Here is a 124,238-nt window from a genome sequence, read left to right on the forward strand (position 1 = left end):
AAATCTCTAAGAATCTCTCTAGAAATCTGTACTAAAAATCTGTTTGATACACCAATTGATTATGTACAAGATATGCCAGATAATCTCACTATAAGCTTTCTCCGGTACTGCAAATAGCATGCCAGTACGAGATGAATTAGAAATTAGGATGGACTCAAGAATGCTCTCAGAAATTACCATGCTGGAGCTCCGTAAATTAGTACCATAAATTGATTAAGAATCAGCAATAACAAATCTCCAGTAGAAAAACAAATAACATCTTGTATAAAACCAAAGTATATCTGTGCATATATTCCATGGAATTAAATTGAAGGCCAAAAAGGGTGAAACAAAAACAATTAACCACAGAAGCAGGAACAACATACTTGAAGATGGAGAGAAGCCAAAGCCAGGAATGATTCGACAAAGCAATAAAGAAACAAACTGCCGCAATAAGCCAAACAATCGAGACAATTCCAATAGAAACTTTAGACACTTTCTGACTCCCACGCTACAACAAAACAATCAGTATGTTCAGCAAAATCAAGAATTCAGTTCATAGAACAAAAACGAATGACATTCTCAACAACACAAATACAAATCATTCACACTTCATAGATTGCAATCTGGAACAACGTAATTGCTGTCAGTAGAACAGCATGGATCGAGAAAGCAACATCATTTGCAGCCACAGGTATCATCTGAAACAAATGAAATTAAAACTACATCAGAGAATTCCAAATGTTTATTTACATACATAAAATCAGACATTACTTAAACTCTAAGAAAACTCCAAATTTTCAATTATCAAAAATGTGGACAGATTTTCATTTTCAAATAAACGAAAGAAAAGAGTATTTAACATTTCCACGAAGAGAAGTACTTATTTGTTCTCATAACATGAACCAACTTTACACCATCAATCAATCAAAGTGTTGGAAAATACAAAGAGAGTTAAAACCAGGAGAACTCTATCAATGAGCCATGAATTTACAACACAAATAAACTTGATACAACATCTTAATCAAAATCTTAAAACATTAGATTTACGAATTTTTCTCGGTTATATATTACTCAATATATTCATCCCATCAAATGTCAAACTCTCATTCACAATTGTACAACTACAAAGAGATCAATGTAGGTAAGAATAAATTTTAAAATAATTATCATAAAAGTCAACAAATTCATCATCAATGAAAGCTTATAATTAATGATAGCATAAAATCTTATTATACATTGTGGATGATGCATAATACACTATTTACTATATGCCATAAGACAAAAATTTGGCAAATAAGAAACGGTGTCGTTGCTAATTAACTAACCGAGAAGCGATTCAATTTACCTGTCCGTAACCGTATTTTTCAAAGTATTGCTTCTGAATAGCAGGGCTGAAGTAGAGAGCAGCGTTGTATATGAGATAGGAACTGTGCTTGGTCAAATTCAGAAGCACGAAATCGAAGTTGAGCCCAACCACACTAAATTAAAACAAAAATAAATAAATAAATAAATTAAAACACCGAGGGTTAAAACAAAACATGTTACGGAGATTATGAGAAAATTAAGGTTTAATTAAGGTTTAACCTCTTCCTGCGAAAATTCAAGATTACTTGAGGGTAGAAACTGATGGACCAGGAAACGAAGGCGAACCAACCAAGAGCTTCGTAGAAAACTTGGAGCGGAAATGAATTCCAAGACGCCATTTTTCTCTGCTACTCTCTTCTCTCGCGCAACGCCAATCACGATTCACGAAGTGCGTTTCTTAAATATCAAGGTCCTTAATGCTGACGTAATCATTTGACTTCTAATTACCTTGAAACCATAAAACCTCATTTTTAATATTTTTCTCTCATAAAAATCAATCTACTCTTGTGATCTCATGTGTATTATTCTTATAAAATTCAATCCCGTCATGCTTTTATTTTTATATCAGTGAATTTACAATATGGTCTTATAATATGATGATTATGAAAATTAAATTTAAATTCTCATGTTTTTAATTATTTAATTCTTTTTCTAATAGTTATATTAATAGATTGAAACATTTTATATTTTTATATTTTTTAAAGAATATATAGAAATTAATATTAGAAATTCCAATATAACGGAATTGTAATGCTTACGATTACGAATTTCAATGATTATCTTCTAAAAAAAACACCTTATCGTGTGGCAATGATCTACCGCAATTTTCCTACCAGTCTTGGTTCTTGGACGCTATTGCGGTTAGATTCATCCTCGCAACACGCAAGCATTCGTTCAGCAGTTGATTTTGCTAGCTTTTTTTTAAAAAAATTCTTTAATAAATATCTTGCCTAGTTTGCTTTGTCCTTCTTCGTTAAATAAATAATTTAATGATGATTATTTATATTAATAAACTTACTTATTAAATTGTATTTATTATTTCAGTGGTTGTTTCGAGTATTATGTTAAGTTTACAAATTAAGATAGGAAGGAATAATTATTATTATATAAACTAACGTTCAAAAGTAGTATTATGTGTCTATGTGAATTATTTTTAAAAATAATAAATAAAAAATTATATAATAATAAATAATTATTTAAAATATTAACAGTTATAGAGTAAAATTTACACAACTAAATAAATAATTTATATAATTTATAAAAATTAATTATAAAAATAAAATTAAACAAAAATTATCTACACCAAATAGTTCAATCTTTTTATTATTATAGATATAGATCTACCGCCTAAAAAGGGTTAATAAGGTGTATGTATTTTGTTATAAACTGGGTTGGGTTTAGTATCATACTTAATGAATTCACCTATTAATGAATTGTAAGAGAAAAGATTCAACTTAACATTTTGATATCTTATTCTGTCTTTAAAAAATAGTCTTTTTTAAGATTAAAAGAAAAAGTCTTACTTACCACTATCTATTCGCTGCTAATTAAGAAATTAATGAATATTACGTTAGGGCCTTAGGAGCATATTGAAAATCACAATAAAAGTATATTAACCTTTTTTAATTTCGTTATTTTCCGATGAAATCCAACGTATGTCGAACTCATTGGTGGTGTACGAAATACTAAAACACTAGTGGTATTAGATGGTTAAGTGGGAAAAAGCTTCCAATGCGCAAGGAACGTACGGTTTTAACTTGGCATTGTTGGAGAAACAAAGATGAAAGGTGCTCTCTAATTCTATGCTTTAGTATCAAGAATCTATAAAGCTAAATATTATTTGTAGAGGGATTTTTTGGTGGTTTTGCTAGGCCATAACACAAGTTTTGCATGAAGAAGCATATGGAGTTCCCAAAGATTGGCTAGGACAGGGATTCGATGGAGAGTAGGTAATGGAGAAGATGTTAAGGTATTGTGTGAACCATGGCTCCGAGAGAGAGATTGTACATACGTGTAAACTTCACCTGTGGAGGAAGTCATTGAATTATATGTCATAGATCTCATTCACAAAGAAGAATGATGTTGGAATTAAGGGATGTTAACGGCATTGTTGGAGGCTAGATATGTTGATACTATTCTTAGGATGATCTCTTGAATAATATGAACTCAAGTGATTTGAGAATTTGGGGAGGGAGTCAAAATGGGGAGTACAAAGTTCGGTCAGCATATAACTCTTGCATGGAGCAATCTAGAAGACATGAACTAGACGAACAACCTAGAAATTTGCATGTGATATGGAGATTGACAATATCCCACAAAAGGTGATGGAATCACACCGAGGTCAAGAAGACCAAGAGGTGATATATTGAAGGAGGCAAGAGAAATGAGTTAGTTTTGAAAATCATAAGAGAGTGGGCCTACTTTTGGGCCTTAGCTCCTACATTTTTTATTGGTATAGGGTTTATTCCTATTTTACCCTTGTCTTTAATTTCCTATTTTACTCTTGTATTTTGGGTACCTTCGACATAAGATTTATTTATCTTGTATTTCTTATTTTACCCTTGTATTTTGGGACGTCTTAGTTATAGGGTTTATTTTTACTTGTATTTCTCATCTTACCCTTGTATTATGGGGTGCCTTAGATTATAGGATTTTATTTTATAGCTAAGGTATTTTATTAGGGTGAGAAAATAAGGCCTAGACGTGTTTTTTGGTAGCCTTGGATTTATTTTTGGACTTGGCAAGGTTTAGGCCCAAGTGGAGGTACCTAGGTTGCATGGTCTTATCATGCACCTAGATGTAGCTTAACCAAACCCAAAGATTCCATCATTGGCCACCAAGTAGCATCTAGGGTTAATTTAGGTTTCATTTGAAGTGCATTTGGCTTGCATTTTGAGCCAAGCACTCTCAAATGCATCCTCCCTTCTATAAATACCCTGGGCTAGCAACCTTGTAAATACTTTGGAATTTATGATATTAAGAGAGCCTTTGAGTCTTAATATTCTTTCCTTAGTCCCCTTGGTCATTTTGGCCAACTATCCTTCTCATCTTCACCGTGAGTGTTCTCACCTTTAGGAGTGGCCTTCATCCATCAATGAAGTGAGCCAAAACCCTAGAGTACCATTCGCCCATCTCCATCACCAAGGCTAGAAACCTTGAGTTCCATGATCCAAGGAGTCCGGTCTTCCCTCTTTGATGCTCCTAACTCAATCCATGCAAGGAGGGTTGCCATCATGTGGTATATAGAGCCAATGGTTCTTCAAGGGTAATCTCTAGTCTATTTTGAGTCTTTTAAAAATCCAGTCATGTCATGTCTTTCTTGCTTGTCTTAAAGTTATGCTAAATAGACCATATTCATGTTATATTCTCATGGTCTATGTGTCTTGTTTTGTTCATTGATTCATGCCATAAACCTTCTTGTGAATCATCTTTGTGCCTAGGTTTCTTTGTAGGATCCGTCCATTTTTGTTTAAGTTTGGGTGGCTGGAAAATTTTTTGCATGATAAGAAAAATGATGATCATGTGTTTTTATTTTATAATCTGTTAAGTTTTGTCATAAGAGTATGATTCTCCCTAACTCTTCTTGAAAGAAAATTTCAAATACACATGCCTAGACACTTTCATGATCAAAATATGATATGCATGCTATATGTTTGTTGAAATGGCCGTGGGACTTAGAGCGCTTTAGAGAGTCAATCATGTATGCTAATTAGTCCTAGCATGTTCATTGATATTTAAACATTCATGTGTGATTTGTATCTTTGCACATATTGCTAAATTCGGCCATCTTGCTTTCCTTTTCCATTTGCACTTAATATGAACATGTTTTGCTTGATAATTTGAGGTTGGAAAGTGATTATATGAGCTTAATTTATTGCTGGACTTTATTGCACATAAAGCTTAAAGAAACTCAAATTATTGACTCATTAAGCCATCACTAATAGCTAAAAGGATACTCCAAATATTTGCTAATCAAAATCAACAAACACAAGTTTAAAACCCAAGCAAAGGAGGAATATTAATATTAAAAAAAAAAGAAAGTGGCTGGACATTATCATTGAAAAACCGTGCCAAAACAAGTGGGAAAAAAATGCAAACAACAGGGATCCTTTACTAGACTTGTGGACTTTTGGACAATTTTTCCTACCTTAGCAATTGCAGTTAATCTTTGGACATTTGGACTATGCTTTACTGGCTGTATGAGATTTTAAAATTTAACATGTCAAGTGCAACATTTTATCAAACACTTGCTACTCAATTCTAGTACCATTATAGGAATTAATCTTTTGAGTGCTTGCCTTTCTTAATGTGCCTTAATTTTAGTTTTGTGTCTTCTTTCTACTCCTAAGTTTTGTCACATTTATCTCCACTTGAGTTTAGCCTTCCTAATTGTGCATTTTTAGTTTTTATTTCATTGGACTCTTGTACTCTTGGGTGGTTTCTTCTTGATCTAGGTGTGGAAAGCTCCTAAACTCATCATATACATTTTCGGTGAATTGATTGGAGGAGTTGTCCGATTTGACTCCAAGACCTTTGGAAGGAGTTCTACCATCAAAAAGAGTGAATACACCATTGAAAGGCTAACCTTGGGTGTTCCTTGTGAAGGGGTGGAGAATTGAAGACTAGAAGATCTACTTTTATTGTTTACATTTCTCTTTTACACAATTTCTTTTAGGCCACTTGTATTTTTTGCCTTTGTTTTCCTTTCGTTATTTGGTTAGTAATTGGCCTTTCACTAAGTAGTCTTTAGGGTAATTCGAGTAGTGCTTGTGGGAGTGGCTTGAATATCACCAAGGTCACTTCAAGCTCCCATCCTCGAGAATCCAACTAGCACATGCTTTAATTGCCTTATTGCATGCTTTATAGCTTTGGTAGTATAATTGCTTAGGTTCTTTATTCTTACTTGTTTTATTTTAGAAGGCTACAAGTTGCCTATTAGGGGGCCGTGCACACACACACTTAACTTTTGCGCAAATTGTTTTGTAAGAAAAGTGTGAAAGGACTTAGTGATTTCTACTTGAAAAGGCTTGTTTTTAAGTGATTCTTAGTAGTCCACCTCCCTTCATAGTTCACTTTGTACACTTAAGCCTTTTTATACTACTCTTACACCTTGAAAACTTTTTTTGAAAACTTTTTATCACTCACTCTTTGTAAAAACTTTTAGTGCCAAATTTTTGCAACATATTTGTGAAAACCTTTTTCTTGATCAAAGACGAGTGATCACTCTAGTGTACATGGTCATAACTCTTGTAGTAGTATACCTAGTGTTAGGGATGAACTTATAGAGTTGAAAGAGTACATAAGAAAAAAAGAAGAGGAAAACATAAAAAGAGAAGAAGAAATTAAAAAAGAAGAAAAAGAAAATGCAAAGAATAATGAAGAAATAAGACAATTACTTGCAAAATTAGTTGAGGGAAGAGAAACTAGTGGATCAAAACTTAGGGTTGTTACTACTAGGTCTCAAATAGCCAAAAGGTTTAGAACCCCTAAGAGTATGCATGAGCAAGAAAATACAAAAAGAGAGGAAGAACTTAGAAGAAAAGAAAAAGAAAAGAAAATACAAATGATAAAGAAAGAAAAAAAATAAGAAAAGTATAGAGAGGGTTAAAGAGTGGTTAGAACAAGAAAAACAACAACCAACACTCTTAACGAAGAGTAAGGAGGATAATATTTCTTCCAAAGGGCTTATGTTTAAAGAGAGTCACTTTACCGTTGAAAATGATTTAAAAAGGATTATTTTCATTCATTAAGACCTTAACTCTTTCTCTCATGTTGCCACTAGTCATGAAGTGGAAATTCAAAAACAAATCTCTTTTCAAGAAAAAGAATCTCAATTTCAAGAATTAGTGAAGAAGAATTAGACTTCACTTAGTCCCACTTCTTGTGCTACTTCTTTGGTGGTGCCCAAGGTAGATAAGTCTTCTTTCTTTAAGACTCTTTCTACTTTAGTTCTCTTCATAAAGCACCCAACTTTTGGTTTGTATGGTTTGTTGGATACATCTCATGGTGTCATATTTTCTTCTTTTGATCTTGAGGGAAGTTCAAACTTATTTGAACTTAACTTGGCTATTTCCCTACAAGATAAACTTAGATTATATGAGTCTTCTAGACTCCTCTTAACACCCTTTTCTCATATGTATCTAACAAATAATGCAACACAAAGTTGTTTAGGTAATCTTTTAGTTAAGTTTTCTTTATTCCAAGACATACCCAGGTCACTACATTACGTACCTCCAATAAGACATTTTAGTTCTTAGGCCTAATGCTTTAGTGTGCTATAGTTTTAGTCTTTTTACCTTTTTAGGCTTTAGTTATACACCTAGACTTCATCATGGGGAGGATCCTATCGTTAGCATAAGAGAGTTTAGTCCTTTTAGTTTAGAAAATCTTTTTAGCATTTTTAATGGAACTCCTCTTAGGATGCACTTTCCATTTATATCATATACTACTGGCTCTAATTCTTATTTGTTTATTTTTGTTGGTCATGATATCCACCATGAAGAACCTCTTGATTTGAGGTCAAATCCTTTTCAAGAGGGAGGGAATGATGGAATCACACTAAGGCCAAGAAGACCAAGAGGTGATATATTGAAGGAGGCAAGAGGAATAGGTTAGTTTTGAAAACCATAAGAGGAGTGAGTCTACTTTTGGGCCTTAGCTCCTACATTTTTTATTAGTATAGGATTTATTCCTATTTTACCCTTGTCTTTAATTTCCTATTTTACCCTTGTATTTTGGGTACCTTCGACATAGGATTTATTTATCTTGTATTTCCTATTTTACCCTTATATTTTGGGGCGTCTTAGTTATAGGATTTATTTTTACTTGTATTTCTCATCTTACCCTTGTATTATGGGGTGCCTTAGATTATAGGATTTTATTTTATAGCTAGGGTATTTTATTAGGGTGAGAAAATAAGGCCTAGACGTGTTTTTTGGTAGCCTTGGATTTATTTTTGGATTTGACAAGGTTTAGGCCCAAGTGGAGGGCACCTAGGTTGCATGGTCTTATCATGCACCTAGATGTAGCTTAACCAAACCCAAAGATTCCATCCTTGGCCACCAAGTAGCATCTAGGGTTAATTTAGGTTTCATTTGAAGTGCATTTGGCTTGCATTTTTCAGCCAAACACTCTCAAATATAACCCTAAATGCATTTTCCCTTCTATAAATTCCCTAGGCTAGAAACCTTGTAACTACTTTGGAATTTATGATATTAAGATAGCCTTTGAGCCTTAATATTCTTTCCTTAGTCCCCTTGGTCATTTTGGCCAATTATCATTCTCATCTTCACCGTGAGTGTTCTCACCTTTAGGAGTGACCTTCATCCATCAATGAAGTGAGCCAAAACCCTAGAGTACCACCTTAGCATTTCATCAAACACGTAGCCTCCATAAATACCATTCGCCCATCTCCATCACCAAGGATAGAAACCTTGAGTTCCATGATCCAAGGAGTCTAGTCTTCCCTCTTTGATGCTCCTAACTCAATCCATGCAAGGAGGGTTGTCATCAAATGGTTAAGCTACTAATAAGGATAATTTGCATAAAATGCCTTCCCACCTTAATACAACTTTAGAAACAAGGAATTGCATGCCCGAGTATATGCCATTTTTGCATTTCCATCTTAGCATGGAGAAAAGAAAGACACTAAAAAGGAAACTCGAATAATGTCAATCAAAATTTCAATACTTTCGAAATAGTGAAATAGTGGTATGACCTTTTAAGTGTAGGCAAAGAGTTAAGAGAAAGAATACACAATTTTTATACCAATTAATCTTAACCACTGAGACTACGTTCAGTTCTTGATCAATCCAATCAAGTTTCACTATTTTTTACAAAGATACAAGTATTCTTTCATAAGCCACTTCTAGCTTAACCTAAGTGTCCTTTGACTTGTCTTTGCAAACAACTATCCAAGTATTCTTTCAACACAAAGTCTCTTTATGTTTCAACAACCAACTATTATTTTACCATCAAATTTCTCCATGCTTAATGCAATAACACAAAGTTAAAATTGAGAAATCACTATATTGTTTCGTTTTATTATCAAAATATGATACAACCACTTAAGTATATAGTTTTTTCCACAAAGAATTAATGTAATGAATTTTACAAACAATATTCTATAAATATGTGTGTGTGTGTATTTGTATATATTTTTTCTAAATCTTCAAACTTCTTTATATAGGTGTTTCGGGAAGATGATCGTTGCAAATCCTTAAGTGTCTCTCATAAGCTTATTTCGTTTTTCTTCATCTATATTCCTTGTGGAGGAAATTTTTAATTGGTGCATTAAATGTGTTTCATCAAATTGTCACTTCTTATTTGATTAAGGAAGTTATTTATCACCTTTAAGGTGCCAAAAGAAATAAACAAATGTGTGTTAGTTTTGCGTGCTTTAAGGGACTTGTTTATCCTTTTTCTAACAAAAAGTATGTTTGCATCCCATTTTGAAGAAACTTTTTATTCCTTTTGATCTATTTATAAATAACATAGATAAAGATGATTTGGTTATAAGACATCATAAATGATATATAGTAAATATTTTTTCCTAATAGATGAAATGATTCATTTGAGAGACTTGATGCCAAAACAATCAATCGTCTAATCACTATTCATCTTATATTATGATCTGAAAAACTTATCTCTTAAAAAAGTCTGAGTTTGTTATCATTAAAACTTATATCTTGAAGCAATTAAGATCGTCTTTTGACTTAACAACCTTTTTTTTATGGTGATAAACACGTTTTTTAAAAGAGAAAATTTTAAGCACAACAGATCTTAGTTGATTTCAATTTATCAGATGAATGTTTCTTTTCAGAGCATATATATCTATCTAGAGTAAATATTCTTGATATGTTCAAACAAATTAAGTGTTCATTTTTATTATAGTCACTAGTGTTTCAATAATCAAAGTATAAGTGTGTGTATATATATATATATATATGTTCGTATGTATATATATATATGCATATATGTATATGTATATGTATAAGCGTTCATGCATTCATACATTCTATCATACTATGTATATCAGAGCAATTTATGTATAAACATCATAACATAAATATATCAATTAGAAAATATATGTATAAACTTCACAAAATAAACTCTCCCTAGGATAAATAAATAGAGTTTAAAGTATGAAAAACCTAAAACAATAGTTCAAAAAGTAAACATTTTACTCCCCCTTTTGACACTAGCAAAAGTCGAGACCAAAAACTAGTCTAGAGACTCCTCGTAAGAGCTGACTTCAACATGAAGTTTGGTGAGAAGCTCTGGATACTTCTTATTAGAGCGACATTGTTGATGAATGGGCTATTGGAGTGTTGATACTAAAGTGTTGACCATTAACTTCAATTAAGAGACAATTTCAGGAACAACTTCAGATGAAGATCGAAACACTTAGGCTTCCTGCACAAGTAGAGAGGGGGTAACAATAGCATATGTAGGGGCAATATATGTATATATATAACATAGATTTATATGTAGATAAACAATGAAATGAAAACAAAACAATGAGAGATAGAGAAAAGTGTAGTGTGGTTGATAAAGTGATACAAGTAGAAGAGCGAGTGGTTTGAGGGATTGGAGTTTACAAAATGTAGTGACCCATGGTGATGATGGGGTAATCCTTGTTCATGTTGGAGGCACTCAACTGATATGCCATAGCATAATGTAGATACCTCATATCCTTGGTGTATTTGGCTTTGTGTTCTTTCTTTTTCTAGATTGAGTGTTGCACAACCTTGAGTTTGGACTTAGCTTGAAAGAATTATGTCCAAGGTTGGATTTGGCAAGGTCGTCGAGGTGTACCAATCAAAAAAGGGAGGTTAAGGAGGTTTCTTCAAAACCTAACTCCATGGCGACCTTTGTACGACAAGCATCTTCAAAATTAAATTAGTGCTACTCGATGAGTTCCATGGCTTGATCATCCAAACAATACATACCATATAGATTAAAGGATTTCACCTCAAGCACTTCTTCGGTGAGAGGATAGAGGATGATTGAGTGTTCTTTCTGGTAGCAAATATGCATGAATTCTTCCATATTCAAGTAAGACGATCTTCAAATATAATTGCTTACAATAAGGTATCATCCTCCTCATCTATGAACTTTTTCATCAACTACTCCAAATCTTTAAAAGCAAAATTGGATGCGTTTATGATTTCACTTGGTGGAACGGTCTAGGCAAAGTCTTCTAGCTATCTTATGTCTGGTTCCACCAATGAGGTAGCCATGCTTAATGGGTTCAGCCTCAATTGCACTTGACTCAACAGGCGGTTGGGCAATTTTGATGGTTGTTCCAGTAGTTGGTGCAAGGGATGTTGGTTGGACTTATGGGGTGGTTTTAGCATATGCTAGCTTCAACAATCTAGTCTGCGACAACAAATGCTTATGGTTGTGTTGGAGGTAGACTCTCTTCTACAACAACTTTCCAGACAAGGTAGGACAAATACTCTTCTCAATAGCAAACACTTCAGTTTGAGTTGGTTGCAGAATCTTGTCAACAAAAAACACCCTTATTTATGTTGGACAAAGACTCTTTGAGAATGATGATGATGGATACACAATTATTGTTATAGCGTTAGTAGATAATCAAAGGGATTCTTGAATCATTTTATCCTCTTCAATGGCTAGCTCAACCCGTTTCTATTCTTCTTATTGAGAAAAGGGCTTAGTGAGATTTTAAGGTGATAGCTTCCTCGCACTTTATCTTGGGTTCAGGTAACCCATGAATTAGATGATGCTTCTTTGTTTATTATGGTTAAGGAGCTTCAACTGAGGGTTCTAATGGGCTAGTTGGTTAAGGGTGAGTGAAACAAAAGGATAGCGGTTGACCATCTGAATCAGATGAGAGTCATTCATGACAATGGATGATAAATTTTGGTGAGATGAAGGTGCTTTTGTTTTTGGTGATGGAAAGGGTATTGGTGTTTAGGCTTGTGTTTGGGTCATTTGGACTGTTTGGGTTGGTGGAGGGCATTGGTGTTTTCCTTTCTTAAAGTCTATGGTGTCGGCGTCAACAACCTCAATGACTTTTCTAAAAGGTATCCCATAGTGAATGGATGCCCTCTTGTTTTGTTCTTGTTCTCTTTGGCCAAAATAGGACTTATAGTGGTTGAACAACAGACTGGGTAGATTCACAAAAACTCCAAGACAGGGATAATAGAGGCAGAATCTATCAACATTAGAAACATTATCCTTAGAGCCAGATTGAAGGATAAATGTGTTGAACAACAGATTGAGCAACAATCTACACAATGGCTTCATGTTCATCGCATGAAGGAACTTTTCCAACTCTACCTTGTTAGATGAACACTTCGAGGGGTAAAGCATGGTGTCCATAGTCTCCTTGGTAATGACTTGTTCCTAATCATTAGAGTGCATCAAACTGACCACCTTACATTCCGAGAGGATAGCTATCAAAGTTGGAGTGATCCTAACCTCCAAGCTATTGACCAGTCTAATAATGGTGTCGCCATTGACCATTACAAATGCCCATAAATATGCATAAGGTGTGTGATGCTAGTTGCACCTTAGTTTTGCAAAGCTCGACTACCCTGTCTTATTAGGGTAGTTTTGGACTTAGAATCCATCATCAATCAGTTGAGTTAGGTCTACATATTTTTCAAGGAGGAAGGAAGACTCTAAGTATTCCTCCATGGGGTCCTTGCTTCTACAAGTGGGTTACAATTTTGGTGCCATTTCTATGAAAAGTTGAGTAAAGGTTTTAAAGAGAAAGTCTTATAGTGTGTTTGAATGGGAAATTTAAATGGAGTAATTCATTTATTTGAAGAATTTCAAATTCTTTGAGGTGAAATACCCTTTTTGGATGGAGAATTTATAAGGAATTTGAAATTCATACATTTGTAAAATTCCTTGAAATAGTACATTTGTAAAATTCCTTGAAATAGTAGAATTTCAAATTCTCCCAAAAAAATAAGAATTTGAAATTCTTTATATTTTTTTTCTTCTTATTTCACTTATATATTTTATCTTATCTCTTATCTCTTCATGTTTTTAATTATTGAATATTCAAAAATATTTTTAAAATTATTAAATATTATCTCATATTATTTTTAAAATTATTAAATATTTCAAAATTAGTTATTATTTATTTTTATAAAATTTAGTTTAAAAATCTCAGCATATAAATATATTTTTAAAATGAATTTTACCATGGTGGAATCAAATTATCATATCCAACCCAACAATTTAAAATTTGAGAATTTTGAATTGACTTATCCAAAGAAAATATTTTAAGAATGATATATAGAAATTGAAATCAAAGTAATTCAAATACCAAGAATTTAAAATTTCTTGAATTTGTAAAATTTCTCATCCAAACACACCATTAGGGTTCTTTAAGAGAATGGACTATATGCGAGAGCAATTAAGTGTATGAGAGTAATGGGGAAAAGGTGGTTTTGTTATTTGAAAATGTGGTCGATATGATGAAAAGACACGAGAGATGATATGATAGGTCATTCAATTATGATTCAACAATGTGTCTAACTGTCCCATTATTCCAACATGCTTTTTCAATCTTTATTCCATAAACATTGAAAAACATTAAATAACATTAAATGTGAGAGATACCTTTTTCATATGAGAAGCAATGTGTTAGAGTAAATATATTAATAATATAATATATGAAAAATTAATGAATAAGATGGATCATGCATGTACACGTCAACATAAGATGATGCATAACAGATGAAGTATATAGTGTGAAGTAAATGTAAAATGGTGTACAATGATGCTTAGTCTGGGGGGAATTTTAACTAAAGGAGATCTCTAATGAATCTAAAGTGTTTTTCAACTAAAGCTTTGGTAAAGGTATCAACTTATTGGTGATTAGTATCAATAAATTTTATGTCAAAAACTCCTTTTTGCACATAATCATGAATTAAATGATATCTTATTATTATGCGCTTAGCTTTAGAATGTTGTATGGGATTTTTAGATAGATTAATAGCACTAGTGTTTTCACAAAAATAGGTATGTTATGTTCAAGATTAGAATTGTATTTTAATTGGAATTTCACCTATAGTAGTTGTGAACAACAACTAGCAACAAAGATGTATTTTGTTTATGTCATAAAGAGTGCAATGGAGTTCTGCTTCTTACTTACCCATGAGATGAGACAATGACCCAGAAAATGACATCCTCAACTTGTTTTTCTCTCAATTATGTCACCAACATAGCCTGTATCATAATATCTTACTACCCTGAAATCTTTGCTTTTCTCATAGAACAAATTGAGGTTAGTAGTACCTACAAGATATTTGAAAATTTATTTTGCAACTTTAAGATGAGACTCTTTGGGATCAAATTGAAAATGCCCGTATAAACATATATACATTGTACTTAATGTCGGGTCTACTAGCAATAAGATATAGGAGTGAATCAATCATACCTTTTTAGATCATTTAATCTACTAATTTACCTGATTCATTTTTTGGTAGTCCTATAGAAAGATGCATAAATGTAAACATAAGTTTGTAGTCATTCATCTTAAACTTTGTAAGAAGTTATTTTGTATACTTCTACTTATGAACGAATATGCCTCTATTTGTTTGCTTTATTTGTAGTCTTAGAAATAACTTAAGTTCACCCATCATTCTCATTTCAAACTCCATTTGTATAAGCTTAGAAAAATTATCACCCAGAGATTCATTATTATAAAATGTGTCAGACTTTTTCTAAAAGGCAAGGCCGTATATAGGAATTTTGGGGCCTTAGGAAAAAATTAAGACAAGAGTCTATGTTAATATAGCCTAATAATTTTTATGTTATTTTTTGACTTTTTGAGTTGCAAAATTATTTATTAAAGTTTTATAATAAAGTAATTCTAACATCTCACTCTCAATAGATAATATAGCTAACCCATTCAATCTATCTTGTAACATAGTTGATCTTAAATATGATTTAATCAATTTTAATTTTGAAAAATTTCTTTTAGCAGTAGCAACAGTTACCGATAATGTTAATAATATTCTATAAGCAATGCATGTATTTGAAAAAGAACATGATCTTTTTATATAGTTCAATATTTTTAATGGTGTGTTAATTTCATTTGTTAGAATTTCTTTCAATAAATTTAATTCTGAAAATTAATCAAGACTATCAATATCAGAATGGTCCTTAAAACTCAAAATCTTTTCAAGATTGATACAATATTTTTTTCAATTCATCTTCCCCTAAAGTTTTAAATTTATTTGAATCAAATAAAAAACCAAACATGTTTTCATATTATAAAAATTGTTCAAATCGACTCATAATAGAAGAAATAGATTGATTTAATATATACAAAAAAATAATTAGTGCAAAAAGAATTTTCAGCAGAATGAGCTATCTCATCACTATCAATGTCATCAAAATGTTTTTTCCTATGAATCTTACGTTTTTCATTGAACTTAGGCTCTATATCCATTCCAATAGTCATTTCTTTGGTGGATTCTAATGCAGATGCAAAAACATTTTCCCTATAATTTTTTAAATAAGTTATAAGGCCTCTTAAGTGATCTATAGCAACATCTATATGCATATCTTTAAATTGCATGATCTTACTTACAGAACTAACCGCAAAAAGTATATCATACCAAATATTCATCCCCAATAAAAATTCAAAATTCTCCATCTCATAAGTTGCTAAACACATGGCTTCACTCTTTATCTTAGGATCTTCACTAGTTTTTGATAATTGAACAAGTGCATCCTTTATTTTTGGTGCTTGAAACTTTATGGCTTTTAACACTTTCAATTCTATATTCCCATCTTGTTTGAGATAGTGATTCAACTAAAAAATTATACATTTTCTTGTAAGATTTTCCATTGTTTGGTAGAAGAAGCAAACAAAGAATAAATACGTTGCAAAACTCAAAAAAAAGAAACAGCTCTAGTACATGAATTTGCCATATCACCTAGAACTAAATTCAAATTATGACAACTGCAAGGAGTATAATATGCTCTAGGATTTATATCCAACAATCTTTTTTGTATTCCTTGATTTTTACATAGTAGGAATCAACCAAGAAAGAAGGAATTGAGAATGAGAATGGAGAGAGAATGAGAAAGAGATAGACTAGAGAGGAAACAAAGAGGTTAAAAATTTGTCATCTGTAAAAGATAAAAGTAAGTAGTAGTGACTGTTGGATGTTGAGTGACTTTTCATTTACAAAAACTAATAAATGGGTTGTGTTCTTTTAAGTAATTTTCATAATAAGAAAATAAGATATATAAAAAAATATAAGATACGTGTCTTATAAAATATTGGGCCTCATCTCAAATATTATTAATTTTTTTAAAATTAATTTATATCAATAATATTATTATTACTAAAAAAATTTGGAGGCCTTATAAGTTTAGGGGCTCTAGGAATTAGCCTTAATTACCTTATTGAATGTCCAGCCCTGCTAAAAAGGGTTATATCAACCTTACCTCTCATAAAATCATTATTAGTAAGAAAGTTACTTAGCCTTTCATACCAAACTCTAGGATCTTGTTTCAGATCGTAAAAAATCTTTTTGAGTTTAAAAACATGATACGAAATATCCATCAACTTCAACATTGACTAATTTATGTTATGGAACTTGACTAGTTACTGTACTAACTTGTTTAAGAGAAATCAGTCTAGTACGACTCAAATTAATAACTTGTTGATATGAGTCCTTTTATATAAATATTTATAACAAAAATATATACATGATATAATTTAAAATGATATATTTTATTACATTAAACAAATAACATAATGTTATCAAATTCTTTTAAAAAAAATGTATATATTTTTATTCAATTTACTCCTGTATAATAATTTGTTATAAAGTGTTTTATAAATAACTATAAAGATCAAAAGTGATGTATCTCCATATTAGAAGAAATAAAATACGATAAAAAAAGTTTAAGGACTAAAAACAAATTTAAAAAAATTCTTTAAAGACCAAAACCGTATTTTACTCCTTTTATGAATATAATTTAGAAAAAAAATAATAAAACTTTACGATCATATTACAATTTTATATTTAGATATAAAAAATATATTAGGGATGATTTTAATTTAAAAATAATATAAAATATATAAAAAAATCTCACAATTACATAATTTTAAAAAAAAAAAATTGGGTCCATCTTAGTCATGAACTCAAGACAATCACATCTCTAAATAAGTGTGGAACTAACCCTAATTAGTATTAGATAATAATTTAGTAATGATGTTTTTGAGACATAGGTTATTGTGTAAAACTAATATTTGTTTTAAGTTCTACTAAAAATATTTTTATTGATATAGTTAACTTAGACAATTATGATATGGGGAAAAAAATTTCTTGTTATGATTATAATTATCTTTTTTGTAAATTGTTATAGTCATAGTTATGAATTAATGGAAAAAGAATCAATGTCTCTTTCTATACCAATATTTTACATCTAAATAAATTTTTCTATAAATTTTTATTAAAATATACAAAATGTATTATATCCTAAATTTTGAACAAAGTATTATATTCTTGTATCTGGGTTATATTGTACATGTGTCATACTAAGCATATGAACTTAATATATCATAAATTAATTAAGATTATTAAAATAAATTAATCTGAACATTTTTTTTTCTAAATACATCTAAAATACTTGTTCCATACTCTTTATTGTATATATTCAAATTTGTTTTCTACCTTCATGATTATCTCTATGCATCAAAACTTATTTTGTGTCCAAATACATTTCCTTCTATAAATGGGTAGGTATATCCAATAAGTTGCACCTTCTATAAATGGATAGGCATCCAACAAAATGTGCTGCTGTATTGCCTCAAGCCCATAAAACCAAATTTAAAATACAAGCAAAGGCAACTCAGAATCAAACTAGGCTAGTTAAATTTGAAAGAAAAAATATGGAAAAAACAAAAAAAACAAAAAAACAAAATCTGACGTTGGTGGACCAAAAGAAATGAAGTATAAATGAATATAAGGAGCAGAAGGGTAGCTTAAGGTATTGGTGGGAAATCCAAATGCTTTAGATATTTTGGACAAACAAGGATAGCTTAAAGCATGGGCCAATAGGGCTTATTATTATGTCCAAGGTCTCATTTTTATAAGGGGGAAATTTTTATTTTATATATATTAAAAATTATTTCAGATTTTATGTTGAGAATGAAAATTTCAAAATATAGAAATTAAGACAGTTTAAAAAAATATTTTTTATACAAAAAATAAAGTACTTAAATGATTTCTATAATTTCATTAATTATTCCTATAATATAAATTCAATAGAAAGCAATTTTAAAATTAAAATTGATAAAATTTTATTTGCACTCAAATATGTCTAAAAATGGAACTGCAAGAAATTAGTACAATGATTGTACGTAAAAGATCTCAAGTTCAAAGTTCAAACTGCTTGTCTCTTTTGGAGTGAAGTAAATATAAGTACTTTTGTGACAATTTTTTAAACATGAATATCTTTTCAGTCTTGAAATGGGGCGTCATCCCCTCTTCCTATATTTAAAATTGTAATATATATATATATATATAGATAGAGGTGTTATAATTACATTGGTATAATTTTTATTAAGTATTACACCACTCAATAACTTTATATTAATAATGAATTTTGTAAATCCAACCGTTAGATTGAAAGTTCATATCACTTTATACGTGTATATCAAATTTTGTTAAAATTAAACAACAACTTGTAGGTAATCAAAGTATTCATATTTTAGTGTATTTTGAAATGAATATATTACGTCAATTTTATTTTATAAAAATAAAGTATCAAATCATCTTGGATTAATATATATTTTGTATATATAATTTAAGAGATATAAACTTTCAATCTAGCGGTTAGATTTACAAAATTCGCATCGAATATAAAATTATTGAGCAGTGTAATACTTAGTAAAAATTACACAGGTGTAATTATAACCTCTCTCATAATAAATTCCTCTCACTTGATATGCCTCCTTATATATATATATATATATATATATATATATATATATATATATATATATATATATATATATATATATATATATATATTAGTTATTCTGTCAATCGAAAGAGATTCAACTTCTTAATTTTTGATTATAGTCAAAAAAAAATATTAAATCATTTTTAAAATATATATTTTACATAATTAAAATACTCTAATGTTATTTAAGCAAGCATAAGTCCTGAGAAATGAGTTACTCATTTTCTACTAAATAACTGATTTATTTAGAATTACAATACTCTCTAACATAGATAATAAACAAATAAATAATAATACTTTTATTTTTAACTATGTTATTGGTATGAGATATTCATCAACTTCGTCAATAATTAATCTCTGTTAAGAAATATGATTGGTTACCTTTTTAGTAAAATCTTCCGTTTTAACCATGTTTGTTTCATACACAGGATTCAAATCCAATATCTTACTTAAAGGACCGTCTAATACCATTCAAACTAACTATAATATATTTCTCTTAATTTCTTTTTTTAAAATTTAAAAAAAAACTGCATAATTATAGGAGGTCACTAAATAAGATATAGGAACCGCAAACAAGCACTCTCAAGTTCAATTCTGCAAAACAAGCCCAGCTCACTGTCCCACAATTCAAGACTTGGGATACATACGGATAATTTGTGGGAAAGTAAAGAAGCTAATAAAAATAAAATGATAAGGACACTAACACTAACACCCTTATGAGTTTGATGTTTCTATGTCTATAGACTAACATCATTTGCCAGTTATGAAATTTCCCATGAAGCTTACAAATAAACTTGGTGCTGAAGAGTTCAAGCCTCTAGCATATGCTGTGTCATGGAATAAGATCAACTAAGACTGAGTTCATTACAATTTACAAGGGGACTTTGAAACAAGCTACATCTTAGACATTCTCTGACAAAGGTCGATCCAAAGATTTGGCATTATCAGGTTCAGGGGATGCCTCTAATTTGCGTTTCTTTACAGGATATAACAGATAATGTTGACACATGAAGAGGATGTCAAAGAATACAGACACCTGCAATTAATGGTTTATTCTATCAATAAAAATGCTATATGGGTAGAAACAAATTATTGGATCACAAAAAAAATTGTAAAGGGTTAAATCTCTTGCAGAAAGAAACAATAATAGTATTCATATGGTACAATAAAAGAATGATCCATACCAGGGATAGCAATAGTTTTCCTATGTTTCCATAGAAGTTCACCCAAGAATCTGGAAATCAAAAATGGAATTTGAAAACTATGTCAATTTAAACTATAGATAGAACAAGAAGAGCCTTTGGTAAAGAAGATTACATACGTTGATCAATTGATTGCATAGACATTTGTGCATAGTTGGCTACCGAGCCAGAAAAGTCCAGTAAAATGTTAACAATGCTCCAGCCTTGTGTACTTTTTCTCATAAAGTTCATCACAGCCTATATTCATATCACAATTTTATTACTAAAGATGATTAGCATGTGTCAACAAAAAATCATTTCACTTCATGACCAAAGAATTATGAAACAATGTTCAAATGCATTAAAGCCAATTTAGTAAAAAGCCCTTCTTCTGTATATTTGCATTCCAAAATATGCTTCATTGATGATAAGACATTAAGATTAGCATAATCTTATAGGTTGCAAGTTCAAACAGATAATTTATTTCTCAGCAGTCAAATTGAATATCACAAGCATTGCTATAAACATAAGGAGATAAAATTAAGAGGAAATCATACGAATTTGAATATATCCTAACCTGGGGAATATATTTTATAATCGTCATGCAAACTTGGATGCCACTGCAAGTTGATCAGTTTCAACAAAAGTCAGAAACAACATGATGCATTATATGTAACAATGGCATGGGGAAAAACTTGGTCTTATGATGCTCTAAAGAAAATTTGCTATTAATCCACAATAGGAAGTTAAATCAATGCTAATTGATCATGCAACAAATGAAAACAGGAAACATACGAGAAGACTGAGATTAGCCAGAGCCAATGATGATTGTGTAATGCTACAAAGAAACACACTGCAGCTGTGGTCCACGTAACAAGGAGGATTCCATAAGCGATTTTAGAGACTTTTTGACTTCCCCGCTACATGAAAACATAACCTCTTTTAGAATAATCATAAATTCATCACAAGAACAATAAGCCCAACTAGAGGGAATATAGCACTAACATCATAGATTTTGATCTGGAACAAGGAAATTGCTGTCAACAAAACAGCATGGATTGAGAAAGCAACATCATTTGCTGCCACAGGTATCATCTGAAATAAATCAAAATGCAAAATGAACTTTAGCTAATGAATTTATGCAGATATATCATATAGTTATATAAGGGAAAAAGAGAGAGATCTTTTCTAAATCAATGAACATTATTCATAATATTATTCAACAAGCATTCTAACCACTAACAACAATTTCTAAAAGCTGTAGCCTCTTAAAAGTTGTATATGCCTGAAGCTTGATAGAAAATCTACCACATACCAAGAACCAAGATACCAATTACCTTTTTTTTTTTTTACTACATGTATCCTCTTTCAGAGATAACCTTATTCTTGTTGAACTAAATATGCGTACTTCTCTTAATATAAATTCAAACATTGGTTCACCACGTTGTGAGGAATATCCCCTTTGCGGATCCAACCCCCTTCGATCACCAAAATATCAATTATAAAGATTAATTTACAAGCATATCAAGTTATCAATATATCATGACAGCAAATAGTGTATAGTGATAAACATAAATTACCCTTTTACAGCACGAGCTGATTAATCAATTTAGCTTCCATAAAGAAAGTGGAGATGTATAGCAAATGGAACAAACCTCTTTTTGACCGTATTTGTCTCTGTACTGCTTCTGAACAACAGAGCTGAAGAACAAGGTTGCATTGTAGATAAGATAGGAGGAATGTTTCGTCAAATTCAGCAGCACAAAATCAAAGTTCAGCCCCACCACGCTATACCACAGTGGAAATTAACCCAAAACATAAAATAAAATAAGGGGAAAAAAGTTATAAGATATAATAAGAATTGAAGAAAAAATTATTGAGAAAGTAATATAGATGATAAAACAAAATTATTGGCTTTTAGGCTATAGTGGTACCTTTTTCTGCGAAAGTTCAAGATGACTTGTGGGTAGAAACTGATGGACCATGAAGCAAAAGCAAACCAACCCAGAACATCATAGGAGACATGGAGTGGAACTGAATTCCAAGAAGCCATACTTTCTTTTTCTACTAAGAAACCAAGAATCTCAAAGTATATATATTAATGTGTCAGTGTGGACCCAATATGTCTTCTAATGCTGCAATGTACCAACTGTTACCGAGGAACAGGAACTTTTCCGTTTCTTTCTTGTTTTATACTTTTTATTTTTTACTTTTATGTGTTATTAAAATGGAACTGTATGGTGCCAGGATTTGTGACGAAAGGAGCATAATTATATTATGTTTCTGACTCATGTTGGAAAATATACATGCTATGTGCTATTTAGTTGTCGAAGATTGGTCATTTCTCAAATTTTAGTCAAGATGCATTCTCCGTCAACCTGCTGACTTTATTGAATTTTTAGGAATCATTTATGGTCAAGAAATTATGAATTTGCTCAAATGCAATAATGACAGGGTGGCAGAATTTTACTACCATATAACGATGTATTGTTGCATGATTTAATGAATTTAGTATACTTCCTTCATTTTTTTTCATACTTGGCACTATTTTTTTTCCATTTTCACTTTTTTAAAATTAATTACTTATTAATTTTTTTATTTTTATCTTTAATAATTAATATGTATTTATTGAACAATGTATTTATTCATTTCTAATATATCTATTTCTTCTCCAACTATCTAAAGGGGTATAACAAAAAAATAAGTAATAAATATTTTTAAAAACTAAAATATTAATTATTTTTTAATTCTTGTACATAAACCTTAAATGTAAAAAAAATAAAATTGAGAGAGTATTATTTATTTATTAATGCAATTAGATTTATAGTAAATTAACCTTGTAGCGTATGAAATTTCGTGAGATTACACGCAACTTGTTTTTTATTTCGTGTACTAATTTTCTTTAATTATTCAAATAACATTGACACCTTTCGATATTACTATATTCATTATCTGCATCATGAACAGTTTATTTTGATAAGTGGTGGAATATGATTTTTAATTTTTCTCATAATAATGGTCGTCAAATAATTTGAATTAATTTTTATATTGTATGAGTTATTAAAATTAAACTTAATTTGTGATTTTTTAATAAATTTATTTTTGTCAAATGAAGTATATCTATCTAATAACAATACAATTTTTCAATTTTTTATTATATAACTAATTTAATTAATATACTTTTAATTTTATAAGAATGGTATCTTGGATCATATATAAATTTTAGAGTGAGAAGTTTTTAACATTAAATAATATAATAAACTAGTAAAATAAATATTTATTTGATACTAATGTTTATTAGATTAACATTTAATAATATTAAGCTAAATTTCACAAATAATTCTTATTTTTATCTAATAAAAGTGATAAAATTAGAGAAAAGTTTGATAAAAATGAAAATTAAAAGTGTAAATTAACTAAATATTATTAAATATTAATCATTTTTTCATCAACCCAATGATATGTCATAACGAATATTTAATAGAGAAACCAAAATTATGAATTTTATAAAAAAAAAATACAAGATTAAAATTTAGTCATTATAGTTAAATTTCTTTAATAAATTTATGAAATATTATCGCATAAAACTATTACATTAAACTCAATAGTTAGATATGTAACTTGTGACCAAAGGAACTAAAACAATTTTATTTTTAAATTTACATGAACTAAATGAATAAATTTTAAATTTAACAAATCAAAAATAAATTTACTCTAAATTTAAATAATTAAAAACATATTTAAATAAGATTAAAAGTATCGTATGTGAATGTATCATATACAATATTATTTAAATACAAGTTATAAATATTTTTTATCAATTTTTTTTACTGAATTTTTTATTTAAAAAACCCCCAAAAGAAATCTTCTAACACGCTGTTAATTTTCGACACATCGTTAATTAATGTTTAGTTTACACTTTACATTGGTTATTCAAACTCAAAAAAGGTGTCTTCCATTTCCATTTAATCATGCAATCCTTGGATGATGCGTATGGCCATTACACTTTGAAATCAAACAGCTATCTGCATTTAACGATGCATTTTCATTCAAGACGCAATCATGGTCAGGTTCGTTGCGTCAAGCCAAGGGACTCTTCATGCACATGATCCTTTGCGGTTACACAGTTATATCTCAGTATCGCTTTTCTAAAATCTTCTCTTTTCATCAGCTCAGTATCCATACCATATGAGCATTAAAAGAGCTGAGACTTTAAAACTGAACTCATTTATGGAATATGAGATCAATGGTATGTTTGGATTTAAGTGATTTTGAGTAAATATTTATATGTTTAACTTTTAGTTGAATTGATTCTGGCCCGTATAATTCATGTTGAGAAGTAACTTGGGTAATTCCTGCACTAGACGAAAATTGTATACCAACTTTTATTATTAATTTGTTTTTAAAGTAAAATGTCCAAACATAAATTAAATCATTTCAAAATTACATAACCAAAATTAATTTTGCACATCAAATTTATCGCACTAAATTTTTTTTATATACGAGATCTAAACTTAAAACTTTAGTTTAAAAACAATTAAGTATATATTACCTAAATTTATTTTTATACCCTCCTGACTTTTTGTCGAAAGGGTTTGTCAAGAGAACTTGATCAAAAAAGTTTGGTCGAGAGAGCCTAATTGAGTGTCTGATCGAGTATCCAATTAATCAATCATATTTCTATTTATAAAAATAGTTTAGTATTTGGCCTATTCAAAACCTTTTATCTAGTACAAAAATCTAGTTATTAATGATCATGATTAAATAATAAAATATGTCATTCATTATCAGGAAAACTCCCACAAGATCCTTGAAATTCCTGGGCCAATGAAGGCCGAGGAACAAGTATAAAATCCATAGCTTAAGACAAAGAAAGATAGATTATACTTTTGAATGTTCTAGCTTTGGACAACTACTAGGTTATCTTTAGTACGTTTTCTAGACCAAAACATTTTGGTGTCTCATGTGGGGTGATGATAAAACCTTTCCTATGCTCAAATTAATCTTTTTTAATCAGGGTTAGGAGGAGATGGTGAGAGTGAACTAGGAAACACAGTAGAATCTCGCGATGGAAAAACTCATGGCCATGGTTAATAACTTGATAGAGGAGAATGTTCAAGCCAATAGGAGGGAAGAAGAATGAAGAAATTTAACAAAATGACAGACAAGATGTAGGCGACGATGCAAGCAAACATAAAGAGGGTGGACGAGGAGATGACAATAGAGTTTCCAAGAGATTTCCAATCATTCTTGGTGGAAAATGAGGTAGAGCCTATCCCATAAAATTATATGGTACCTAAGGTGAACCCATTTAATGGGACATAAGACCCAAGTTAACACATGATAGACTTTTATGCCCAAATGCTCGTCAATGGTGATAATGGTGGAGTCAAGTGCAAGATGTTTGTGGGAACCTTGAAGAAGGGGGCACTAGACTGGTTCAACAATTTGTCAGATTGGTCAATCACCAACTTTGATGTGTTTTCCCATTTGTTCGTAGTACAATTTGTTGTTAATAAGCGCAAGCCTCCACGATTGTTGACCTCTTCAATCTAAACTAGAAACCTAGTAAATCCCTAAAGGAATTCCTCTTAAGGTTTAATGAGGTGATGGTGAGAATAGCAACCCCAAATGAGGCTATGTCGGTTGCTTCCTTTCAAAAGAGGTTGCAATCAGGTGATTTCAGGGAATCACTTTGAAGAAGAATACCTTAGACGATTGTTGAGGTCAGGTCATGTGCCTTGTGTCACATCAAATTAGAAGAAGGACAAACCAGTAAAGGGAGTGAGGAGGAGAAGAGTTCAAGTTTTGTAGGAGCGGGGACAATGAGTCAAGACCATATTCACCCCAAGTCTAATTGGACAAAAAGACGAGATGAGGGAGATAAGAGAATGAGGTATGAAACACAAAGGGATCATTGAGATAAAGAGGAAAATGAGGTAGACATTGGACCTTTTTGAATGCTCCTAGGCGACATATTCTCAAGGATGTTGATGGACTCTTTCCTTCCATGGTGTGTTCAATGACCTCCAAGGAGGAGCTCCCTCTTTCTCCATGGACTAGGATGAGGAATGATGGCTGGATGTTTCCTCAAAGGTGATGAAAAAAATAATATTGGGTGATAAGGAGGTGAAGGTGGGCGAATAAGGAGAAGGGTAAGTGGATGGTGTTTTCGATGCTCTTGGCTAGCTCTCTCCACCAAGAGTTGGTGGAGGCCACTCAAGGGACCTAAGCTCACTCTAGGGTAGAGAGGAGAGGAGTATGGTCGTGAGGTCCAAAGTGACTAGGGAAGGCTTTTTGAGGCAAAATGCTCTCAAAATGCATATATTCCAAAGTGGTAACATGGAAGAGGGCTTAGAGTATTTATTGAGTGAAAAGAGAGCATTTGGAGTTTCTAGGGGGCTTTGGCCGAAAATTTTAGGGCCTCCCCCACCCTAAATGTAGCCCAAATGTAATGGGTCTCATCTCTCCTAAAAGACTAAAATACCCTTATGCCTAGAAAAGAAAAAAAATGGACTTTGACCTCACAAGTCAAGGTCTAAGTCCCAAAATAAATCCTAATACTAATTGTGCCTCATAATATAAAGGCTAAATAAAAATACAAAATAAAATCCTAATATCTAATGTGCCCCAAAATACAAAGGTGAAAATGGAAAACAAAGCAAATATAGATAGGTTTAAAGAGAGGGTTCAAACTCTACACACATGATGATCATGGCTTTAGGTATGGTGTGCTCTCCATCTTTCTCCACTCTCCTTGCCATAGACCTTGTGATAAGCCCTATGTGATGCTTCAAGGATGGTCCTTCATTAGATGTGAACAAAGAGGTGTCAAACTGAATCAACCTAACTCATATGAGTTGACTAACCACAAGTTGGTGCCTTAAATAGGCCAATCTAACCCAACTCACTTTCCGGTGAGCAAAAAAAATCTCAACCCAGCTCGACTCACCACAAGTTGATGGGTTGAGTGAGTTGGTTCACTAGAATTTTTAAGAATAAAAAATAAAAAGGTGAAAATGGAAAACAAAGCAAATAACTAGATAGGTTTAAGGAGAGGGTCCAAACTCCACACACATGATGATCATGGCTTTAGGTATGGTGTACTCTCTATCTTCCTCCACTCTTCTTGCCATAGACCTTGTGATAGGCCCTATGTGATGCTTCAAGGATGGTCCTCCATCAGATGTGAACAAAAAGGTGTCAAAGTGAATCAACCTAACTCATATGAGTTGACTCACCACAAGTTGGTGCCTTAAATAGGCCAATCTAACCCAACTCACTTTTCGGTGAGCAAAAAAAATCTCAACCAGTGGGTCATCATCTTGCCATATTTTCATGATCCATTTTTCTTCTTTCATGTATTGATTCATGCCATATTCATCCTTGTGAATCATCTTGGTGTTTTATGCTTCTTTGCTTAAGTTCTACCATTTTCTTTTTAAGTTTGAGTTGCTGGAAATTTTGGGCTGCATGTGAAACATTGATGAAATGATATATTTTGCTTTTTAATCTATCCGGTTTTGTCATTAACTTGTCTCTTTTGAACCCACCTTGAAAGAATTCCAAGTATTCATGCTTAAACCTTGAAATGATAAAAAAAAAATTACATGCATGCCACTTGTTTGATGAAATGGCCGTGAGTCTCTAGTGTGCTTTAGAGAGTCAATCATGCATGCTAATTAGTTCTAGCATGTTCCACATCACTTAAATATCATGTGTGATTAATTTCTTTACACATTCTTGCTTAAAAGTTTTTGGTCATTCCAATAATTTTTGTGTATTCCCTTGTGCACTTGATATGCCTATATATTGTTTGACGATTTGAGCATGAGAGTGACTTTTATGTGCATAATTTTGCTGTTGGACATTGCACATTAAAAACTTTAAGAAACACTCAAATCTTGTCTCATTAAGCCATCACAAATTGCTAGAAAGGATACTCCAATTTTTTTGCTAATCAAACCAACAAACACAAGTGTAAAACCCAAGCAAAGGAGGAATATAAAATTCAAAAAAAAAAAGTGGCTAGACATTGTTCTAAAGAAGAAAAAAAACGAGCCATAAACAAGTGAAAAACAACAAAAGAATTAAAAACAAGTAAAAATAGATCCTTTGCTAGACTTGTGGACTTTGGGACAAAATTTTCCTACCTTAGCAATGGAGTTATTCTTGGACTTTTGAACCATACTTATTGGCCGAATGAGACCTTAAATCAAACATATTAAGTGCATTATTCATTTTAGACCTATTTGATTGAATTCCATTTCTAGTGTCATTATTCTAGGACTTAATCTTTTGAGTGCTTGCCTTTCCTTAATGTGCCTTAATTTTAGTTTTTGAGTCTTCCTTCTATTCTTAAGTTTGTCTCATCAATCTCCACTTGAGTTTAGCCTTTTTAATTGTGCCTTTTTAGTTTTTTATTCCTTAGCCTCTTGTACTCTTGGTTTGGTTTCTTCTTGGCCTAGGTGAGGAAAGCTTCTAAACACCACACACTCTCTTGGTGGATTGAGTGGAGGGGCTGTCCAAATTGGTGCCCAAGGTTCTTTGGAGGATCACACAAAAAAAAACTAAGAGAGCAAACACCAAGGAGAGGACTAACTTGGGTGTTCATTATGAAGGGAAGCAAGTTGGAGGCTTAAAGACTTGATTTTCTAGTTATTTTTTTTTCTCTTGTGCAATTTTCGGCCACTTGTATTTGGCCTTTGTTTATTTGATTTTGGTTTGTAATTGGCCTCTTTAAACCTAGTAGTTTTAGGGTAATCCGATTAGTGCTTGTGGGAGTGGCTTGAATACCACCAAGGTCACTTCAAGCTCCCAACCCAGGGAATTCGACTAGCACATGCTTTAATTGCTTTCTTTGCATGTTTTATTGCTTTAGTAGTATAATTGCTTAGGTTCTTTTATCTTGTTTGTTTCATTTTGGAAGGCTACAAGTTGCCTACTAGGGGGCGTGCACACACACACACACCTAATTTTTATAGAAAAACTCTTTTTGTAAGATAAGTGTGAAAGGGCTTAGTGATTTTTACTTGAAAAGACTTGGTTTTTAAGTGATTCTTAGTAGTCCGCCTCCTTTGATAGTTCAATTTGTACACTTAGACCTTTTTATACCAATCTTACACCTTAAAAAAAACTTTTGTGAAAACCTTTATCACTCACTCTTTGTGAAAACTTTTTAGTGCAAACCTTTTGAAACATATTTGTGAAAACCTTTTCTTGATCAAAGATGAGTGATCACTCTAGTGTACATGGTCATAGCTCTTGTAGTAGTAGACCTAGTGTTAGGGCTGAACTTAGGGAGTTGAAAGAATATTTGAGGAAAAAAGAAGAGAAAAATATAAAAAGAGAGGAAGAACTTAGAAAAAGAGAAAAAGAGAATGGTAGGAATAATGAGGAAATAAGACAACTACTTGCAAAATTGGTTGTGAAAGGGGAGGCTAATGGATCAAAACCTAGAGTTCCCCCACCTAAATTCTCAAAGGACAAGAGGGTTAGAATACCTACAAGCTTACATGAGGAGGAAGGGCATCATACCCAACCTCCAAGTGATAGCCTTTATAGTAGTCATCACAATGATGATTACTATCAAAGACCCCCAAGGCAACCAAGACATAGGGAGTCTTCTAATAAGGAACCCAACATCACTCTTCCCCCATTTCATGGCAAAGACAATGTTGAAACTTATTTAGATTGGGAAATGAAAGTTGGACAACTTTTTTCTTGCCATGGAGTGAGTGAAGAGAGGAAGGTTCATTTGGCAACCCTTAGCTTCCAAGAGCATGCCATGTATTGGTGGACCTCCTTAGAAAAAGAAAGGAGAATAAATCATGAGCCCCCAATTCAATATTGGAATGAGCTTTGTAGTGCCTTGAGAAGGAGGCATATTCCTCTATACTATGATCGAGAGCTTATGGACAAGCTTCAAAGATTGAAACAAGTGTCATCTAGTGTGGAAGAATATAGGCAAACTATGGAGCTACTCATGATGAGTGCTGGGATTAGGGAGGAAGAAAGGGCCACTATATCAAGGTTTCAAAGTGGTCTTAACCTTGAAATAAGAGATAAAGTTAAACTTTTACCCTATAGAGATTTAAATGAACTTGTTCAACTTTGTTCAAGAGTAGAGAATCAACTTAAGAGGAAATCTTTTTGAAAAGACTCCACTCCCTCTTATTCCAAGAGTTTTAAGAAGGAGGGTCACTCTTCCCAACCTTATCCCAAAGAAGAAAAAGAAAAAGAAAAAGAAAAATCATCTTTCAAAGCACCTTCCAAAGAATCTTAAGTCAAGTGAAATCAAGTGCTTCAAGTGTCTTGGAAGAGGTCATATTGCTTCTAAATGTCCTACAAAGAAAACTATGATTTTAAAAGCCCAAGATCACTATAGTAGCCTTGATGAAGCTACTTCATCTTCCTCTAGTAGTGAAGAAGAAGCCATAGATTCTGAGGAAGAAATCTTACCTTGTGAAGAAGACTTACTATTGGTTAGAAGGCTTTTTAGCAATCAACCTAGTGAAATTGACCAATCTCAAAGAGAGAAATTGTTTCACACAAAATGCAAAGTTTTAGAAAACACTTGTTCTCTCATTGTAGATAGTGGGTCTAGTTCCAATTGTTGTAGTACTAGATTGGTTGATAAACTAGCCTTAACTACAAAACCTCATCCTAAACCTTATAAAATGCAATAGATCAATGAGGAAAAAGGTATTATAGTTGACCAACAAGCAAGCATACCAATCTCCATTGGAAAATATAAAGAAGAAGTTTTGTGTGACATAGTGCCATTGGAGGCTAGTCATGTCTTGCTTGGGAGGCCATGGAAATTTGACAAGAAAACAATTCATGATGGCCTCACAAATAAAATAAGTTTCCAACACTTAGGTAAAAAGTTTGTGTGGTGTTCTCTATCACCCTCTCAAGTGAATGAGGACCAACTCAAATTGAAAGCCAAGAAAGACGAAGAGGAGAAAAGTAAAAACAAAAACAAAAAGAAAAGAAAAGAAAAGAGTTTTCCCTTTAGAGAGAAAGAAGGGTTAAGTTCAAGAGAACCTTAACCCTTGTGTTATCCTTATTCTTTTGGTGCCAAAGAAAGATGGCCATGGAGGATGAGCACCGTTTATAAAAGCCATCATTAAATAAAGTATAGGCACCCAATCCCTAAGCTAGATGATTTGATGGATGAATTGCATGGGGCCACTAAATTTTCAAAATTTGCTTATGTGCTTGGTTGGTGATGCCTTTTTGGCTTCCCCAATGCCCCTAACACTTTCATTCATCTAATAAATCATGTACTTAAAGGATTGCCTAGGAAAGTTTTAGTAGTTTATCTCAATAATAATTATGGTCTCACATCTTTTGAAGGGACCAATGGCATGGATGAGCTTAAAGATTTGAGGTCAAATCCTTCCCAGGAAGGAAGGGATGATGGAGGACCATCCTTGAAGTTTCATGTGGGACCCATCACTAGGTCCATGGCTAGGAGATTGGAAGAGGATAGGGGAGATAACACCCTAGAGACATACTTCTTATGGCTATTAATCATTCTCTTAAGCCTTGTTAGCATTGAATTTAGTTTATTCCTATTTTACCCTTGTCTTTAATTTCATATTTTACCCTTGTATTTTGGGTACCTTAGACATAGAATTTATTTTTCTTTTATTTCCTATTTTACCCTTTTATTTTGGGGTGTCTTAGTCATAGGATATATTTTTACTTGTATTTCCCATTTTACCCTTGTATTATGGGGTGCCTTAGATTATAGGATTTTATTTTATAGCTAGAGTATTTTATTAAGGTTGGAAACTAGGCCTAGACATGTTTTTTGGTGGCATTGGATTTATTTTTGGACTTGGCAAGGCTTAGGCCCAAGTGGAAGGCACCTAGGTTGCATGGTCTTATCATGCACCTAGATATAGCTTAACCAAACTCAAAAATTCCATTCTTGGCCACCAAGTAGCATCTAGGGTTAATTTGGGTTTCATTTGAATTGCATTTGGCTTGCATTACTTGACCATGCACTTTCAAATGTAACCCTAAATGCATCCTCCCTTTTATAAATACCCTAGGCTAGCCTCCTTGTAGATACTTTGAAATTTATAATATTGAGTGAGCTTTGTGCCTTAATATTTTCCTTAGTCACTCTTGGCTAATATTTGGCCAAACCCTACCTATCTTCACCTTGAGAGAAACCCTAGAAGTGGCCTTCATCATCCATGGAGTGAGCCAAACCCTAGAGTACCTTCTCAAGCCTTTCATCAAACACCTTCTATCCAACCTCCATTTTCATCCTTTCCTCCATCAAAGACGTCAATCTTGAAGAACTTGATCCAAGGAGTCAAGGCTTCCTTCACATTGGTCATCATCTCTCCATCAATGCTAGTAAGGATGCCATCACACGTTCCACACACTAGTCATATTTTTAGCATCTTGTCATATGGCATACTCTTATTGGGTCTTCTAGACCTGGGATGTTGTCATTTAGTCACACCTTTTGCACCTTGTCATGTGACATGCTCTTATTGGCTCTTTTAGATCTAGGATAGTGGCATTTTTAGGAGGAAATTCAAATTTAAAATTGTGACTAAAGTTAGTTGGCTTGAGTACAAATTAATCTAATCTTGGTTACATGCAACCATGGTTAGCTTAATTTACACCACAAGCTACCAAAATCTATATATACATTCGTCCTATGTGTATCTCGCCACTTTTAATGTGAATGAGAATTAGACTTCTAAAATTCTCTGTTCAAAAGCTATGCTCTATTCTTGAGGAACCTTTTCTTAAGAACTTTTATGAAGGACTTTCTCCTTATGACATATTTAACCATTTTGCTTATCCTTTTCTTAAAGGTTGCACACCATTCCTGCAACCACTCCACCATTTTTGTTTGGTTTATGTGAAGCTTGAGTCAATGGAAGAAGATTGGAGAAGTAATGAAGCTAGTTGAGAGGATTCAGATTCCACCTTCCCCACTAGATTCATTAGATTGCTTGCAACATGATTGGAATCAGCTACCATGATTAAAAGTGACTTGAAGAATCAACGAGTAGGATCGCTTGCAATGCGATTGCAATTAACCACCATGATTAGAAGCAACATGGGGAATCAACAATTAGGATTACTTGTAACACGATAGCAATCAACCACCATAATTAGAAGTGACCTAAAGATTCGTCAAATAGGATCACTTGCAACACAATTACAATTAGACACTGCATTTAGAAGCAACTTAGAGAATCAACAAGTATAACCTCTTACAAAATGATTGCAATTGGCCACTACAAGTTGAAGCGACTCAAAGAATCAATGAGTAGGATTTGCAACATGATTACAATCGACCGTCATGACTAGAAGTTACTTGGAGAATCAACAAGTTGGACCGCTTGCAACATGATTGCAATCAACATCCACTATAGAAGCGACTCAAAGAATTGACGAATAAGACCATTTGCAACATGATTCCAATCGGCCACTACTAAGTGTAGAAATCTAAAAAAAATACCGACTTGAAATAACCACCTTCAAAAGCTTCTTTCAAGTGAATGTGTGATGAAATCAAACATTTACAGTCATGCCCTTACCTCTTGGGAAAATGTTGAGTGGAGGTTGTGAAATTGATAGCTTTCTTGCACCTTGTACTTAAGGTTGGGGGGCTTGTGTATCCTCTCAAAATATTGTTGAGTATAGGTTGTGAACTTGACAACTTTTTCACATCTTGTGCTCAAGGTTGGAGGGCTTGTGTACCCTCTCAAAAAAATGCCGGGTGGAGGTTGTGAACTTGACAGCCTTCTTGCACCTTGTACTTAAGGTTGGGGGCTTGTGACCCCTTTTGGAAAAATTTTTTACTACCCAAACCTTGTGTAGGTTGATTACTAATCTCCTCCAAGCTAATTTCCTAGTCTCCCTAGACCGACTACTTTGTCTCTTTTTGGCCAATTTGGTTGTGTATCCTCCTGGCATCTCATTGAGAGAGTGCTCTGACTTAGCCACTATGCCTTTCATTCTTGAGATTGGTGGGTAAGTGTACCTTCTTAGTCTTTTGTCAAAAAGACCTGACTGAGAGAGCTTAGTTGAGTACCCCACAAATCATACAACAACTCGACATTTGGTCGACTCAAGATCCTTATTTGATATAAAATCTAGTCATTAATGATTATAATTAAGTAACTAAAATACGTCATTCATTATAAGGTGAATTCTCACAAAATCCCTAAAATTTACAAGCCAACAATGACCAAGGAACAAGTATAAAATCCTTAATCTAGGACAAAGAAAAATAAATTATACTTTTGAATCTTTGATTTTGGATAAATGTTAGATTATCTCTATTACATTTTCTAGACCAAGACAATTTTTAAAAAGGTGTATACAACTCAAATTAAACATTTTTTTGAATTTTAAACTATAATTTTGATAACTCCTAGAAACTATAAAAAAAGAGGGTAGTATTAAGAAATCAAATAGCTAGTATTGGTAAGAACACTCTAGCCGGGTCTTTTGATCTTGGCAATTGGACTTTCGAGAAAAAGATAGAGCCTTCAAACATTAATACACACAAGGAAATCTTTTATGAACTCGTTGTTTTTGGGAAAGTTCTACCATAAAGTAACAACTTGTGTGCCTCATCGATGATGAGACACTAAATTGACTGGAAGTATCAAGTTTTAAATAGAAGAAAAAAAAATTGTTAAAAACATATTTTATTTTGTAAAGTTTCCTTACTCCTTCATCTGATTCCATAACCTTTTCTCTCCTCTATGACTCTCTTCCTATGCAACCACTCACCTTCCAAACTTCCTTGGCCTTTGTAATCACTTTGCAATTGCATCTGCCTTGCATGTTTAGATTAAAGCCCGTCACATGCTCAAAATGCTTGCGTGAACCATTCATGTAGATCTCATTTTTCTTGTTTGCTTTCATAGTGGCCAAGAGGGTGAATGTGGATAGTCGAATGAGGGAGAAAGGAAAGTTTGCCATGGGTGAAAGGAGAAAAATGCATGCAAGAAAACAAGGAACCAAAATGTGGTGCCAAAGCAAAACATATTTTCTTATTCTTCATTTTTTATCCTTTTGAAATTAGACCACAAAATCGTAAAGATTAAAGATTTGATTTAAAAAATTGAAACTTTATATCAATTTGTTTCTATTGGGGGTAAGGGTGTTCATGGATCGGTTTTTTGAAAAATTCAAACCGAACCGAACTGAACCGTTTTATAAAAGTGGATCAGTTAACCGATCCATTTTTTATAAAGTGGATCGGTTTGGTTTTTTAAAAATATGGATAGGTTTTTTTGAAATTAGATCGGTTTGGTGCGGTGCAGTTATCTATTTTTTACTTATATATGGATCAGTTTTTTAAAAAAACCAAACCGAACCGAACCAATCCACTTTCTAAAAATGGACCGGTAAACTGAATTGGTTTTATAAAGTGAATCGGTTCGAATTTTTTTTCAAAATGAATCGAATTTTTCAATATGTATCGGATTGATTATGGATCGATTCGGATCAATTTGAACTTTTTACACACTCCTAATTAGGGGTAACGATTGGAAAGAGAAATAGGCAAAGTATAACAAAGAAATAAGCACCACTGTGTACAACGACAATTGTATATTCAGGGAGTCAAGAGGTTTGGTAGAAAAAAAAGTAAGGCTCAATATAACAAGACGTAGAGTTTAGGGTGATGTTTCTCAAAGATTTTTAGTAATTAGAGATCAGTTAGAAAATCAATTACAATTAACTTAATTAAGAGTTTTTTTACTAAATTTATAATTATAAAAAATGAAATAAAAAGCAACTAAATCAGATAATCATAAATAATCTTAACCATTAAACTTTTTAATACTATATCTAATAGTAATAACATATAATCCATCCATATAAGAATAATTCAAAAAGTTTATTGAAAAATAAATATATTGGGCCAATAACACGGCGACAAACAAAAACAATAATCCAATGGGCCTTCAAAGGCCCAGCTTGCTCCATTCTCTTCTTTCTCTCTTCGCTTTACCGTCCCTTCTGAGTTCTGAATCTCATAAAACCCTTCCGAACTCGAGCAAGCTGGAAGCACTCTGAAAAATGGCTCACACGCTAATAAGAAAATGCATAAAACCATCTTACCCCAATTTTCTGACGTCACTGGCGGTCCCCCAGATTCGGCGGCGACTGGCGGCTGGGGCGGCGGCGGCAGAGGAGGCGGCGCAGTCGTCGTCGTTCACGTTTTCGGGGGAGGGGGAGAAGGTGCAGTTGAAGGCGGGGGGGCGGTGGAAGTGGTCGTCGTCGGTGACGATGCCGACGTCGTTCATGACGGGGTCGATCGTGGGGAAGCGGTTCTACAAAGAGGTGAAGACTCGAGCGGCGGATGATGGGAACGGTTGGACGGTGATGCTTGATTACAGAACCCTTAAGACTCCTTCCAAGAGACCCCTCAAGCTTCCCTCTCTTTCTCTCGCCAAGGCCATTGCTGCTGAATGGGAATATCAGGTTTCATTTTCATCTTACCCCTTCTTTTCTACTTTTTTTTTTTTTTATTTCTGTTTTTGTCTCAATTGTTTTTTTCCATTTAAGTGTACCAAAGTTGACAACTATAATTTGTAATCCCAAGATGTGGCTTTTGTAGTCTTACGGTGTGAATTCTGCTGAACAAACATTGTCTCTCATTTCTTTTAATATGGCTTTTAGTGGAATAAAAGAATTGGTTTAGAGACTATGAGCTTTAGTTTTTGATCATTGAAATTATAATGACGGTATTAGAGTTCGAATTTTGTAAAACCTAAGAGCTTATATCCTCTATTACTAGACTGATCTTAGTGATTCTACTGTGAGTTTGTTTGGATATAAGTTATAAGTGTTACTGAAAGCTTCTGTGACGCACACTTTTAAGCTTCTATGCAATGAGGCTCTATGTGGATAAAATTCTCCATACTTATAAAAGGCTGGTCTAAAGACTAATAACACATTCTATAAAACAATCATTCTCATACAGTCTTCATTGTTAGTTAGGATTTATTGAAAAATACAAAACCAGGAGGGAAGTTTATTAAATATTAAGTGGGAAAAAGTGGGTCAAAGAGTGGTGTTTTGACTTATGTACTTTAATTTTTGTAGAAGGTCTGTAGTCTGACTTCTCTGGGTGGGCAAGTGCTTTCAATTTATAGGAGAAGTTATATTAATTTTACCTTGTTTTTTTTTCTTTCTATAAGTGTTAATGAATAAGTTTATCTAAACATGATCGGAATGTTATGTTGGACGAGTGGACATATTGGGAGTTTAGGATTTAGGAATCTGTGTTAGACATGATTTACGAGTGAACATTAAACAAGGTTATGCTCAAATTTTGTGCTCTCCTTTCTGTTAAGAGAGATGGGTTATGAGACCTATTTGTTGAGGGAGAAAGTGGGAGAGAGACACAATATTTGAATATGAACTTTTTGTGTGAAACTTTTAACGCGATGAGATTCATTTTCTGTAAAATAGAGACGTGCTTAGGATTTTGACTGTATTTTCTGCCATGCAAACTAATAACAATGGGAAGGATTGGTCGAGAGGCTGACCATGTTAATTTATAATTTTTATCTGTATTGTGATCCAAAGCAGAGTATATTTGCTATTTGAACTGCCACAGGATTATTGGGCCTAGCTGATGACTGAAAAATGTCCACCCTGTGAAAATTTAGACCTCACATTTGCCCTTCAATGTTAGCTTATGGCTGCTTTTGTTATAATTTTGCACTATCCTGATTCCTGAATGCCTGGGCTGCCTCGTGTCTCTTAACTCTTACAATAATACCAAAAGAAAAATAAAAGAGATGAGTATGTCCTGCTTTCATGAAATCTATGAATTTTGTTTCCTAATATTGTATTTCCTCCTGGCAGTGTTAAAATAATTTGAAGTCTCTTGGTGGGGTGGTATAGCTCATGCCAGCCTCCCCTTCAATATGATTATATGACCCTTTAATCACTATTCAAATTAGTTAAATGGTCCCGATTTATTTGAAGCTGTATATTCTGTTTAATATGGTTATGATGCTTAGGATTGTCACTTAAAGTGGACTGCTAATGAAGTTCGATTTATTATAGCAAACGGATGGCATAAGACCTTTCACAATGCCTCTTATGAGACTTGCTTGCACTGCTTTGGAAAGAGTTCCTCTCACAAGGGCCAAAATTATTGACAATTTGATGAAGAAATTTAATCAAGATTTAGTATTTTGTCGTGCACCCGATGACAATGATCTGACAAGCAATGTACATGGTATGGTATCAGTTGATAACTTGATGTCTTTAAATAAATTTATGATTGCCCAATGTAAATGATACTTGTTGATTACATTAGAATTCGGCTAGTTGAAGTCATCATCTTAAGATTATATTGTAAAAAGCATTTTCATAGAGCTCTTTTAAATTTTAATTTATTATTTTGGTTGTGTGGATTTCATAGATTATATTGTATCACTAAGGGTGTCTTTGGTAGAATGATAGGAAACAGATGGAAAGGAAGCGTATAGAAGAAACTAAGTGAAGAGAAGACGAATAGAAAATAGAGTAGAAATATAGATTGTTTGGTTGAAAAGAAATAAAATGAAAGTTAATTTATTTAGAGGTTATTTAATTTTAAAAATAATAAATAAAGATTATTTTTGTTATTCTTCTTCTTCTTATTATTATTATTGTTATTATATTATTATATTATAATGTTTTTATTTTATATTATTTTTATTATAATAATTTTGATTTTGCTCATTAATATTATTTTTATTTTATCAGGGAGCCGATTACTTTATGGGTTATAAATAGGAAACAATCGTTATTTGATTATGTTGCCATAGATCGTGAAAAAATGTAAACAAAGGCAACATAATCAATTTGCTGCAATCTAGCATTATATTTCTGTGCACCTCGCATTTTAATGAAAAAGTTTTTTAGCACTGATTTCCATGCTTTTCTCTGTTATTTCTCGTTTACCAAACTGTGGTAAACAGTGCTTTCTGCACTTTTCTTTCATCTTCTGCCCCACTTTCTGGTTACCAAACAAAGGGTAAGAGTATTTTAGCCTTACCTACCTAGAATTGTTAGTTTTTTTCTTTCAATGTTCTTGTTGATCAAAGGTATATGGATTAAGAAGCATCTCATTGATTTTGAGTCAATGTATGGTTTTGAATTTAAAATTGTCTTTGCAGATCGCCAGGTGGAGAAAATTGATCCGCTGCTTCGTTGGGTGGAGTCAGAATTTGGCTTTAAGCCTGTTATTTACTCGAGCTTTTTTGGTGGAAATCAGGAAGATGGTCTTGTAATGGCTATAGAGAACCTTCTAAAGAAAACAGATGATTGCGAATTGGCAGCAATTGATGCTATTGCAGCATCAGCACATTCATTAATTATTGCTATTGGAATGGTACAAGGAAAGTTGCAAATTGAGGAAGCAATTGAACTTATTAGACTTGAAGAAGATTTTCAGGTACTTGCTTACATGAGTATCACTATAATTTATATTGTGCTTAAATATTTAAGTACAGGACATAATGTTAACATGGTCTGTGAAATAAAACTGTCTTCATTCTCTGTTTCAGGTGGACAGATGGGGCCTCGTTGAAGGGGGCCATGATGTGGATATCGCTGATCTAAGGGTGCAGATTTCATCACCAATTGTATTTCTTGGTTTGTCAAGAAGCTTATAGGTTTTTAACATCCTTTCATGCTTACCTTACCATCCTAAGAACTAGCTATCAAGCTAGAATAGGAAACAGAGGTTTGTTGTAATATCCAGATTTTTCCAGAGGTAATATTCTTGGGTTCGCATAATTTTATTTGTAGATGAGTTTTATTCTGGTCACAGTTTTGTCATGAGTTGAAATAATATAAACATGGCTTTACTAGGGCCCCATTTCTCCGGGAATAACAGGTAAACTTCTTTGTACAAGTGTTTAATTTCTGCTTTATAGGAAATAAAATTGTGGATTAGAAGATGATTAGGAAATATGATTATGCAATGGAGACTCATCGTAATTGACACCACGGATGAAGAAATGCATCTAGGATGACTTTTAATATTTCAAGCGTGATTTTTAAGATTGAATCAATTATAAATTTGGAAATTTCTCGGTTTATGTTTTTTTTTTTTTTTTTTTTTCATTTTTTGAATTCCATTATTCACTCTGCCTATTTCATTCTGGACGTTTTGTTTGTTCTCTTATTGACAAACTTTGTGGTTGCCTGATGGGTGATTGCAAAGAAAATTCTAGCTGGTTCTTCGAATTGGCTAAAGAGTTTAGCCATTGTTCAAAGACAATCAAAGTTACTGGAAAAGTCCTCTGAACTTTGAATGAGAATAAAAGTGGCGTGAAGGATGTGATCTTTGATTTTATGAGTAGATTGTGTCAGCAAGTGCTGGAGATTCATTAAAACTGAAGAATTAACCCTCAAGTTAAATTGAATACAAGAAACTTGCTGCTTGTATATGGTGAGGGGTAGGGTACAGGTTCAACGGCTAATGTAAGTTTATCAACTGTAGCTCTCTTGCATATTTTAAACAAATACTTGGACCTGATCAACAAATAGGTTTGTGATTCAAGTAACAAGCTTTTTTATTTTTCCACCATCCATAAAGATAAGTCAACAATTCCATGTTAATGCACGTTCATCGAATGATGACCAGGAGATGATAAGCAGGACAAGAGGGATAAAAAGCGAAAAGTTAAAAAAAAAAAAAAAATTCAAAGACTAATTGGTAGAAACCAGTATATTTGCAACGGCGGAAAATATATGCAAGTTAAATTGTCTAATTAAAAACATAAATAAGCAGGTATTTATGGTTGCTACAATTGACAAGATTAAGTGAATTGAGTTTTTTTATGATAAAGCTGAAATGAAAAGTGCAATTTTCTGAACTAAATAGTCAACAACATTGTGTCGCTTATTACTGTTGTCAGGCATACCTGTGTCCTTTTAAGGATCTTCTCGACAGCATAGAACACAAAGTGGAGGCTGTTTGGTGATGTCACAGTCACAACATGCTGTGTCGCAGTCATTGTTGCATCCTGTAGAAACATCGTGCAACTTTTGTAATTCTCACCCTCAGAATTTGGGGAAATTATTATTGATCATTGCTAAATAAAGTAGCATGAAAGAATGTGGATTACAAGCTTGTACTTTTTTCACTGCATTACCTATTATAGTCACATATTGAGATGATTGGATTCCCTCAGAAATCCTGAGAATTGAAAGGCGAGTGCTGCCTTGAACATCAAAAAAAATCATGACAACCATAAACCAGGCTACTGCTAAAGACTTCATGACTGTGATGTGATGGTGGTCTCTTACTTGGTATGAGATTAGCTCAATGGTTTGTGAAAATTCTCATTATTGTGTTATATAGGGTTCTCAACTGAATCTTTTTAAGTAATAAGAGAGCTAAACTTGCTTTGAAGTGTAAATCATTAAATCTCTTTCACATGTTCATACTTTTTATATAGGCTGGGATTAGATGTAATGATCATTCTGAAGTTGTGTTAATTGCGAATGCACATTTTAAGTCTACATAATTTGAAAACAGCCATGGCCACCCAAACATGCACTCAACTACCATACTCCTAACGTATCCACTAGGAACAAATAAAATATCTCAAGCTAATGTAGAAGACATGGCAAATCTTAAACTGAGCCGCAAGCACCACTCAAATCATGCTGTACCAGAAGAAACAGTTAACGTTGATCAGCTTCTGCTGTCTGTTGATAAGGAAGGGTAGCATATTATCAAAACTATAAAATGACCCGCGCTATACTCGGAAATAAAATCTATTTATTTTTATTTAACTCCAGCCTTTGAAACTTTAAAATGAAATAAAATTGCATCCATGCATTTTATAGATGAATGATACATTAAAACTTATAATGGCGTAAAAATTCATGGAAAAGATAAGTTTTGTTCACTGTGTGATAAGACAATTCTAAATTAGATTAGAAGCTAAATTATATTTTTGCTTTTCTATAATTTTTATCCTACAATTTTGGGCTCTCCATTTTTCAATTATCCAATTTTGATTCCCTTATTTAAAAAAATTTCCAATTTATATCTAACTTCTAAATCTGCTTACGTTGAATGTCTAAATTCGAAGAAATGGTCATGCAGAAAGTGACAATTGAGTGTATTACATGTTATGTTATTACATGCATTTGGCATAACAACTATCGCCTTGAAGATTATATACTGATGCATTACATGTATGAAGATTTGATAGTTAAATCAAAATTCTAGATTTTTCGTGAGATTATTAAGTAAATAATAAGTATAATTAAAGAGGAGGAATTTCCTTATTTTAAGAGTAAATCTTGGTAAACTCAATAATTCATATTTTACATCAAATTTTAAAAATTTAATTGTTAAATTAAAAGTTTTTAATATATAAATTAACTTTACAAATTAAAAAAAATAATTTGATAATTTATTTTATTATTATAATTAAATGGTTATATTGTAAAATATAATAATACATTAAAATTTATAAATATAATTTACATTTATTAAATGTATTGGTTTTCATATCTATTTATATACATTCAAAATATATTATTAAAATAAATATTTTATCATTCATCCTAATTATAATGACAGTATCAAGATTTGAACTTAAAATCTTATGTATATTATTTCAACTTCTCATCATTAAGTCAACCATAGTGATTAGATAAAATTAATATAATATTTTATTATATTAATAAAATATTATGTAAATATATAAAAAAGAAGATTTATTCTTGACATATTATTTATTATAAATATTAATTCTAATGTATTATTTATAAGATAAAAAATTAAAGTAATTTCTTTCTTATGTAGTATTAGTTAATTTATTATTGAACATTATGTATTATTATCATTGGTATTATCGTAAAAGATTTCAACAAATATAATATATATTCATTAAATGTATTATTTTCTTATTAATATATTCAAAATATATTATTAGAGTAAAATAGACACAATTTACTTATATAAAAAATTATAAAACTTAATTTTCAAACCAAAATGAACATGCAATTTGAAAAAATAATTGCTCACAGAACTCACTTTTTTCGCACAATTTTTACTTTATAAAGTTTATCCGTTTGGATTGAACATTAATCAGACTTCATAATTTTCATGATAGAAACTCTAATAGAACAAAACTCATCATGTTTTGAGTCAATTAAAAAAGTTCAAAATTGTGCTTAAAAATTAAAAAAAAAATACCTAAAGAATAATATTAACTAAACTTTTAAAGTTAAATGATCAAAATATATATTTTTAAGACTAAAATAAACATTTTAATAGACCAAAACAGTTTTTTTCACGAGACAAAGGACCAAGATTTTAAACTTAGCATCATCTTCCTAATATTTTCTTTGATCATCATCCTCTAAATGGTCTTCAAAATTTGCTAGAAACAATGTACTCAATGCTTGTAACCTAAAGGGACAATCAACTCGAAAAAAACCTTCGACATTTATTTTAGACAGATAGAAACAAACGTGCCTCTCAATTTACAGTTGAAAGTGTCTTTATAAAAAATATAAATAAAAAAAACCCACGAAGAGTATTTAGCTTGTATGTCAGTATGTCGAAATCCAAAATAACTACAGACAATTTATGAGACGGGGTTCTCTTTGCTATTAACATTTATTTCAGAAACAAAAGTCAATATAAACTTAAAACCCAAGTTTTAGAAAAGGGGCTCAGGTTTTATTAAGAATATAGCTAAATCATCCCCAACTTTGAAGAAAATACAAAATCCCAACATAATATGATCAAAATGCAAACACCATCATGCTTCTAATGATAGAATTTCAAGCTTTAGGCTGAAGTGACTTGATATGTGAGATTTGCTTTCCTGGGTTCAACCCCTTTGGACAGGCACGAGCACAGTTCAATATTGTGTGGCAGCGATAGAGCTTAAATTCATCATTAACGGCCTCCAATCTCTCCTTAGTGTACTCATCACGACTGTCACTTATCCACCTGCAAATACCATCACAAACAATATCTCAGCTTTCAATAACCTAACTGCCAATAGATCTTTCTGTTTCCCCTCTTTTGAGGGGAGGGGTGAACTTTGGCCATTACTTTTGGCAGGCAAATTGCAACAAATTAACAAGGAATTTCAACATAAATTACTACCAATCTTTTTGTTGGTTTAACATTTACCAAGAGCTGGTAGACAACTAACATAGGCACACAGCAGGAGATCATATGCAATGAATTTAATAGAGAAGAAGTATCTTCAATATGTCTGATTAATAATTAAGTAAGAAGGAGCTTCAACTCTTTCATTCCTAATCCGACCAAGCATGATCTTATTGTCAAGATATATGCTCCTCTCTTTCAAACACCATTTACTATAACTGTACTTCCTACAAATATAACCATACGGACATGAAAATAAATTAATAATGCCTGTGGCAAGAACAGTGTGTATATGGAGGAAATGATCTGAAGTAATTACTGACTGACTTCCATAATTCAGTAAATATCAGCTATGTTGATTAAAAGAGCCACGCTAAGAATGCACAGTATTGCAGTTTCAAGTTTCAAGAACATTCCAAGAATCATTCATTGTAACATTCATATTAGAAACACCATGATGCTAATCAACCAGAACAAGTCACATACAACAATGAACAGATTTCAAACCAAAACAAGTCACATATACAACAGTGCATATATTTCAACGCTGCTGATAGAGATCCCCAATCCAAGCATTTAAAATAAAACTTAAAAAGGACAAAAAGAAGAAGCAATGAAGCAAATCTCTACCTAGAGGATTCTATTCAGGGCCAAGTATAAGGAAAGGGTACAGATATTCATAACTCATTTGCCTAGCTCATTTTTCTAAAAGAACTATGTTGAAAACTCTTCCATGTTTGCTGAAGCACAGAACCAGTATCAAGAACAGAAATTGAAATTAGTTACCACATAAAATCAGGAAATTGTGCATACTGCATAGCAGCAGAAATATCTCGAGAAGTAACACATGGAGTCACTAGTAACAGCAGATTCTTTTAAGTCCACAACACCCTCACAATATTTTGCATTGAAGTATAATCAAGACAAATGTTAAACAAACATACCTTTCTCACCCCAACAAAAAAGCCAATGGAATTACTAAAACACCAAGCATAATTCGACACACATGAAAACATACTAGTGTAATAAAATTTCAATCTAAACAACAAAGCATAATTATACAAACACAAACATAGAATCCAGCACATAGCGTCAAAAAATATTAATGAAATATGCATAAAACTATAACCACTTTATGCATCACATCAAGCGTGTTAAAAATTTATGGTTTTCTTTTCAGTTCCAGTTGCAATTGAAGTTGTGGTTGTGTTGTAATTAACAAAATTGGGAGAAATTGCAGACAAATGTGATGGCAATGAGGTTGTGGAGTCCTCAAAAACTGCAATGTGGAGGCCACAATTAAAGTGCCAGGCAACAAATTAAAAGCATGAAAGTCACTGCTAGACAAAAATTAATGAAATGGGATCCCTAATAGTCTTGCACAAATATAAGGACACGGACAGAAGTTTGATAATAAACTTGCTTAGTTGGTTCAAAGAGAAAACAACTAGCAACAACTATGGAGAGAAAACAACTAGCAATAATTATGGAAAAAGAGATGTAAAGTACTAATCATAAAATGTGCTAAGTGGGTTCAAAGAGCTATTATGATAAAGATTGTATAGGTACTGCGAAGTCCGAGAACAAAATAGGTTTCGTTATTGTGTTTCATAATCTTGAAAATATAAAAGGAAAAGAAGTATGCACAATGATGCTAATTGATCTAGACAAGAGACAAACAATTGAGTAGATAATATCATAATAATACCCTACTCTAATTCTCAAAGCACTTACAACCAAAATATAGGTAAAAATTAACAGAGAAAAAATTTCTTCAAAACAAAGAACAGACAAGCTAAGCTCCACCCAGAAGATCATATTCTTCCCATAAGTGAGGAAAAATCACTGAAATTTTTATTACTTTAGCCTCCCTCGTTTCTTCACAAACTTAAAAGAAAAAGGTGTTCCTCCAACTCTATTTCCTCTCACACCTTCACTTTAAACCAAGTAAATCAACGTAACAGCAATGATAGTACCAGAATATTGGTGGTGGGGTGTAAGTATTCAAGAGTAGGTTAAAGTCAAATATAAATATCATAAAGTTCGTTAAGTGTAGAGATAAAAAAATAAAAAAGAACAAGAACTGTGGGAAAAAAAAATATAAAGCAGTTAAGAGCCAGTTAGAATATTTTGTCCTGAAGTTATAACAGAAGAAAATAAAAATAAAAATAAGTCAAAAAGTAAACTGAATCAAACTTCTCACACAAATGCACCTCAAATTTCCCAAAAGCTCTTCCTCTGGGTTTTTCAAAAGCTTCAGAGCTCGACAAGCTTCAGAGCTCGACATTCTTGATAAAACTCTATTTCCAATAGAGTTTCCATCATAAAAGTTCTCCAAAACTCTTCTATGCTTATATCCAGAAACGCTCTTAGACCCTGTTTAGATGCAAACTTAGAAGCACTTTTTGAGAATTTTTTTTTTCTGAAAATAACTCTTTACTTTACTGAAAACAACTTTTTATTTTTAATAAAGAAACTCTAAAAACACTTCTAATTATCATTATTGAACTCTCAAAAGCGATTCTAAGCTTGTATCCACACATATCCAAAGTTTATCACTAAGGTTTTTCAATTGAAAAAGCTCCCACAACCTAAAATCCAATCCAAACAAGCCCTAAGAAATACACCACCGAGGCAGAGAGAGAAACTCACAATTATCCTGAAAACTCAACGCATGGTTTTCACAGCATCCTTAGATTCCCGTAACCAACTTCACAAGCAGTTAAATAAATAAAATTAAATTAAATTAAATTAAAAGCTTCCGTCGTAGTCATCGTACCAAACAAAAAACCCGAAATCCCAATCGAAGCGAACGAAAACCCTAACGAAAAGTTACCTATTAGCGTGGAGCAGCGCGGCAGGGCCGAGATAGGACTCGGGGTTCCACCAGTAGCTGGGGCAGGATGTGCTACAGCAGGCGCAGAGAATGCACTCGTACATCCCATCGAGCTTCTCCCGCTCCTTCTTGCTCTGCAGGATCTCCTTCCCGGGCACCGGCGGCGGCGTCTTCCGCTTCAGCCACGGCTCAATGCTCTTATACTGGTTGTAAAAGTTCGTCATGTCGACCACCAGGTCCTTGATCACGAACATGTGCGGCAGCGGCGTCACCGTCGACGCCGCGCTCTCCGACGGAATCTTCGTGAGGCACGCCAGGCCGTTGCACCCGTCGATGTTCATCGCGCAGGACCCGCAGATCCCCTCGCGGCACGAGCGCCGGAACGTGAGGGTGGGGTCGATCTCGTTCTTGATCTTGATGAGCGCGTCCAGGACCATGGGCCCGCACTCCTTCAGGTTGATCTGGTACTCCTTTAGTTCGGGCTTCGACGGGCTTTCCGGGCTCCACCGGTAGATTTGGAAGGTCTTCAGCGTGGGGGCGTCGCGCGCCTTGGGCTGCACCTGCTGGGCCTGGGCCTCCGACGCGTGGGCCCGCAGGAGGCCCAGCTTGAACGCCGGCGAGGACGGGACCCTCTGCGCCGCACGCTTCAGCAACCCCGTCGCCATCACTGGTGCTGCTGTGTTCTGTGGCGGTGTGTTGTGTTATTACCAAAATGGACACTCTGTTGGGGACTGTTGCGGTGTTGCGTTGTGGTGTGTTGCGATGTGGTTTGGGATTTATATGCCGTGGTTGGTTGGTGAATTCGGAGGAAGAATGGGGGTAGTTTGGGAATTACCAAAGGGGTTCGAGGAGGTGCCGGTGGTGACGTGGCGCGATGGGAAGCGTTTGTTGATGGAGTTACGTGGGGAACTTCGGATCGCGTTCATTGCAGGTGCGTGTTCACCATGCGACTCTTGCGTGTTCGGTCTTGCGTTAAATCTTCAAAATTAAAATTTGAGGCTATGGTTTTGTCCGAATTAAACTAAGGTTATGTCCAAAAAAATTCAATTTGAAATTAAATTTTTTTAAAATAAGATAATACATTTTAAATTAATTGAGAAACATAACATATGAAAATCGAATTATCATATACTTATTCTAAATGTGTATGTAACTAAAAATACAAATTTCAAGAATTAAGAAAATTAATGAAGTGTATAAATTTAGATTTTATATCAAATATTCTTAATTATATTTATTAAAATTGCACTTTTTATTATTGTCTTAAGATTCATTTTGAATTAAGAGAATCAAATAAAGTTTATTTAATTAAGATTTACGTCCAAAATATTTAAGTATTTTTTTACCTATATGTAGGTTTAAAAAAAGTAAAGGATTTCTTCAAAATAATTGTGTTGTAAAATATTTCCTTTTTCTAATTTTAAGAAATATTTTTAAAATTAAAAAATTAGAAATTTCAATGAAAATAAGTTTCAATGTATACTTTTTAGTAGTTAAATTATTTCATAATATTTTTTAAATTAAAAATTATATTTTAAAATTTTCTATATTTAGTTAAAGTTCATAAATAAGAAAATGTTTATAGGTTATTTATTTTTTTAGTGTATAAAAATAGGATTTTATATCAACAATTATTTTTATTAATATAATTTGCAGGAATGTCACGTAGGGGAATTGATTATTTAGTGGACAATGACAATAAACAAGAAGATCTTTGTTCTAAAGAGAGTCATTTTGAAGATCATATGTTTGTGATATTTTGAAGTATTAAAGCGGCTCAAAATAAAGATAAAGAAGAGTTTGTACAATCTCCATTGTCATTTCTAACTCCAAGGCTTGGGGATGATGATAACGAACAACAACCAATTTTTAATGTACTACAACCCTTAACTAGCATAGGCCATTTGTTCAAGGTTGTAGCTCATCTAGCTCTACCCCATTGATTCCTGGACCAACTGATGTGATTCAAGCTACAATGAGAAATTGACACTCTAAACAATCTTTGTTAACTCAACAAATTTTGGAAAATATTGACCAAGTAGCAAACATAATATTCAATGCAAACCCATGATGTTATGTTGTTCATTATATTAAATCACGGTGTTAGTTTGTATTTAAAGACTGAATGAAATATATTTTTGATGCATAATAAGAAAGTTACTAGCTTTTAAATTCATATCATGTAATTGGTACTAATTAGGTTTTGTAAGATATAGGATTGTTGGAAGTAACTCTTTTGAATTGCATTGACCACAATTTTCAAAGAGTATCTACTGTTGTTATTTTTGTTGATTCTATTACTCCAAATGCCATGGGAGATTATAGCATTACATTGAAGGTATTATTGCTCTAATTGGTATGGTCCAATTTCGTAATTGTGGGTATTTAATATTAGAAACTTTAATTTTAGGACCCAACTAGTACTATGGGTGCTAGTTTGCATTGCAAAGTTGCACAACACCCGCATTATTGGAAAGACATAATTGTTGGTTATGTGCAAGTTCTTAATAGTTATTTTATTATTTTGTTAATGGTTAACATATATTATGTAAATATTTAAAACAAATTGTACTTGTACTGCTTGTTGTATTTTCCATGCACATATTCGTGACCCTTACTTCTTAAACATACCAAAAAACAATGTTAAAAGGGTAGGTGAAAAGTCAATTTTTTTATATTAATAAAAAATTATTTGTTAATGTAATTTTGTTTATATGTTTGAGTTTAAAATATGAAATATTATTGATAATTTTTTGTGTAGGGCTTCCTCCCTTTTATAAAGGGGAATAAAATCAAGTGAAGTAAGGAAACTAAATCCTAAAATAAGGAAAGAAAATATGACAATAATGAATTACCTAAAATAAGCTAAACTAAAAAAGGTAACAAAGTAATTATAGAAAATAAAGTAATTACTAGCTATACAAGGAAACAAATTAAACATATTAACCAAAATATTTTTAGGAATCAAATAATGATTTAATCCTCTTTTGACACCCTATCAATACTCCCCTTCAAACTAGCTTGAAGATGTCTTCCATGCTAGTTTGTTGTTTATGTTCTTAAATAGTTTATTGGATAATCCTTTGGTTAAGATATCTGCTAATTGTTCTTTAGTGGGAACATAAGTAATATAAATTTGTTCTTTTTCTATCTTCTTCTTGATAAAGTGCTTGTCAACTTCCACATGTTTAGTCCTATCACGTGGGACTAGGTTGTGTGCAATAGATATTGCATATTTTTTGTCACAATATAACTTTAAGGGTGGCAAATTGAAAATTTTCAATTCTTGTAGAAACTTTTCCACCCACAACACCTTACAAATTCCATGAGCCATTACTCTAAATTCAACTTCTGCACTACTTCAATTTTTGATTGGGATCATCTAGTGCTTCTTTGATGCTTCTAGACACAAACAAATTTGTAATTTTAGAGGTGAAGGCTTTGTGACTTTTGGAAAGGTTTTGGTAGGAAACATATTTGGAAATGGGATGGTTTGTGCTTGTTTTTGGTGATTTTTTTATGTAGGCTCTGGTTCCTTTTCGAAGGGCTATGGGCAGATTAGTATTACAAGTGGGAATTGTAGTATTACCTGAAAGATCTTGTGATATTTTTTTTATGCCAATTTATGGGGTTTATAGTTGGCATGATGTAGAGATAATGGATTGATTTCTAGTTCATTTAGGATATTTTTGAGTATAAGCATGAAGCTCTTTTTCTGATTGTGATATTTCTTAGGGTCCCTTTAAGTTTAGGATAAGATTTTCTTTATCAATTTCAGGATCTGTTTCCACATGTTCTTCCTTATTAAATTCATTAATTTGATCAACTAAAGTTGTATCCATAGTGTGCAAAAAAAGAGTGGGTAATAGTTCATGACAAAAATTGACACATCCATATTCTCCCCCTGAAGGGAATGTTTTTGAAAGAAAAACTGATGTTCCAAAAAGGTAACATCTATGGTAACATGATGTTTCTTTGTGATGGGATTAAAACATCTATAACCTTTTTGGGTGAGTGAATAACCAATAAAAATGTATTTTTCTGCTCTTGGGTCTAGTTTAAATCTAGAGGTAGAAGATGTATGTAAAAATATAGTACAACCAAACATTTTTAAAGGAAAACCAGCATGTAATTGACATGAAGGAAATTAAAAAAAAATGTCCAAAGGCGTGTAATTATTTTACACACAAGTGGGCATTCTATTTATTAGATAAGTTTTTGTTAGGACAGCATCCCCCCATAAACACTTTGGAACATTACTCTTAAACATGATGACACGAGCTACTTCAAGAAGATGTTTATTTTTTCTTTCAGCAATATCATTTTGTTGAGGAGTGTTTGGACATGTCGATTGATATTAAATGACTTTTATTTTGAAGGAATTCTTTGAGCTCTTATTAAAATATTTAGTGCCATTATCACTTCTCAAAAATGATATTTTTGTGTCAAATTACGTTTCTACCATTTGTGAGAAACATTTAACTATATTAGGAACATCAAATTTTTCATGTTTAAGGCAGAGCCAACACATTTGAATGTGGTCATCAATAAAGGTTATGAACCACCTTTTTTCCAAATTGGGTTGTAATTTTTTATGGATCCCATACATCACTATGGATTAAAGGAAAAGGTTTAGATGCATGATAAGGTTGAGAGAAGTAAAAAGTTCTATGACTTTTAGCTAGAACACAACTTTCACATTTAAAAGAATGGCAATCAATATTTTTGGATAAATTTGGAAACAAACGCCCACTACAAGAAAATTGCGAATTAGAGAGGGAAAGATCCTTCGCAAATTTCTCGCTAAACAAAATGGTGAAGGACTAACGAGAGATTTGCGAAGGACTATTCCCTTGCTAAATTCAAGTCACTAATTAGCGACGGCTGCATATCCCCCCGCAATTCCCTCGCTACATTCCTTTGCTTTTCCCTCGCAACCAACTTCGCTAGTTCGTTGCAAATTTGTGCTGCTAATTCGTCACTATCGTCTCACAAATGTAGAACCTAAATTCCCTCATTAATTGCATTTAATATTTCCTCGCTAAAACGTCGCAAAACCTTCGCAAGATATCCTTCACTACTTTGTCGCTACTCCATCGCAAAATATTGTTTAATTATTTCCTCGCTAATCTTTCGCCACTCCGTCACAATTATCACTCGCGATATTGTCGCTAATTCCTCGCAACTCTGTAGCAATATATCAATTAAGGTCCTTCACAAATCCCTCGCTAATCCTCTGCAAATATGTCCTTCGTAAATCCCTCGCTAACCCCTCAGAAATATGTCCTTCGCAAATCCCTCGCTAATCCCACGCAAATCCATCAAAGCATATGGATTGAGTTCCCTCGCGAATACCACGTTAATCCCTCGCGAAACCTTCACAACATATCTTTTGAGTTTCCTCGCGAATCCCTCGCTAATATCTCGCGAAACCTTCCTAATTTATCTATATATATACATTATTCTTTCATGAATCCCTGTAGATATGCCACTTAATTTGATATTTTAAATAAATCTAAATCAACTACATAAATTTTTTTTCAATTCGACATGATTTAAAATAAAAGTTGCATGTAACAATATCTCTTACAAAACCAAATTGTTAAATGTCTTACAAAATCCAACTTGTGCATACTATCTTAAAGAAACCCAAACTAATTAATGTCTTACAAAAAGAAAAGCCAAATAACGAGTCATCCTAAATAGTAATCAACCTAAGCTAGTAAAATCATCATCTCGTCCTTGATCCTCCCTATGTTGGTTGGTTGATGGTGTTGTTGATGGTTGAACTACCTGAATTATTTGCCTCATCATCTCTAATAATTGTGTTTGCAAAAAAGAGGCCAATGCATTATTTATAATTATAGTGACCCGTTCTTCTGTAATAGGCGTAAGATTTGTAGAGGAACCTGCAACCTCTGGAGATAAAGCTTAGGTAGAGCTACTAGTTCCAAGATCCAAGCTATGTCCCATGCCATGCACTCTTTTCTTCTTGTTTTCACCTGCAGCTTTTAACCAAAGATCAGAATCAATTACAGGATGAGATGAAGTGTCCTCTCCATATTTTTGTGTCATTGATTCTTCATATGTTTCCTACAAATAATAAAAAAAATAAGTGAAAAGCAAGAGGTTAAAAAAGTACATAATCAATCTTAAAATATAAAATAACATATAATAAATTTCTTTGCCCTAGTTGAGACAAATTCACCATCATTTTTTTTGTGAACTTTGTTATACACTTCACGTTAAGAAACAGAACGATTCTGTTGTGCCTACTGTTACAGTACAAATTGTAAGTAATGAAATTTACCAAAGAAACTCATTAATTTTCAAAACCTTCAACTTTCACAACTTGTTAAAGAATTAAAAAAAATTGCACTTAAAAAAAATCCATAGGTAAAGAAATTTTTTTAAGACATCATTAATAACACAATTTTAATTGTAACAAATTCCAAATATTAGCTAAATTAATAAATCTAAAAAACAAGTAACTTTTACCATGGATTATCTAAGTAAAACAATTATATTAGAATAGGAATAAAGCAAACATCACTCATTAATTATTGACAAAATTCAATATGATTTGATTACCATAGTTTTTTTGTGTTGCCCGAAGCTTCTTGACCCTCCTGTGTGCACCATTACTTTAGGCTAGGCAGCCCTATTTTGTCTTCCAGCAACAGATTTCTTTTGCCATTCTAGTTTCTTCCAAATGTCGATCAACCCATTCCATATTCCAGCTTTCATCCCTCTAGGCTTGTGAGCCCTTAAATCCTCATAATTTCTTGAGTTTGCTACTTTTATTGCTTTATCCCTGTCTTTACACAATTGATCAGAATACCTATCCATGCATGTTTTTTACCAAACTTCCCTCGCCATCACACGATCATATTCTGATGCAAAATAATATTTTTCCTGCAATAATACAACTGAAGTAAAAAAAAAATAGTTGTTGATATAATGATATAATATATAATACTATTAGATTAATTACTTACCTTAAAATCATTAAATAACATTTCTTTCATTTCAGGGCAATAACTTTTCCAACAATCTGCAGCATAAGGCATCCTTGACATTACCTCAGAAATGATATAACGACTAACGAGTCACAAATTGTTGAGTAAACCTCTTCGTATAATTCAATTCAAACCACAAATAGTTCAATAACATGAATTTAAAGTATTAATCATATTCATAAATTCAATTTTACTTACGATTTAGAAATTGCCTCCACGGATATTATTTGCCTCCTATCAACTTCTACATTAGAATCTTCACTTGAAGGCACCATAGTAGGTTGTTGATTATCAGATGTTGGTATAGTATTTGATTCACCACCATTAATCAATGGGGTGGTATCAGATGATTGTCCACCACTGGTTGATGTAGCACCACCATTAGCTAATGAACTAGTAGATCCATCACCTAGACAAACATAGTAAAGAAAAGTTAGTTTTTATCCATTGCATTTAAATAAATATAGAGTTAATAATTAAAATGTTATTCTAAAAGTGTATGAGGTGAGTGATGAGAAACATGTGGTGGAGGATTCGAAGCAATTTGAGTGAGCTGATGAGGATTATTGGCTTGATTAACCCGACGCCCTTTTCCTCGAATAGTTGGCATAATGATTACCTACATAAAATTAAAACAACAAAAAATGATCATTTATATGGGAAATTAAAGTCATAAAGAACCACAAGTAATCAAATAAGGCAATACTAGTACCAATTAGAAACCCTTTTATCTATTTCTTATTTTAACACTAAAAAATGAGTAATTATGTGTAATGTGTTGAAACTAAAACCTTTTAGAATATATTCATCACCTTTCAAAATCAAGTTGTTAATCATAACTAGATTCTGAATCATATAATTCCTCATCATCTATGAACTCGTTAATATCTTCAATCTCATCATCTTCAATATCATCAATGAAGTGATCATGATGCAAGTTGTCCATTGGATGATGTATATCATTGTTGCCTACTTCTTCCATTGGAGCAATTCCATCAAATAATGGTATCGTCTCATCATGTATAACACTTTGGTGTGCTCTTATGGATCCATCATCTTGGTAATAATCAGTATAAGTTAGCTCATTTGATCCACCAAATTCATCATTTAATGTTTCAGCCATAAAAAGTTTTGGTCTAACTTTGCAAGCTGCCTACCATTCATCACTAGATCTACCCCCACTTTGTCGGTATCTTGTATAGTAAACTTGTTGTGCTTGTTCAACTAAAATAAATGGCTCATCTGATTGAAGCTTTGATTTATGTTTGATATCAACCAACCCATATCTTTCATCAATAGTGACACCATTTAGGTCAAACCAGTGGCAGCGTAGGATAATTACTCTTTGATGTCCAAGATATGATAATTCTAATATCTCCTCAACAATTTCATAATAGTCTAAATCATTCTCACCATATATATTTCCCCGAACGCATACCCTACTATTCATGGTGGATTTATTATGTCCATAGTCCTTAGTATGAAATCTATATCCATTAACTATGAAGCCATTAAAAGAAGTTGCAAATTTAGATGGACCATAACTTATCTCTTTAATCATTTGATCATCAACTTGATTTGTACTTACGTGTAAATGATTTCAAAGAGAAAAAATGGTTGCATCACTTAGTATATATTATGACGTTAAAAAGAACATTATATACATTTATCAGTAAGTTGACTCACTTGATGTTTCAACCATTTACTGAAGTTTTTATCGCGAGTTTCCACTATTTCATCCTCATCAATATTGGGATTTGTTTCCTTTAGCGAATCCTCAAATTGTCTAATACATATAATAAAATTAATAAGAAAACTAATTTCACTATAAACTACCAAAATTGAGAAATTAGGGAGCAAACTTACTGGAGATAAGGTTCCACTTCTTTGCAATTTACAAGAACATATGTCTCAGCAATTTCAAGCTCTTTATCTGTTAATATTATTTTTTGACCCTTGCTAATAGGACGACATGGGTATTTAAAAATAGACAACTTATCATCACCATTGGTATCTTCACCACCATCACCATTTCGAGGAACTTGAGTGTGTCTTGTTTGTATAGTTGGATCAAAGTATATAGAAGCAAAATTAGAAATTTCTTCCACAATATAAGCTTCACAAATGGATCCTTCTACCCTTGCTTTATTTTGATCCTTCTTTTTCAAGTACAACATGCACCTCTCAAATGGATACATCCATCTGTACTGCACTAGTCTGCCAACCTTGGCTTCATAAGGGAGATGCACAATTAAATGTTCCATGGAATCAAAGAATGCTGGCGGGAAAATATTTTCAAGCTTGCAAATTGTTTCAATAATGGAAACCTTAACATTGTCCATGACGGAAGTACGTATCTCATGTGCACAAATTTATTTGAAAAACAAGCTGAGTTCTGTTAATACTCCCCATATTGGCTTTGGCAACATATCATGAAATGCCAAAGGAATTAGTCTTTGCATAAAAACATGACAGTCATAACTTTTCATTCCATATATCTTTCCTTCATCTATATTAATGCAACGTGATATGTTAGATGCATACCCATCTGGAAATTTTAATTGTTTTATCCACTCACACACTTTCTTTCTTTGATTATCATTCAAGACATATGTCGCCTTTGGCTTTTTATACATTTCATTCTCAAATATCAACTCTAAACTTGGGCGTTTACAAATATCTTTCAAATCAACTCTTGCATTTGCATTGTCTTTTGTCTTTCCCTTTATGTCCATGACAGTGTTGAAGATATTGTCAAACACATTTTTTTCAACATGCATGACATCCAAATTGTGTCGTATTAGATTAGTGGACCAATAAGGTAATTCCCAGAATATGCTTTTCTTCACCCAATTATGCCTTGTACCAAAGCTAGGTTGTTGTTGTTTGCGTGCCTTCAAGCCAAAAGTGATAGAATGAAGTTGATTCACCATATTTAAGACATCCATGCCATTAAATTCTTGTGGAGGTAAAGATTTTACTACTGTTGACTTCTTAAAAGAGTGTCGATCACGACGAAATTGATGATCAATGGGCAATAATTGACGATGACAATCAAACCAACAACATTTCCTTCCATGTTTCAGATAAAATGATTTACTATGCTCCATACAATAGGGGCAAGCAAGTCTCCCATGAGTGCTCCAACCAGATAACATTCCATATGCTGGAAAGTCACTTATTGTCCATAATAAAGTTGCTTTCATAATGAAATTTTGCTTCCTACATGCATCAAAAGTGTTAACCCCAATATTCCATAAGATTTTCAACTCATCAATTAGAGGCCTAAGATACACATCTAAACTTCTACTAGGAGACTTTGGTCCAGGAATCACAAGACTGAGAAATATATATTCCCTTTTCATACACATACTTGGGGGAAGATTGTATGGTGTGAGGAAAACAAGCCAATAGGAATATAAGGTACTTGAATTACCAAATGGATTAAAGCCATATGTGCAAAGTCCAAGCCTAACATTTCGTGGCTCTTGTGCAAATGTTGGATGGGTATGGTCAAATTTCTTCCAAGCATCAACATCAACTGGATGTGTCATAATTGATTCATCTTGACGCACACCATCGACATGCCAACGCATATATTTTGAAGTATTTTTAGACATAAAAAGACGTTGGAGTCTTGGAATAATGGGAAATATCTCAACACTGAGTAAGGGACATCTTTCTGTTTTGAAGAATGTTTTGCCTTTGGTTTAAATCGCGGTTGTCCGCATACTGAGCAAACATCCTTATCACTATTTTCTTTATAATACAACATGCAATGATTAATACATGCATCTATCTTCTCATATCCTAATCCCAACTCACTAACCATTCGCTTGGATTTGTAATAATTTTCAGGTAACTTTTCCGACTCTGGAAGCATGCTTTTGATTATGGCAATCATTCGATCATAACAACTCACACTCATATTAAACTCTGACTTCAAATTTATGAGTTGGGTTACAGCTGACAATTTTGTATGCTTCTTACAACCATCCCATAGTTGTTCGTCAGCATCTCTTAGTAAGTTATAAAACTTTGAAGCTGATGGATTTGGATCTTCCTCCATTTCTTCTTCTGGATTCAATCTATCACAAGCCGTATCCATAACCATATCCATATAAGGATTTCTATTCTCCTCAAAGCAATCTTGGGCAACAAATGTTGATGCACTATCCCCCCATCTTTCTTCACCATGATGAGTCTAATTTACATAACCGTCCATAAATCCATGGTCATACAAATGTTTTTCCCTCATTACATGTGATTACCTTGCAAATGACACCATCAAGCAATATCAAAAACCAAAATTTCAATAGTCTATTTAGACTAATGTCATTTTCCATTGTTTCTCCTAAAGTTTTATTTAGTCTTGCCATATCCATTTTACTCAATATTTTCCATTCAATTATAAAAGATATCACTCTAACCCCTTGTGCATATTTAAGGCACAAAATTCCCTTAACAAAGCCATGTGTTAAGCACCAAAGAGCAACCAAGGAATCAAACCAACCCCAAACAAAGAAAGTTTAGAGATAAATGGTTTTCCTTTAAAGATGCATTCCTTCTAAGACAAAGACACCATGAAATACCATATGGAGCAACTACCTATAACACTTTATTTGCTCTGATCAACACATTTGAATTTATTATTTGGTCTCTTGATTCTTCTAGGGTGTTTTCAAAGAAAACCATTGTTCCAATCCTAAACATACATTGGATAGAGGTAATTGATAAACTAGTAATATTCATTTTCTCTCAGTTTCCACTTCTCTTTTCTCTCTGAATTGTAATAGTTTGTAAAATGGTGCTAATAAAATTAATATTAATGACATGTTACAAGCTCATAGACCACATAACACCTTTTCACATTGTCCACCTTGTATGTCTGTTATGGGAGACGTTTGGAAATAATCAGTTCCCTTATATCAGGAGACAATACCATATTAGGTCTCAAACTCTGCACCTACTGCTAGAAATTAGAATCAAACATATTATATAGTACCACTACTCAATTCAGTACTTTCAATTTCTAAACTCATCAGAAGAGTTTAACAAGAAAACTACCAGTTATAACCTCATAACATGTTGGCATCAATCAAGCCTAGATATTCTGAAAATGCAAAAATATCAGTGTCTAACACATATCTGACAATTTATGGATCATACTTCCTGTAATTTTTTAGTTATATTTATTGTTAAAAAGGATTTTTTTTGTGATATTATAACTTGGACAGGGAAATTGTATAATGTGACATGTTTATCTAAATGTATATTTTAAAAAAATTAATTTTAAAATTGCTAGACATCCTATATATAATCTAAACTTTAGCAGTTAAATGTTAAGCTAATCATACATTTCAGAAAAAATGCTTTTGCTATGTTTTATGCTTATGGCCTTTTTTGCATCAGACACTAACCAGATTCTTAAATCATCAGTCTACATGCTTATAAATTGTCCACCACTCAAGGATTCTAAAAGACAAACTTTTTTTTTCTGAACCTTATATTAACTACTACTCAACAAACAACAAATCTTAAGGGTATTTATCATGTATAAGAATATTCCCTCATCCAACACACACAAATGTAATAACAAACCTCAAAGTTTGAATATCATCCAGCTCTGCAGCATTAGATCTTCGAATTGCCTCTTCTGTTGGAAGACAGATTGAACCAAGATTGTAAAACCAACAAATAGATTTAAGGCATAAAACATGCATGAAACTACACGGATACGTATATCTATACATGTTTATAAGTTTAACAATCCATTGACGTACCTTCCTCCTTTCGTGTTAATTTTAGTTCAGTCAACTGGCAATCAAGAAGCAATTCAAACAATTAGAGGAAACAATAGAGAAGACAAAACATTAAAAAAAAAGTATATTACCCATGTAAGCATTTAACTTGGTAAATGTGCTACTAATATAAGCATCATTATATTCTTCAATTATATTAAAGAATCTAACAAGCTTTAAAAGGACAACTAGAGAAGTTCATAATGTTATGAGCAATAAGTATGATTCCACATGCATTTATGGCTGATAATAGCAAAGTCCAGAAAATCTTCTGCACTCAGATACAGTTAGTATCTAAGTTAGCCCTAAACAAATATAACTGGCATATATCTTCACACATTTTTTAACCATCTTCATCATAATTTTCCTCATTTTTTCCAATAAATTTTCTTTTACCCATAAAAAAGCATTTATGTAGCCACTAATTAACACCCTAAAGTAGTGGTATTAACCAATAATAATAACAATAGTTAAAAGAATAATAACCAAGTACACCTGACCAAATCGTTTGAACATTGACAAGTACCTTCCGTGTCCTTGCTGCATCTCTTTCTCTCAAATGATGCTCTAATTCCTCCTTCTCTCTTTGATCTTTCAATATTTCTTCTTCCAACTGTTTGCAAATAAACAAGCAATCACATCAAAACAAGAGACGAATAATAATAACAACAAAAATAAATAATGCATTTACAAACGGATGTAATAGAACATCATATATGCAAAGGAAGATTTTTCAACAAATCAACTCGTTGACATGATCAACAAAAATTGGACTGCACAAAATCTAGTTCTCATTTAAAAACATTATATTTAAGACAGGAAAAAATAGCTCAGTACCACCAAGGCACTTATGAATCTAAATAGTACTCAGCAAGAGATACTCAACAAACAAACCCAGAAACTCAATGATTCATAGAGTTGAATATGTTCACTGAAATGCACCATGGGAAAAACAAAATGTAGCTGACAGCGCAATAAAAACATATGGATATGGCAGCAAGAGTTTCATTATCAGTTACAAAATTTACACCTTCAAATAATAGATACGGCGATTGAGTTGAGTACCTGGACCTTGGGGGCAGTGGTTTGAGGGAGGCGGTCCGGTTCGGCCTGCCTGACAGTGTTGAGTGTCTTTTAGGCTTGATTTGCACTCAACTTTTAGTACTCTTTTTGGGTAATTGTAGATAATATATATGTTATTAATTTCACCCACTTAATTTAAAGAATTAAGTTATACTATAAGAGTAGAGGAGTAGTAGCAATCTTAAGGAATTTCCTCATTTTTTGCAGGATTTTTGGCAAGGCAGAGATCCACAGCCATAGCTGTGGATCTGGAGCTTGAGCTGTGGAAGTCTGGGAAGGATATAGAAATCCAGAAAGTTGGAGCTATAGCTGTGGATCTGCAACTATAGCTGTGGATCTGCAGCTATAGCTGTGAAAATCTGAAATGCAATTTGAAGCTCCAGAGAGTTGAAGCTAAAGCTGTGGACTCACAATTAAAGCCATGGAAGCATCCAAGACCCAGCAAAAAACTCCAGAGATCCACAACCATAGCTGTGGTTTCACCGCTTGAGCGTTGGAGGTTCCTTAAGCTTGAAGGAGTTGCCACAGCTATAGCTGTGAAACCACAACTGTAGCTTTGGAGGTTTCTTCACCCTAAAGGACTCTCCACAGCCATAGCCGTGGATCTACAGCTGCAGCTGTGGGAGTAAAAGTCACTTTTTGGGCCCTGTTTTGAAGCTCATATAAAAAGGGAAAAAGGAGAAAAACAGGGGAGACGAAAATTATAGAGAGAAACAGATTGAGGAGCCCGGGAGAGGGAAGAACGAAGGGAGAACAAAGACTTGGAAGCTGAATCCTTTGGGAACGAAGATCAACTCCATTTCTTCATCCTTTACTTTGTAATTTCTTCTTTTCACTCTTTGGTCCTGTAATGGCCATGTGTGGCTAAACTCATTAAGGATTGGTTGGATGTAACTTCTAACTCCTCTTCTTCTTAAATATATGCATTTTGATCTCACTATTTGTGCTTGATTCTTCTCTTAATGCTTATATCAGCTTGATCACCCGTTGTATAATTTTTTGTTTTTGAATCCAGTTAGAAAACGTCTTCGAAAACCCGAACTGAATCTTGCACCTAATCACTTCTTGTTCTAGGAATAGACTTGATTTGGTTATTCACATTGTTCAAGTCATTGTTCTTAATGCGAAGTATTAAACTCAAAACATAGAGGAATCATGTTTTGAGCTTAATGACTTTAGGATTCAACCTTGAAGAATATTGTTGGATTACTTAATGAACGTGGAAATAATGGAATTAGAATCACATTTATTTTAAGAAGATCTACGAGTTAGCAAGTGCTTCTGAACCATTCCTTGTTTCTTAACCATTGTCTTTACTACTTTTATTTTATTGTGTTGCTTTACCCTATCTTCACTCATTTGCAATTATAACAACATTCTCTTTTAAATTATTAGAGCAAGAATTACTAAACACTCAAATTCCTGAGGAGGATATTTGAATACTACTTCGAAACTTGGTTCACTTGCCAAGTGGTGTGATTGCAAAAAAATCATCATTAGACAGCAGCGAGGAGGAAGGGCGAAGCGGATGAGCAGTTTGGGTTTGAAGAAGAGTGGAGAAGTAGGGATTGGGAAGAGAAGGGGCACCATACGCATCGCACCTTTCACCTCTTCTGAGTTCACCTTTCACCTTTCACCTTTGAAGAAGCAATTTCACTCTTAGGGTTTAGGAGGGAAACTAAAAAAATAAGGCGCTAACAACTCTTTTTTCATTTATTTTATATAAGTATAAAAAATATTAGTTAATATAATTTTTTAAACATATTATATTATTAAATATAAATATTTTAAACTTTTTATTTGATAAATTTAAATAACTTTTATCTTTATAAATGAATTTAATTTAAACTATAATTAAAAATAACAATAAACTAAATAGAAATAATACTGATAAAAATATACAAAAAGATATATTATTACAATTTTAATATGATATTATTTTAAATTCCAAAATAATATTAAAAAGGATAAATATAAGAAAAAAAATTATACATAGTAATTAGTTGTTGTTTTAGTTTTAAAAATAATAAAATACTTGTATTTGAAAAAAAATTTAAAATACATTAAAAATGAAGTGAAATATTTACTCTGTGCAATTAGTTTTGTTTTAAATCTCATGTATTTATTACTTTTACCTCTTATAATATTAATATTGCTTTTATTTTGAATACTTTTAAATAAAAAATTAAATTAAGTTGATTAAAATTTTTATAATTCAAACTATTGAAACGAATATTACTTAATATTATACGTGTTTTATATTTTTTTTTTTCGGAGAAAAGGTAAGTGTATTTTTTTTCTTTACACAATCATGCAATATTTATTAGTTATAGAAAATGCATTAGTATTAAAATAAATACTTTAAAAAGTAGTATTTCTTTTAACAACATTATAATAAAATTTTCATTTAAGATTTATTTATATATGATATAAATGTACTAAAATTACAATTGTATAAAAATATAATAATATTTGGAACAAAAAACTTATAAAAATGAAAAGTATTATAGCATACTGATGTGGGGAGAGAGAAGAAAGTAAAGTTATGTTTATTGAAAAGAAAACACACACACACACACATATATATATATATATATATAGAGAGAGAGAGAGAGAGAAAGAGAGAGAGAGAGAGAGCTATGGAGAGAAGGTAAATTAAATTAAATTTATTAAAAAAGATAGAGTAAAAAAAACATGTTGAGCAAAAACGTTTTTGAAAAAATTGTGATACGTGTTTAGAAAAAAAAATTTCTTTATATATAATATGATAATTAACAAATATCTTGATAAAATTGATTAATATATATATAATTTATGCTTACTTTAATTTTTCAGATATTATATATGAAATATAAGCTAAATATTAATTTAGAGCTTTTTAATGTTGATCTTTCCAATTTTTTAAAATTATTTTTAATCCTTATAGGATTATCCTTTCTCAATTTCAATATTTATAATATTTTTTTTTTTCAAAGTTTAGTCAATATAAGTTTATATTTTTTCTTTCTAATTTTTAGTTGTTAGTACAAAGTTACACGAACTAAAGTGAAATAAAATTATAATATATATTTAAAGAACTAAAATTTGAAAAATGCATATTTATAAGGATAAAAATTTAAAGAATTAAAATTGAGAAAACATGAACTTACAGAGACTAAATTCATATATAAATCAAAATAAACAAAAATATTTTAAATTATCATAATTAAGAAAATAAAATATACACGGACTAAATTCATATTGTAAACATATGAACTATATTTAAAATTTATGATGATGATATATATATATGTATGTTTTAAAAAATATATATGAGTGGAAATTCAGTTACTTCAAAAGTAACTCTTAAAAGAGTTATTTAATGAATGCAATTACGTTATATATTGAATTTCTTATTCAATAAATTAAGTCTAAAAATTTGTATACTTTATCTTTTAATCAATAGTTTTATTTAATAGATAATGTTAGATAATTTTAATAATTTTTAAAATTAGTATTAGATAATATTTAATAATTTTAAATATATTTTTAAATATTCAATAATTAAAAAAATGAAGAGATAACAAATAAGATAAAAAAATATATAAGTAAAATAAAAAATATATATAAGGAATTTCAAATTCTTACTTTTTTGGGAGAATTTGAAATTCTACTATTTCAAGAAATTTTACAAATACTTGAATTTCAAATTCTACAAGCAACGAAATCTTTTATTTGTGAGGGATTAGCGAAAAACCTTTTCCCTCCCTAATTTGCGATGGATTTGCGAGGGATGTACTTATAACTCATTAGCGAGGGATTTGCGACAAGAAAACTCCCTCGCTAGATGAAAAATTCGTTTTTATATTTTGGCTCATAATTTGGCGAGTGATTTGCAAGGCATTTGCGAGGACCTAAGTTTCTATCTAAATAAGCACTAGCTTTAGCGACGGATTTGCGAGGAGATAAAGGTTAGTCGCAAAATGATCCTATTTAGCGAGGGATATAAATCCAAGCTATTTCCTCGCTAATTAGTGAGGGATTAGAGAGGAACTATGTTCCTCCCCAGTCCCTCGCTAATTAGTGAGGAAATAGCTTGGATTTATATCCCTCGTTAAATTCTCTCGCTAATCCACGAAATTCTTGTAGTGGCCTAAGATATTGAAAATTAGGGTGTCCTAGTCTATTATTCCATAACATTACTTGGTTTAATGAAGACCACTCATGAAGATACACATTGGGCCTATCACAAGGTGGCTAGGAGCACTTAGAATTGGGCTAGCATAAAGATTAGTGGGCCCTATTTCCTTATTACTTGGGCTACTTCATGAAGCCCGTATTCTTTCATATTATATTATTATAGTATAGTATAGACATCATATTTGTGATCTTGTATTGTTGGCCTTCTAGATTAGGGTTTTGGGCCTTAAGACTTAATGGACCTATTTTTAGACTTATTAGCCTTGGGTTTTTTATTTTAGAATTTATTGTATAGGATTTATAGGGTTTATGTACATTGCACTTAAAGTTAAATGTAATTTAGAGCTCGTTTGCATTACATTTGAGTAATGTGCCTAAAGCATGCTCAAATCAAATATAAATGAAATCTTCTTGAAGCTTTTGGCACGCCAACCTCCATTCTTCCTTCTTCTACTTTTCTTTTCTTTTTCTTTTGTTCGGTGTAATTCACTCTTGAAGCTCGAGGATGAAGATCAAGGTCTTAGAAAGCCATTGGAGAAGGAATCATGCTTTATCCTTCAACTAACTTCCATCATTTTGGTATCATGAGCCATGATTAGCTTCCTTGAGATTTATTCTTTCTTTTCACCATTTAAAATTGTCAAAAATGTTCTTATATGTCTTGGTTGAGTATTGTTGAGGTAGAGCTAGATTTTTACATGAATTTGGATGGATCTACATGTTCTAGATTGAATTCCTTAATTTCTCAATCTTATGCTTTACTAGGTTTTTTTTTATCTTGTGCTTATTTTTCATTTGTTTGAGTCTTGTTCTTATTTGATTCAGTCATTTTGCTTCTAATTGCATGATTCTGATTTTTGAATCTTCAAGTTGTCTAGTAAGTCTTGTTTAGTTCTTTATATGTTATAAATTCAAATGGTAACTAGTTTAACCTAATTTTAGTATTCTTTTGCTAATCTTTTTTATTTGGCCAAATATATTGTGACCTTGTTTGGTGCTTAGTGCTTTTTATTTTACATATTTGATTTCATATCCATTATTAGAGTAATAGTGGATTCATAGAGTTAAGTTTCTATTATGTCTTTTTTAAATTTCAGATTTCATTTGCCTCCAAAAATTCAAATATCCCTTCAATTTTATTTGTTCAAAATTTTTGGCTCCAAAATTTAGGATACATATTCCTTGTGAATTTGAATTTTGAAATTTAAAATTTAAGTGCGACACATGCTAAGTGAAAACTAAGCTTGAGATTCTTTGAATCTAAGTGCACATGTATTTAAATTAATTCTCTTCACTTGGAAATTTAAATTTGAATTTAAAATACTACTAGTTGCAATTTCAATTTGATTTCTATTAAATTAAAAGAAAAAGGCCAAAAAGCTCCTAAATTAAAAAAAAAATGCAATTCAAATTCAAATTGCATAAAACAAGATATACAAATATTTGGAAGAAAAAGCTGAATAAAAGATAAAAGAAAATTTAAATATCAATTGATTTTTGCAACTAGATTCTTTGAGAAAAAAAGGTTCTACTCTAATTCTTTTTTTTTTCTTATTCCTTATTTTAGTTTTCTTAATCCACTCTAGAACCTTTATAGCACATTTCTCTTTGAGTGCTAGCTTTCTTTGAAAACTTAATTTTAGTTTTGTCTATTTTTGAATCTATTTGTGTATGTCAACATCTCTTTCTATTTGAGTTTAGTTTCTTTTAATTTTGTTTTTCTAGTCTTCTCTCATTAACTCTCTTGTTGTGTAAGAGATTTGGTTTGCTTTGTGCTTCTTTGTAGGTGGAGCAATCCTTATTTCATAAGGTAGCATCTTAGGTTGTTGTGGAGAGCCTAGGAGGGACAACTCCCTTGTGGAAAATTGGAGACTTGAAGAGCTACATCAAACACTAAGAGAGCAAACACTTGAAAGAAGTTCAAGAATTTTGCTTGTTTCATTTTGGGTAAAACTTGGCCATTCACTTGTGGAAGTGGTCTTATTGAGATTCCAAGTGTCTCCTTAAGACTTCCATTTTATTTGTACTTCTGCACTTATTTTCTTGAAAATCGTGTGCGAACGAAGGTCATTTGAAGGGTGCAAGAGCTGGTTTGCTTGAAAATCACCTATGAACGAAGGTCATTTGAAGCGTGTGAGAGCTAGTTCACTTAGAAATCATGCACGAACTTGGAGATTTGTTTAAGTGACACAAGAGCTCGTTTGCTAAAAAATCGCACGTGAATGAAGGTTGTGTGAAGGGTGTTAGAGCTCATTCGCTCGAAAATCATGCAGGAACTTGGAGGTTCATGTAAGGGACATGATAGCTCATTTGCTCAGAAATCACGTGTGCATGAAGGTCATGTGAAGGGCACGAGAACTTGTTTGCTTAGAAATCATGGATGAACTTTAAAGTTTGTGACTTTGCTTATGAGTGACATTGGGGGAGTCATATGACAATTGTTGCAACTTTGAAGAAAGGAAAAGAAGAAAAAAAAAAGGGTTTTGATAGTAAAATAATAAATAACTTTGTTGTATTTGCCAAATTTTTTTTATCAAAATAATATTGAATATAATAATTCATATATTAGTAAAGTGTACTTCATGCATGTACATAGCTAGCAATGATATCATATCATGGTGTGGATGACACATTCAAATATTAATAAAGTGTATTTCATTCATGTGTGTAGCTAGTAGTGATATTGATGTCTTATCATGGAGTAATAAAAGAATAACCTCCTTAATTTAGATTTCTACTGTAAAATGTTAGATTGAACCTATTTTGATGTTTATCAGTGGAGAGATCATGTTCATCTCGACAAGCCTTACAATGCTTATTTTGTAGGCATTGTACATTGGGCTCAACATGGTGATGTCGTCAGTGAAGGTATGGTTGCAATGTTTGTTGACAAGCTGCCTTATGGGAGCTTGAGGAGGGTAATGACTATCCTCATCGAGCTAGAAGTTTTGTGTGATGCTAGTGTCTTAGGTCAATATAGAGGTTGTGTAATCCTCTATTGTTAGGACACTGGTTTCTAAGTGGATGTTGTTCTCTTGGAGTAGAGCCCACAGTTCTTGTTTGTAATGTACGTGATTGGCTTCATAATGCACACAATTGGTCTCGTGTTGTCGATGAAGGGCTACCAAGGATTCTTCTAACGTCTTTGAATGGCTTTCATGCATTGTAATAATTCGACATTGGATAGTGTGATACTCGAGCCTATGGTGAATCAGGGTTTGTTGTGAAGGTTCTAACTATGTTGTTGTTCATTGTTTGGTTTCGAGTGAGAATCATGTGTGGCTAGAGGATAATTCCACCCTATGATGGATGCCAAATGTTCCTACCAAAATTTTCTAGTGCTCTAACGACAAGGATGATGTTTTGTTTGCTCCGATATCTACAACGATGGGGACACTTGCAAAGACACTCCAATGATCAAGTTAGAGGAGAGTTTAGGTTAAGAATGAAAATAGGCTAGAATGATACCTTGTGCCCTACATATAGGTGATTAATCTTTTCTTTAAGTATTGAAATGATGTTGTATGATATCTTAGAGATATATTTCGATGATTGCATGAAAAATATTATTATTGATTAACGAATATATTATTCCTGATAAGAAAAGATATTTTGCCAGGTGAATATAATGTGATTGATTACGGTATTCTAGAAGAAATTAATGTCAAGATATCTCATTAGTTGTTAAGAGTTAACCGCTTATAGTTTCACTTTATAATGATTAGCTGAAAGCCTAGTGTGAGGAGTAGGACAAGGCCAAGTTGACCTAATCAAGTTGGGTGGTACATAATCATTTGAAATTATCTCATCATAATTATACCAATTTCTAAAATTAAACATAATTATAGAAAAACAAAATTTACACTTCTCCTTTTGTTATTATAAAGATAAAGATAAAGATAAAGTTTTTTCTCCTTCTAAACATTAATTAGGTGAAAAATAATAAAGTAGAAATAAAAGAATGTAAAAAATATTAAGGGTAATTTTTGAAAAGTAATCCAAGTTATTGATAAATTTAATGTTATTAACTAAATTACTAATTATATATGTGTGTGTGAGAGAGAAGGGGTTTAAGTGATCTTGATGTAATTTTTATCAACTATTATACAACTCAATAATTTTATATTAAATATAATTTTTTAAAATTTATCATTAGAGTAAAAGTTTCTTACTTTTAGATCATATATACAAAATTTTATATTAATCTAAAATGATTTGATACTTCATTCTTATAGAATAGAATTGATATAATATATATATATATATATTTTAAAATTTATTAAAATATAAACATTTTGATCATTTTTAAATTATTATTTAATTTTAATAAAATTTAATATAAACATATAAGATGGTATAAAATTATAATTCAACAAAATTTATATTTAAAATAAAATTATTAAATAATATAATAATTACTAAAAATTACACACTTATCATTATATAAATAAAAGAACACTTATGGTTACAATTGTTCGTCATCCCCACCCACTTTTTACTCTTTTCGATTTACTCTATTTATTTATACAATTTAATAATTTTTAAAACTTTATTTTTATGCTCAGTGTATCTTTATCCATTTGATTCGCTGCAAACGAATGGCTGGGACAAAGCGAGTTGCCCTTAGTCACCATTCTTCAACTGATTCGAATGAGGCTCAGTGAAAGGTAAGAACCCATCTCATGCTGCTTCCTCAATTATCCCTGCGACTTCTTAGAACTTCAATTGTTTGAAAGTTGGTTTTCCTCTTTTGCTTCTAAATTTCTGAGAAATGATTAGCGTTTGGCCCTTCAAAGTTAACCACTGGGAGGTCCCTCGCTTTGATTTAGGCCCTTCTGGTGTCACTGATCTGAACAGGAGAAGGAGGGTGAAACTGGGTTTTGTTTTTTCCGTTTCTCGTGGTGCAAAAGTTAGTGTTTTTCAGTGTTCAAGAGGGTATGGAACTGTGGTATTTTCTAGACACCCAAAATTGGATTTTAGATGTGGGTTTATTTTGGGATGTTCTGGGCCCAAATTTGGTATCATTTTGAACCCAAACAAGAGTCATGTTGGAGACTTGGCTCCACCCTTGGGGTGGGCATTGGAGGAGGAAGGTGTTGAGAGTGAATTGGTTGGGGAGAAGATGGATTCTAATGATGAATTAGTTAAGGAGAAGATGGATTCTAACGAAGAATCGATTAGCTGTGGGTTAGAGAGTGTAAATTCTTTGAATTTGGATCAAGTTCAGGACAGTGATTGTGAACAAAAATTGCATGCTGATCACAGTAGCAAGGAAGGTGGCAAAGAGGAGTGTGATGGTAAGGTTGATGTTAGAGCTCTTGCCTTGAGATTGCGGACAGCGAAGACAGTGGAGGATGTGGAGGAGATTCTTGAGGACAAGGGGGACTTGCCTCTCCAGGTGTTTTCAACGGTGATTAGTGGTTTTGGTAAAGAGAAAAGAATGGATTCCGCATTGATTCTTTTTGACTGGATGAAGAAGAGGAAGGTAGAAACGAATGGAATCTTTGGCCCTAACCTTTTCATATATAATGGTCTATTAGGTGTAGTTAAACAATCTGGACAATTTGCGAAAATGGAGGCCATTCTCAATGAAATGGCTGAAGATGGAATCACCTATAATGTTGTGACATACAACACCTTGATGGCAATTTATGTTGAGAAAGGAGAGTGTGATAAAGCTCTCAATATGCTTGAGGAGATCCAGAAAAATGGCCTTACCCCGTCTCCGGTATCCTATTCTCAAGCCTTGTTGGCATATCGGAGAATGGAAGATGGCTATGGAGCTCTAAATTTCTTTGTGGAGTTTAGAGAAAAATATCGTCAAGGTGAAATAGGAAAAGAGGGTGACGGAGAAGATTGGGAGAAAGAATTCATGAAGCTTGAGAAGTTCACTATCCGTGTTTGCTATCAAGTAATGCGCAGTTGGCTTGTCAGTCGTGATAACTTAAGCAACAATGTGTTGAAGTTTCTTGTTGACATGGATAATGCTGGGATTCAGCTGACGCAGGCTGAACTTGAGCGGCTTTCGTGGGCTTGTACCCGTGAAGATCACTACATTGTTGTGAAAGAGCTGTACAATAGAATAAGAGGAAGGTATGATAAGATCAGCTTGTCTGTCTGCAACCATGCAATTTGGTTGATGGGGAAAGCCAAGAAGTGGTGGGCAGCGTTAGAGGTATATGAAGATTTATTGGACAAAGGACCAAAACCAAATAACTTGTCATATGAACTGGTAGTTTCCCACTTCAATTTTCTTCTCAGTGCAGCCAAGAGAAAAGGAATTTGGAGATGGGGTGTTAGGTTGTTAAACAAGATGGAGGATAAAGGCCTAAAACCGGGAAGTAAGGAATGGAATGCAGTTCTTGTGGCCTGTTCCAAGGCTTCAGAAACTACTGCAGCTGTGCAAATATTCAAGAGAATGGTGGAAAATGGTGAAAAACCCACTATAGTATCATATGGGGCTTTATTGAGTGCACTTGAAAAGGGGAATCTCTATGATGAAGCGCTCCGTGTGTGGGACCATATGGTCAAGGTTGGGGTTGAACCAAATGCTTATGCCTACACAATCTTGGCTTCAATTTATACTGCACTGGGAAATTTTAATAGAGTTGATGCCATCATTCAGGAGATGGTAACACTAGGAATTGAGGTAACGGTAGTGACATACAATGCAATAATTACCGGTTGTGCACGGAATGGTATGAGCAGTGCAGCATATGAATGGTTTCACCGAATGAAAGTTCAGAACATCTCCCCCAATAAGATAACTTACGAAATGCTGATTGAGGCCCTTGCAAATGATGGAAAGCCAAGGCTGGCATATCAGTTATATACGAGAGCTAAGAACGAAGGCCTTACCCTCTCTACAAAAGCTTATGATGCAGTTGTACAATCCTCTCAGGCCAACGGTGCAACCATTGAATTAGGTCTTTTAGGACCTCGCCCTGCTGATAAAAAGAAGACAGTGCAAATTAGAAAAACATTGACCGAATTCTACAACTTGGCTGGTGTTCCCAGGAGAAGTAGTAAACCGTTTGATAGAAGTGAAATTTATCACTCACAGACACAAGAAAGTCCATAAGTAGTTTAATACATTGAAATTAGCATAGTCAAATATTTTGTAGCCTCTGTACATTCTGCTCTGTCATAGCTTGAGATTTTTTGTATCCTTAGCCAAGAAGGTAAGAGAATCACAGTCATGTTTTCTTCCACTTTTCTTAGCAAAATAGAGATGTAACCCATTTTGCGGAACTATCATTAGAATTATTGCTCAAATTCTGCTCAAATATTTGAAAGGACATGGAAATTTGTCCCTCTTAAGTATAGTATAATATTAATCTTGACAGTTTTTCCAATTGCTGCCATTATTCGTTTCTTCATGAAAAGGAAAGATTTGTTGTTGGTGTTATTTTGTATTCCGAATGAAATCTGTTCTTTTATTTTATGAATTTTGTATGGTAGGTTGTGTCCTCAGTATGATTGAATTGACATTTGTTGAAATTTATTTAGATATTGATGTTTTAATTGCTGCAAATCCATGCATGATGCGGATATAGTATCATTTTCCGTACAAATTATGTCTGTTTCTGTCAAACATATTTGAGAAACTCCTCGCCATTTTTTTGCTATGGTTGGATTTACATTGCACAAAGTTGGGCAGGACATAGGGAAAGGGTTATTCTCTTGAGATCTTTAATTTTGTTTCTTTGTTATTTCTTCTTTGGTGTTACTGATTATTGGGACAACCAAAAGGTAAGGTGATGCAACAAATTTGAAGCCAAATATTCAATTAACTTTGTTGCATAGAATAGTTACTTGCCATGTTCCTTTTCCTTTTATATCCATATACTTCTTAAATCTCTTGAAGTAGTTGCATTAGGTGATTACAATCTGTTAGGAACCAACCATCGGAAAGGAAAACGGATGGTTGAACAGAATCAAACCCAAAGAACTGCAAGCAAAAAAAAAAAAAGAATAAGTACTTGTTTGTTTACTGTTTTTAAAAACATTTTTCTCTTTTTCAAAAGTTGTCTATTGAGCACATTTGAAAGTTCCCGAGCGTAGTTCTGTTTTCTAAAAGTTTATCTCCTGAGAACATGAGCAGAAACATTTGATTTGAGTAAGCATTTTGTTTTTGTTTTTTATTTTAAAAATAATTTTCAAAACCTAATAGATTTTTGAATTAGAAATTGATTATTAGCCAATGTAAAATTGTTTTAGATTTTTCTTAAAACGAAAAAAATAAGTGAGAAAGGAATCAAATAAGCCCTAATATTCCCTATTGATAAGTTTCACATAGAACCAGATGCTTGGATCCTTAGCTATATAGTCTTTGCCTTGAATCTTGATACATTACCAAAATAAACCTCCTTTTCTTCTGTTTACAGCATCTCTATTTTAATATAACTGAGTAATTCTCACCGATGAATCTTCTGAATTTCACTTATATAAAGTTTTGAATCTCATTCATCAACACCATTATTCCATATTCTGCTTTACCTCTCTCATCATAACTCTTACTCTTGTGAGATGACAAATATTTGTATGTATAACCCAATCACTATTTAAGGTGAGAAATCAGTTGGGGGAAACCGATTTCTCACTTTTCAATTTCAGCCCCTTTCCCATTTTGTATATCATATCTATTTGAGAAATCAGTTGTTGAGAAACCGATTTCTCAATAGGTTTTTTTTTAATTGTTTTTAATTTTTTTTTGTTTTCAATTTTTGTTAAACTTTTTAAATTTAAAAAATATTTTAATAAATTTATAATTAAAATTTAATAAAACAATTAATCTTTTTTGGTTATATATACATATATTTAATAACTAATTTATTTAAAACTGAATAATTAAATTAAATACATTAATATATTTTATACAAAAAATACATATTTTGTTTAAAATTTTTTAAATATGTATATATTTTTATTTTCTTTTTCTCATTAAGTTTTTTAATATATTTTATAATTTAAATATTTTAAATTTATTAAATAAATATAGATAAGTTAATATTTTGTATGAATTTAATAATTTTAATTTTGGTCAAATATACAAATATTAATATTTTTATTAATTTAAATATTTAAATTATATTTAATAAACATAAAAATTTCAATATTTTTAATTAATAAAATAATTAAACTGTTTTTGTTATATATATATATATATATTAATAATTAATTTAGTTAAAAGTAAAAAATTAAACTTTATAGATTAATATATTATATACGAAAAATATATATTTAGTTTAATTATTTTATGAAATATGTATAAATTTAAAATTTCAATATTATACTTATATTCAATTTTTTAAAATTGATTTTATTATTCAAATTAAATTTATAAAATATAAAAAATTGAATAATGTAATTTAATAATTAATTTGTTATGTTTGTAAATATGTATAATTTATTTAATATATTGATTTTGTATTAATAATTATAGATAATTATATTTGTTATTAAATAAATGATAGTATTATTTAATTAAATATTAGAAATGGTAAAAAAAAGAGTACAAAATTGTTGGAATGAAAAGACAAATTAAAATTACAAACATGATACTTGTGAAAGACACACAACAAAATCAATCGAAATTTAGATGTAGGCCTTAAAAAACTGTCAATTTAAGCTTGTTGACTTGAATTCCCTTGACGATAAGGACATTTTTTCTTGGCTGCACAGAGAACATCCTTTTGGTTGTCTTGGTTCAACTATATCCATTTAAGTGTGTATTCTAGATGACTTCATACGACCTTTTTTATTTCTAATCTTTTCCAAATTTGGTATGATTTGTAGTTCTTCACAATCCGGCTAATAAGATTTGTTAGGTAGTTCACCAAATAATTCATTATATACATTTGAAACATACTATAATGTGTATATCTAATGTATGCAGCCACAACATGGGGAGCATGACATGTGAAGCTTCTGGAATTTCTCGCAGTCACACCACTTGTCATGTAGTCTAACCGTGAAATTTCCAATCGATCGTCTTTCTCTTAGGTTAATGGTCTCTTGCACTAGAAAACATGTACTATAACGATCAAATTCGAGGACATGATGACTATTAGCCTTTAATTCTACATCTCTCATAACTTTATTGATTATTTCAGTATAAATTTGGCCAGCCTTATCGACTTCTTTCCCTCTTTGGATGAATAAGGCATTACGTCTCTTATAAGTCGACATGATAATTGTAGAAATTGGCAAGTTTCTTGTTTTTCTAAGAATGGAATTTATTGCCTCTGCCAAGTTGGTAGTCATGTGTCCCCATCGTTGGCCACTATCCCATGCAAGAGTCCATTGTTCTTTTGGTATAGTGTTGAGTCATTCAATTACACCTTTGATTTCTGGTTCTCTCCTCAGTGTGTTGTAGTAGTAATTGAATCTTGGCTCAGTCATAGTATTGTTGAAATATGGTCAAACATAAAAATAATTAATGATAAGTTTGAAATTAAAAAAAAAACCTACATACCCATGTTGATGATTATCTTTTTTCTTTTTGCATTCTTGAAATGCCTCATGAAATTTTGGACAATATGACGAATAGAAAACACATACACTGAATTTTCCGATGTCCAACCACTTCCTTGTCCAGCGTAGACATTTTTTGTGGACTCGTGCCTTTCAGAAATTAAGTAAAGGCCATCTTGAGGGAAAACATATCTTTTTAGGTAATGTAGAAAGAAAAATCATGCATCTGTTGTTTCACCCTCAACAATGGCAAAGACAATTGGAAAGATTTTGTTGTTACCATCTTGAGCCACGACCACGAGGAGAGTTCCTTTGTATTTTCCATACAAGAATGTGCCATCAACTTGAACAATGGGCTTACAGTATTTTAACCCATTGATACAAGGTTTAAATATCCAAAATACTCTATGGAATTGAACATAATCATGAACCATCTCACCTTGTTGGTTGTATAGTGGCCTTGTTTGCTTCTCAATAACAAATCCATTAAGAAATATTGTCATGGAATTGAGCAACTTGGGTAAATCATGGTAAGATTGTTCCCAATTTCCATGTAAGTCTTCAATTGCCTTTTGCTTTGCCATCCATGCTTTGCGATATGAGATTGTGTACCCTTCAACACTTTTGATGCGTGCTATTATTGTTGGAATTGAAATTGATGGATCACTCTCCACCAATGCAAGAATATTTTTGCTAATATATACATAGCCAAGGTTGACATGATCTTGTGTGATAACAGGGGATGAACAAGAATGTTCATCTGATATCTTACGAACCTCCCATTTTTTGGCTTTTATTAATGAAAGTTGCTCTACAACTCCAATCGCATCCATTGTTAGCACATCGTGCAACAATTAATGTTGGTGACGATTTCTCCACCCTATAATATAAACCTTTCTTTATATGGTATGCGTTTAAAACATGTTGGACTTCCTCCTTTGGGTCGAAAGTTATGCCTTGAAACAGGGTGTTAGGAGCATAGTTGACATCAACATGGTCAAGTGCATGTCTATACTCAGGGTCGGCGAAATCTATTTGCAAATCAACATTATGCATGTGTGATGGGAAATTGAATGTGGTTGAAGATGTGCCTACATGTTGAGGCTGTTGTAGATTAAGATCTTGTTCGTCTTATCATCGTCTCGTTGGAGTCTTACATCATCTTTGCCCTTACTAAAAGGACCGACTTCTTCTTTAGGAACTCCAACTTCAGGAACTCCTTCTTCTTCTTCTTCTTGTGGGACTCCAAATGTAAGGAGGTTGGTAAAGGATCCATGTGGTAAAGGATCATCATTCAGGTATAGTGAGTCATAGGTGCTTTGAAAAGGGTAGAAACTAGGTGGGTGAAAGAACTTGTGTGTGGATAATGAAGGTTGATTTTGATAAGAAGAAGGTTGGTTTCATAGGAAAAAGGTTGGTTTTGATAGGTAGAAGGTTGGTTTTCATAGGAAAATGTTGGTTTTGATAGGAAGGTGGAGGGTTGTTATTTATTGGTGTGAGATCCGCATATAGTTGAGCAGAAGTAAAAAGTTTATGGCTACGAACCATTTGAATCATACCATGAACATCTTCATCATCGGTAAGCTTGAAAGCTTGAAAATTAAGCATTCCTTCACCTATCACTTGTGGATATCAGAAGTAAAGTTGATTGACTAAATGTGGTTGTGGTAAGTTAAGTCTTATTTGGATCTTGGCTTTCAACGCATCAAGTGTGATACGTGGAGTAACTGAGAAAAACATTAGGTCAGAGGATACAAAAGTATCCCCTTTGTTTGTTTGAGTGATTTCACCATTGAAGAAGACCAACACGCGAAAAGAAGAGGAATACATTATAGTAGACAAAGAGTTTGTATATCTGAATTTGAAAACAAGAATATTTGGATCAATTGCACTCTACATTTGAAAATAAGAATGGTCTCATTTAAATAGAATGTGGAGATAGGGTTCTATCAATGAAACTCATCAGTAAAGGTATTGGATTCCTAACGCGCATGCATTAATGACACTCTAAATCAATGACACCCTGAATCAATGACACTATGAATCAATGGTACTCTGAATCAATGACACTCATGACTAAAGCATTAGATTCCTGATGTGCGTGCAAGCTAATGTGGACAAACGTAAAGTCATTGGATTCTTGACACTTTGGGACCAAGGCAATGACACCCTTCATAAAGCATGAAATTTTTGACGCTCTAGGACAAAGCAATTGATGACACTCTGCACAAAGTCTTTGGATTCCTGACGCTCTGGAACAAAGACAATGACACTCTACATAAAGCATTAACTTTCTGATGCAATGAGATAAAGCAATTGATGACACTCTGCGCACAGTCTTTGGATTCTTGACACTCTATCACGAAGACAATGACACTCTACATAAAGTATTTGATTCCTGACACAATAAACTAATTCATCACAATAATATTAACTGTCTCAAATTTTTTGCACTATATATACACTACATACGTTCTAACCTTAAACACACAACAAAAGATCAATTCTCTTTAGCTATTACATTCTTCAATTTTATTGCTATTGTTCTTCAAGAATGTCTTTTTCATCTTCAACTGTGTTGTGGAAACAACACCTCCATAGGTCAAATGAAACTCATCTTATGGTAAGTTAATATATATTTCATAATGTTTACAAGTAATATTATTCATTACTAACATTTCAATTCTACCATATTTGCAGACAACAAGTGGTCAAGTAATTCAATCTTACTATCATTCTATGCCTGCACCTGACCCAAGAATTGAACACTTGTTGGAGGTTGCTGGCTTTGGCGAGTTGCCAAAATCAGAAATTTTAAAATTGATGATTTTTTGATAATGAAGTTAGCGGAAAAACATACAGAAGGGGGGTGGTTGAATGTGTGTGAACGAAAGAGTTTTAAAATTGTTTCGCAACGAGACTATTTTTTGTCTAATGAAAATATTACTTTGAACACTTGAAACTATGCACGGTTGGCTCAGAAAAAGATTTTTCAGTCTGATGATTTATCATCTGCTTGAAGAAGAAATTTCTTATTGGTAAAAATATTTTTCTAAGTAATGAGTTGAAAAAATATATTTTTCATCTGGAAATGGTTATTGTAAAAAGGATTTAATAAGTGGACGAAATTTGTAATGATATAATAGTTAAATAAAATTTCGTCTGAAAAGAAATAAAGAGTGCACAATGTTTTTATACTGGTTCACTCGACCTGAGCTATGCCCAGTCTCCTTCAACTGAAGGGTTCCACTAATCACAACGAATTACAAGTATTCTCAACCACTTCTGGTTCGTCAACTTCACTCGTTGACATTAGTATTCTTAAACCACTTCTGGTTCCCCGAGTATTCTCAACCACTCCTGATTCGTCAACTTCACTTGTCGACGCTAGTATTCTTAAACCACTTATGGTTCTCCAAGTATTCTTTCAAATAGCCTCTTCAGGCTTTACAGTAGATGAATGGTTTTGAGTGTGTGTATAACTCTCACATAGAGGATAGTATGGTTTCTACACTCGCTAAGGTACTCAACCTTAGTTTTACAAGGATATGTGTTTAGAGTGTGTATGTAACTCTCGTAGAGAGGATAGGGTAATTTATACACTCACTAAGATAAGCTATCTTAGTTTTTCACAGATATTCAAGACTGTATAGGAAGAGATATGAGAATGTTTTAATGTTTTCTTTTCTCGCTGCTTCACTTCTCTATTTCTTCTCTTCTCAGGTCTTGATATTTATAGCCTTGTGATAAATCTGCCCGTTGTTTGAATTTGAATGTGTCCGTTGAGACGGAGTTTCCCATTGGTGCTGATAGTAGTTCGTTCATGGCTATGTAGATCTTTCATTTAATGCATTTGGTCTTGCGTTAAATGTTTGCTTGCCAAATTTGAGTTACGTGAAGTCCTTTGCGTAGTTTGTTTATTTTTATGTTTGACTTCAATCATAACTTAGGTATTTCTTTTCTCTTTCTGTCAGTGTAGCTGCAAAGACGTTATCTTTTTTTGAAAAGTAGGTGTACTTGCTTTGACACTCGCAGCTTTTGCTTGTGAATTCGCGCTCTTCTATTTTTCTTCTTTCTTTTCATATTTTTTTTTTGGATGACTTCGTGTGTTTTTCTTATGAATGGAGACGATATATGATATTCCTCGTTGTGACTAGTGGACTTCAAATGCATTTCAATATACTTCATCTGTGTCTAGAAATTTGAGTCTCCGTCTATGAATTAGACTTTGACTTTTCCTTTCATCTGGTTTGACCTTTCCTTTCATCTGATTTGACTTCTCTTTTCGTCAGGTCAGCTGTGCAGATGGAAAACTTTTAATTCCATCTAGGATGCTTCGTCTTAGATTATCCATCGTCTGATATTTTGAACTTCGTCTAGTTGACCATTAGGCTCCAACTTTGTCTTGTTCTTGACTTAGCCTTGTTTGATGCTTGTTTTGGCCTTTCATATGATACTTCAAGACTTCGTCTGCTAGTGTGCTTTGTCTTGTATCTTGCTTTTGACCAGGTTTTAGTCTTGATGCTTGATCAGTTCGTCTGATGTTTCGTTTATCTCAACCAAACATGCTATGTGCAAAAATGCGTACTCCATTTTTCAATCTGTTCTCATATTTATCTTAAACACTAACATATAAGTTAGAAATAACAATATGCATTATATTTGTCATGTTCAAAATCTTGCTGGGAATTGCTTCGTCTGACTTAACAGATAATGTCTTTGGTGGAGAGGTGGAGACCCGAGACACATACTTTTCACCTCCCAGTTGGTGAGTGCACGATCACTTTGGAAGATGTGGCACTACAACTAGGTTTGAGAATCGCCGACAAAGCAGTCATTGGACCAACTTTCTTTGACTGGTAAGAATTATGTTATGAGTTGTTAGGATTCGTACCTTCGAAAAGGGAAGCCCTAATTGGCTCAACCATAAAACTAAAATGGTTAAGAGACCATACAATTACACTACCAGATGAACCCACTGAACAACAATTGCACCAACATTATAGGGCATATATCTTAGGGTTGATTGGTGATGTAATTATGCCAGACAAGTCAGGTAACAGACTTCACTTAATGTATTTACCATTATTGGTTGACTTGTAACGTGCAAGACAATATAGTTGGGGTTCTACTTGTTTGGCACATTTGTATAGAGAAATGTGTAGGGCGATTTATCCATCGTTAAAGAAAATGGGTGGATGTTCTTTGCTTTTGCAGTCTTGGGCTTGGTATCGCATGCCCTTCATCCAACCAAGAGTTGAACGAGATATTACATATCTGCTTGCATTGAGGTATGAATTAACTTATATACCACTTTAATACATCGAACAACTACATTCTACCTAAAATTTTATCAATGTACAATTTTTTTAGATGGCCAGGAAGAGGGCTAAGATTTACAAGCACGCCTCATGGAGACTTACTTGGCTACAGATTAAGCTATGACAACATGAATCATAACGAGTTAATACGATGTCAACTTCTCTCAAACATACTCTCTTTTATTCAATTAACTTATACCCTAAACCTTTTTCTTTTTCCAGTTTCTGTGGATGCCATATAGGGGATTTGAGTCCTCATTGCCAACATGTGCTTACAAGGATTCCAGAATATGGACTTCTTGTACTGCTTTAACTTCATTTGCAGTTGTAGTATGACATCAAAGTGATAGAGTCCAATTTCAATTTGGCTTACGATAACCAATCCTCATTAATGAAGCCCATAATTTTGATAAAATGCACGAAATAGACATGAGAGGACACAACAACACCAACTTGGCTGAACAACATGCAGATTGGATTTCTATTCGGAAAGACAGATGCAAACATGTTTTTGGGCAACCACTTCAAGGGCCTCTCCAACACACTCCTAAGTATTTGCAATGGTTTCAAAATTCAAAATTATTTCTTTGTAGCCAATATTCTTCATTTGGTGCATTCACTTCTAGTACACAACTCCCAATAACTATAGGATTTCAACAACATTATCTAATACCATCACAAACCCCAGTAACTGGAGATAACCACCCACCTTATAGTGTGGAACAATATCCCCAATCTTTTTTAATGAATCCACCATTTCATACACACCATGAACAATTCATGTACACCCCACCATCAACAACAACTCCCACAGAAGACATCATGAGCAATCTTTTTGGCGTCGACGTACACAAGCCACAAAGTACATATGATTACATGCAAAACATGAATTTTTCTTCATTTTCTTCTTATCACTCTGAGGTCGGTGGAAGTGTTTCATCGAATCCAGACACAGATACTATTCATATAGGACATGATGAGGAGCAAGTTGAACCACAACAACCACGCATTGGTCGTCGAAACCCAATAAGGAATCGACAACCTCCAAGGTGTGGAACTGGTCGGCATAGACATCATTAAACTAGCTTGCTGTTATGTAATTTGGTAGATTGTGATTGTGTTATTCTTATTTATTGGATCTCCTATTTTGTTGGGATAAATATTTTAAAATTATTCATCTCAATTAAAGTATAATTTCATTTCCTATGTCTCAAATTAAAGGAAATAAAAATAATAATTAAATTTTACATATTTATAATTTTAACAAATGATTTACTAAATTATAATATTAAATTTTCTATATTTTTAAAATGTAATTTCATTATTAAAAAATATATTATTCTTTATATTTTTTTGAAAGATATTATTGCTAACAACAAATACTTAAATTAATTACAATTCTACATTGTTAATTTAAATTTAACATTATTTTGAATTAATATTAATCATTCTTAATGATATTTATAAAAAAATATTTTTCTACGAATTTAAACATACAGTATTTCATAAAATAATATTGTTATAAAAATTCAATAATCAAAGTTATTTAAATATCTATATTTATTAAAAAAAAAACCGAATTATTCAAAAGTATTAAAATATTTATATCTTTGACCAAAATTAAAATTATTAAATTCATACAAAATATTAACTAATCTATATTTATTAAATAAATAAAAAAATTTAGATTTAAAAAGTTTAACAAAAATTGAAAATAAAAAATAAAAAATAAAAAAACCTGTTGAGAAATCAGTTTCTCAACAACCGATTTCTCAAACAGGTATAATATACAAAATGGGAAGGGAACTGAAATTGAAAGGTGAGAAATCAATTTCCCCTCAACTGATTTCTCACCTTAAATAGTGATTGAGTTATTTTGATAAATAAAATAGGGGTGAAGTTGCTTAGGAAATAAAATAGAAAAAAGTATATTAAAAAAATGTCATTATAGAACCTTAAAAAAATTATATAAATATTAATATAAAATATATTTTTGAAGGGGTCCAAACGAGAATTTTGTTGGTGTCGTCATGATAAAATCCATGTGAGGATGATATATTTAGTTTTGTAAACGATGATGTTATTTAATAATTTGAGAGAAAAAAAATGAAGAGTCCATATGATTTTATGAATAGTCACTATTTACATAACTAAATGTGGTCCCTAAACAATCAAATTATTGATGAATACATAATAAACCATTAAATGATGCATTACATTCCATAAAACCAAATAAATCATTGTCACATGGATTTAATAATAAACTCGTGTTACTTATATGAAAATGACGTTACAAAAAAAAATTAACAGTAAAGACTAAGAAGGATTAAAATGTAAGTATATAAACTAAAAATGTTTATTTTAAACTATAGGAATAAAATGTAAGTAACTTTTAAAGTTATAGAGCCTTAAAAAATTATATAAATATTAATATAAAATATTTTTTAAGGGGTCCAAACAAGGATTTTGTTAGTTTTGTCCTTGGACTAGTCCTGATTAAATTCACATGAGGATGATATATTTAGTTTTGTAAATGATAATGTATCATTTAATGGTTTGAGAGAGAGAAAAAATAGAGTCCATATGATTTTATGAATGGTCAATATTTACATAATTGAATGTGATCCAACTGAACAATCAAATTATTGATAAATACATAATAAACCATTAAATGATACATTATTGTTCATAAAACCAAATAAATCACTGTCACATGGATTTAATAATAAACTCATGTTACTCACACGAAAATGCTGTTACAAAACAAAATTAACAGTAGAGACTAAAAAAGATTAAAATGTAAGTATATAAATTAAAAATATCTATTTTAAACTATAGGTATAAAACAATAAAATGAGTGAAATTATAAAGATTAAAATAAATACTCTTTAGGATGCTCCCTTGGTTATAAATAAATACTCTTTATTTTAACCTTAAAATAAATACTCTTTAGGATGCTCCTTTTGTTGCATTTTAAAATCATGTGAAACTGTAATTCAAGCAAACACAAAATCTCCTTGAGAACCACCTGATCTTGGAGAGAAAAACCTTGAACAAGCTTGGGGAAAATGTGCACTTCAATTAATGCTAAAGGTAACAGATCAATTCTAGGCAGGTTTCCCATCAGAGTCATTGATCTCGAGAGAAGTATAGCAAGTCGACATAATGAAAATGTAACATGAGATCCACAACTTGATCTTTTCTGAGGCTACGTCTTTCTCAAATATGCTTATAACAAGGTGAGATATTACATTTTATTTGTCAATTACACTTCAATTTTCTATCCAAAATGGACTGAAGATTACATCTACGACATAATTTTTCTTTTGGGGTGTTAAAAATATATAACGGTATTCTTATCATTAATTTTCGATGTCTCTTACAACATGATGTTGTGACCCTTGACCAGACCCGTTAGTTCTTGTACCCTTGAAAGATTTAAAAGTAACCAACCGAGCAAAGGCACTCTTTGATCTGGTCATTGTTGGACTTGGACCTCCATGCTTCTCAGTCAGATCATTGGATAACGATTTTACAAGATCATCTAAGCGTCGTTTGAAGGTTGGGAACCTTGACATGGATTTGGTGATCCCTTGCAGCCTGTGTATCATCAGAGAATGAAAACAAAATGAGACAGAAAACCTTAAAAAAAAGTTAACTTTTGTATTTTGTTGAGAATTGTATAATAATAGTGTTTTGCAAACCAGTTTATATCTTTCTATGGGAAGTTCACCCATTCCAATGCAGCAACACATAGAAGCAAAAGATTGATGGATCGACGAGAACATGAAAAAAACATTTCTAAACATACACTTATAAGTATTTGATTCCTAACTTATAAATAAAAGCCCTTATAAGTTTATAGGTGTTTATGGAAAAGTTAGATGAGGGAGTATTTGAAAAAGTTGAAGTTCTTAAGTTTGATTTTAACATATGCAAAAAGTGTGACTTTTGTATTTGTAGAGGTTCATAATTTTGATTTTAACATATTTGGTGGATTGACGTGAACCATGAAAATGAATTTCCAAATATACACTTATAAGTATTTGATTCCTAACATACAATAAAAGCTCTTATAAGTTATAGGTGTTAATGGAAAAGTTAGATGAGGTTGTACTTGAAAAAGTTGAGGTTCATAAGTTTGATTTTAACATATGCAAAGAGTTTAACTTACGTATTTGTTTAGAATTTATCCAAACTAGCATTAATTTTTGCTACAAACATAAATCACTTCACTTTAAACTCAATTTTAACCGAACTTTGCTCTATAAGTACCTTCTAGCCAATGCATCAAGTTCCGCACGTTTGACCTCGGATTCAGGGGCAGGGCCAATGCTTGATTTTTTCAATCTCTCAGCATCACCACTTAAGAGAACTAATTTGCCGAGGTAGTCCTCTTCTGAGGCAGAAAGATTCTCAGCTTTGATTTGCTCTTTCATGATCAAAAGGGGATTAAGGAACCATTCAAAAAATATCTCCCTTGGTCTGTTTGTGGTAGTTAGTTCAGTATCATCACCTACATTGAGGTAGTAACCAAAATGTTTAAAAGAAAATAATCTCAAAAAGAGATGACAAAGGGGCAGGGAAAAGTGATAGAAGCCTAGAGGAAAGAGAGAAAAAAATAACAAAGGAGTGAGGGAAGGGGAAAGACAACAAGAATTGCTTGAAGGGTTGCACTTACTAATTAATATACCCATGGAATTGAATTTGGCAGAGCGCAAGAGACCGTGGAATAAGCAATATGCTGGCAAACCAATACTAATAACTCTATTTCCATTACCAGATTTGGCTTCTTCTATGTCTTTTCCTGTAATTATACCTTCAGAAACCATTCTTTCTCCAACACGGCAACATTCCTTGAATAAGCCATCCAACAGCTATACAATTCATGAACAATATTCATTTAATACAGATCCAAGCAGCAAAACATGAACATCCAAGGAAGATAAAGGTGATGATATTTCAAGTCATGCATCATTGGACACAAGATACTTGGAAGAATACCTCGAATGATTTCAACTCGACAATATTATTATTCATGGAAGATGTGCGAGAAGGAGCCATCCGGAAGGAGCTTGGTCTTGAGATGGAATTTGAATGAGAAGTTCTTTGAGATGAATCAGCTTTTTTTTGATATTGAGGCCTAGCAGATATCAAATGTGTAAAAATAATATAAGAGCATTAACTTCAAGTTACAGTGATAAATACATGGGAGCAGAAAAAAAACCTAGGGAAACATGTTCCTTCTGGCATGTCAAGAATATCATTGCTGTATTCATCATAAATGGCCAAAGCAGCAACAACATATGAAAGGCCGAAAAAGAAAGAAGACTCCTACATTTCAAAGAACAAATAAACACAGTGAAACAGACAGTTAGGAACCCAGCAGCCAGATGTGGATAGAAATAGATTTTACTTTATTCACACAATCACATAGGGATCCCCTTCTACTGTCATAGATTGAAATAACAGAAGCATATCAGTACAAAAGGAAATTATATCAGAAAATGAAAAAGCCTGATAGATCAAGGAGAAGTAATTTCTGTACCACTCTATCTAAACTAAGAATTCAAAATTTAAGGAATTTAAATTGACTTATTCAAACTAAGAATTCAAAATTTAAAGAATTTGAATTAATTTATCCAAACAAAACATTTAATAAATGAAAGAAATTTAAATCGAGATAATTCAAATTTCAAGAATTTCAAATTCTTTGAAACTTTAAAATTTTTTATCCAAACACAACCTAAGAGTTAATACACGCTTACTAATACGACCTCTCAGCCTTTCCACTACATTCAGCTCACTCATCCGTAACAAATTCCCATGTCATGTCTCCCTCTTCCTTTCAACTAAAAAACATGCTGTTACTACAAAATGACAACAATATTCTTCCCACTATCTCTCCTTCCTCACATGCTTCTCCTAATGCTATACTTGAGTAATGGATAACGGTATTCTCTGCCAGCACTTTGACCATGTTCTCAAGGTGAAATCCCAAGGAACGTAGTCAGATGGATCTTGCAAATGATCACCTCCCCTTTACCATCATGTCTTGTTCTCAATTGCAGCATCACAATAAAGATATACTCTTAGCTCCCAGTTCTCTGAAATTGCAGGAGGTAATTGTTGACTGCCGACAATTATAGCTACTAACATCTTTAACAATGAAACATGGAAGACCAAATGAGCATCTGAGGACAAGATGCATACTGAGGAAGGCATGGGGTGTTATTGATAGGTGTGCCCCCTGTTTGGCAGGTCTACATGAGGAGGAAGGCGCAAAGGACTTAGGCCATCATTATCTTTTCTGTTATTAGTCTATCGTTATCTTTATCTTTACTGTTATTAGAGGTGTTACATACTAACATAGTATCAAATATAGTTATGAGTGTCACTAGGAATGATCATTGGACCGTATGATATACACAAAAGTAGTTAACAAGGATCACAAAATACTAAGGACTAAAAACAACAATTTCAATTTTAAAGGGATGAAAAACAATTTTTTTTATAGGGATCAAAATCAAAAGTAACTCATTTTACAGAAACTAAAAATGTATTTAAGCCTTACAATAATTAGGGTTGGGGAAGGAAGACAGAAAACTATATACATAAGAGATATAATTAGAGAGGGTAGAGAAGTATTCTGAATTGTTTGGGAGGCTACAAGTTCCTCAAATTACCTGGGCTACGTTGTTTCCTTAATTCTTCATTATCAACAGTTAAGCAGTCTTGTTTTCTCTTCTTTACCTAACCTATTGGTCCAGGTTCTATCAAAATGTTACTGCATAGCTGTACTATTGGCAAAGGCTGCAACAGACCACCAGGAGAAAGAGCTTAGTACGTGTTCCTTTGGCAGTTGTCACAGGAAAGCAACATAATTTTATATTAACCTTCACTCCTTTCCAATGCAGCATGTGAGCAACTCTCTTATATCTAGTTTTAATAAAACTGTCCACTAAGTTGACAAGTGTTGATGCTTCCTTAATTTGATTCCTACCTGATTACAGTCCTTTTTTGTATTGCTGAATTGATTTTGCTTTACTCTCACTGTAAACCTCGTGACTACCCCTAGTAACTTTAGAATACCATAAATGTACACCCATTCTAGTGTGGAACTCCTTGAAGATGGTAGGTATTTGAAAGGAATCCTTGGACAGTACCAGCCTACTTTCACAAAACAGACAGCTACCTTTCCTCTCATCCTACATAGGAGTTTTAGTCTGACTGCAACATTGTCAAATGTCAAAGTTGCAAGTCAACTCATATAATAGGATGAACTTAATATTCAAGGTAGAGAATAAGTAACTCGCTGTAAAACTTATTTTTTGATAGACTCAGCTAGTTTCGTGCAAATTTTCATAAACTTTCTTGAGCCCCCTTTTATCCTTCAACTCCATTCCTGATCATTATCCCTCAGCTAGTGTCGTGAGAATGGCAAACCTCAACTGCTCAAGGTTCATATCTTTCTCAGGGTACAGTTGGACACCAAACACCAAGGTTCATAATAACAGTAGTAGCTTGGTACAAATAGGGAGTGAAAAGATATGGGGACTGACCTGATAAGCAACAATCCCTGCATAGGCACCAAGAAAGAAACTTGCTAACATTGATGCCAGAACTGCACCAGCAACAGCCAGTGGCCACAGAAGGATAGCAAGACCTGCAAAGGGTACACATATAGTCTCCAGGAAAGGGCCTTCGCGGCCAATGAGGTCATGAAACAATCTATGCCACCCCTTAAAAAGCATGTATGGGCCTTTGCATATGGCAACAAATGATATAATTAGCCCATCAACCATGATTCCAATAGCTGCAGCAATTAAAGCACCAGGAAGATAAAGCAGCCTGCATTAAATCAGAAAAAAATCTAAATAAATTATAATGCACAAGTCCTGCATCTGACAACATCATATTTGGAATATTATGATTTATGTTCCCAAAAAACAGAAATTCAGATCATTTTGTTTTCTTTCAAAGTACAGTTGAATCTATAAAACACCAAAGATACAACTAACACAAAATGCATAAGAAAGGAGAACATAGTTAAACAATTAGTGTTACCTGGTTCACCATATGTTGGTTGAGCCAAAAACACGGCAAAATTTGGAAGAACAATTATCTGAGAGAATCATTTTGGTTATTAATTTTTATTTATTTTTTACTTCAATTTCTACTGTTTACTGAAATGTCTCCAAAACCAGAAGATATCTCACCCAAAAATTCTCATTCTTTAAGATTCTGTGCAAGACCAGTGTCTTCTGTCAATATTTTCTATAATATGCTAAAGCTTGCTATAATAAGTTTGGCATGCAAATGATACAAGATTAAAATAACCTCACCAACACAGTTTAGTAAGTATTAAATACAGAAGAGTTGTGCCCTCTGTGATTTCAAGAGTTGAGTTTTCAAAAGTAACTAATATTCAGGAAGTCAAACTGATCTATAGTCTGTGAAACCATTCTGCCTTCTCAGACTTGAGGTAACATTGACATTTTTTTATATATATTTTTTTAATTTAACATTCACAACTCACAGCTCCTATAATTTCAAAGTAAAATAACTGGTATTCAAGTCAATAACATATAGACTGCACAACTAAGGTTTAAATTTTGAAAAGCTGAAAAGTGTAAAGTGTGATCTACATAAAGTCTAACTCAAATGGGGAAAATAATGGAGCCTTGAACCAAAAGAAAGAACTTAACCACTATCACTCCAGATAGACATGATTGGAGAAATTACTATTAAGTGACCCTTTCATTCAAAAACATCTTTATGAACATAAAATTTGGATCTGGACACACAAAAATTCCAAGGAATTCTTTAAAGACATAAGATGAATCTACAAAATGATCCAACTAAGGGTCAAGGGAGGGTAGGTGTACACAGCCTTACCCCAGGCAAGCATAGAGATTGCTTCCAGGTTTTGAAACTGTGACATCCAGGTCACCAGACATAAACCCTACCGTTGCACCAATACACACCCTCACGCAACGACATAAAACCTAAACAGACATAGTAAGGCATACAATGACAAAACCTGATCTCATAGTATTTAGCATTTGGAGGTCCTTTTTGTCGCAGGTCATCCATAACTGAGAAGTATGAGTGAAAACAAACATCTCTTACATCCCTGACAACCATGCAGCTTTTTTCAACAGTACTCCATGTACCATCCTGGCAATTATGTAAAGAATTCCTGTAATTGGTAAGAGCAGAAAACAGATGTAACAAGCATTTTAACAACTAAAAGTGAAACATACAATAAAACAGTGGAAAAACTTGTCGTCTTTTCCTTCCTCTACAGCTTCAAAAGTAGCAAATATTGGTGAAAGAAATCCGTAGGCTGCACCACCTACAATACTTCCAAGAATACCAACCAACGGCCATGAAATCAACAGCACTGGTAGTACACATAGGCAGATAACAATCTTCAGAAGAGGTCCTAATTGTTTAGCTCTGTCCGTTAGAAAAATCACTATGAGAAAGTAATTACAAGTTCATAATACATGAATAGAACAATGAGGAGAAACTTGAAAGAGTGGCAGTCAAGGAAATCACCTAACAACGCAGTAATATGTCCAAACAACATGTGCTGTCCAAAGTCCGAGTATGATCACAGTGTTCCCAATTGTCACTATTAAGCATATCAAAGGGAAGAGAAGGACTCCTGAAGTGATTGGCAGTTTGAGCAATGGTAAGGTTTACAATCATACTCCTCACACAAAACCCTACACTTAGTTCTCTAGTATAGTAAGCTTGACATACAAGAACATAAACTGTTTAAATTCCTTAGTGTTGCCTCAAAATATGACCAAATTGACCTTAAACTATAATATAGTTGGCTATCATTCAAATATATTCCTTTCTTCTTTTCACTTTCAAAACTGTGTTTCTATGATACTACACCTTGTGCATATCAACAAATCCACAAGATTAATCCGAAGCCAAACAATTATTTCCCCTAATTCATAATATTAGACATTTGGCAGCAATTAATTTAATAAAAATGAATAATTTGTCAACAAACATAGGTCACAAGGGAACACGTGTAAAACCCCACACCAGGCTCCACCCGACCACCTCACCATTGGTTTAGGAAAAGAAAGTTGAATAAATTTCGCAGCAAAGCACTGAAATTTTAACAAATTATAAATAACAATAAATAGATATGGAAAGGTAGTCCCTCAGTACTTCATTCTCAGAAATCATCCCCTTCATGTCTAACTTCAACTTAAGGTGTGTTTGTATTGACGTTGCCTTTGTTAAATGTACGAGATTTGGGAGAGTGGATTTCGATTCAACGTGCATTGGAAAGTGGGAAATCCACAAAAACCAAACACTAAATTCCCAACTAAACCAAAAAAAAAAAATTTCCCAGAAGAACACAAACAGATCCATTGCCACTCACCTTTGATGCTCCCTAGAAGCAGAAGCCCGATGAAATAAGGAAGAAAGCGTATGAAACTCCACAAAGAAGCACAAATTCCCGTAGGAGGTTCCATTCTCTCAGATCTCTGCAAAAGAACTCTACAGACTCATCATACTTTAAGTTCCCAAGTCACCGCCCTCAAGTAGAAAAAAAACCATCTTTTTTATCCCTTCAACCTTCACTCTGCTCATACGAAAGAATTCAACTTTCAACTAAATACCCATAAGCCAAAAACAGTGCCTTTTTTAATAACTTGCATAAAAAATCAACCTTTTCCTTTATTCTGCTCCTAATAATGGCCACAGAAATAGAAAAGCAAGTGAATCTTCCTTAACCACCATTTTGTTGGTTGCTCCAACTTCATAACGTTAAAAAATTTAACTTTGTCGAAGAGGGTACAAGTGGAATGTGACTTATCTGGCACCGCAGATAGATTTGTTAAGTCAAAAAAATCATAAGAATACGAATGAAGCAGTTTGTACTTTACATCACATAAAAAGAATCAGGCATCACATGATGCTTAGCCATATCCTCCTAATATTCTGATTCATCTCCATCATTCCCCTCTCCCTTGCTTGTTGGCTGGTTGCTTCTATTATCTAGGATACTTGTTGGCTTGTTGCTTCTAATATCTTGGATATATCGTATACACATATTTTATTCTTGCTTTACAATCAATTATAAAAACAAATGTTTCTACGAATATTTTTCGATTGAATTAAAGAAATAGAATATTAAATAATTTTTAAATTTTTTTTAAAAATTAAATTTTTTTATATATATATTAAAATGTTTTAACGTAACGAATAGTTAAAATTTAATGAAAAATATGAATTATTAATGAAATTAAATATCAAATAATTTGTATTTATTTATTTAAATTTTTAGATTTATTTATTTAGTGAAATAAGTCTATTACATAAATGTGTTTTCCTTTTATATATATATATATATTTATTTATTTATATCTATACTTATAGTGTACACAAATTTTTTAGATTGTTTTACTTTTAAATAATAAAAATTATAAATAATTTTTAGATTATTTTATTTTTAAATTTTTAAATAATAAAAAAATTATATTAAAAATTAAATATTCTTGCAAAGTCAATACTTGAATCTAAGACTTTCAAGTTTAAAGATTAGACCTGATATCAGTTGATTAACATTTGATCTGTGTATTATACACTTTTAATTTAAGAACCAGAATCTGATTTGCACTACGAGAAGCCCACTTGGCCCATTTACTTGTGTGCAAGCCTTTCCTCTTTTTCTAGTCTTTTTGTATGCCTATATCATAACTTAATATATAAACCATTTTCAAAGGTAATATTAACCAATGTGGGACTTCTACCTTTTGTAATACCACACACACACACACATATATATATATATATATATATATATATATAAGATTTTAAATACCTTACATGCGCCTTGGACCACTTAAGCATACGTGGATCTTAGGTAAACATGTGATGACATGTATTTTTATAAGAGTTAATCACTTATATACTGTCAGTATAAAGTTTTTTTTACACTGGCAACCAATCATATCTTTTAATAGTGTCATATCAGTTGCTTATTTAATGAAATAATAATAAAATAAACAACTTTAAAAGATATGATTGATTGTCAGTGTAAAGTTACACTGACAATGTATAAATGATTAATTCTTTTTTATAATTAGGATAATCATTAAATTGAGTTAATGGAGTTAGCAACATGGTAAATTTTGACACATTTTTAAAAATTGAGGACCAAAAGTCGATGTTTTAAAATTGAGAGATGAAAAATGAACATTTATATATTTTGGAGGATGAAAAAGATGTTTAACCCAATAGTAAACAAGGATCATTTAAATGAATAATTTTATAAGACAGAAAAAATAATAGAGTAAATTACGCTTGCATTCCTTAAATATTTTTTGAAATTGCACTGAATACAAATTTGTGTTTTAGACTTACAATATGACCTCTTAAACGTTGATTTCCTGACCCACAAATAGCATCAAATTAACATATTCGTGTCATGTGACATAAACATAACTTTTATTGAATTTTTTCTTTCAAAATTGTTACTTACCTTCTCCGTTAAAACCAATGACTTTTGAAACAAATGTAATTCCAAAAAAGTTTTATGTTTTTTGATTTTCATATTAAGGGAAACTTACTAAAATTTTGAAAGCAATTATTCTAAAATAATAAAAATTTGCTTACAAATGAAAAAGAGGTACATCTTTTTATTTTTATTTTTATAATTAAATCGCATTATTTCAAATCATGAAATACGAAATTTACTTTATTTATAGGTCGCGAGTGTAACATCTTTTCTAAGGTTCTCGTAGTGAGATTCAGTTTGATTTTTACCTTAAAAGTCATCCAAACCAAACACGAAAATTAAGTGTAGTTTGATTTGGATCAATTTGAACAAATTATGAAATTTAAGTCAAATCAAATCAAACCAAACCAAGCCAATCTTTTGCATTTTGGTTTGGTTCGATTTTTATGATTTCAAAAATTTGTTATTTAAAAATTAACTAAAAATATATAATAATATGTTATTTGTTTTAGATCGTACATAAAAAAAATAAAACTAAAAGTATGCAAATATTAAAATATTTCGACCACTTAATATATTTAATATTATTTTTTATCTTATTATTTTAGTAAAAATATTTCTTTAATATAACTTTAATTATCATATTAAATATTTTTTCTCATATATATAATTTGTCACTTAAAAAATTATTTTTGAACATTATAAATAAATCATAATTTTTCATTCTAATATTTAGTTTAGTAGCTTATAATTTTTATAAACTTTTATGTTATGTGTCAATTTTGTATAGATGCACTATGCATTTTGAAAAAATAGATATTTATAAATAAGTGCGATTTGGTTTGGAAAGGTTTTAAATTGCAATATGAAAACCAAACCAAACTACACAATTTTGAAAATTTAAAAACCAAATCAAATCACTAATTTGTGGTTTCTTATCATTTTTTTGGTTTTTTTTTATTGATTTGTCGTTTTTCGTTTGAGTTGATTTGATTTTAAACACTCTTAATCTTTTCAACTTTTAGATGATCTTACTATATCCAAATAATGAAAAGTGTACATGTCTGAAGGGCACACTAGTAAATTTCTTGTACTCTGAAGGCCGAACGAGAGTTCCAAACGAATATTCCGGTGAGAGGGAGGGTACCTGCAAAAGGCACTCCGACGCTCAAGTCAGGACAAACACGAATATCAATGATAATTAATGAACAGTGACGTTACCTTGAGACACGAGCTATTTATAGTGACATTAATGGGCCCTGTCCTCCATGGGCCCGATACTAGGATTACCAGATTAGGTAATACGTCCCTAATTAGCTTCTTCGAGTGATTACCCCTTAATCCTTAATTAAGGATAACTATTGATTTAATGACGTATTTCTCTAAGGCTTCGGTTTGGCCGACCAGGCGTCGGTTACTTGGTGTGATCAATTGTCGAGTCATTCCTTTGGCTACATCGTTCGGCCACTCTTATCGGTTTTCCGTACCAAATGGTGTGGCCGAACGGTATTACCTGTACATTTTCCCCCCAGCCTTGGAGAGAGAAAATCCTCTTCAAGGGTAATAATGTCCACGGGTAACCATCTCGTCTCTCCCTTAGTGGAGTCAGTTAAGATTCTGAGCGGAGGAGTTGAAAGGTTACACAATCTGAATTCGTTGGATCTGTAGGATTTGACGGTTGTGATTTTTATATTTGAATTTTCCTGCCTTTTTTCTTGGCTATATAAAACCATGGGCATTAGAGCCCACCACGTATTTCGCTTTCAATCTGAGGTGAATTTTTGAGTGAGTTCTGAGACCGATCCAAGCGTGCCAAGTGACCGTTTCAAAGTCTTGTATTCGGTAAGTGTTTAGTATTATGGCTAGTTTTTCCGAAAGCTCTTCGGCTAGTGGAGCTCGACCATCGTCATCTGAGGGGTTGTCGTCTAGTGACTCGGGTCATTCATGCACGGAAATACCATCTCTGAATGAAGTCGAATGACCTATTGGGAGTGGAGACACTTCTGAAGAGACATCCACTAGCGGGAGTCCCGAAGTGCCTGAGTACGAGTGGGTAAACGAGGAAGTGACATCGTACTATTCTCATTACCGAGACACTACGATGATTACAAACCTTTTGGAATATACCAAGTGTCTAACTTTTGATGCAAGGGAGGAGCCATATCCGATCAGGGTTCGGTCTTGCCGAAACAACGCTTTTCCGAATCCCGACATGGTTTGTTTGGACAAGCACGTAGAGAAGATGGATTCATTCTATATTTATGACTGTCTCCTGCGAGATCTCAAAGTGAGACTATCGTTTGACGAGTTTACCATGGGGGTGCTAAGAGTTTTGAACGTGGCGCTGATGCAATTGCATCCGAAGCGAGGCTCAACTGCAAGGTTTCAAACACCTGTGCCGATGCCTGAGCATTAGGCCTTCTCCACTTCTTTTTCTTTACTTCTATACTTCTAGACTGTCTGATTTGGCGAAGTGGGTGTCTCTAAGCTGAGTGGGGAGTCGGCAACTTTTAGACAACTTTACTTCTTCATATAAGAATTTCAAAGTTGGGTTCTGCCGAGTGACCATTCGTCTGAATGGACGTTGTTTCTTCTTTGGTGAGAACGACAAAAGTTTGTTTCTGTTGTACTGGACGTGTGCCCCTCGGCCATACGATATTGTGCCGGAAGAGCTTCTCACAGCCGAAGAGCAGAAGAATTTGAAATTATTGCTTCGCCTTCCTCAGCGCTTGCTGACAAGGTCGCTAATAAACGTGATTGAGTCCCCCGAATGGGATAACGACTTGATAGGTAAGTGATTTGTCCTACTTCAGCGGCACACTAAATTCATATTGATGTTCACTTCATTGTCTTTGCAAGAATCATGGTATCTAGTGGCGTCAATGCGTTCAACATTCAGAACTTGCTGGCCGATAGGATGGCGCAGGCCAAACAAGCCGAAGGGGTGGGTGATAGTTCGGTTGTGGCTCGCACGCCGCGGCCATTGCAGGATGAACGAGATCCTCCTTCTCCCGATCGTAAGTGTCGAAAGGGTAACAAGGGCAAAGAGGTTGACCAGGGTGACTCCAAGAGAAAGAATGATCAAGAGCAGGCCGACAAGCCAAAGAAACTAAAACAAGCCGCGGGCCCTCGCTGAACCGGAGCATCATTGTGGTGCTCCCCACACTTATGTCACGCGCTTTCTTAAGCGAGGACGTATCGGCAAATACTATGGTTCGGCCCGATGCTGTGTCGGATGTCGGGCGCGAGTACTTGGATCGGTGGGACACCGTCTCCAAGTGGAATTACTTTTGTGAGGTTCAAGCACGATCAATGGTGCTTGCTCATCACCTCGCGATGGAACCGACCAGCGAGTTGGTGAGCTTGAAAAATAAGTTGGAAGAGGCCGACAAGTCTACGGCTGAAGCTCTGGCTAACTTGGAAGATCTAATGTCCAAGAACAGGGACCTTGTTGCCGATATGAATCGGTTGAGGCGTGAAAATGATACGCTTCGGCTGGACTTGCAAAAGGCCTCTGTTGAGGAGGGACGTCGAGCAGCCGAGGCGAAAGCCCAGCTTGAGAAGCTCAAGGAGCAAGTGCAAGAGCGTATCTTGGCGCAGCATGAGGCTGGGTTTCAGCATGCCGTTCGGCAGGCTAAGTACTTTGAACAATTTCGAGAGGGCTTTGATTTTGACATGGGTCAAGATTGTTATCAAGGATCTTTCATGCCGTTCGGAGATATGCCCGAAGGGGCCGAGCCAGATGCTGACGTGCCGGCGCCTGCTACTACTCCAGAGTCAACCATTGATGAGGAGACGCAGGTTAACCCCGAGGATGATGCCGATGCCGATGAGGACCATGACAAGGTAGATGGTGGAAATTACGAGTAGTAGGTTTGGTTGTATGTTTAGGCCGATAGAGCCTATTTTGATGTTTTGATTTTATTTTGGCCAATTAAGGCCTTTTGAACCTTTACTTGTATTGTTAGGTAGCGCCTTTTGGATCTATCAATGTCATGAGTTTGTTGTTTTTGAATACTCGTAATTAAACGCAAGTTAATGTTTTAGTCAAAGGCTCATCCCTAGCCGAGTGAGTGACTTGGGAGGGAAACCTTGTAGAAATTTTGAAGGCACGTCCTGGACCGAGCGAGTGACTCGGGAGGGAAGCCTTTTTTGTAAAAATTTTGAAGGCACGCCCATGGCCGAGGGAGTGACTCGGGAGGGAAGCCTTTATGTAGGAATTTCGAAGGCACGTCCTTGGCCGAGCGAGTGACTCGGGAGGGATGCCTTTATGTAGGAATTTCGAAGGTACGTCCTTAGCCGAGCGAGTGACTCGGGAGGGAAGCCTTTTTGTATGAATTCCGAAGGCACGCCCTTGGCCGAGCGAGTGACTCGGGAGGGAAGCCCTTTTGTACGAATTCCGAAGGCACGTCCTTGGCCGAGCGAGTGACTCGAGAGGGAAGCCTTTACATACGAATTCCGAAGGCACGTCCTTGGCCGAGTGAGTGACTTGGGAGGGAAGTCTTTACGTACAAATTATGAAGGCACGTCCTCGGGAAGGAAGCCTTTTTGTACGAATTCCGAAGGCACGTCCTTGGCCGAGTGAGTGACTCGGGAGGGAAGCCTTTACGTACGAATTCTGAAGGCACGTCTTTGGCCGAGTGAGTGACTCGGGAGGGAAGCCTTTACGTACGAATTTCGAAGGCACGTCCTTGGTCGAGTGAGTGGCTCGGGAGGGAAGCCTTTTGTAGAAATTCTGAAGGCACATCCTTGGCCGAGTGAGTGACTAGGGAGGGAAGCCTTTTGTAGAAATTTTGAAGGCACATCCTTGGCCGAGTGAGTGACTCGGGAGGAAAACCTTTTGTAGAAATTTCGAAGGCACATCCTTGGCCGAGTGAGGTACTCGGGAGGGAAGCCTGTCTGTAAAAATTTGAGCCAACAGTAAAGAATAAAAATGGCGAATAAGAGTGAATTGTACTTGATTGATTTGTGCCTCGTTAAAAACCTGGTCGGCCAAAACCCCTTTGCACTTTTTTATAAGGGGAGAAAAGACCAATCGAGGAAAAGAGTGCAGCTTGGTATATTTACAAAGCTTTTCATACAATCTTCAAAAGAAACAAAATTTCAACTATAGTAATTCTTCAAGTGGGTCGAATTCCATGTTCTGGGGTTGATTCTTCCTGAAAGCTCTTCAAGCTTATATGCGCCATTGTGGAGATTGTGTTGGATTCTGAATGGGCCGTCCCAGTTGGCTGCTAACTTGCCTTCCCTCTGGTTGCGTCTTGCCGATCCTTGGACTCTCCAAACGAGGTCTCCTTCTTGAAATTCCCTCTTTGTGAGTGTGGAATTGAATCGTCTAGCCATTCGTTGCTTGCAAGCTTCCGTGACGATCTGGGCCTTGGTGCGAACTTCGTCTATCATATCAACTTCGGCTCGGAGGGATATATCATTGGCGTTGTCATCGAAATGTTGTCACCGAAAGGATGGTTCCCCGACCTCAACAGGGATCATGGCATCAGTACCATATGTTAGCCAAAAATGAGTCTCCTTTGTTGTGGATTGAGGGGTGCACCGATATGCTCATAGTACTTCCAATAGTTCTTCAGCCCAAGCTCCTTTAGCATTTCCCAAGCGTTTTTTTAATTCTGCAAGAATCACCTTGTTTGCCACTTCGGCCTGGCCGTTGGACTGTGGATGTTCAACTGATGTGAATCGGTGCTTAATGTCGAGGTCCTAAACAAACTTGTTAAGCTTTTGATCTGTGAATTGGAGACCATTATCTGTTATGATGGCGTACGAAATGCCGAAACGAGTAATGATGTTCCTCCACAAGAACTTTTGAACGTTGGTTGCCGTGATGCTAGCCAGTGGTTTGGCTTCGACCCACTTTATAAAGTAGTCAATAGCGACTAACAAGAACTTGAACTGACCTTTAGCTAGTGGGAATGGTCCGAGGATATTCATTCCCCACATTGCGAATGGCCAAGGAGAGCTGATGCTGTGTAACTCTTCGGCTGAAGCATGAATGAGGTTGTCGTGCCTTTGACATGGGAGACAACGCTTGCGAATTGAATGCAATCACTTTTGAGAGTTGGCCAATAGTAGCCGACTCTGAGTACTTTAGCAGCTAAGGTTCGTCCGCTCGAATGGGACCCACAAATTCCCTCATGGATCTTTCTCAAAACATAGTCTGCTTGCGCCGAGTCGATGCACTTCAGCAATGGCGTTGAGAAACCCCTTCGATATAACTCCCCTCCTACAATCAAGTATCTGGCTGCTTGTGTTCAGAGTTTTTTGGCGGCGGACGGGTCCGTCGGCTCTTTTCTGAGTTCAATGAAGTCCACTATTTCAGTGATCCAAGTTTGGGTAGGTTCGGTGATCGGCATACATTCAATGGATTCCACACTTGGAGCTGAAAGTTCCAGATGAAGTGTAGTTCGCAGTTGTCCCGGTTTTCGACTACTGCTAGCCAACCGAGCCAACTGATCGACTCTCTCATTGTTCTCTCTCGACGTGTGCTTCACCTGGACTTCATTAAAAGAAGTACGCATTCCTTGGAATATGTGATAGTATTTCAACAATTTGGAGTCTTTAACTTGGAAATTATTGTTCACCTGTTCTGATACGACTTTTGAGTCTGTCCAACACATCAACCGTCAAGCCCCTATCTCTTGTGCGAGCCTTAACCCTGCTAACAATGCCTCGTATTCAGCCTGGTTGTTTGAGGCCTTGAACGCAAAATGCAAGGATTGCTCAAGTGTCAGGCTTGTGGGCCCTTCAAGAATTATTCTGACCCCGCTACCCTAATTGTTTGAGGATCCATCAACATGCATCGTCCATAGGTCACTCTCGAAGTGTCCTTTCAGCTGTAATTCATTGAAAAAATCTACCAAGCATTGAGACTTAATCGGACCCCTCGGCTCGAACGATATGTCAAACTTCGAAAGTTCAATTGACCAGGCCATCATTCGCCCCGCCAACCCAGGTTTGCGCAAGACTTTGGCGACTAGGCAATCAGTTCTGACTACAACATGATGACTTTGAAAATATTGTTGGAGGCGCCGAGCCGTATGGACTAGCCTGAGTACTACTTTCTCTAGAAGTTGATATCTTGTTTCAAACTCTTGAAGCATCTGACTAATAAAGTATATAGGCTATTGTGTTTCCTTTTCTTGCACCAAGACAACACTGATCGCTTCACTGGATACGCACAAGTATACCACCATTTTCGACCGAGGATCAGGTTTTGAAAGGATTGGAGGGGAGTTGAGATGTTGTTTCAGTGCTTGAAAAGCTTCTTCACATCCGATAGACCATTCAAACTTTTTGACTTTCTTTAGCAACCCAATGATAGGTTTTGCTACCTCGGCTAGGCATGGAAGAAACCTTGATAGAGATGTAAGCCGTCCAGCTAACTTCTGCACTTCCTTGATATTTTGGGGGCTTCTCATACCGATCACCGCTAGGCATTTGTCAGGGTTGGCTTCAATGCCCCTTGCCGATAACATGAATCCAAGGAACTTTCCTCCAGCTATGCCAAAGACACACTTTTCCAGATTTAACCTCATGTCATGCTTGTAGAGTTGTTGAAATACTTCCGCAAGGTCGTCTATGTGTCGGACAAGGTCTCCGGACTTGACCACCATATCGTCTACATACACCTCCATATTTTTGCCGATTTGGTGTCAACAAATTTTATCCATCAACCTCTGGTAAGTTGCTCCTGCATTCTTCAAGCCGAATGGCATCACCCGATAGCAATAATTAGTCGAATCGGTGATGAAGGCTATTTTTTCTTCATCATGAGGATGCATGTGGATTTGATTATATCCAGAGTAAGTGTCAAGGAAGGTGAGAACTCTGTGTCCTGCTGCGCTGTCAACCAATTGGTCAATGTTTGACAATGGGTAAGCATCTTTGGGGCATGCTTTATTGAGGTTAGTGTAGTCGGTACACATTCTCCATTTTCCGTTTGGCTTTTTGACCATGACCACATTTTCCAACCATGTCGTGTATTGTACCTCCCGAATGAATCTGACGTCATTCAACTTGGCGACTTCCGTTTCAACTGCGAGTCTTCTATCGGTGCCCATTTTCCTCTTATGTTGGGCTATCGGTCGGGCTTCGGCACATATTGACAATTTGTGACACATGAACTTTAGATCTATGCTAGGCATGTCCGATGGCGTCTATGCGAAGAGGTCCTTATTCCGAATGATTACTTTGCTTAAAGTGGAACGATCGACTTCTAACATGCCGGTGCCGATGTATGTGACTTGTGATAATAGTGAACCGATTTGCAAAGGGATTTTTTCTTCGGTTGGTTCAACATGCTCTTCGCCATTCATCCTCGGATCAAGATCCCAAGTCGAGGGTTCGACCGATGTCGGAGGGTTTACAACGTACACTCTTTTTGACTTTGCTTGCTTTTCTTCGACGGGAACTATTCTCAAACTGGCAAAATAGCATTCCCGAGCCGCCTTCTGATCGGCATGTAACGTGAGGATTTTTCCTGTGTCAGACGAGAATTTCATAGCTAGGTGTGGCATGGAGACGATGGCACCTAGGGCATTGCGTGAGGGCCGATCCAGTAGTATATTGTAGGATGTGTTGACGTGAACCACAATATACTTCACCTGAATGTCTTGGTATTCTTTTTCATCGAAACAAAACTGAGTAAAGAGCTTGAGGTACCCCTTTGTGTTAACCCTTTCTCCTGAGAAGCTGACAAGTGGTTCGTTATAAGGAATTAATTCCCCTTCAGGTATACCGAGCTGCTTAAACGTGTTCCAATACAAGATGTCAGCCGAACTGCCTTAATCTACCAGCGTCTTTTTCACGATACAATTATGTATCTCTACACTGATGACCATAGGGTCATCTTAGACCGGGTCTATGCCTTGAAAATCTGCATCAGTGAATGTGATGGTAGGCAACCTTCGAGCTGATCGCTTTTCAACAGCATTGATCGATCTAACAACTCGCAGATGTCTTTTTTGAGCCGAGGAAGTTGATCCTCCCCCCACAAAGCCTCCCGCGATTGTGTTTATGACTCGCCTAGGCTGTCCTTGTGGCTCCTCCTTTCGCTCTTGGGACTGACTGCGCTCACGGTGCCTGTTTGAACGTTCCTGATACTAGTCGTTATGCTGAGACTGGTAACCAGACCAGGACGAGGCCGGGCGTTCAACAAACTTTTTGAGCTACCCCTGCTTTATCAAGTCCTTGATCTTATCTTTTAATGTCGAACATTCTTTAGTGGAATGACCGCGATTACGGTGATATCTGCAAGATTTGTTGGTGTCGGCACGAGGGAGAGTTGCGGCTCTCTCTAGTATGGCCAAGACTTCCGATGTCAGGGCTTGCTCAAGTACTGTTGTTCGGCTTGCATGCAAAGGGGTGTAATGAGAATATTTCGGCCCACGCATGGGCCGCTCTCGAAGTGTTAACTCCTTGTTGCGTCCTCGAAACGTTTGTTCCGTCGGCTTTTCGACCTTGCCGCTTGATTCAATTCGAGCTTGGTTGCGAAAGTCAGCTAGCTCTTCCATTTGCATATACTTGTCAGCGCATTTACGCATATCATCCATATTCATTGGGGGTTTCTTGCATATGTTGTTAACAAAAGGTCGAGGCTTTAAAGCTGTTGTCAGGTGGTGAAGTGCCACAACTGGGTTAAGATCTCTGATTTCTAACACTGCCTTGTTGAACCGATCCATGAACGTCCGAAGAGATTCCCTTTTGTCTTGCTGAATGCTAACCAATGACAGAGAAGTCATATGGTGAGGTCGGCTGGTGGCAAATTGAATTGTGAATTGGGAGGATATAGTAATAAAGGAGTCGATTGAGTTGGGCGGAAGCCAAGTAAACCAGCTCAAGGCCCTTCCTTTAAGAGATGTAGGAAAAATGCGACATAGGGCAGTGTCTTCCGTAGTGCTCAACGTTACCTGTGTAAGGCAAACGTCAATGTGATCATCTGGGTCCGATGTGCCATCATATTTGTCAATTGGAAAGGACTTCCAATTGTCCAATAACGATGATTGCATGATTGAGTAGGTGAAGGGATGTCGATGTGACCCGATCGGCGTCAAGTTGGTGGATCGGCCAAAAGCGGATGGGAACCTTTCAGGAGCAGCGGCCGAAGCACGTGGGACCGAGGTGTGGATCTCATGGGACTGGAAAGATCCTTGCGTTTGAGTAGGTGTTGGCTAGGTGGGCTTCCATGATGGGTCTTGATTTTTTAGCGCGATGTTTTCTGCTTTCAAGGCCGAGAGTTCCCTGGCATCCTTTTCACGCTGCTGTCTCATAGCGGCCATTTCCTCCTTTAGTTGACGAACGGTTTCAGAGAGGTCTGTCTCGTCGACTACCTCCACATGGTCTTCATCTTCGGATCGGTGATCACCCATAGTTGTCTTTCTAGTATTTACCATAGTCTTAGCTTGCTTGTGCCTTTAGAGATTTCGGTTCGACCCCACGGTGGGCGCCAAAATGTACCTGTCTAAAGGATACACTAGTAAACTTCTTGTACTCTGAAGGCCAAACGAGAGCTCCAAACGAATATTCTGGTGAGAGGGAGGTTACTTGCAAAAGGCACTCCGACGCTCAAGTCAAGACAAGCACGAATATTAATGGTAATTAATGAACAGTGACGTTACCTTGAGACACGAGCTATTTATAGTGACATTAATGGACCCTGTCCTCCATGGGCCCGATACTAGGATTACCAGATTAGGTAATACGTCCCTAATTAGCTTATCCGAGTGATTACCCCTTAATCCTTGATTAGGGATAACTACTGACTTAATGACGTATTTCTCTGAGGCTTCGGTTTGGCCGACCAGATGTCAGTTACCTGGTGCGATCAATTGTCGAGTCATTCCTTCGGCTACATCGTTCAGCCACTCTTATCGATTTTCCGTACCAAATAGTGTGGCCGAATAGTATTACCTGTACAAAAAGATATATTAAATATACTCTAAAAAATTATAACTGAGAGTGCAAATGTAATTTACTCAAAATAATATATTATAGAAAAAAATTATATTTCAGGTTTGGTTCTTGGTTTTTTTTTAAGTTAAAAGCCAAAACAAGTCAAATTAAAGGGACCCAAATTTTGAAGTTGAATAAAGAGGTACATATAAGTGCAAATTGAATTATGTAACTTTAGATTATTAGGCATCAAAAGTAAACTCGTACATGTGAATATTTGTTTAACTTTGACCTGATGTGAATATTTGTTTAACTTTGACCTGATTTTGATAGAGAAAATCTGCTTTGATCAAATATGAATTTGATAACAAATTTTTCCTAACTCGAGAAATAGAATTCGGGTGAAGGTTCAGATATGTAACTCCTCACCCCAACCCTCTTGTACCCATACCTATCCCACTGCATTTGTTTTTACAACAATATATATATATATATATATATATATATATATATATATATATATATATATATTAAAGTTAAGTTTTTAATTTTTATAAATATTAAAAATATATATTAATTATTTTAATAATTAAATAATTTAAATCATAACAATAATTAAGTAATAAACTTAAAATTATACGTTTAATTAAAAATGTAATTTAATTATTAAAATTTCTATTTATAAGTTCTTTATTATTTATTATTTTTATATATTAATTATATTATAATATAATTATTAATTTATAATTTAATTTATTTAAAATATATAAGTAAATTAAAAATCTTAAAATAATGTGATGGGTCTATGGGAATTTACTCAAACTTGATAAAATTTGATAGAAATAGAGATGAGTTTTAAAAGTATAAATCTACATCTTTAAAATTCATACTCATCCCACCTTTTATGATGTTGGAACAACGAAAGCAAAACTCACTCTTAACTTGTGTTGTTGTAATTTGAACAAATATATTGGGATTAAGAGTTGCTGAAAAACCATAAGGAAACCGGTACTATTTTTTGCATTAAAAAAATTGTATTTATTAACCAACATAATACTTTAATTTATTTATTAATTTATATAAATAAATAAAAACCAAAATTTTCAATTTGTCTTTTTTTTTTAAAATTTAAAATATTGAATAAAAATTATATTTGACTTCATTAAATAATTTGGGTAAATTATATTTTATTTCCTTATAATTTACACTTATTAAAATAACTTGTGTACTTTTATTGTCATCGAATCATTTAGTTTTTGTACCTCTTTAGATTTTTCAGGTTTTAATTGCACAATAATACGGGGGAATGTCACAAAAGTTAACATGTTAGCATTTTGATAACTGTGACATGTGAAATATAAGGAAAAAAAATTCAAATCTTAAAGATGGGACTTGAATCCCCATGGGCAGATCAGAGCCTAATCAAATTGGCATGGCAACGGGGCAGGGCGGGGCAGGGCGGGGCAGGGCGAGTTTTACGTTTCCTGCTCTTGTTCTCGCAAATTTAAACCGTCCTCGTTCCTGCTTCTGATATTTGTTGGGGATAAAATCTGGGTCCCTATTCCCGTTTTGGCGGAGTTCGGGTTTTCTTACCCCGCCTCCGTTCCCGTTCCCGCTCTTATTTTTTTTTTTATAATAAATATGAACAATTTAAAAAAAAATAAAAGAAAAGTAAAATAATATAAATTTTTATATATAAATATTTATAATTTTGATTTATATATATATAAAAATAATTTTTTAATTATATTATTAAGTGGAGCGAGGGCAGGGCGGGTATGAGGGCGGGGCAGGGTGGATATTAACATCCCCGCCCCCGTCCCCGCCTCCAATTTTATCAATCAGGAAAAACTTGAACCCGAACCCGAACCCGTTAAACACGAATTTTCCCCATCTAAATCGGGACGAGTTTGAGCGGGTACGCACGTGAGCAGGTTAGATTGTCATGCCTATAATCAAATGGATTTGCATTTTTTAATAATAGATTTAAATAAATATGAAATAATAATGGTTAAATCCATCATTTTATTTATATAACTTATAATATCATTCTTTTAAATCATAAAATTATCAATAATATATTGAATATACATTAATTTTAACCAAATTTTCAATATAATTATATCATATATCTATAACAATATATAAAAAGATATTTCATTTTGGTGTTCACTTTTCAAAAATAAGTATATTCTTATATTGTATTATTTTTTTTTACCAATATAAATTAAGGATAAAATAAGAAAAAATAAATAAAAATAAATAATTATCTTCTTTAAAAATAATAAATACTCATTTATATTTTTTATTAAAAAATAATTTTTTTTTATGAAGGTACAAAGTGTCTTTCCCATACTAAATTAAATAAGAGAAGTGCTAGTAATACTGTAACATTTCCCTTAAAACAATAAACATTTTATTTCATGTTTTTCTTAAAAGGAGAATTAAGGGGGAGAGGGATGGCCTACCCCTTAAATCTATGACCCTTAACTCCAATAAAGACACTTAACTACAAAGTCAATGTGTTTAATTAATATATAAGTAAATGTTGCATGCGTGTATATCAACTTAGTCAAATGTAAGGTTATTTTAGAGAAATCTTTTCTGAATCTCTTATAGTACTCAACTAAATTTAAGAACTCCTAATCTAAAAAGTTGACTTAGGAATCTTTTTCTTAAGAATATTTTTTTAATTTACATGGATTTACAATTATTGTAACATCTTATTTTTCAAAAATAAATAAAATAGAGTTACTTAAATAAATATTTATGTTATATGTTTAATTAATTTATTAGATGAACTTATAATATAAGTTTTGAATATTTTTCTTAAAATTTTTTTTTGTGTTTCTATAATTTTATTTACTTTATTTTTAAGTCCTTATAATTTAAAATAGATATTTTTAATCTATATACTTACCTTTTTAACCCCTTAAGTTCCTATTGTTAATGTGTGTAACATGGTTTTCTTTTTATTAATGTGACAAAAGTCTTCAATTTCCTATGTTATGTCATGGAAATTATTTTGTGGTTAAAATATCATTTTGGTCTCTATAATTTCTCTCACTTTACCTTTTGATCCATATAATTTCATTTACTTTATATTTTCTATAATTTAAAATAGACATTTTTAGTCTTTGTACTATCCTTTTTTAATCTCTTTAAGTTTTTACCATCATTTGTTGACAAGTTAATTTCAACAAATTAACTATATCTTGCATTGACCATTTTTTTCTCCTTTATAACCCATTTTTTTCTTCAGAAAACTAGTAAGAAGGTTTTATTATTTTCTTATCAAGTTAATTTCAACAAACAATATTACATCTTTCATAATCCATTTTTTTAACAAACTAGAAATCTCTTGCATTGACCACTCATGTAGATTACATTAGATCATTATAAAAGTTCCTCCGCCCATGAATTTTATCCAATCACCTTGTGATTACTTCAAAATCTTCAACAAATGACCATCGTGAAATACATCAACAATGAAAGTGTACAGATACATCTAGGGATGGCAATAGGGCTCCATGGGGGCGGGTAATAGTAAACTCACCCCCGCCCCGCTAGATGAAAATTGGCCCCATACCCACCTCATATCCGCGCGGGTATCCATTATGTGGGTATCCATGAATTTCTTGAATACCCGCGGATATCCATGGATATTTATAAATTTTTTAAGAAATTAAAAAAATTATATTACAAATAATTTTAAGTTTATATTTAATGTGATTGAAATATTAAAAATAAAAATTCAATGTTAATTTTGAACTTGTATTTAACGTTAATTTTGTTAAAATAATAATAAAAATGCAAGATAATCAATAAGTTAAAATACATCAATCTCACAAGTAAGTTAAAGTCTCATCACAAAGCTACAATAATTCAATCTCATAATTCCAAACGAAAGTATATAACTTAAAATACATAAATTTTATTGGTCCAATCAAAGATAGAAAATTAATCAAATTACATCCAACATAATTCTATAACATGCTTAACACATGTTGGTAACTTCATCAACCTCACTTTTGTAAGAAAAAAAGATGACAGAGTGTAGTTTTAGGGTTATGTGGTACAAGAATAATTAGGATATTTAAGAAATATTATTAAACGGGTACCCGCGGGTATGAATATCATCATACCCACCCCCGCCCCGTTTATAAACGGGTAAAAAATTATCCGTCCCCATTATTCGCGGGTACCCAATTAGCCAATCCATTTATTATCCGTAGCGGATTTTACCAGCAGATACCTGCGGGTACGGGTATTTTTGTCATCCCTAGATACATCTTTAATTTCACATGAAATTAACATGGTCAAAAAATAAAACTTTTTCCCTATTATGAATTAATATGAATAACAAGATGAAAAAAATGGATTAACAATATTTGTCACTATGTTGAACATCCAAAAAAATCCCGTAAAATGTTCACTACTAGAAAAATGTTATTTTCTTGCAAATTTTCTTGAAAAAAATATTCACAGAAATTTTTTGTGAATTTTCTTGCAAAAAAATATTCGTAAAATTTTTTTGCGAATTTTCCTGCAAAAAAATATTCGCAGAAGTTTTTTGCGAAAAATAATTTATAGATATTTCTTACAAATTTTGCTACAATTTTAATAATCATAGAAATTTTTTTTCATGGTAAAAATTTGCAGAAAATATTGTAAGAATTTTATTTTGTTTCTTGTAGATTTTCTTGCAAAAATAAATTCGCAAGTGATGTTTACTAAATGGTAGAAAAATTTTGCAGGTAACTTTTCCTGCAAATTTGAATACGCAGGAAAAATAAAAAATATATATATTTAAATTTATAAGTTTAATATTTTAAAAAAACTTCAAGTTCCACATCGATTGAAAATAAAGCAATTAAAGAGTATATAAGTTGGGGCAACACTTACCTTACAAGTTGATTTATATTGTTAAGTGTTAGACTTATAATCTACAATACAATCTTAGAATTTAAAAGATTATGTATCACATGTTGGTGGCATGAAAACAAATGCTTCGGATGAATTCATTGTGAGTATTTGAAAGTTGAAAAATTATTGATAGAATTTATAGTAATTTCTTTAATTTTTTCGTAAAAAATATTCCTGCAAAATTTCTTGCGAAAAAATTCGCAGGAAACTTTCCTGCGAATTTTTTTGCAGGAAACTTTCCTGCAATTTTTTTTTGCAGGAAACTTTCCTGCGAATTTTTTTCGCAAGAAATTTCCTAGGAAAATTTCCTGCGAATTTTAAAATTCGCAAAAAAATATTATCCACAAAGGTATTACCTGCAGATAAAATTTCGCAGGAAAATTTGCAAAAATAACATTTCCTGCGAATTTTTATGAAAAATTTTCAGGAAAAATCGCATGTAATAAGAGAAATTCTAGTGTGGTCAAAGATAACAAACTTTATGCATTTGATGGACTAACATCTACAATGAATAAATATTGGAAGCATATGTCCAAGGAAATATACATTATAATCATAAACATATATGGAGAATTACTACACACACAAACACTACCAAACACACACGCAAGCGCATATATGTACTCACATACATACACACGTAAGCAAGGATGTGCACACACATATACATAGAGTTGTCAAAATGGGTCGATCTGACTCGTTTGGCCTAACCCACTTTTTAAGTGACTTGACCCGACCCGACCCACCAACCTCAATGTCCAAAATTTTTTAACCCAACCTAGCCCACCACGGGTTAGTGAACTAAATGGGTCGGCCCACCAACCCACCTAATTTAAAAAAAAATTAATTTAAAATAAACTCAAATCTAAAATAATCTCTAATCTAAAGTAAAAATTGTTAAACTAAGTATTATGCATACAACATTAAACTTAAATTAAAAAGTGTACAACTTTAAATAATCAAAACAAAAAAATAAAAATCATTTCATGAGAGTGATTATTCATCAATATTAAACTTTGTTGGAGGCTTGAGTGGATAAAGTTATAGTAATTTCATGTTTTTAACATCTTTATCTTTATCTACAAAAAATGGCATCTTATTAAAATGATACATATAAAATAATAAATGGGTTAAGTGGATTGTTAGTAGGTTGGGTTGATAGGAGTGTAAGTGGGTTAGGTGGGCAACCCAGCCCACCATGGGTTCAACCTAGGTGGGTCAGGTCGAAAGTGGGCTAGATTATATTTTTTGACCCATTATGAAAATTTTCATTTTTTGGCCCGACCCGTCTCGTTTTCAAGGTGAGTCGAGTTGGGCCACAAGCTAGAACCCATTTTGACAACAGCTTTACATACACACACACACACACACACACACATATATATATATATATATATAGGGAGCATATCATGTGAGAGAAAATTTATTATGAGAGATGAGAGGGTTAAAATATAACCTTTAGATTAATTTTCTCTAACTTGATACGCTGAAATTTAGGGATTCGTAAAATTAATTTAAGGGTTATATTTTAACCCTCTCATCTCTCATAATAAATTTTCTCTCACTTGATACGCTCCCTATATATATATATATATATATATATATGTTGTCCTACACAAATACGCTTTACACATTTTTTGAAAGAATAAAACATTCAATAAGTTTTCACATCTTTAAGTAAAAATGAACTTGGTTTTATAAAGACTTGAACATCTAACTCCCTACACTAAAGTATTTATATAAGCTTCCAAAGAAAGCAATAGTCTGATGCTTGCACATTTTCATAATGACTAAGTTTTGCGCTTTTAATTCTCCTTGTCTTTATTCGAAACTTATGGATTCCCTTTAGGATGATAAATTGTTTTGAATTTATTGCACTTGATGTATATATGCTTTTCTAGTGTATAGGTGCAATCTTTGATCAAAAGCATTGCGCTCAATGAGGTACTGTGTAGAGAGAAAACACAAAAGAAACATATAGATAAAGCTTACAAGTTAGAAAAGGACAACTTCATTTGATAAAAGCTTCGACAAACATAAATTAACCTACCACCTTTATAGAATTGTCAATAATACACACCTTACCTTCACGTGAAGACTTATACAAGACATTTATGAAGGTCATAATTGGAAGAATATACGAAGTCCTCTCTCACAACATATATATTCAAAGGGACTATAAATACAAGTCAATATGAAGAGTTGAGTAGAAGAACAACATAGTGAAAAGTTGTGTTATAACTATGCGCATTTGTTCTCTCAATCTTATGTAAAATTCGCTTAAGTTCATCATACACTGAACGATCATTGTATAAGCTAAATTAGTTTATCCATACTTAACGAGTAGCCATACATTGTGTTCAAACTTAAGCGCATTTTTTTTAGAGTTAGCCCTATAACCCTTTACACTTTCCTAGCTAAGCTTGATAAGTCTCAAGACCAAAGAATACTAGGTTTTAAACCAAGTGTAATTTACTGTGTTCGACCAAAAGTGACATAAAGAATACTTTGTAGCTAGAAGTGTCATCTAAGAATATTTGTTTGCAACTTGTTTGGTTACTAAAGCTCTTCTAGTTGGAAGGTATCATAGCTCATTTAAGTGAACCGATATAAAATTAACTTGTTTTAAACCTCTTTATCTTTCACATTTTCTTGGATAATCATCTTGTAAACTTGTAATTGTTTTATTTATCCTTGCGACAAATGTTGAATAAAATCACTCAACACATTCAACTCCCTTTTATGTGCTTTTTTTACCTTCATGTTTCTCATGATAACTATATATAGTGAAATAGTGTTTCGACTTAAACTCACTACAATTCCTATATGTAGGAGTTGTCATCAAACATTATTTGTAACAAGATTATTATAAAGATAGTTACTGAGTCTATAATGAATCATATTGAGGGATATGAGTGATGCAATGTTGGTTTTAGTCCCTATAAAATTTTTGATACATTTATGGTCTCTACATTTATCCAAAAGTGATGTGATTTTGGTCCTTTAATAAGAACTAAAATGTGTGGTTTTGGACAAAGATATGGACTAAAAGCTTATTGAATATTTGTAGCATGTAAATATTTTAAAGAATGAAAAACATGTTTTACCTTATATATTCACATCACTAATTGCATTTATCATATTCTTTCTATTTTCTCCGTTTCCCCTATTTCTAATAAATTATAATTAATGATAAAAAGTGTGCTTAAAAAATTAATTAGAAAAGTATATCTAGTATCTCTCATATATAATTAACTTTTACAACATACAATAACACCTCATTGGTCTAGGACTTGGATCCCTTTAATAATGTTTCAAATTTAAGCTTTGTGGGTAGAGAAAAATAATGTGTTAGGATGGAAGGCCCTACTAAAAGTGGTCAACCAATTTTTCAAGTAGAAATTAGTCCAATAAAGATTAGTTGTCAACAAAGCCAATAAATACTTTACACTAATAACTGGTGACCCGAAAATCTCTACAACATATATCTACATATTCATTATATTAAATTCATAATAATTATTTATAAAATATTTTACGAGAAAACAAAAATATTTAATAAAGTATACTAAATTGTTAGACAAGTAACCTCATACAACTTAAGAGGGGAGTGAATTAAGTTTTCTAATTATACCTCTTTTAAAGATTTTCAAACTACTTTTTTATAAATTCAACTTTCTTTGTAAAATCTATTTGTAGAAAATGAAGATGCACACTTCTTAAAGACAATTAAAAGGAATAATTAAAATAGTAAGGAGAAGGAATTGCAAACTCGTTTTATACTGGTTCGACCAATCCTGCCTACGTCCAGTCCTCAAGTCTCCAACTTGAGATTTCACTATTCTTGTAAACCTTACAAGACTTGAATCCTCCAACACCTTGGAATTTCCCTTCCTTGTGTTGAGATTCAAAACCACCTAGGAGAAAAACACTTTCTTCTTTACAGATTGAATGATAGAATGGGTTTTTCAGAACAACTCTCTTGAAGAGTAGATATTACAATATGAAGATCCTTAAAGAACTCTTAAAGAATTTGCAAGTAATTATGGCCAAGAAGTTTTTGTAATTGTTTTTCACATTTGAGTTCCTTAACCTTTTAAAAGAAAAATGACCTATATTTATAGATAAAAATTCCATGGTTGTATCCTTTCATGAAAAGGTGTAACTTTTTGTGTTCTTCTGAAAAGATACACTGGTAATCGATTACAAGAGTTTGGTAATCGATTATAATGGTTATAAATTTCAAAATAATTGAAATGTTGTATCTTTATATTCAAATTTTGAAGTTCTCTCTCCTGATAATTGATTACAAGGGTTGGTAATCGATTATCAGAACATATTGTTGCATTGTTTAAAAAACTTTTATGTAGAAAACTTCATAGCAATAATTTCTTTCACAAATCTCTTTTGAGAAATGATTTGAAATATTCTTTAAAGCTTTTGTTAAGTCTTTTGAAAATATTTTTACTTACTTTCAAAAGATTCAAAACTTGCTTAAATTTAAAGAGATTAAATTGAGGTTTTTGAAAACTTATTCTTAAGACCAAGCATACTTGCAATTCTAAAAGATTCTTTTACATTTTTAGCTAAGTTGACAAGACTTATCTATGTAACACTTGAGATCTTGTTCTTGCATCAACTTTCTTTAGCTTAACCTTGAATCTTCTTCAATGCTTTATAATCACTTTGGCATCATCAAAACTTTTGTGCATAATACCTTCCACATAAATGTTCCTTAATTTTAATACGTTTAAGATTTTTATTAAGAAGGACAAATTATTAGATAGTCCAAAATCATTATATGTCCATGATATGTATTAATCTCTATTTAATGTGATACTTTTTATCCTATAGCTAGTACTAAAAAACAAAACAATAAGTAGTAAAATGATTTGAATAAAACTTTAATTAAAAGGAAATAATTCAAAAATTCCCTTAAGAGTAAGGGACTTACATTTGCTCAAAAATAATAAATCGTAAAGTTGAGGCTAAGAGGTGAATTTATCAAGCTTCAAAAGAAATCAAGTGACTAACAAAGGTAATTACAATTAAAAGGGAAACTAACATAAATCTCATGATAAATACTAACTCAAAAGAATAGAAAATCCTAAACTAAGCACCTCGACCCAATAAGCATATCACAAGGATTAAGCCTCTTTCACCGACATCATTATCATGAGGATCCTTACATATAAAACACACATAAAAACACAACATGTACATGATACCCTTCTACCTTGAATTTAATTAATAAATGATTTTTAATAAAATGGAATTTAATTAATAAATGATTTTTAATAAAATGCAATTAAAATTAAGAGGTATTATAAAATACTTAATTATTACTTTGTAGTAAAAGGATTCACAATTTTTGAAATAAAACTCTTTAAATAGAAAGGTAATCAAATAATTGCATAAATTCAAGACAAGGCAGAAATCGCTTATTTACACAACTTCTAGCATAAAACATAAATCATCATATGAAAAATTAACTTCAACTATGATTAAGAAATTATAAACTCTCAACCCCAATTTAATACTATGAGATCAAATCCCAATACCAGTAAAGCATTAAGCTTCGCCTCCATCAAACTCTTCATCTTGTACAAGATCTAAGCTTTCAAATGACAATCGATCCAAAGAGTAAGCATACATCTCATCCATGTATAGTATATATAAAGCATAAGGATAATCAAACATAAATATGTCATAATCAAATTTCATATATACTTTATTTTCGTCTCCATATCCAACACATTCCTCCTAATAACACCACTCAAAATACATTCATTTTTCATCAACAACCAACAACCATGTAATTCAATCATTCATAATTATGAATATAAGGACTCATACAAATGCATGCACTTAACTCTACATGCATGTAGTACCAAATCTCTTCATTATCTTTAACTCAAAATAGCCTAGGAGCCATGGGATGGGAGCACCCTATCTATATGTAAGGACCACCTCATATTGTTGAAGTGTTATAGCTAGCCAGGGTTGCCTCATATTGCCTGCATGAAGTTCCCCACCACAACACCAGCCAAGGCATAGGTAGATGACCTATGAGACTTACTTGCACAAACTCACACTATCTTGAAAAAAAAGCATGCATGAACTTTAACAATCACACCACATCATTACATATATGCAACAACCATCAACTTCATTTTCCAGTCCTTAACACTGGACTTATTCACCATGTCCTATCACAGTATTCATATAACTCATAACACGACATTCATATAATTCTTCATTCACAATACTTACACTTGCTCATAATTACACTAGATCCAAAATTAATTTTTCAAATTTAATCTTGATCTATTAAAACAAAATTCATAATCGTGAAGAATATAAAATAGATCCAGAATGAAGAAGAAGATGAAGAAAATTTGTACAATAAAAGTAGATTGGGAACTCAAATTTTATTGTAGCTCTTGAAACCCATAATCAATTAACAAACTAGTCATGCATCATAATCATGTTATAGCAATCCAATTTCTATAAGTAAGAGAGAAAATTTGTGTGATAGAGAGAATTTTGAGAGACTTCTAGGAGAAACAACTCTAAAATTTGAAAAATAAGTATAAAGTGTACATAACAAATCTCACAAAACCTATTAATACAGAAATATAGTGGGTTTAATCAAAATATTTTCAAGGCCTAGCCCACTAAATCAACTAATTACATCGCTAAACATATCCTAAGATTATATTCTAAAAATAAAAAGAAAATACTATGCAGACCTACAATATTGCAATGCATTTTTGGGCCACTTAATGCCTGAACTGACCTTTTGATGGAGACCTCCCTTCCATGGATGAAGTTGGCGTCTTGAAAGAGGGTCACCTTTGCCCAAGGATCTAGGCTCACCAAGGAAATGAGATGGAGAGACATTTTAGGGTGGAATAAATTTAAACGTGAAAATGGATGAAGGTGTGAAGTGTTTGGGCGTTTAGTGGGGATGCTCAAAGTAGGTTGGCTCACTCCAAGATGAAGATGGAGGCCACTCTAGGTTTCCTACTCTCCAAGGGTGGAGATAGGAGAAGGTTAGACGAATCAAACCTAGTGACTAAGGATAAGATATTGAGGCATGAAATGCTCACTCAAAATCAATATAATCCAAAATGTGTACAAGGTGCTAGGCTATGGGTATTTATAGGAGTGGAAGGCATCTAGGGTTGCATTTGGAGAGTGCATGGCTGAAAATGCAAGGCCAAATGCACACCAAATGAAACTCAAATTAACCCTAGATGCAACTTGGTGGCCAAGGATGGAATCTTTGATTTTAGTTAGGCTACATCTAGGTGCATGATAAAACCATGCAACCTTTGCCCTCCACTTGGGCCTAAGCCTTTCTAAGTCCAAAAATAGGTCCAATAATCACCAAAAATGCGTCTAGCCCTTTTCTTACCCTAATCAAATACCTTAGCTCAAAAATAAAATCCTAAGATCTAAAGCACCCCATAATACAAGGTTAAAATGGGAAATACAAGTAAAAATAAATCCTATGACTAAAATACCCCAAAATAGAAGGGTAAAATGGGAAATACAAATAAAATAAAACCTATGTCTAAGATACCCAAAATGCAAGGGTAAAAATGGAAAAATAAAGACAAGGGCAAAATAGGCATAAAAGATAAATTTTATGCTAATAAGGTTTAGGAGAAAGATTGATATTCCTTAGCCAAGGGAAGCATGTCTATAGGGGTGTTAGCTTCCCTATACTTTTCCCATCTCCTAGCCATGGACTTTATTGATGGATCCCACATGAAGCTCCAAGGATGGTCCTCCATCACCTTTGCTCCCAACAAAGAAGTTGTAAAACTCTTTCATATCTTTTCAGGGACATTAAGAACATCTAATTATGATGCTAGGAGCTCTAGATATCGTCTGCACAAGAAACAATGTCAAAATATAAAAAATTACAAAAATTATCTAAAATTTACAACTAAGACCAAAATGACTCACTAGAACAAATCAAAGCTAATATATCACAATATGATACTAATAAAAGTCAAATAAACAAAAAAAATGCATAGAAAGATATAGAAAAAAAAACTAGTCTATTAGTTATCTCTTCTATATTTCTCTTTTATATCTTTTTTGGATTTTGTGTGTATTCCCAAGTCTACAGGTGAAGCTATGGTTGATCCCTATTGGCAACAAGTAATGTTGAACAAGATGGCTACTTTGCATGTAAATGAAACTTGGAAGCTAGTTAAGTAGTATTGGACGAGATGGTTGCTTTACATGTAAGTGAAACTTGGAAGCTAGTTCTTTTGCCTCATGGCAAGACTATGGTTACTTATCATTGGGTTTGTACATTGAAGATTGGACTTGTTTGCTAGGTGACATCAATTATCCCATGGTGGAGGCCCAAGTGGGTCAAGTCATAGTTGACACACGACACTTGGATTGCTACAATTAAGTAGAAAGAGTTGAATCCTAATTAATAGTTATATCTTCTAGCCTAATGGTAAGCACTTGATCCATTAATTGGTATCAGAGGCAATGTTGCATGCTTGATTCCCAGTAGGAGCAATTATTGAGGGAGAGATTGTTTGCCGGATGACATTAATTATCCCGTGGCGGAGGTCCAGAGGGGTCAAGTCACAATCATCAACACATAACACTTGGGTTGTTATGATTAAGTAGAAAGAGTTACAATATAGCTAACAAAACTATAGCTTTTGACCTAGTGGTAAGTGCTTGATCCAATAGGATTGAATGGTTGATCAATTCAAAGCTCGCTTGGTGGTTAAAGGCTATACTCAAATTTTTGGTCTTGATTATGGGAAAACTTTTTCCCCAATGGTCAATATCACATCTATTTGTGTATTTCTTGCTATGGTTTCCATTCTTCATTTCTCCATCTTAAGGGGGAATGTTAAAGATATGAAAAATATGTAAAGCTAAAAATTAGGGATTACAAATCTTTTTCTTATCTGTCTTTCCCGATTTCCTTAATTGTAATTGCTTATAAATAAAGTACGATATGTGTGGATCAACACACACAATTCCTACAATTATCCTTTAGATTTCATCATTATACAAGATATATTATGTAAATTAAACTATGGTTACTTATAATCTTCAAGAAAAAATATATTATTAACATTAGTATGAAAAACATAAATAAAAGAAGTTAAGAGGTTATAATTTTTAGTGAACTATAAAAAAATGAAATACATTATGAAAATATAAGGACAGGTTAGCTTGGGTTACGTTTAACCTTAAATTTTGTCTGGTCTAATTTTTTAGACCTTCACCTGTCCTTAGACCTATTAGAACTCGATAAAATTAAATTAGGATGGGCCAAGTCAGCCTACCGGGTTAGGTTGGGCCTTGCTCACCCTTACACATATGCAATGGACTCAGACTTCACTAGGTTATATACATGTAGTGCCAATAAAATGTTTTAGCACTAATCGAATGTGAATACTCATGACTCGAAGGCGAATGCTCATGCACATGATGCATGCCTCACATACAAGACTCTATGTAACATTTTATCTCATGGACTCAACTCATTCACACACATCATCTTGTCAATCTTATGCATACTTCCATTAACAATTCAATTCATCACAAGTACACATCACGACTTTGTTACAAGCTCGAGTCATATATATATATATATATCAATTAACACATATCACTACTAGACATGCATGGCCAGACTTTCAATACTACCAAGTCTCGGCTTAAACTTTACGTTATGTGACCATCACATGGTCCACACACATAGCACATCACATCACCATCACATATACTTTATCTAGCAAAATGATATAAACAAGATCAACCTTGAACTACACATTTAATTTTTCACTTAAAAGATTACACCTCTCCGTCAAAGTCATGAATCGTAATCCTAAGGCAACCACTCTCAAGTACTTCAAAACACAACCTATGAATCCTTATTCATTATGCCTTAACTCACAGTTATAAAATCATTTCATTACATATTAATACCTTAAGTAATCATTAAAAAATCAATGTCTAACCAAACATTTTAATCAATAACTTAACTAATTATAGCTTATTCACACAATATTTTCTTAGACATAGTTTTCACCAAAACACCTAGAATTGCTAACAATCAACTCACCTTATAGCTTATTCACAACTATTCTCTCCCACAATTTCTCTTTCTTAATCATTGATATAGGTATCTCAAACCAATCTGGAGATTAAACACTAAAGGGCAAAGAAATTCACCATTAACAATTGCAAACTGTCTTTTTGTAACTTAACATTCTATGAACTTATGTGGTCCAAACAAAATATCTATAGCTATATCAATACTTTAAAGTTCATCTTAATTTTTTTAGAAAGTTAAGACAATTATCCACACCTTCCATGTTGGTCTCAATAGTTTATTTTACCATCTACTATGCTTAAAAATTACAAAATCATAGCATTTAAGCTTAAAATTTATAGCTTGACCTTTGTTCACTAATTTGATCATAACTTGATTTCTAGACCTATTTTTTATTTATTCTAATGGAATTTTAAAGTTAAAATCTAGGGATATAACTTTCATTATGACCACAAAAGCTAATTCAAAATTTAAAAGGGGCACAACCATGCATAAATTTAGCATAAGTGTGTTAGCTTAACCAAACATAGACATTCTTTAAAGCACAAATTTCACCTCTAAACTCTTAATTCTTGCACCAATTCACAGTTAAAGCCTAAATATTTACAATTAAATCATCAATTACACCAAACAAACATATCTTTATACCAAAACATCACCAAACTTATTAATTTTCCGTTTGCTCTATACTTTAAGGGTTCTTACAGAAACTACACACACTTACATTCATGATCAAAGTAATTCGCATGAAATTGACTACACATACAACACAATCATCACATGTAAGGAAAACATGAAATGTACAAAAAACAAATTCAGAGTTTATAAACCAAACTTAGGATTTCCCCTCACAACATACATGAATAGATAAGAGATTGGGGGTCAATTTCTCTAATCATCAGATAATCCACATCCTAAAGCAAGAATACCCATTTTTCCTTACCTTTGATGAACACTTATAAATGAACACAATTATCATAAAACCCAAATAATTAATTAAAACTCTTCTATTAGTTTTATAAATACTTAATTGGAGTGCTACACATAACACATCTTTTAATTTTTTATTGATAAGAAAAAAATAATACTTAATTATGTGTAATGTAGACATTAGTGAAACCTATTAGAGTCTATTTGGTGGCTAGTGTTGAGATTCATGCATGGGTGAATCATCTCAAACTTGGAGAATGAAGGTTTTGATGGTAACAAAGTGTGGATTCTGAGAATCAAAGTTGACCAAGGACATCAACAAGTCAAAAACAAAGTCAAGAAGAAAATATGGCTATTATGTTGTGTAATAGGAGTAGCTCATGAGTTGTATTGTTTTGTTGAGCTTAGTTTGCATGTGTGTGCTTTGTGCATGGGTTAATCTTTATCTAATTTGACTAAGAGTGAGTATGATGGTGAGTTAGAAACTTGAAAAGTTATTTTGAGACATAAAACATAGTTTTTGAAAATTGACTCAAAATAATCGATTATCATTAAATATAATCGATTATTCCAGCAACAGGTAAAAAGGATGCCTTGCTGCAATAATCGATTATTTGTGAAATAATCGATTATCCCAGGAATCACTCTTTGGAATAATCGATTATCCTGCAAAATAATCGATTAATCTGTTCTTGGTTGATTTCCAAAAATCATGAAGAACAAAATAATCGATTATCCTTTAAAATAATCGATTATCTAGTTCTGAAGAACTTATAAATAGTTTACACATTTTGAAACTTCAGAACAAGATAGAACAGAGAATCAAAAAGAGAAAAACGTTAGTGTGAAGTCTTTGTGACCTTCTTGGAGTGTTTTCTTTGTGAAACCAAGAAGTAAAAAGTTTTTGAAATGTTTTGAGAAAAGATCATCATCATCATCACATTCTTGAAAAGAGAAAGATTAAGATTTGTTTCTAAGTTCACTATCTGATTTGTTTAGTTTCCAGGTGAATTCGTTCCTTTAATTCTTTGTGAATAATTGTAAATCTTGAGTAGGTGTCTCAAGTGGTAAGGAATTCTTGTAGTGGGTTTCTACAAGGGGTGCTTTCTTGAGGTCAAGAAAGTGATTATCTTGAATGTATGAGTGTATGCATGTGTGGTATACTTGTAAAACTTCTTCATTAAGATAGTGGAACAAATCTTGATCAGGTTATGATTGAGGACTGGATGTAGGTCACATGAGGAGTGGATGAACCAGGATAAAAGACTTGTGCAATCTTCTCTTACCCTTATCTTTTACTTTGTGTAATATCTTGGTTGTGTGTTAAAGAGATTATTCTTGATTAACATGTTTGTATGCACAACATTGTTTTAAAATGAATCAAAGTATTGCATATTGATTGTTCTTAACTTTGAAGTTTATCAAGGATATTAATCAAGAAAGCATATAGGACTCATTTTTCATTAACAAGTTTTTAAGGAACTTCTTTGAAAATTCATATTAGAAAAGTTTGAATTGAAATAAAGATCCTAAGAACTCTGAAAATTTTTAAAGTGTCATAGAATCCAATTCACCCCTCCTCTTGGATTGAGCCATTCTTTTCTAATAGCCAGAATATGATATGTTAGAATAAGATAACTGATATGTGTTATTAAGTTAAAAAATGATCTTCAATCCCTCAAGTTTTGGAGCTTCAATGTTAAAAAATGAACATTTTTATAAGTGAAAATGTCTTCAAAAATGTTTATCAGATGGAGTGTAAGACGTAGATCATCTATAAGAATATGTGAATCAGACGAAGCATACAGTTTGTCTCATATTCATTAAATGTTCATTATTTACTGAGGCTAACGACAAAATTCATTTCAGTGCCTTATTCCTTAACAAATAAAACTAGAAAATCATCTTGGAACTCACAAATCTGTTAAAAAGAACAAGATCATTCTTACCTTTAGGACCAAGAATGAAGATCCCTAAAATCATGGAGAAAAGTGAATAAAGTGGTTATTGTTGCTATTGTGTGTTAACATTGCTTCTATAAGCTCTGTTTGGTATGAAAAGATGATAAGTAGCTTTCTTGATTAGATAAATGGTACCATTTGGTGAAATGCATTTAATGCTTGCATTAAATGAGACAATAGTTACCTCCCATCACAAGGAAAGACGTTGAAGATAGATGAAACAAACTTGTGAGCTTGACTTAGTGTTGCAACGATCATCTTCTTCAAGCTACTATATAAGAAGATTTAAAGCTAAAAAAAAAACACATAGATACACTTGTACAAAAACATATATTCTCTACAAATTATACTTGTGTATAATCTTCATTCTTTCTTATAAAAGCTTATTACATTATATTGGTTGTATAATGTCTAAGTGAGATTAAAACAACATTCATGTAACCTTCATAACCATTGTTATAAGGATGAGTCTGGAAAGGCTTGTTTGTAAAACAATGCTTGGTTGTTGGTCCTATAGAGGCTTATTCGAAAGAGTACTTGGTTGTTGAGCCTGTAGAGGCTTGTTCGAAAGAATACTTGGTTGTTGAGCCTGAAGAGACTTGTTTGAAAGGATACTTGGTTGTTAAGTTCAGAGAGAGACTTGTTGTGAAAAGAATACTTGGGTAGTTGCTTGAAGAGATAAGTCAAAGAATACTTAGGGTTAAGCCAAAAGTGGTTTGTCAAAAGAATACTTATATCTTTGTTGAAAGATAGTGGAACTTAATCTAGTTTGATTGAGAACTGGACATAGTCTCGGTAGTTGAGACAAACTAGTATAAAAGCACCTAGTGTTCCATCTGACTTCTCTTTACACTCTATTTAACTAAGCGTTACTACTTCACTATGTAAAAAGTGCGAGTTTTTGACACACACTATTCAACCCCCTTCTAGTGTTTATCTTTACTTCTTAAGTGTCAATTTTACCATAATGACTTAACTCTTTTGACGCTTATTTAAGTATTTTTGAAAGACATTTGTGTTTTACCCTTAAACTATTAAAAAATTCAAAAAGTTGTATAAATTAGTTAGTTTGTAAAAAATTGATGAAAATTTTACTTAAACTCTTGTTTTATTTCTTGTAGGATACAATGAAGATCCAAAGTCTAAAAGAATCTGCGTAGGTGTTCTGAATAGGGCTAAGCTCTTTTGAAAGGGCCTTGAGCCATTTCCAAAGGGTTGAACCATTAAGAGATAGAGAACAAGATTTGAAGTAGAGGCCAAACCACTCAACTGTTTGGAAATGGTTTGATACAATCCTTGGAGACAATAATGAACAATCCTCCACAAGAATAGCTTCGTCCAAGATTTAACTCCTAGCCACTCGTGATGAACAATTTGAACTAAAAAAACAATGGAAAAGAAGTAGGAATTGGCACAGAACTTGGCCCTAAGAAAGTGAAGTAAGAAAATGAACAAACTCCACAAGGAAGGTTTCCTTGTTGGAGTCTTCAAGGAGTAAATTCTCCTAAGAACTTTGGGACTTTTGGAAGAGAG

At 33.0% G+C, this 124,238-nt stretch overlaps 7 protein-coding genes and 1 long non-coding RNA gene across 9 annotated transcripts in view; 3 read left to right on the top strand and 5 right to left on the bottom strand.

Moving 5' to 3' along the window:
- LOC109812856 (PQ-loop repeat family protein / transmembrane family protein) overlaps positions 1 to 1,740 on the bottom strand; it is a 4,438-nt gene extending 2,698 nt beyond the window's left edge. Inside the window, exons 1-4 of the mRNA XM_020376917.2 lie at positions 1,567 to 1,740; positions 1,328 to 1,460; positions 591 to 680; positions 366 to 490 (exon numbers count right to left, since the gene is read on the bottom strand). Of these exons, the coding sequence (XP_020232506.1) occupies positions 366 to 490; positions 591 to 680; positions 1,328 to 1,460; positions 1,567 to 1,685 (467 nt within the window). The 5' untranslated portion in view covers positions 1,686 to 1,740. The remainder of the gene's footprint in view (positions 1 to 365; positions 491 to 590; positions 681 to 1,327; positions 1,461 to 1,566) is intronic.
- Positions 1,741 to 19,876: 18,136 nt separating this feature from the next.
- Positions 19,877 to 22,650, bottom strand: LOC109812844 (cystinosin homolog). Its single transcript, XM_020376903.3, has 8 exons — positions 22,439 to 22,650; positions 22,160 to 22,292; positions 21,510 to 21,599; positions 21,300 to 21,424; positions 21,082 to 21,124; positions 20,645 to 20,762; positions 20,508 to 20,557; positions 19,877 to 20,359 (listed from the first exon to the last, which is right to left on the bottom strand). Exons 1-8 carry the CDS (start codon positions 22,555 to 22,557, stop codon positions 20,225 to 20,227), a joined length of 813 nt encoding a protein of 270 aa, XP_020232492.1. The 5' UTR covers positions 22,558 to 22,650; the 3' UTR covers positions 19,877 to 20,224.
- Positions 22,651 to 36,522: 13,872 nt separating this feature from the next.
- On the top strand, positions 36,523 to 40,425 carry LOC109812843 (ATP12 protein-like protein). The gene is made up of 4 exons (XM_020376902.3): positions 36,523 to 36,989; positions 38,586 to 38,760; positions 39,686 to 39,963; positions 40,076 to 40,425. The coding sequence occupies exons 1-4, from the start codon at positions 36,585 to 36,587 to the stop codon at positions 40,181 to 40,183; spliced, it is 966 nt and encodes a 321-aa protein (XP_020232491.1). The 5' UTR covers positions 36,523 to 36,584; the 3' UTR covers positions 40,184 to 40,425.
- Positions 40,426 to 44,058: 3,633 nt separating this feature from the next.
- LOC109812842 (succinate dehydrogenase [ubiquinone] iron-sulfur subunit 1, mitochondrial) lies at positions 44,059 to 48,276 on the bottom strand. The gene is made up of 2 exons (XM_020376901.3): positions 47,501 to 48,276; positions 44,059 to 44,499 (listed from the first exon to the last, which is right to left on the bottom strand). Exons 1-2 carry the CDS (start codon positions 48,163 to 48,165, stop codon positions 44,328 to 44,330), a joined length of 837 nt encoding a protein of 278 aa, XP_020232490.1. The 5' UTR covers positions 48,166 to 48,276; the 3' UTR covers positions 44,059 to 44,327.
- Positions 48,277 to 69,800: 21,524 nt separating this feature from the next.
- Positions 69,801 to 84,232, top strand: LOC145956733 (uncharacterized). Its single transcript, XR_014432974.1, has 3 exons — positions 69,801 to 70,249; positions 75,481 to 81,349; positions 81,432 to 84,232. It is a non-coding gene; the product is annotated as an uncharacterized LOC145956733 (long non-coding RNA).
- On the top strand, positions 70,242 to 72,946 carry LOC109812857 (uncharacterized). The gene has a single exon (XM_020376918.3). It carries the CDS (start codon positions 70,354 to 70,356, stop codon positions 72,661 to 72,663), a length of 2,310 nt encoding a protein of 769 aa, XP_020232507.1. The 5' UTR covers positions 70,242 to 70,353; the 3' UTR covers positions 72,664 to 72,946.
- A 313-nt stretch (positions 84,233 to 84,545) lies between the features above and the next one.
- LOC109812841 (putative membrane protein At3g27390) lies at positions 84,546 to 92,439 on the bottom strand. 2 transcript variants are annotated; one of them, XM_020376900.3, is made up of 11 exons: positions 92,328 to 92,439; positions 91,794 to 92,231; positions 90,944 to 91,052; positions 90,646 to 90,841; positions 90,423 to 90,559; positions 88,942 to 89,230; positions 86,607 to 86,713; positions 86,384 to 86,522; positions 86,061 to 86,256; positions 85,655 to 85,895; positions 84,546 to 84,979 (listed from the first exon to the last, which is right to left on the bottom strand). In XM_020376900.3, exons 2-11 carry the CDS (start codon positions 91,885 to 91,887, stop codon positions 84,742 to 84,744), a joined length of 1,746 nt encoding a protein of 581 aa, XP_020232489.1. In that variant the 5' UTR covers positions 91,888 to 92,231; positions 92,328 to 92,439; the 3' UTR covers positions 84,546 to 84,741. The 2 variants fall into 2 exon arrangements, with proteins under 2 accessions (XP_020232489.1, XP_020232488.1); XM_020376899.3 differs by having other exon boundaries at positions 91,794 to 91,997; positions 92,085 to 92,419.
- A 9,604-nt stretch (positions 92,440 to 102,043) lies between these two features.
- Positions 102,044 to 103,894, bottom strand: LOC145957204 (uncharacterized). Its single transcript, XM_083073422.1, has 3 exons — positions 103,059 to 103,894; positions 102,743 to 102,968; positions 102,044 to 102,628 (listed from the first exon to the last, which is right to left on the bottom strand). Exons 1-3 carry the CDS (start codon positions 103,892 to 103,894, stop codon positions 102,044 to 102,046), a joined length of 1,647 nt encoding a protein of 548 aa, XP_082929548.1.
- Between the last annotated feature and the right edge of the window lie 20,344 nt (positions 103,895 to 124,238).

The sequence above is a fragment of the Cajanus cajan genome, chromosome 4 (assembly GCF_000230855.2).
Source record: "Cajanus cajan strain Asha chromosome 4, NIPB_CcT2T_4, whole genome shotgun sequence".
Lineage (NCBI taxonomy): Eukaryota > Viridiplantae > Streptophyta > Magnoliopsida > Fabales > Fabaceae > Cajanus > Cajanus cajan.

Excerpts from the sequence above, each read along its gene's own strand:
- LOC109812844 (XM_020376903.3), bottom strand. The coding sequence starts at position 22,557 with ATGGCTTCTTGGAATTCAGTTCCACTCCATGTCTCCTATGATGTTCTG. Across the intron at positions 21,425-21,509 it reads TCCAGATCAAAATCTATGAT|CGGGGAAGTCAAAAAGTCTC; the intron begins GTTAGTGCTATA and ends GTTTTCATGTAG. Across the intron at positions 20,763-21,081 it reads TTATAAAATATATTCCCCAG|GCTGTGATGAACTTTATGAG; the intron begins GTTAGGATATAT and ends ATATGAATATAG.
- LOC109812843 (XM_020376902.3), top strand. The coding sequence starts at position 36,585 with ATGGCTCACACGCTAATAAGAAAATGCATAAAACCATCTTACCCCAAT. Across the intron at positions 38,761-39,685 it reads TCTGACAAGCAATGTACATG|ATCGCCAGGTGGAGAAAATT; the intron begins GTATGGTATCAG and ends TTGTCTTTGCAG. Across the intron at positions 39,964-40,075 it reads GACTTGAAGAAGATTTTCAG|GTGGACAGATGGGGCCTCGT; the intron begins GTACTTGCTTAC and ends TCTCTGTTTCAG.
- LOC109812842 (XM_020376901.3), bottom strand. The coding sequence starts at position 48,165 with ATGGCGACGGGGTTGCTGAAGCGTGCGGCGCAGAGGGTCCCGTCCTCG. Across the intron at positions 44,500-47,500 it reads GCGCTGCTCCACGCTAATAG|GTGGATAAGTGACAGTCGTG; the intron begins GTAACTTTTCGT and ends TGGTATTTGCAG.
- LOC109812857 (XM_020376918.3), top strand. The coding sequence starts at position 70,354 with ATGATTAGCGTTTGGCCCTTCAAAGTTAACCACTGGGAGGTCCCTCGC.
- LOC109812841 (XM_020376900.3), bottom strand. The coding sequence starts at position 91,887 with ATGGAACCTCCTACGGGAATTTGTGCTTCTTTGTGGAGTTTCATACGC. Across the intron at positions 90,842-90,943 it reads ACATATTACTGCGTTGTTAG|AGCTAAACAATTAGGACCTC; the intron begins GTGATTTCCTTG and ends TCTAACGGACAG. Across the intron at positions 86,257-86,383 it reads TCGAGTTGAAATCATTCGAG|CTGTTGGATGGCTTATTCAA; the intron begins GTATTCTTCCAA and ends TGAATTGTATAG.
- LOC145957204 (XM_083073422.1), bottom strand. The coding sequence starts at position 103,894 with ATGCAATCATCGTTATTGGACAATTGGAAGTCCTTTCCAATTGACAAA. Across the intron at positions 102,969-103,058 it reads AAGGACTTGATAAAGCAGGG|GCACCGTGAGCGCAGTCAGT; the intron begins GTAGCTCAAAAA and ends ACGTTCAAACAG. Across the intron at positions 102,629-102,742 it reads ATTTTCAAGGCATAGACCCG|CTCGGTATACCTGAAGGGGA; the intron begins GTCTAAGATGAC and ends ACGTTTAAGCAG.